Here is a 144,179-nt window from a genome sequence, read left to right as displayed (position 1 = left end):
AGATCCCTGAGATTCCTCAAGGGATGCACTTTCCTCCACAAAATTATTGGGAGCAACTAAACACCTCCCTAGGAGAATTGAGTTCCAACATGGGACAACTAAGGGTGGAGCATCAAGAACACTCCATTCTCCTCCATGAAATTAGAGAAGACCAAAGAATCATGAGGGAGGAGCAACAAAGACAAGGAAGAGACATTGAGGAGCTCAAGCACTCCATAGGATCTTCAAGAGCAAGAAAGAGCCGCCATCACTAAGGTGGACCCGTTCTTTGATTTCCTTGTTATTGTTCTTCTGTTTTTCGAAAATTAATGCTTATGTTTATCCATGTTTGTGTCTTATGATCATTAGTGTCTTAGTGTCTATGCCTTAAAGTTATGAATGTCCTATGAATCCATCACCTTTCTTTAATAAAAACGTGCCTAATTGATAAAAGAAAGAATTGCATGAATTTTGAATTTTATAATAGTTTAATTATTTTGATGTGGTGGCAATATTTTTGTTCTCTGAATGTATGCTTAAACAGTGCATATGTCTTTTGAATTTGTGGTTCATGAATGTTGGCTCTTGAAAGAATGATGAAAAAGGAGACATGTTACTGAGGATCTGAAAAATCAATAAAATGATTCTTGAAGCAAGAAAAAGCATTGCAAAAACGAAAAAAAAAAAACCGAAAAAAAAAACGAAAAAAAAAAGAAAGAGAAAAAGAAAGAAAAAGAAAGAATAAAGTTGTGATCCAAGGCAAATAAGAGTGTGCTTAAGAACCCTGGACACCTCTAATTGGGGACTTTAGCAAAGCTGAGTCACAATCTAAAAAAGGTTCACCCAATTATGTGTCTGTGGCATGTATGTATCCGGTGGTAATACTGGAAGACAGAGTGCTTTGGGCCACAGCCAAGACTCAATAAATAGCTATGTTCAAGAATCATCATACTTTACTAGGAGAATCATTAACACTATCTGGATTCTGAGTTCCTAAAGAAGCCAATCATTCTGAATTACAAGGGATAGAGTGAGATGCCAAAACTGTTCAGAGGCAAAAGTAAAAGCCCCGCTCATCTAATTAATACTGATCTTCACACATCCCGCTCATCTAATTAATACTGATCTTCACAGATTTTTTGGAATTCATTGCATATTCTCTTCTTTTTATCTTATTTGATTTTCAGTTGCTTGAGGACAAGCAACAATTTAAGTTTGGTGTTGTGATGAGCGGATAATTTGTATACTTTTTGGCATTGTTTTAGTATGTTTTTAGTATGATATAGTTAGTTTTTAGTATATTTTTATTAGTTTTTAGTTAAAATTCACTTTTCTGGACTTTACTATGAGTTTGTGTGTTTTTCTGTGATTTCAGGTATTTTCTGGCTGAAATTGAGGGACCTGAGCAAAAATCTGATTCTGAGACTCAAAGGACTGCAGATGCTGTTGGATTCTGACCTCCCTGCACTCGAAGTGGATTTTCTGGAGCTACAGAAGCCCAATTGGCGCGCTCTCAACGGCGTTGGAAAGTAGACATCCTGGGCTTTCCAGCAATATATAATAGTCCATACTTTGCCCAAGATTTGATGGCCCAAACCGGCGTTCAAAGTCACCTCAAGAAATCCCAGCGTTAAACGCTGGAACTGGCACCTAAATGGGAGTTAAACGCCCAAACTGGCACCAAAGCTGGCGTTTAACTCCAAGAAGAGTCTCTACACGAAATTGCTTCATTGCTCAGCCCAAGCACACACCAAGTGGGCCCGGAAGAGGATTTTTATGTCATTTACTCATTTCTGTACACCCTAGGCTACTAGTTTCTTATAAGTAGGACCTTTTACTATTGTATAGAAATCTTTTGATCATGTTTTGATGATTGAACCCTCTTGGGAGGCTGGCCATTCGGCCATGCCTAGACCTTATGCTTATGTATTTTCAACGGTGGAGTTTCTACACACCATAGATTAAGGTGTGGAGCTCTGCTGTACCTCGAGTATTAATGCAATTACTATTGTTCTTCCATTCAATTCCACTTGTTCTTTTACCAAGATATCACTTGTTCTTCAACATGATGAAGGTGATGATTGACGCCCATCACCATTCTCACCCATGAACAAGGTGACTGACAACCATTCTTGTTCTACAAGCATCTGAGGCTTAGTGAATATCTCTTGGATTCCTGATTGCACGATGCATGGTTGATTGCCTGACAACCGAGTGCTCGCCTGACAAACGAGCCAGCCATTCCGTGAGATCAGAGTCTTCGTGGTATAGGCAAGAACTGATGGCAGCATTCAAGAGAATCCGGAAGGTCTAACCTTGTCTGTGGTATTCTGAGTAGGATTCAATGACTGAATGACTGTGACGTGCTTCAAACCTGTAACCTACTGGGCGTTAGTGACAGACGCAAAAGAGTTATTCTATTCCGGTAGGGGAGGGAACCGAACCGGTGATTGGCCGTACTGTGACAGAGTATTGAGCATTAGCTTTCACTCCGAGGATGGGAGGTAGCTGCTGACAACAGTGAGACCCTATACAAGCTTGCCATGGAAAGGAGTAAGAAGGGTTGGATGAAGACAGTAGGAAAGCAGAGAGACGGAAGGGAAGGCATCTTCATGCGCTTATCTGAAGTTCCTACCAATGATTACATAAGTTCACTATCTTTATCTTTTATGTTTTTCGTTCATCACCATATATATCTGAGTTTGCCTGACTAAGATTTACAAGATGACCATAGCTTGCTTCAATACTAACAATCTCCGTGGGATCGACCCTTACTCACGTAAGGTTTATTACTTGGACACCCAGTGCACTTGCTGGTTAGTTGTGCGAAGTTGTGTAATGCCATGGTATTGAGCGCACCAAGTTTTGGAGCCATTACCAGGGATTATGAGAGTTGTGAAAAAGTATAGTTCACATTTCGCGCACCAAGTTTTGGCGCCGTTGCCGGGGATTGTTCTAGTTTTGAGCAAGCCTTGGTAACATCAGTGCCAAGATCCGGCAACAACATCAAATTTTTGGTGTTATTGCCCGGGATTGTTTAGGCTGGACAACTGACGGTTCATCTTGTTGCTTAGATTAGGTTTTTTTTTTCGAAATTCTTGAAGATGAATTCTAGAGTTTCATGATGATTTGTTGAAATCTGGCTGGCTGAGAAGCCATGTCTAATCTGATTGGACCGAGGTTTCAACTTATCACCACAAGAGCCTGTTGATTTCGTATCAATCTTGCTTTTGGAGCAGTGATTTGCTAAGGCTTGGCTGACCTTTGGTCATGTCTAGTGTTTTGGACCGAAGCTTTCCTTGAAAGCTTGGCTGGCTGTGAAGCCATGTCTAATTCCTGGACCGGAGTCTTAGACTAGCATTGCACTGATTCCTGGAATTCTCATTAAGAATTTTGATACCTTTTTCCACTTAATTTTCGAAAAACACAAAAAAATTTACAAAATCATAAAAAAACCAAAAAGAATTTTATGTTTCTTGCTTGAGTCTAGTGTCTCATCTTAAGTTTGGTGTCAATTACATGCATTCATTCATGTGTCTTAAGGATCTTCAAGTGATTCTTGATGATTTCTTGCTCTGATCTTTGAATTCTATTGACTTGAGTATTTTGTGTGTCTCATATGCATTTTCAGTTCATTAGTGTCAGTAGTATACAAACTGCTAAGTTTGGTGTCTTGCATGCATTGTTATTTGATTCTTGTTGCATTTTAATTATTAAAAATCCAAAAATATTTTTTAATTTGTGTCTTTTCAAGTCAATGATACAAGGGATTGAAGATTCAGAACACACTGCAGAGGAATTATACAGAAAAAGCTGAGCATTCAAAAATGCCCAGTGAAGAAGGCAGACTGGCGTTTAAACGCCAGCCAGGGTACCTGGTTGGGCGTTTAACGCCCAAAAAGGTAGCATTTTGGGCATTAAACGCCAGAATGTATACCATTCTGGGCGTTTAACGCCAGGATGGTACTAGGGGGAAGATTTTGTTTTCAAATCAATTTTTTTTCAAGTTTTCCAAAATCAAATCTTTTTCAAATCAAATCTTTTCAATCAAATGTTTTCAAAATTAATTTCTTTCCTTTCAAAGATACTTACTAACAATTAATGATTTGATTGAACATTTTTTGCCTTTTCTGTTGAGGAAGGTTTTATGTTTGAATCATATCTTTTCTTGTTAGGCAAGTCACTAATTTTCCAAATCAAATCTTTTAAAATAATTTTCAAAACATATCTTTTAAAATGGTTTTCAAATCATATCTTCTCAATCACATCTTTTTAAGACAATAACCTTTCAATCATATTTTTTTATCATATCTTTTTCAAAATAGTTTTCAATCAAATCTTTTTAATTTCTAATTTCAAAATCTTTTTCAAAAATCACTTGACTTCTCTTCCACTTTCAATTTTCGAAAATTATCAATCAAATTTCAAAATGTTTTCAAAATCTTTTAATTGAATTTTCGAAAATCCTCTTCCCTCCTTCTCACATCCTTCTATTTATGGAGTACCACTCCTTCTTAATGCACAATTCGAACCTTATCTAATTAAAGTTCGAATTCTTCTTCTCCTTCTTCTTTCTATTTCTCTTTTCCTCTGACACTTCAAGGAATCTCTATACTGTAACATAGAGGATTCCACATTTTCTTGTTCTCTTCTCTTTCATATGAGCAGGAGCAGAGACAAAGGCATTCTTGTTGAAGCTGATCCTGAACCCGAAAGGACCTTGAAGAGAAAGCTAAGAGAAGCCAAAGCACAACTCTCTTTAGAGGACTTGACCGAATTCTTCAAAGAAGAAGAACCCATGGCAGCCGAAAACAACAACAATGCCAACAATGCAAGGAAGGTGCTGGGTGACTTTACTGCACCTACTCCTGATTTCTATGGGAGAAGCATCTCTATCCCTGCCATTGGAGCAAACAACTTTGAGCTTAAGCCTCAATTAGTTTCTCTAATGCAACAGAATTGCAAGTTCCATGGACTTCCAATGGAAGATCCTCATCAGTTTTTAGCTGAATTCTTGCAAATCTGTGACACAGTCAAGACTAATGGGGTTAACCTGAGGTCTACAGACTGATGCTATTCCCTTTTGCTGTAAGAGACAGAGCTAGAATATGGTTGATTCTCAACCTAAAGAAAGCCTGGACTCTTGGGAAAAGCTAGTCAATGCCTTCTTGGCAAAGTTCTTTCCACCACAAAGATGGAGTAAGCTTAGAGTGGAAGTCCAAACCTTCAAACAGAAGGATGGAGAATCCCTCTATGAAGCTTGGGAAAGATACAAACAATTAATCAGAAGATGTCCTTCAGACATGCTTTCTGAATGGAGCATCATAGGAATTTTCTATGATGGTCTCTCTGAACTATCTAAGATGTCCTTGGATAGCTCTGCTGGAGGATCTCTTCATCTGAAAAAGACGCCTGCAGAAGCTCAAGAATTGATTGAAATGGTTGCAAATAACCAATTCATGTACACTTCTGAAAGGAATCCTGTGAACAATGGGACTAGTCAGAAGAAAGGAGTTTCTTGAGATTGACACTCTGAATGCCATACTGGCTCAGAACAAGATATTGACTCAACAAGTCAATTTGATTTCTCAAAGTCTGTCTGGAATGCAAAATGCACCTGGCAGTACTAAGGAAGCTTCATCTGAGGAAGAAGCTTATGATCCTGAGAACCCTTCCATGGAAGAGGTGAATTACCTAGGAGAACCCTATGGAAATACCTACAATTCTTCATGGAGAAATCACCCAAATCTCTCATGGAAGAATCAAGAGAGACCTCAACAAGGTTTCAATAACATAATGGTGGAAAGAAACAGGTTTAGCAATGGAAAGCCTTTTCCATCTTCTCAGCAACAGACAGAGAGTTCTAAGCAGAATACTTCTGACTTAGCAACAATGGTCTCTGATCTAATAAAGACCACTCAAAGTTTCATGAGTGAAACAAGGTCCTCCATCAGAAATTTGGAAGGACAAGTTGGTCAGCTGAGCAAGAAAATTACTGAACTCCCTCCTAGTACTCTCCCAAGTAATACAGAAGAAAATCCAAAAGGAGAGTGCAAGGCCATCAATATGGCCGAATATGGAGAGGAAAGAGAGGAAGAAGACGCCACTGAGAGAGACCCCAGTGGGCGTGCACCACTCTCCTCTGAGTTCCAATGGGAATCTGAGGCTCAAAATGAGACCATAGAGATTCCATTGGACTTACTTCTGCCATTCATGAGCTCTGATGAGTATTCTTCCTCTGAAGAGGATGAGTATGTCACTGAAGAGCAAGTTGCTAAATACCTTGGAGCAATCATGAAACTGAATGACAAGTTATTTGGAAATGAGACTTGGGAGGATGAACCACCCTTGCTCACCAAAGAACTGGATGACTTGTCTAGGCAGAAACTGCCTCAAAAGAGGCAGGATCCTGGGAAGTTTTCTATACCTTGTACCATAGGCACCATGACCTTCAAGAAGGCCTTGTGTGACTTAGGGTCAAGTGTGAACCTCATGCCCCTCTCTGTAATGGAGAAATTAGGGATCTTTGAGGTGCAGGCTGCAAGAATCTCATTAGAGATGGCAGACAACTCAAGAAAACAAGCTTATGGACTTGTAGAGAATGTTCTGGTAAAAGTTGAAGACCAGTACATTCCTACTGATTTCATAGTCCTAGAGACTGGGAAGTGCATGGATGAATCCATCATCCTTGGCAGACCCTTCCTAGCCACAGCAAAGGCTGTGATTGATGTTGACAGAGGAGAGTTAATCATTCAAGTGAATGAAAAATCCTTGGTGTTTAAGGCCCAAGGATATCCCTCTGTCATCATGGAGAGGAAGCATGAAGAGCTTCTCTCAAAACAGAGCCAAGCAGAGCCCCCACAGTCAAACTCTAAGTTTGGTGTTGGGAGGCCACAACCAAACTCTAAGTTTGGTGTTGAAACCCCACATTCAAACTCTAAGTTTGGTGTTGGGAGGGTTCAACACGGTTCTGAGCATTTCTGAGGCTCCATGAGAGTCCTCTGTCAAGCTAATGACATTAAAGAAGCGCTTGTTGGGAGGCAACCCAATGTTTTATAATTAATTATTTTCTTTTGTTATTTTATCTTTTTTGTAGGTTGATGATCATAAGAAGTCACAAAAACAATGAAAAAAGCAAAAACAGAATGAAAAACAGGAAGAAAAATAGCACACCCTGGAGGAGAAGAAGCTGGCGTTCAAACGCCAGTAATGCTAGCTGTTGGGCGTTTAACGCCCAGTCTGGCACCATTCTGGGCGTTTAACGCCAGAAAGGGGCACCAGACTGGCGTTAAACGCCAGTAAAGGGCAAGAACCTGGCGTTAAACGCCAGGAATGGGCACCAGCCCGGCGTTTAACGCCAGAAATGGCTCAAAACGTGATTTTGAGCAACATTTGGTGCAGGGATGACTTTTCCTTGACACTACAGGATCTGTGGACCCCACAGGATCCTACCATCACTCTCTCTCTTCTTCCCCCATTCACCAATCACCTCAACACCTCTTCCCCAAAAACCCTTCACCTATCAAATCCCATCTTTCTCTTCACCATTCACATCCATCCTTCATAAATCCCCACCAACCTCACCCTTCAAATTCAAACCACTTTCCCTCCCAAACCCACCCTCCATGGCCGAACCATTACCCCCCCTCTCTCCTATATATACCCTTCTTCAACCTTCCATTTTCATACAACCTAAACACCCTTTCTTCCCCCTCTTTGGCCGAATACACCACCATCTCCTTCTTCCTCATTTCTTCTTCTTCTACTCTCTTCTTTCTTCTTTTGCTCGAGGACGAGCAAACATTTTAAGTTTGGTGTGGTAAAAGCGTTGCTTTTTCGTTTTTCCATAACCATTTATGGCATCCAAGGCCGGAGAAACCTCTAGAAAGAGGAAAGGGAAGGCAAAAGCTTCCACCTCCGAGTCATGGGAGATGGATAGATTCCTCTCAAGGGTGCATCAAGACCACTTCTATGAAGTTGTGGCCTTGAAGAAGGTGATCCCCGAAGTCCCCTTTTCACTCAAAAAGGGTGAATATCCGGAGATCCGCCATGAGATCCGAAGAAGAGGTTGGGAAGTTCTTACCAACCCCATTCAACAAGTCGGAATCTTGATGGTTCAAGAGTTCTATGCCAATGCATGGATCACAAAGAACCATGACCAAAGTGTGAACCCGAATCCAAAGAATTATCTCACTATGGTTCGGGGGAAATACTTGGATTTTAGTCCGGAGAGTGTGAGGGTGGCGTTCAACTTGCCTATGATGCAAGGAGATGAGCATCCACACACTAGAAGGGTCAACTTTGATCAAAGGTTGGACCAAGTCCTCACAACCATATGTGAAGAGGGCGCACAATGGAGGCAAGATTCAAGAGGAAAGCCGGTTCAATTGAGAAGGCATGACCTCAAGCCCGTGGCTAGAGGATGGTTAGAGTTCATACAACGCTCAATCATTCCTACTAGCAACCGGTCCGAAGTTACCATAGACCGGGCCATCATGATTCATAGCATCATGATTGGAGAAGAAATAGAGGTTCATGAGGTTATAGCTCAAGAACTCTACAAGGTGGCGGACAAGACCTCCACTTTGGCAAGGTTAGCCTTTCCTCATCTCATTTGTCACCTCTGTTATTCAGTTGGAGTTGACATAGAGGGAGACATTCCCATTGATGAGGACAAGCCCATCACCAAGAAAAGGATGGAGTACACAAGAGACCCCTCTCATCATGAGATCCCTGAGATTCCTCAAGGGATGCACTTTCCTCCACAAAATTATTGGGAGCAACTAAACACCTCCCTAGGAGAATTGAGTTCCAACATGGGACAACTAAGGGTGGAGCATCAAGAACACTCCATTCTCCTCCATGAAATTAGAGAAGACCAAAGAATCATGAGGGAGGAGCAACAAAGACAAGGAAGAGACATTGAGGAGCTCAAGCACTCCATAGGATCTTCAAGAGCAAGAAAGAGCCGCCATCACTAAGGTGGACCCGTTCTTTGATTTCCTTGTTATTGTTCTTCTGTTTTTCGAAAATTAATGCTTATGTTTATCCATGTTTGTGTCTTATGATCATTAGTGTCTTAGTGTCTATGCCTTAAAGTTATGAATGTCCTATGAATCCATCACCTTTCTTTAATAAAAACGTGCCTAATTGATAAAAGAAAGAATTGCATGAATTTTGAATTTTATAATAGTTTAATTATTTTGATGTGGTGGCAATATTTTTGTTCTCTGAATGTATGCTTAAACAGTGCATATGTCTTTTGAATTTGTGGTTCATGAATGTTGGCTCTTGAAAGAATGATGAAAAAGGAGACATGTTACTGAGGATCTGAAAAATCAATAAAATGATTCTTGAAGCAAGAAAAAGCATTGCAAAAACGAAAAAAAAAAACCGAAAAAAAAAACGAAAAAAAAAGAAAGAGAAAAAGAAAGAAAAAGAAAGAATAAAGTTGTGATCCAAGGCAAATAAGAGTGTGCTTAAGAACCCTGGACACCTCTAATTGGGGACTTTAGCAAAGCTGAGTCACAATCTAAAAAAGGTTCACCCAATTATGTGTCTGTGGCATGTATGTATCCGGTGGTAATACTGGAAGACAGAGTGCTTTGGGCCACAGCCAAGACTCAATAAATAGCTATGTTCAAGAATCATCATACTTTACTAGGAGAATCATTAACACTATCTGGATTCTGAGTTCCTAAAGAAGCCAATCATTCTGAATTACAAGGGATAGAGTGAGATGCCAAAACTGTTCAGAGGCAAAAAGTAAAAGCCCCGCTCATCTAATTAATACTGATCTTCACAGATGTTTTTGGGAATTCATTGCATATTCTCTTCTTTTTATCTTATTTGATTTTCAGTTGCTTGAGGACAAGCAACAATTTAAGTTTGGTGTTGTGATGAGCGGATAATTTGTATACTTTTTGGCATTGTTTTTAGTATGTTTTTAGTATGATATAGTTAGTTTTTAGTATATTTTTATTAGTTTTTAGTTAAAATTCACTTTTCTGGACTTTACTATGAGTTTGTGTGTTTTTCTGTGATTTCAGGTATTTTCTGGCTGAAATTGAGGGACCTGAGCAAAAATCTGATTCTGAGACTCAAAAGGACTGCAGATGCTGTTGGATTCTGACCTCCCTGCACTCGAAGTGGATATTCTGGAGCTACAGAAGTTCAATTGGCGCGCTCTCAACGGCGTTGGAAAGTAGACATCCTGGGCTTTCCAGCAATATATAATAGTCCATACTTTGCCCAAGATTTGATGGCCCAAACCGGCGTTCAAAGTCACCTCAAGAAATCCCAGCGTTAAACGCTGGAACTGGCACCTAAATGGGAGTTAAACGCCCAAACTGGCACCAAAGCTGGCGTTTAACTCCAAGAAGAGTCTCTACACGAAATTGCTTCATTGCTCAGCCCAAGCACACACCAAGTGGGCCCGGAAGAGGATTTTTATGTCATTTACTCATTTCTGTACACCCTAGGCTACTAGTTTCTTATAAGTAGGACCTTTTACTATTGTATAGAAATCTTTTGATCATGTTTTGATGATTGAACCCTCTTGGGAGGCTGGCCATTCGGCCATGCCTAGACCTTATGCTTATGTATTTTCAACGGTGGAGTTTCTACACACCATAGATTAAGGTGTGGAGCTCTGCTGTACCTCGAGTATTAATGCAATTACTATTGTTCTTCCATTCAATTCCACTTGTTCTTTTACCAAGATATCACTTGTTCTTCAACATGATGAAGGTGATGATTGACGCCCATCACCATTCTCACCCATGAACAAGGTGACTGACAACCATTCTTGTTCTACAAGCATCTGAGGCTTAGTGAATATCTCTTGGATTCCTGATTGCACGATGCATGGTTGATCGCCTGACAACCGAGTGCTCGCCTGACAAACGAGCCAGCCATTCCGTGAGATCAGAGTCTTCGTGGTATAGGCAAGAACTGATGGCAGCATTCAAGAGAATCCGAAAGGTCTAACCTTGTCTGTGGTATTCTGAGTAGGATTCAATGACTGAATGACTGTGACGTGCTTCAAACCTGTAACCTACTGGGCGTTAGTGACAGACGCAAAAGAGTTATTCTATTCCGGTAGGGGAGGGAACCGAACCGGTGATTGGCCGTACTGTGACAGAGTATTGAGCATTAGCTTTCACTCCGAGGATGGGAGGTAGCTGCTGACAACAGTGAGACCCTATACGAGCTTGCCATGGAAAGGAGTAAGAAGGGTTGGATGAAGACAGTAGGAAAGCAGAGAGACGGAAGGGAAGGCATCTTCATGCGCTTATCTGAAGTTCCTACCAATGAGTTACATAAGTATCACTATCTTTATCTTTTATGTTATTTTCGTTCATCACCATATATATCTGAGTTTGCCTGACTAAGATTTACAAGATGACCATAGCTTGCTTCAATACTAACAATCTCCGTGGGATCGACCCTTACTCACGTAAGGTTTATTACTTGGACGACCCAGTGCACTTGCTGGTTAGTTGTGCGAAGTTGTGTAATGCCATGGTATTGAGCGCACCAAGTTTTTGGAGCCATTACCAGGGATTATGAGAGTTGTGAAAAAGTATAGTTCACAATTTCGCGCACCAGTGGTATAAGCTAGAATTGATGGCGGCATTCAAGAGAATCTAGAAGGTCTAAACCTTGTCTGTGGTATTCTGAGTAGGATTCAATGATTGAATGACTGTGACGAGCTTCAAACTCCTGAAGGCTGGGCGTTAGTGACAGACGCAAAAGAATCAATGGATTCTATTCCAACCTGATTGAGAACTGACAGATGATTAGCCGTGCTGTGATAGAGCGCGTTGAACATTTTCACTGAGAGGATGAGACTGTAGCCACTGACAACGGTGATGCCCAACATACAGCTTGCCATGGAAAGGAAGAAGAAGGATTGGACGAAGACAGTAGGAAAGCAGAGAGACGAAAGGGACAAAGCATCTCCATACGCTTATCTGAAATTCTCACCAATGAATTACATAAGTATCTCTATCTTTATTTTATGCTTTATTCATAAATCATTCATAACCATTTGAATCTGCCTGACTGAGATTTACAAGATGACCATAGCTTGCTTCATACCAACAATCTCCGTGGGATCGACCCTTACTCGCGTAAGGTTTATTACTTGGACGACCCAGTGCACTTGCTGGTTAGTTGTGCGAAGTTGTGATAAAGAGTTGAGATTGCAATTGAGCGTACCATGTTGATGGCGCCATTGATGATCACAATTTCGTGCACCAAGTTTTTGGCACCGTTGCCGGGGATTGTTTGAGTTTGGACAACTGACGGTTCATCTTGTTGCTTAGCTTAGGTATTTTTCTTCAGAGTTCTTAAGAATGAATTCTAGTGTTTCAAGGTGATGTTCTTATCATCACCAAAGCTGATTGATTCTCATCAATTTAGCTCTTGAATACAATGTCCTGCTGAAGCTTGGCTAGCCATGTCTAATTCCTTTAGACTAAAGCTTTAGACTAACACTGCATGATTCCTGGAATTCTCATTAAGAATTTTGATATCCTTGTTTTCTTTTTTGCTCAATTTTCGAAAAAGCACAAAAAAATTACAAAATCATAAAAACCAAAAATATTTTATGTTTCTTGTTTGAGTCTAGTGTCTCATTTTAAGTTTGGTGTCAATTGCATGTTTCTGTTCTTGCATTTTTCGAATTCATGCATGTGTCTTCATTAATCTTCAAGTTGTTCTTGATGATTCCCTTGTTCTGATCTTTAAATTCTCTTGTCTTGAGTGTTTTGTTATACATTCTCATTTTGTTAGTGTCAATAGTATACAAACTTTTAAGTTTGGTGTCTTGCATGCATTGTTTAGTTGATTTTAGTTGCATTTTGATTATTCCTCATCATTAAAAATCTAAAAAAAAATTTAATTTGTGTCTTTTCAAGTCAATAATACAGGGAATTGAAGATTCAGAACATACAGCAGAGGAATTACACAGAAAAAGCTGGGCGTTCAAAACGCCCAGTGAGGAAGGAAAACTAGCGTTTAAACGCCAGCCAGGGTGCCTGGCTGGGCGTTTAACGCCCAAAAGGGTAGTGTTTTGGGCGTTAAACGCCAGAATGGATACCATTTTGGGCGTTTAACGCCAGGATGGCACAAGAGGGAAGATTTTGTTTTTAATTCAAATTTTTTTTTCAAGTTTTCAAATTTTTTCAAAATCAAATCTTTTTCAAATCAAATCTTTTCAATCATATATTTTCAAAATCAATTTCTTTCCATTTTCAAAGATACTTGCTAACAATTAATGATTTGATTCAACATTTCAAGTATGTTGCCTTTTCTGTTGAGAAAGGTTTAATGTTTGAATTATATCTTTTCTTGTTAGCCAAGTCATTAATTTTTAAAATCAAATCTTTTTAAATTGTTTTTCAAATCATATCTTCTTAATCATATCTTTTCAAAACTATATCTTTTCAATTATATCTTTTTCTCACATCTTTTTCAAAATTAATTTTCAATCATATCTTTTTAATTTCTAATTTCAAAATTTTTTTCAAAAAATCACTTGATTTCTTTTCCACTCTTAGTTTTCGAAAATCAATTAGTATTTTTCAAAATGTTTTTAAAATCTTTTTAATTTATTTTCGAAAATTTCTTCCCCTCTTCTCACATCCTTTTGTTTATGGACTAACACTCTTCCTTAATGCACAATTCGAACTCCATCTTTCTTGATAAGTTCGAATTCTTCTACCTCTTCCTTCTATTTTTCTTTTCCTCTGACACCTCAAAGAATCTCTATACTGTGACATAGAGGATTCCATATTTTCTTGTTCTCTTCTCTTTCATATGAGCAGAAGCAAAGACAAAAGCATTCTTGTTGAGGCTGACCCTGAACCTGAAAGGACCTTGAAGCAAAAGCTAAGAGAAGCTAAGGCACAACTCTCTATAGAAGACCTAATAGAAATCTTCAAAGAAGAAGAACCCATGGCAGCTGAAAACAACAACAATGCCAACAATGCAAGGAAGGTGCTGGGTGACTTTACTGCACCTACTCCTGACTTCTATGGGAGAAGCATCTCTATCTCTGCCATTGGAGCAAACAACTTTGAGCTTAAGCCTCAATTAGTTTCTCTAATGCAACAGAATTGCAAGTTCCATGGACTTCCATTAGAAGATCCTCATCAGTTTTTAGCTGAATTCTTGCAAATCTGTGACACTGTCAAGACCAATGGGGTTGACCCTAAGGTCTACAGACTTATGCTATTCCCTTTTGCTGTAAGAGACAGAGCTAGGATATGGTTGGACTCACAACCTAAAGAAAGCCTGAACTCTTGGGAAAAGCTAGTCAATGCCTTCTTGGCAAAGTTCTTTCCACCTCAAAAATTGAGTAAGCTTAGAGTGGAAGTCCAAACCTTCAGACAGAAGGAAGGTGAATCCCTCTATGAAGCTTGGAAAAGATACAAACAATTGATTAGAAAGTGTCCCCTAGACATGCTTTCTGAATGAAGCATCATAGGTATCTTCTATGATGGTCTGTCTGAACTGTCCAAGATGTCATTGGACAGCTCTGCTGGAGGATCTCTTCATCTGAAGAAGACACATGCAGAAGCTCAAGAACTGATTGAAATGGTTGCAAATAACCAATTCATGTACACTTCTGAAAGGAATCATGTGAACAATGGGACGAATCAGAAGAAAGGAGTTCTTGAGATTGATACTCTGAATGCCATACTGGCTCAGAACAAAATATTGACTCAGCAAGTCAATATGATTTCTCAAAGTCTGTCTGGAATGCAAGCTGCACCAGGCAGTACTAAGGATGCTTCATCTGAAGAAGAAGCTTATGATCCTGAGAACCCTTCAATGGAAGAGGTGAATTACATGGGAGAATCCTATGGAAACATCTATAATCCTTCATGGAGAAATCATCCAAATCTCTCATGGAAGGATCAACAGAGACCTCAACAAGGATTCAACGACAATAATGGTGGAAGAAATAGGTTTAGCAATGGCAAGCCTTTTCCATCATCTTCTCAGCAACAGACAGAGAATTCTAAGCAGAGCCACTCTAACTTAGCAACCATGGTCTCTGATCTAATCAAAACCACTCAAAGTTTTATGACTGAAACAAGGTCCTCCATTAAGAATTTGGAGGCACAAGTGGGACAGCTGAGCAAGAAAATTATTGAACTCCCTCCTAGTACTCTTCCAAGCAATACAGAAGAGAATCCAAAAGGAGAATGCAAGGCCATTAACATGACCCACATGGCCGAACTTGGAGAGGAGAAAGAGGCAGTGATCGCCACTGAGGAAGACCTCAATGGACGTCCACTGGCCTTCAATGAGTTCTCTAATGAGGAACCATGGGAATCTGAGGCTCATAATGAGACCATATAGATTCTATTGGATTTACTTCTGCCATTCATGAGCTTTGATGAGTATTCTTCCTTTGAAGAGGATGAAGATGTCACTGAAGAGCAAGTTGCTAAATACCTTAGAGCAATCATGAAGCTAAATGACAAGTTATTTAGTAATGAGACTCGGGAGGATGAACCCCCTTTGCTCACCAAAGAACTGGATGACTTGACTAGGCAGAGATTACCTCAAAAGAGACAGGATCCTGGGAAGTTCTCAATACCTTGTACCATAGGCACCATGACCTTTAAGAAGGCTCTGTGTGACTTAGGGTCAAGTATAAACCTCATGCCTCTCCCTGTAATGGAGAAGCTAGGGATCTTTGAGGTACAAGCTGCAAGAATCTCACTAGAGATGGCAGACAATTCAAGAAAACAAGCTTATGGACTTGTAGAGGATGTTCTAGTAAAGGTTGAAGACCATTAAATCCCTGCTGATTTCAAAGTCCTAGATACTGGGAAGTGCATGGATGAATCTATCATCCTTGGCAGACCCTTCCTAGCCACATCAAAGGCTGTGATTGATGTTGACAGAGGAGAATTGATCATTCAAGTGAATGAAGAATCCCTTGTGTTTAAGGCTCAAGGATATCCCTCTATTACCATGGAGAGGAAACATGAAAAGCTTCTCTCAAAACAGAGCCAAACAGAGCCCCCACAGTCAAACTCTAAGTTTGGTGTTGGGAGGCCACAACCAACTTCTAAGTTTGGTGTAGAACCCCCACATTCAAACTCTAAGTTTAGTGTTGGGAGGTTCCAACATTGCTCTGAGTATCTGTGAGGTTCCATGAGAGCCCACTGTCAAGCTACTGACATTAAAGAAGCGCTTGTTGGGAGGCAACCCAATGTTATATTTATCTATTTTCCTTTGTTATTTTATGTTTTCTGTAGGTTGATGATCATGGAAAGTCACAAAATCAATTGAAAAAGCAAAAACAGAATGAAAAACAGAAAGAAAAATAGCACACCCTGGAGGAAAACCTTGCTGGCGTTTAAACGCCAGTAAGGGCAGCAAATGGGCGTTTAACGCCCAGTCTGGCACCATTATGGGCGTTTAACGCCAGAAAGGGGCATTAGACTGACGTTAAACGCCAGGAAAGCGAAAGAAGCTGGCATTAAACGCCAGAAATGGGCACCAGCCCGGCGTTTAACGCCAGAATTGGCATAAAGAGCATTTTTGCTCGCCACTTGGTGCAGGGATGAATTTTTCTTGACACCTCAGGATCTGTGGATCCCACAGGATCCCCACCTACCCCACCACTCTCTCTCTTCTTCTCCATTCACCAATCACCTCAACACCTCTTCCCCAAAAACCCCTCACCCATCAAATCCTACCATTCTCTTCACCACTCACATCCATCTTTCCTAAAACCCCACCTACCTCACCATTCAAATTCAAACCACTTTCCCTCCCAAACCCACCCTTACATGACCGAACCATAACCCTCTCTCCACTCCTATATAAACCTATCTTCAATCCTTCATTTTCACACAACCTAAACACTACTTCTCTCCCTTTGGCCAAACCACAAAGCCACCTCCATCTCCTCTATTTCTTCTTCTTCTACTCTCTTCTTTCTTTTTTTGCTCGAGGACGAGCAAACCTTCTAAGTTTGGTGTGGTAAAAGCATTGCTTTTTGTTTTTCTATAATCATTTATGGCACCTAAGGCCGGAGAAACCTCTAGAAAGAGAAAAGGGAAGGCAAAAGCTTCCACCTCCGAGTCATGGGAGATGGAGAGATTCATCTCAAGGGTGCATCAAGACCACTTCTATGAAGTTGTGGCCAAGAAGAAGGTGATCCCCGAGGTCCCTTTCAAACTAAAAAAGGGTCAACTTTGATCAAAGGTTGGACCAAGTCCTCATAGACATTTGTGAAGAGGGCACTCAATGGAAGAGAGATTCAAGAGGGAAGCCGGTTCAACTGAGAAGGCATGACCTCATGCCCGTGGCTATGGGATGGTTGGAGTTTATCCAACGCTCAATCATTCCCACTAGCAACCGGTCCGAAGTTACTATAGACCGGGCCATCATGATTCATAGCATCATGATTGGAGAGGAAGTAGAAGTTCACGAGGTTATAGCCCAAGAACTTTATAAGGTGGCGGACAAGTCCTCTACCTTAGCAAGGTTAGCCTTTCCTCATCTCATTTGTCACCTCTGTTATTCAGTTGGAATTGACATAAAGGGAGACATCCTCATTGATGAGGACAAGCCCATCACTAAGAAAAGGATGGAGCAAACAAGAGATCCCACTTATCATGAAATCCCTGAGACACCTCAAGGGATGCACTTTCCTCCACAAAACTATTGGGAGCAAATCAACACCTCCCTAGGAGAATTGATTTCCAACATGGGACAACTAAGGGTGGAGCACCAAGAACATTCCATCTTCCTCCATGAAATTAGAGAAGATCAAAGAATCATGAGAGAGGAGCAACAAAGGTAAGGAAGAGACATTGAGGAGGTCAAGCACTCCATAAGATCTTCAAGAGGAAGAACAAGCCGCCATCACTAAGGTGGACCCGTTCTTTAATTTTCTTGTTCTTTATTTTTTTGTTTTTCGAAATTTCATGCTTATGTTTATCCATGTTTGTGTCTTATTACATGATCATTAGTGTCTTAGTGTCTATGCCTTAAAGTTATGAATGTCCTATGAATCCATCACCTTTCTTAAATGAAAAATGTTCTTAATTGAAAAAGAGAAGAATTGCATGAATTTTGAATTTTATAACAGATTAATTATTTTTGATGTGGTGGCAATACTTTTGGTTTCTGAATGTATGCTTAAACAGTGCATATGTCTTTTGAATTTGTTGTTCATGAATGATTGGCTCTTGAAAGAATGATGAAAAAGGAGACATGTTACTTAGGATCTGAAAAATCATAAAAATGATTCTTGAAGCAAGAAAAAAACAGTGAAAAAAAAAACGAAAAAAAGGGGAAAAGAAAAAGAAAAAGAAAAAAAATAAAGTTGTGATCCAAGGAAAAAAGAGTGTACTTAAGAACCCTGGACACCTTTAATTGGGGACTCTAGCAAAGCTGAGTCACAATCTGAAAAGGTTCACCCAATTATGTGTATATGGCATGTATGTATCCGGTGGTAATACTGGAAGACAGAGTGCTTTGGGCCACGGCCAAGACTCATAAAGTAGCTGTGTTCAAGAATCATAATACTTAACTAGGAGAATCAATAACACTATCTGGATTTTGAGTTCCTATGGAAGCCAATCATTTTGAATTTCAAAGGATAGAGTGAGGTGCCAAAACTGTTCAGAGGCAAAAAGCTAAAAGCCCTGCTCATCTAATTAATACTGATCTTCATAGATGTTTTTGGAATTCATTGCATATTCTCTTATTTTTATCTTATTTGATTTTCAGTTTCTTGGGGACAAGCAACAATTTAAATTTGGTGTTGTGATGAGCGGATAATTTATACGCTTTTTGGCATTGTTTTTAGCATGTTTTAGTTAGTTTTTATTATATTTTTATTAGTTTTTAGTTAAAATTCACTTTTCTGGAATTTACTATGAGTTTGTGTGTTTTTCTGTGATTTCAAGTATTTTCTGGCTGAAATTGAGGGACCTGAGCAAAAATCTGATTCAGAGGCTGAAAAGGACTGCAGATGCTGTTGGATTCTGACCTCCCTGCACTCAAAGTGGATTTTCTGGAGCTACAGAAGCCCAATTGGAGCGCTCTCAACTTCGTTGGAAAGTAGACATTCTGGGCTTTCCAGAAATGTATAATAGTCTATACTTTGCCCGATATTTGATGGCCCAAACCGGCGTTTCAAATCAGCTCAAAACTGCCTGGCGTTAAACGCTGGAACTGGCACGAGAATGGGAGTTAAACGCCCAAACTGGCACAAAAGCTGGCGTTTAACTCCAAGAAAAGTCTTTACATGAAAATGCTTCAATGTTCAGCCCAAGCACACACCAAGTGGGCCCGAAAGTGGATTTTTATGTCATTTACTCATTTCTGTAAACCCTAGGCTACTAGTTCTCTACAAATAGGACCTTTTGCTATTGTATTTTCATCTTGGGATCATTTTTAGATCTTTTGATCATCTTTGGATCTTTGATCATCTTTAGATCTTTGAATCTTTTGATCACGTTTTGGGGGCTGGCCATTCGGCCATGCCTAGACCTTGTTCTTATGTATTTTCAACGGTGGAGTTTCTACACACCATAGATTAAGGTGTGGAGCTCTGCTGTACCTCGAGTATTAATGCAATTACTATTATTCTTCTATTCAATTCAGCTTATTCTTGTTCTAAGATATTCATTCGCACCCAAGAACATGATGAATGTGATGATTATGTGACGCTCATCATCATTCTCACTTATGAACGCGTGCCTGACAACCACTTCCGTTCTACAAGCAAACAAGGCTTGAATGTTTATCTCTTGGATTCCTTAATCAGAATCTTTGTGGTATAAGCTAGAATTGATGGCGGCATTCAAGAGAATCCGGAAGGTCTAAACCTTGTCTGTGATATTCTGAGTAGGATTCAATGATTGAATGACTGTGACGAGCTTCAAACTCCTGAAGTCTGGGCGTTAGTGACAGACGCAAAAGAATCAATGGATTCTATTCCAACCTAATTGAGAACCGATAGATGATTAGCCGTGCTGTGATAGAGCGCGTTGAATATTTTCACTGAGAGGACGGGACTGTAGCCACTGACAACGGTGATGCCCAACATACAGCTTGCCATGGAAAGGAAGAAGAAGGATTGGATGAAGACAATAGGAAAGCAGAGAGACGGAAGGGACAAAGCATCTCCATACGCTTATCTGAAATTCTCACCAATGAATTACATAAGTATCTCTATCTTTATTTTATGCTTTATTCATAAATCATACATAACCATTTGAATCTGCCTGACTGAGATTTACAAGATGACCATAGCTTGCTTCATACCAACAATCTCCGTGGGATCGACCCTTACTCGCGTAAGGTTTATTACTTGGACGACCCATTGCACTTGCTGGTTAGTTGTGTGAAGTTGTGATAAAGAGTTGAGATTGCAATTGAGCGTACCATGTTGATGGCGCCATTGATGATCACAATTTCGTGCACCACCTACCCAAATAGTTTCTGAAAATACCTCCACAAGCTGCGTTATTATTCTCACGAAAAAAAGATCCATCTACATTTAGCTTTGTACAATGTTCCGGCGGGAGTATCCAACGAATCAATTGATTATTGTCTTTTCTAGTCCTTTGCATAGAGGACCGAAACTTCATGGTGCCCAAGATTTCCTCACTTCGCGCTCTAATTGCTCTAGCCACGACCGTTGGCCTCACTCGATTCCCTTCAAAAATAAGGGAGTTACGATATAACCAAAGGGATGAAACAGTAACTCCAAATTTACAAGCCCAGTCACTTCTCGCTGATAGGTTCTGAGCCAACCAATCCTTAATACTCAGGTTAAAAAAGTCGGCCACAACCTCATGTGGGTTCAAGAGGCTCCACACGCACTTGGCATAGGAGCAATCTCTGAGGACGTGTAAGGTGCTTTCTTCCTGACGATTACACCTGGGGCAGTTAGCTTCCGTTGCTAGATGCCTTCTCCTTCTTTCCACATTTGTTAGAATTGCGTCATTAGCAACCAGCCACATGAAGGAACGAATTCTCTCCGGGCCACCCCACTTCCAGATTAATTTGAAGATTTTGTCCGGGTCATTGTGCTCATCATGGAGAGAGCTATAAGCCGATTTAAGGCTAAAAGTTCCATCTAAAGTTGGGGCCCAAGCAACAGAATCATGTCCTTTCCAAGGGAAAGGAGGAGACAAAGCTCGAATTTTTCCCACGATAGGGTCAGGGAGCCATTCCTTTAGTTTATCCTCGTCCCAATCACCTGAAACTGAAAGGAAATCAGTTAGAAACACACTTAAATCAGTTTTCGTTAATACCTTATCAGAATATTGGGTTAATATTCCAAGGTTTGGCACCCCATTATGCTGCCAGAACTTTATGCTAGAGCCATCTCCAATACGCCAAATATGGTTCTTTTCAATTCCTTTCCAAGCCAAGCATATCCCTTTTCAAAGATTCGAGGACTTGTTCTTCCTTTCGACCCTTGAGAGTAAGTCACTACCACAATTGTATTTGGCCCTGATCACCCTTGCCCAAAGCGCATCCTTCTTTTCCACAAGACCCCAGCCATTCTTCATCATAAAAGCTTGATTCACATCACGGGTATGACGAATACCCAGCCCTCCTGAGGCTTTTGGTTTGCTAAGATCCTTCCAATTGATGAGATGGATTTTTCTAGAGTGCTCTGTCTCTCCCCAAAGAAAATCCTTGCATTTACGATTAACCAGGTTACTAGTAGAAACTGGTATAAGAGTAGTTTGTATAGTATAACTAGGAAGGGAAGATAGAATAGATCTCACCAGGGTCGCTCTTCCTACTAGAGACAAGGATGAGGCTTTCCAACTATTTAATCTCAAGTTCATCTTGTTAATAATGTCACTATATGTAATTTTTGAAACTTTAGAGTGTTTGAGAGGAACACCAAGATACTTTCCCAAATCATCGGTTCTGGAAAACTGAAGGGTGCTGCTTATCTGACTCCTAACATGATTGCCCACATTCCTAGAGAAGAACACGCGTGTCTTATCATTGCTGACCTTTTGACCGGAGCTATTGCAAAAAGCTTCAAGAACTCTCTTAATAACATCTGCTTGATCCCATAGTTGCTTCCGCAAAGAGAATCAAATCATCAGTGAAGCAGAGATGAGAGAGATCAAGACTTTCTCTGTTCAGCTTGGTGGGCTTCCAAAAGCCATGTTCTACTGCAGCACTAATGAGTTGCAAGAGCCTTTCCATGCAAAGGACAAAGATGTACGGCGAGATGGGATCACCCTGCCGAATACCTCTTGAAGGAGAGAACTCGTCCAAGGCTTCCCCATTCCAGAGGACCCTCATCTTGGCAGAAGAAATACAACTGTAAACCATAGAAATGAACTGAGAAGGCAACCCAATATCACTAAAAGTATCTTCAATGAAATCCCATTTAAGTCTGTCATAATCCTTCTCCAAATCAATTTTAATCGCCATCCAACCTTTCCGACCTTTTTTATTCCTCATAGAATGGATAACTTCTTGGGTGATGATAATATTGTCAAAACTCTGCCTCCCCGGGACGAAACTGCATTGGGTAGGTCTCACTAATTTTTTCATAACCCTTTGAAGCCTTCGGGCCAGAATCTTGGTAATCACCTTGTACGAGACATTACATAAACTGATGGGTCGCATTTGCTTAAGATTGGTGACAGGCTCCACCTTAGGAATGAGAGTAATAAGGGTTTCATTCAGCTCTCCAATGTCCTAGGGGTGAGCAAAAACATTCTCAATCATCCTGCGTAAATTTGGTCCTACCAGATCCCATTTATTCTGATAAAAGCCTGCCTGAATACCATCTCTCCCAGGTGCTTTGAAACTACCCATGCTAAAAAGGGATTCTTTAATCTCCTTGTGGAAAACATTGCAGCCAATCATCATCCTATCTTCATTGCTAAGTACCGGAAAAGCACCATTTAGAACAAAGGGAATATTAGGGAGGTCATCACAATAAAGCTTGCTGTAGAAATCGGTAGCCATTGCTTTAAGATTAGGATTATCATGTATCTAATTACCCGCTTCATCTTGCAAGGCAACAATCTTGTTTCTCCTCCTTCTGGCCATAGTAGTGCCATGAAAGTATTTTTGTTTCTGTCGCCAAACTCAATCCATTTACATCTAGATTTTTGAAACCATAACATCTCTTCTTGAGAAAGGAGCTCTTCATACTCTTTCCAAAGAATACCCTGAAGATTTTCCAAATGAGGATTATGGCTCACACTCATAGTATTTATGATACCTTGTAATCTCCTTAGGATTCTATTTTTCCTTCTAAAAATGTTCCCAAAAACGGTAGAATTCCAAATTCGAAGGGAATCTTGAAAGTTACCAATTCCTTGGGACCAATTGCTATCTATTCTCCAATTATTTGTGACCATATTATTAAAATCATGATGAGATATCCATGAGGCTAAGAATCTGAATGGTCTTCGTCCTCTGTTGGGAGCAGGTTCAGTAGAGAGTTGCAGGTATAGCGGATCATGATCCGATTTTAACATTGGCAAGTGCTTCATCCTTGCATCAGGAAATCGAATTTGCCAATCCATGTTGCTTAGACCATGATCAAGTCTTTCAACCAAGCTTCCTCTCTTCCAGGTAAAGGGGTATCCTGAATAACCCAAGTCCAGGAGTCTGCAATCAGACACACATTCCTGAAAATCCACACACGCACCATTATAGTGAGTAGCTGATCCCCCTTGTCTTTCAAAATCATGCAGCAAAGCATTAAAATCTCCAGCCAAACACCAAGGGAGTTTGTTATGGTAGTTCAACTCCCTAAGGATCCTCCAAAGTTCTCTTCTATGAGCTCTTTGGGGACTCCCATAAATCATAGTAAAAACCCACGGCTGTAGGTCTTTCCCTAACAGTCTCATATGCACAAACTGCTGATGATTGCATAAAACAACCACTTTTTATTCATCAGAATTCCATAGGCACCAGATTTCTCCAGAGTGCCCTCAGGCTTCCTCAATAAAACAGCTGTCAAAAGGCAACTTATTTCTAATTTTAACTCCTCTATCCCCACTCACATGGGTTTCAAGAAGAACCAGAAAATTAACATGATACTAGTGTTTAATATCTCTAATTAAAGCAACAAAGGAACTACTACCAACACCACGACAATTCCAAATTAAAAAATTCATAATAACAAGAAGAAGGGAAAGATGTCACCAGAGACAGATGCGGGTCAAACAGAAATGTTTTTCCCTTTGTTCAGGCTCAATAGAAGCTCCTCCGAAATATTTTCATTGTTGCTTCCTGACAAACCTGAATCTTTAATTATTGGGTCCGGTGGTTTGTCCTGTAGGTTCTTCTCCTGGCTATGTGATATCCTCGTTGCCATATTAATGTCCATGCTCGGTTGATTCTGGACCGTAATGATAGAGGAGGGTGATGGCAAGTTTTTTATCATGCCACCTCTCATTCTCTTTTCCACTTCAAAAGTTTTCCATTGTTCTTTTTGCATGATGCGCATTTTATCAAGGATCTCACGCTCTATGGCTTCTTTCTCTAATTTCTTCGAGTTATCTTTCTCAATCATAGCTGGATCAAGTGTCGGATCAGAGGGCATAAGGATGTGGCTCTCAACAAGCTTGGCTTTAGCTTTGTCCTTGTTCATTCTTCCTGGCCCAATTAGCACACTTTTATTATTATTGGCCTTTTTATTTGATTGGAAATTTTTACCAGCCCCTGGTTTAAGCACTCTATGAAGGGATTGGGTTGGCCTTCCATGTTCTTTATGGGATTTTGGTGTTATTAACTTGCTAGGCCTATCTTGCCCATCACAACGGGTCCACTTTGCATAGATTCCTCCCCATAATACTCTTCATGAACATTCTCCTCATGACTAGGTTCCGTAGTACCCTCATCCAAGATATTAAATCTTGATCCATTGGAGGTTTTATCTTCCAAATTAGAAAGAGAATCTTTCTTATAATTAGCACCCCTTGATCCTATTGATTTTTTCCTCACTTGCCTTTTTACTAGCATCCATGGTCCAAATTCCGGGGAATCCTGATTCACTTGTCTTTTTTAAATTGATTCTTGGGCCCCTTGCCTGGTAATGTTGGCGTGATTAACGCCTTCCTCTCCAGCAAACCCTGTGCTACCCTCTTCGCCATCTATGGTTGTGTTCTCCGGTGCTACCTTGCCGTCATGCGTTTCACTACACTGATCTGGTCGATGACCATACTTCCCACAAGTGAAACAAATAAGATGCAGGCCCTCATATTCAACATTCAAAATTTGTCCGAGAATCGAAATTTTTGGAACAAGTTTTTTAGATAGGTCTAATTCAACACAAATTCTGGCAAAGCGTCCCCGGGAATGAACTGAAGTTGCACGATCAATCTTAAGCATGGTACCGAGGGTCGATCCTACTCTTGAGAGAAACCGGTGATTGTATAGTTCAATCGGAAGGTTTGGAATGCGGATCCAAGCTGCAATCTTCTTCACTATATTTTCCGATGCGAGAAAGAACGGTCTCCATCTCTGAACAATTAGGTAGTGACCCGTAATCATCCAAGGTCCTTCCATAAGAGCATGGTTATAGTCTTCTTCATCTGTAAAATGAACCAAAAAATAGTCACGATCCATATCAATAACGTTAATCTTACCTTTTTTTGCCCAATCTCTGTTCAGTCTCTGTTCCATGAATCCTAAATGCACTCTTTTGCCGAGAACTTTCATAATGAGAGCTGCATGCCATGGTGGTGCGCGAAATTGTGAACTATACTTTTTCACAACTCTCATAATCCCTGGTAATGGCTCCAAAAACTTGGTGCGCTCAATACCATGGCATTACACAACTTCGCACAACTAACCAGCAAGTGCACTGGGTCGTCCAAGTAATAAACCTTACGTGAGTAAGGGTCGATCCCACGGAGATTGTTAGTATTGAAGCAAGCTATGGTCATCTTGTAAATCTTAGTCAGGCAAACTCAGATATGTATGGTGATGAACGAAAATAACATAAAAGATAAAGATAGTGATACTTATGTAACTCATTGGTAGGAACTTCAGATAAGCGCATGAAGATGCCTTCCCTTCCGTCTCTCTGCTTTCCTACTGTCTTCATCCAACCCTTCTTACTCCTTTCCATGGCAAGCTCGTATAGGGTCTCACTGTTGTCAGCAGCTACCTCCCATCCTTGCAGTGAAAGCTAATGCTCAATACTCTGTCACAGTACGGCCAATCACCGGTTCGGTTCCCTCCCCTACCGGAATAGAATAACTATTTTGCGTCTGTCACTAACGCCCAGTAGGTTACAGGTTTGAAGCACGTCACAGTCATTCAGTCATTGAATCCTACTCAGAATACCACAGACAAGGTTAGACCTTCCGGATTCTCTTGAATGCTGCCATCAGTTCTTGCCTATACCACGAAGACTCTGATCTCACGGAATGGCTGGCTCGTTTGTCAGGCGAGCACTCGGTTGTCAGGCGATCAACCATGCATCGTGCAATCAGGAATCCAAGAGATATTCACTAAGCCTCAGATGCTTGTAGAACAAGAATGGTTGTCAGTCACCTTGTTCATGGGTGAGAATGGTGATGGGCGTCAATCATCACCTTCATCATGTTGAAGAACAAGTGATATCTTGGACAAAGAACAAGCGGAATTGAATGGAAGAACAATAGTAATTGCATTAATACTCGAGGTACAGCAGAGCTCCACACCTTAATCTATGGTGTGTAGAAACTCCACCGTTGAAAATACATAAGCATAAGGTCTAGGCATGGCCGAATGGCCAGCCTCCCAATGATCTAAGAACTACAATATCCAAAGATGATCTAGAGATCTAAAAGTGATCAAAAGATTTCTATACAATAGTAAAAGGTCCTACTTATAAGAAACTAGTAGCCTAGGGTGTACAGAAATGAGTAAATGACATAAAAATCCTCTTCCGGGCCCACTTGGTGTGTGTTTGGGCTGAGCAATGAAGCAATTTCGTGTAGAGACTTTTCTTGGAGTTAAACGCCAGCTTTGGTGCCAGTTTGGGCGTTTAACTCCCATTTAGGTGCCAGTTCCAGCGTTTAACGCTGGGATTTCTTGAGGTGACTTTGAACGCCGGTTTGGGCCATCAAATCTTGGGCAAAGTATGGACTATTATATATTGCTGGAAAGCCCAGGATGTCTACTTTCCAACGCCGTTGAGAGCGCGCCAATTGGGCTTCTGTAGCTCCAGAAAATCCACTTCGAGTGCAGGGAGGTCAGAATCCAACAGCATCTGCAGTCCTTTTGAGTCTCAGAATCAGATTTTTGCTCAGGTCCCTCAATTTCAGCCAGAAAATACCTGAAATCACAGAAAAACACACAAACTCATAGTAAAGTCCAGAAAAGTAAATTTTAACTAAAAACTAATAAAAATATACTAAAAACTAACTATATCATACTAAAAACATACTAAAAACAATGCCAAAAAGTATACAAATTATCCGCTCATCACAACACCAAACTTAAATTGTTGCTTGTCCTCAAGCAACTGAAAATCAAATAAGATAAAAAGAAGAGAATATGCAATGAATTCCAAAAACATCTGTGAAGATCAGTATTAATTAGATGAGCGGGGCTTTTACTTTTTGCCTCTGAACAGTTTTGCCATCTCACTCTATCCCTTGTAATTCAGAATGATTGGCTTTTTTAGGAACTCAGAATCCAGATAGTGTTAATGATTCTCCTAGTAAAGTATGATGATTCTTGAACATAGCTATTTATTGAGTCTTGGCTGTGGCCCAAAGCACTCTGTCTTCCAGTATTACCACCGGATACATACATGCCACAGACACATAATTGGGTGAACCTTTTTAGATTGTGACTCAGCTTTGCTAAAGTCCCCAATTAGAGGTGTCCAGGGTTCTTAAGCACACTCTTATTTGCCTTGGATCACAACTTTATTCTTTCTTTTTCTTTCTTTTTCTCTTTCTTTTTGTTTTCGTTTTTTTTTTTTGCAATGCTTTTTCTTGCTTCAAGAATCATTTTATTGATTTTTCAGATCCTCAGTAACATGTCTCCTTTTTCATCATTCTTTCAAGAGCCAACATTCATGAACCACAAATTCCAAAGACATATGCACTGTTTAAGCATACATTCAGAGAACAAAAATATTGCCACCACATCAAAATAATTAAACTATTATAAAATTCAAAATTCATGCAATTCTTTCTTTTATCAATTAGGCACGTTTTTATTGAAGAAAGGTGATGGATTCATAGGACATTCATAACTTTAAGGCATAGACACTAAGACACTAATGATCATAAGACACAAACATGGATAAACATAAGCATTAAAATTCGAAAAACAGAAGAATGATAACAAGGAAATCAAAGAACGGGTCCACCTTAGTGATGGCGGCTCTTTCTTGCTCTTGAAGATCCTATGGAGTGCTTGAGCTCCTCAATGTCTCTTCCTTGTCTTTGTTGCTCCTCCCTCATGATTCTTTGATCTTCTCTAATTTCATGAAGGATGATGGAGTGTTCTTGATGCTCCACCCTCAGTTGTCCCATGTTGGAACTTAGTTCTCCTAGGGAGGTGTTTAGTTGCTCCCAATAGTTTTGTGGAGGAAAATTCATCCCTTGAGGAATCTCAGGGATCTCATGATGAGTGAGATCTCTTGTGTACTCCATCCTTTTCTTGGTGATGGGCTTGTCCTCATCAATGGGAATGTCTCCCTCTATGTCAACTCCAACTGAATAACAGAGGTGACAAATGAGATGGGGAAAGGCTAACCTTGCCAAGGTGGAGGTCTTGTCCGCCACCTTATAGAGTTCTTGGGCTATAACCTCATGAACCTCTATTTCTTCTCCAATCATGATACTATGGATCATGATGGCCCGGTCTATGGTAACTTCGGACCGGTTGCTAGTGGGGATAATTGAGCGTTGTATGAACTCTAACCATCCTCTAGCCACGGGCTTGAGGTCATGCCTTCTCAATTGGACCGGCTTTCCTCTTGAATCTTGCTTCCATTGTGCGCCCTCTTCACATATGGTTGTGAGGACTTGGTCCAACCTTTGATCAAAGTTGACCCTTCTAGTGTAAGGATGCTCATCTCCTTGCATCATAGGCAAGTTGAACGCCACCCTCACACTCTCCGGACTAAAATCCAAGTATTTCCCCCGAACCATAGTGAGATAATTCTTTGGATTCGGGTTCACACTTTGGTCATGGTTCTTTGTGATCCATGCATTGGCATAGAACTCCTGAACCATCAAGATTCTGACTTGTTGAATGGGGTTGGTAAGAACTTCCCAACCTCTTCTTCGGATCTCATGGCGGATCTCCGGATATTCACCCTTTTTGAGTGAAAAGGGGACTTCGGGGATCACCTTCTTCAAGGCCACAACTTCATAGAAGTGGTCTTGATGCACCCTTGAGAGGAATCTATCCATCTCCCATGACTCGGAGGTGGAAGCTTTTGCCTTCCCTTTCCTCTTTTTAGAGGTTTCTCCGGCCTTGGATGCCATAAATGGTTATGGAAAAACGAAAAAGCAACGCTTTTACCACACCAAACTTAAAATGTTTGCTCGTCCTCGAGCAAAAGAAGAAAGAAGAGAGTAGAAGAAGAAGAAATGAGGAAGAAGGGAGATGGTAGTGTGTTCGGCCAAGAAGGGTAAGAAAAGGGGGTTTAGGTTGTGTGAAAATGAAGAGTTGAAGAAGGGTATTTATAGGAGAGAGGGGGGTAAAGGTTCGGCCATTATGGGTGGGTTTGGGAGGGAAAGTGGTTTGAATTTGAAGGGTGAGGTTGGTGGGGATTTATGAAGGATGGATGTGAATGGTGAAGAGAAAGATGGGATTTGATAGGTGAAGGGTTTTTGGGGAAGAGGTGTTGAGGTGATTGGTGAATGGGGGAAGAAGAGAGAGAGTGATGGTAGGGTCCTGTGGGGTCCACAGATCCTGTAGTGTCAAGGAAAAGTCATCCCTGCACCAAATGTGGCTCAAAATCACGTTTTGAACCATTTCTGGCGTTAAACGCCGGGCTGGTGCCCATTCCTGGCGTTTAACGCCAGGTTCTTGCCCTTTACTGGCGTTTAACGCCAGTCTGGTGCCCCTTTCTGGCGTTAAACGCCCAGAAGGGTGCCAGACTGGGCGTTAAACGCCCAGAAGGGTGCCAGACTGGGCGTTAAACGCCCAACAGCTAGCATTACTGGCGTTTGAACGCCAGCTTCTCCTCCTCCAGGGTGTGCTATTTTTCTTCCTGTTTTTCATTCTGTTTTTGCTTTTTTTCATTGTTTTTATGACTTCTTATGATCATCAACCTACAAAAAAGATAAAATAACAAAAGAAAATAATTAATTATAAAACATTGGGTTGCCTCCCAACAAGCGCTTCTTTAATGTCATTAGCTTGACAGAGGACTCTCATGGAGCCTCAGAAATACTCAGAACCGTGTTGGAACCTCCCAACACCAAACTTAGAGTTTGAATGTGGGGGTTCAACACCAAACTTAGAGTTTGGTTGTGGCCTCCCAACACCAAACTTAGAGTTTGACTGTGGGGGCTCTGCTTGGCTCTGTTTTGAGAGAAGCTCTTCATGCTTCCTCTCCATGATGACAGAGGGATATCCTTGGGCCTTAAACACCAAGGATTTTTCATTCACTTGAATGATCAACTCTCCTCTATCAACATCAATCACAGCCTTTGCTGTGGCTAGGAAGGGTCTGCCAAGGATGATGGATTCATCCATGCACTTCCCAGTCTCTAAGACTATGAAGTCAGTAGGAATGTACTGGTCTTCAACTTTTACCAGAACATTCTCTACAAGTCCATAAGCTTGTTTTCTTGAGTTGTCTGCCATCTCTAATGAGATTCTTGCAGCTTGCACCTCTAAGATCCCTAATTTCTCCATTACAGAGAGGGGCATGAGGTTCACACTTGACCCTAAGTCACACAAGGCCTTCTTGAAGGTCATGGTGCCTATGGTACAAGGTATAGAAAACTTCCCAGGATCCTGCCTCTTTTGAGGCAGTTTCTGCCTAGACAAGTCATCCAGTTCTTTGGTGAGCAAGGGAGGTTCATCCTCCCAAGTCTCATTTCCAAATAACTTGTCATTTAGTTTCATGATTGCTCCAAGGTATTTAGCAACTTGCTCTTTAGTAACATACTCATCCTCTTCAGAGGAAGAATACTCATCAGAGCTCATGAATGGCAGAAGTAAGTCCAATGGAATCTCTATGGTCTCATTTTGAGCCTCAGATTCCCAAGGTTCCTCATTGAGGAACTCAGAGGAGAGTGGTGCACGCCCACTGGGGTCTCTCTCAGTGGCGTCTTCTTCCTCTCTTTCCTCTCCATATTCGGCCATGTTGATGGCCTTGCACTCTCCTTTTAGATTTTCTTCTGTATTACTTGGGAGAGTACTAGGAGGGAGTTCAGTAACTTTCTTGCTCAGCTGACCCACTTGTCCTTCCAAATTTCTGATGGAGGACCTTGTTTCACTCATGAAACTTTGAGTGGTCTTTATTAGATCAGAGACCATTGTTGCTAAGTCAGAAGTATTCTGCTTAGAACTCTCTGTCTGTTGCTGAGAAGATGATGGAAAAGGCTTGCCATTGCTAAACCTGTTTCTTCCACCATTATTGTTATTGAAACCTTGTTGAGGTCTCTCTTGATTCTTCCATGAGAGATTTGGGTGATTTCTCCATGAAGAATTGTAGGTATTTCCATAGGGTTCTCCTAGGTAATTCACCTCTTCCATGGAAGGGTTCTCAGGATCATAAGCTTCTTCCTCAGATGAAGCTTCCTTAGTACTGCCAGGTGCATTTTGCATTCCAGACAGACTTTGAGAAATCAAATTGACTTGTTGAGTCAATATCTTGTTCTGAGCCAGTATGACATTCAGAGTGTCAATCTCAAGAACTCCTTTCTTCTGACTAGTCCCATTGTTCACAGGATTCCTTTCAGAAGTGTACATGAATTGGTTATTTGCAACCATTTCAATCAATTCTTGAGCTTCTGCAGGCGTCTTCTTCAGATGAAGAGATCCTCCAGCAGAGCTATCCAAGGACATCTTAGATAGTTCAGAGAGACCATCATAGAAAATTCCTATGATGCTCCATTCAGAAAGCATGTCTGAGGGACATCTTCTGATTAATTGTTTGTATCTTTCCCAAGCTTCATAGAGGGATTCTCCATCCTTCTGTCTGAAGGTTTGGACTTCCACTCTAAGCTTACTCCATCTTTGTGGTGGAAAGAACTTTGCCAAGAAGGCATTGACTAGCTTTTCCCAAGAGTCCAGGCTTTCTTTAGGTTGAGAATCCAACCATATTCTAGCTCTGTCTCTTACAGCAAAAGGGAATAGCATCAGTCTGTAGACCTCAGGGTTAACCCCATTAGTCTTGACTGTGTCACAGATTTGCAAGAATTCAGCTAAAAACTGATGAGGATCTTCCATTGGAAGTCCATGGAACTTACAATTCTGTTGCATTAGAGAAACTAATTGAGGCTTAAGCTCAAAGTTGTTTGCTCCAATGGCACGGATAGAGATGCTTCTCCCATAGAAATCAGGAGTAGGTGCAGTAAAGTCACCCAGCACCTTCCTTGCATTGTTGGCATTGTTGTTGTTTTCGGCTGCCATGGGTTCTTCTTCTTTGAAGAATTCGGTCAGGTCCTCTAAAGAGAGTTGTGCTTTGGCTTCTCTTAGCTTTCTCTTCAAGGTCCTTTCGGGTTCAGGATCAGCTTCAACAAGAATGCCTTTGTCTCTGCTCCTGCTCATATGAAAGAGAAGAGAAAAAGAAAATGTGGAATCCTCTATGTCACAGTATAGAGATTCCTTGAATTGTCAGAGGAAAAGAGAAATAGAAAGAAGAAGGAGAAGAAGAATTCGAACTTTAAGTAGATAAGGTTCGAATTGTGCATTTAGAAGGAGTGGTACTCCATAAATAGAAGGATGTGAGAAGGAGGGAAGAGGATTTTCGAAAATTCAATTAAAAGATTTTGAAAACATTTTGAAAATTTGATTGATAATTTTCGAAAATTGAAAGTGAAAAAGAAATCAAGTAATTTTTGAAAAAGATTTTGAAATTAGAAGTCAAAAAGATTTGATTGAAAACTATTTTGAAAAAGATGAGGTTAAAAAGATTTGATTGAAAAGTCATGGTTTTAAAAAGATGTGATTGAGAAGATATGATTTGAAAACAATTTTAAAAGATATGTTTTGAAAATTATTTTAAAAGATTTGATTTGGAAAATTAGTGACTTGCCTAACAAGAAAAGATATGATTCAAACATAAAACCTTCCTTAACAGAAAAGGCAAAAAATGTTCAATCAAATCATTAATTGTTAGTAAGTATCTTTGAAAGGAAAGAAATTAATTTTGAAAACATTTGATTGAAAAGATTTGATTTGAAAAAGATTTGATTTTGGAAAACTTGAAAAAAATTGATTTGAAAACAAAATCTTCCCCCTAGCACCATCCTGGCGTTAAACGCCCAACCAGGTGCCCTGGCTGGCGTTTAAACGCCAGTCTGCCTTCTTCACTGGGCATTTTTGAATGCTCAGCTTTTTCTGTATAATTCCTCTGCAGTGTGTTCTGAATCTTCAATCCCTTGTATCATTGACTTGAAAAGACATAAATTAAAAATATTTTTGGATTTTTTAATAATTAAAATGCAACAAGAATCAAATAACAATGCATGCAAGACACCAAACTTAGCAGTTTGTATACTACTGACACTAATGAACTGAAAATGCATATGAGACACACAAAATACTCAAGTCAATAGAATTCAAAGATCAGAGCAAGAAATCATCAAGAATTACTTGAAGATCCTTAAGACACATGAATGAATTCATGCAATTGACACCAAACTTAAGATGAGACACTAGACTCAAGCAAGAAACATAAAATCTTTTTGGTTTTTTTTTTTTATGATTTTGTAAATTTTTTTGTGTTTTTCGAAAATTAAGTGGAAAAAGGTATCAAAATTCTTAATGAGAATTCCAGGAATCAGTGCAATGTTAGTCTAAGACTCCGGTCCAGGAATTAGACATGGCTTCACAGCTAGCCAAGCTTCCAAAGAAAGCTTCGGTCCAAAACACTAGACATGACCAAAGGTCAGCCAATCCTTAGCAAATCACTGCTCCAAAAGCAAGATTGATACGAAATCAACAAGCTCTTGTGGTGATAAGTTGAAACCTCGGTCCAATCAGATTAGACATGGCTTCTCAGCCAGCCAGATTTCAACAAATCATCATGAAACTCTAGAATTCATCTTCAAGAATTTCGAAAAAAAATACCTAATCTAAGCAACAAGATGAACCGTCAGTTGTCCAGCCTGAACAATCCCGGGCAATAACACCAAAAATTTGATGTTGTTGCCGGATCTTGGCACTGATGTTACCAAAGGCTTGCTCAAAACTAGAACAATCCCCGGCAACGGCGCCAAAAACTTGGTGCGCGAAATTGTGAACTATACTTTTTCACAACTCTCATAATCCCTGGTAATGGCTCCAAAAACTTGGTGCGCTCAATACCATGACATTACACAACTTCGCACAACTAACCAGCAAGTGCACTGGGTCGTCCAAGTAATAAACCTTACGTGAGTAAGGGTCGATCCCACGGAGATTGTTAGTATTGAAGCAAGCTATGGTCATCTTGTAAATCTTAGTCAGGCAAACTCAGATATGTATGGTGATGAACGAAAATAACATAAAAGATAAAGATAGTGATACTTATGTAACTCATTGGTAGGAACTTCAGATAAGCGCATGAAGATGCCTTCCCTTCCGTCTCTCTGCTTTCCTACTGTCTTCATCCAACCCTTCTTACTCCTTTCCATGGCAAGCTCGTATAGGGTCTCACTGTTGTCAGCAGCTACCTCCCATCCTTGCAGTGAAAGCTAATGCTCAATACTCTGTCACAGTACGGCCAATCACCGGTTCGGTTCCCTCCCCTACCGGAATAGAATAACTCTTTTGCGTCTGTCACTAACGCCCAGTAGGTTACAGGTTTGAAGCACGTCACAGTCATTCAGTCATTGAATCCTACTCAGAATACCACAGACAAGGTTAGACCTTCCGGATTCTCTTGAATGCTGCCATCAGTTCTTGCCTATACCACGAAGACTCTGATCTCACGGAATGGCTGGCTCGTTTGTCAGGCGAGCACTCGGTTGTCAGGCGATCAACCATGCATCGTGCAATCAGGAATCCAAGAGATATTCACTAAGCCTCAGATGCTTGTAGAACAAGAATGGTTGTCAGTCACCTTGTTCATGGGTGAGAATGGTGATGGGCGTCAATCATCACCTTCATCATGTTGAAGAACAAGTGATATCTTGGACAAAGAACAAGCGGAATTGAATGGAAGAACAATAGTAATTGCATTAATACTCGAGGTACAGCAGAGCTCCACACCTTAATCTATGGTGTGTAGAAACTCCACCGTTGAAAATACATAAGCATAAGGTCTAGGCATGGCCGAATGGCCAGCCTCCCAATGATCTAAGAACTACAATGTCCAAAGATGATCTAGAGATCTAAAAGTGATCAAAAGATTTCTATACAATAGTAAAAGGTCCTACTTATAAGAAACTAGTAGCCTAGGGTGTACAGAAATGAGTAAATGACATAAAAATCCTCTTCCGGGCCCACTTGGTGTGTGTTTGGGCTGAGCAATGAAGCAATTTCGTGTAGAGACTCTTCTTGGAGTTAAACGCCAGCTTTGGTGCCAGTTTGGGCGTTTAACTCCCATTTAGGTGCCAGTTCCAGCGTTTAACGCTGGGATTTCTTGAGGTGACTTTGAACGCCGGTTTGGGCCATCAAATCTTGGGAAAAGTATGGACTATTATATATTGCTGGAAAGCCCAGGATGTCTACTTTCCAACGCCGTTGAGAGCGCGCCAATTGGGCTTCTGTAGCTCCAGAAAATCCACTTCGAGTGCAGGGAGGTCAGAATCCAACAGCATCTGCAGTCCTTTTGAGTCTCAAAATCAGATTTTTGCTCAGGTCCCTCAATTTCAGCCAGAAAATACCTGAAATCACAGAAAAACACACAAACTCATAGTAAAGTCCAGAAAAGTGAATTTTAACTAAAAACTAATAAAAATATACTAAAAACTAACTATATCATACTAAAAACATACTAAAAACAATGCCAAAAAGTATACAAATTATCCGCTCATCACATGGCTTGCACCATTCTTCGAATTCATCTTTACTAATTAGAATGGTTGGGCAAGCATCAAAGGGTTTGTCCTCCTTGCATTCCACTTCTTTATACCAACGATCCTCCGGGTCTGACGCATCTTCGTCTATGGGCTCAAGCACCTCTTCATTAGGATCTACCGACGAGCCGGGGATCGAGAGAAGAGAGTCTTTATAGGAGACTTTTGAATTGTTTGCCGGAACCTCAAAATTCTCAGTAGTCCCTTCCATAGAGTCGCCAGGCTGATTGAGATCCACTCCTTCACGATCTTTCACCTTTTTTTTGCTTCGTTGAATCAAGTCAAATTCTTGCGTGGAAACGCTAGCAGAGCGTTCTTTTGCCATTAAAGAAATGAGCGTTCTTTCAAGCTAAGAGAGAACATGTAAATGAGCGTTCTTTTGCCATTATTTACTGTTTATTGTATTTTTTTCATATGATATATGTTGTTGATTTTATGAAATTTTTATTATTTCTTATCTGTATGATTTTTTTTATTTCTTTGATGTACTCTATAAAAAAGACAAAATAAATAAAATATTAATTATAAGTAATAATATAGCCATAAAATAATGAAAATTTATAATTTAAAATAATATTAAATTAAAAAGTACTGACAGTGTTAGAAAAATTATAAAATATTTTCTTTTTATTTGAAATTATAAAATTTATACTATTCTCTTTCGTATTTTTATTTTTTATTGTATTTATTTTATTTATATGATAAATATTTTTTATATTATTTTTGTTAATGTTCTGATTTTGCATGCATACACAAAAATTATTTAAATCGATGTCTCCAGCAGTTTATGTACGCCATCAACATAAAACCACTAAAAAATGGTATTTGTATCTTCGTATTTCAAAGTTGTATTTACGTAAAATTAGAATTTAAACATTTTATTTACATAAATTATTCTAAAAATTAAATAATACTATTCATTTAATAATTTTTGTTAATTAAATTTAATTAAATTAGTCTAATATCAACAAAAATTAATTATAAATAATATTATTCTAAATCTTATTATTTTTGGTTGAATTTAGTTTAAAAAAATATAAATATACAACTTTACTTATAAAAATTTAAGGAGTAAAAAAATTGGTGCATAAACCCAATATGAGATTTTTTTAGAATTTAGTCCTTGCTATAAGTTTAGGACCATTTTAATCGTTCAAATTTCAAGGTAACTTGGTGGTGTTCAACTTTTGGACTCCCCTTTACAGAGAGTGAGTGAGAGAGAAATTCCAAGTAAAGCGCGCGATTACTTTGAACTTTGAAGTAGCTGCTCCTTTCGGAAACCATGATGGAGTCAGGGAAAGACAATGTCACCAAACTCACCGGTCAACGGCGCGTGGGTCTTCTCTACGACGAGAGGATGTGCAAGCACGAGAACCTTCACGACGGTTACCATCCCGAAACCCCCAACCGTATTAGGTCCATTTGGAACAAGCTTCAATCCACGGGCATTACCCAACGGTACTAACTACTTTACTCCCCTTTAGGGTTTTAAATTTCACCATTTTTTTCTTATTATTATTGTTGTGGGTTACGTGAGCTAGAGATGTTGTTATTTTGATTGTTCTAGTGTTCGCTGAGCTGTGGTTCCTTCTGTAACACTTTCAGACTCATTTTATTGATGAAATTTAGGTTGCCTTTGTTTCTGACAATATAACAAGACAAAATACTCAACAAGATATAGAAAATAGATATACAAAATTTTGTGTTCTTGAATAAAATTCAATTTATTCTATTTTTTTATTTAAAAAATTTAAAATGAAAAATATAATAATGAAAAATTAACAAAAATAATAAAAGAAAAAATAAAAAATAAGTTGCGTCCTTGTTAATGTCTTTAGTCAAACACGATCTTGTGTCTCTGTGTTCTATAAACAAACTCAACCTTAACTAGGTTTTGTGATGAGTAAATGGACTAAAGTACACGTGAAAGGGTTTTGGGTAGATAAAAGTACACCAAAGATTAGTAAATATCAAAATACACATCAAGATTGTTTATGATGGACAATAGTGTCGTGCTGTTAGTAAGGGTTTGATATTTATAAATCTTTTGTGAGTATTTTTGTCCATCGAAAATAATCTCTAGGGTGTACTTTGTTATTTACGAATATTTGGTGTACATTTTTGTCTCTGCCAAACTCTTACACGTGTACTTTTCTTCATTTACTCGTTTTGTGACTGATATTTAAATTTGTCTTGAAATCTACATTTTGTTTTTTGAATTTTGTTGATGAAATTAACTATGTGACATGAAATGTAATATAGGCAGTGGTGTTAAGGATGATTGATGACCACAAGTAACAGAAAAATGGAGTTTTTAATAATTGTTTCTACATATTAATGCTACTACAAAACTATAATTATGGTTTGGAGAAGCTTTAGGTGGTATATTTAGTATTTACACTGCAGATGTTCTGGAGCTTGGAAAAATAATGCGAGATATGTTTTAATTTCTTTTGACATCTATTCAATGGTTCATTAAATTGTGGTAAGGTTAAAAAGATATGAAGGTTTAAAGAATGGTGAAGGCCTAATACGAGTAAGAAACTTTCCAATGCTGAGATGGGGGCATGTGTCCCTGTAGTCTTTGAAGTAGCATAATAATAGAAAAAAGGTGCTTACATTGAGAGACTGATGGTGACATTTGGAGAACAACATCAGCAGACTGAGCTTGCAGCCTTACAACAGAGCCATGTTGAAACTGCTAGTCAAGTTTCAACCACCAACGAGCAAATAGATGATTGGAGAGCTATCAGTCTCTTTATGTTTACTTGAGGTTTTTGCTATAATTAGACTCCATTGTGATGGTTTAGAGTAAATCGTTCTCTCTTCTGTCAAAGTTGTGCTGTTCAACTTTTAGTTCTGAATTTCTAATACTAGGATGACTTTGAATAAAGTGACAAAATCTTACTTCTCTGTTTTGTGTTTTTAATAAATGTGGTGTAACATCATTCCAGCTGTGTGATTTTGGATGCTAAAGAAGCTGAAGACAAAAATATCCTGTCAGTACATTCCAAAAAACATGTGAATTTTATCAAGAAAATAAGCTCAGAATCAGATTCACGGAGGCTTAAGACTGCGTCAAAATTTGATTCGATATACTTCAATGAAGGTTCATCAGAAGCTGCTTATCTTGCTGCTGGCTCTGCTATAGAGGTGATATTTACATGGATTATTCACATAGTATAAATATCTGTGATTTTTTATGTGTATCGATGAGATAACTGTGGATCTATTATTACAGCCTTTTTGAAGTCTAGATTTGTTCTGTGCCTGCCACTAAAGCAGAGTTCGCCTTCTGATCTAAAAAATATACTTTCCTGTTTCTAGTATTCCACTTAATTTTAAGTTACTGACTTTGCTCATATTGGTAGTATTGATTGCATTCAATATCTTAGACAACTTTTTTTTCCTACTAAAAGAAACTGGTACAAAATTTGGGCCATCATGAAGTTTTCCTCTGGAAATTCTTCAACTTCATGCATTGGATCCTTGAAGTTGTTTGGGAGCAGCAATGTTTTACAAACATTTTAGCTTTTCAATTTGTATTTCAATTTGGAGGTTCTTTCCATATAATATTTCTCATTTTAATTATCAATTTTTGTAAATATCAAAAAAAAAAAAAATCATTTTTTGTACTTACAAATAATAAAAAAAAGGGGAAGTTAAGGCTTAAATGTAAGGTTGTTGACTTGTAACTTGGAGGTCATATGTTTCTGCATATTGCCACAAATGTTTGGCCACTACTCTCAAAAAATGAGCAAACCTAGTCAAGAGAAACTGATGAGGTTGCAGGGCACACCCAACAGTCACCAAAGATACAAAAAGGTATTCCATGAAAAAACAGCAAGACAACAATGTAAAAATAGGTGCGACAGTAAGTTTGAATCTGTGCCACCCCACACTCACCTGACACACATTGTGAGAAATATCCATATGTGGCCTTCAAATAAGTATATCAAGGTAGAAAGAGATTGTATTTGAGGAAGGAGTTAAGAAATAAGAACTAGAAATAAGATTTACATCTAAACATACCAAATGAATCAAGAGACTGTAATCGTTATCTGGGTTAAAAGACAATGGAGCAATATCAAGGACTGTTTATAAAATCAAACATAAAAATAATTAAAACTTTCTTTTTGTATCATGTACTTTTATCATAATGCTATAGGTTTGGTTGGCTATATTGATACATCATTTTATCATCAAAAGAATTATCATTTAAATTAAAGAACTTTATCAGGTATCCATCTGAATTTTTCCAATCTATCAGTGAACACATACATTTACTTTGATTGAAGTAAGGTTTTATGTTAATACTATTCTTTTTAACATAACTGAAGATCCTATGATTAATAGGTTGTTGAAAGAGTGGCAAGCAGGGAATTCAATTCTGCTTTTGCAATTGTTAGGCCTCCAGGTCATCATGCAGAACGTGATGAACCCATGGGATTTTGTCTATTCAACAATGTGGCAATTGCGGCAACGTATGTCTTAGAGGAACGTGTGGGTAACATGATTTCTACTTTCAATTCTGTATTTACCAAGAGTTTTTGGCAGTTAATCTGTCAGTTGCTTTATATCCACAGGCCACCTCACTGTTGTGTTGCCCTGTTTGACAGCCAGAATTAGGTATTAAAAAAATTTTAATTGTTGATTGGGACATCCATCATGGAAATGGTACACAAAAAATGTTCTTGAATGACTCTCGAGTTTTATTCTTCTCTGTTCACAGGTATTATTATTATTTTCATGTATTTTCTGTCCACTTGAACTGATTTGTCCCCTTGTAATTGTTTCTCTTTACTTCAAAATATGTAAAATTTTGTTTCTATTGGTTTTGAGGCCCTAGACCTGACTGCTAGATTGTTTCCCTTTATACACTGGTGATTTAGGAAAATATATGTTGGTATATATGGGATAGGACATTGCATGAATTTGCGAAGCATGCTAAATTTTAAAATTGTAGAACATGGCTTATATATAATTGTACATATATATTTTAAAGGAAAAAAATTCATTTTAATTTTAATGATTTAATTTATTTTTATTTAATAATATATATAAGCTTCATTATTTGCCTTTTTTTATTGTTATAAATTGATTACAGATTTGAAAAGAATTCACACCATGTGTCTTGTCTTGTTAGAGTAAAAGTGGGGAGGGGAAAAAAAAATCACATGCATACGTGTGTCCTTTCTGCGTGGTGTAACATTTGACTCGAACATGTGGACATGACACCCAAATAGTGTGTCCATATTTAATAGTTTAGCATTGGGTCTTAGAGGTGGTTTTCAATTAAGGATTTAAAATGAATGTGAATCTCAATAGGTGGTTTTATCACTTTCATTGTTGATCTCAGATCATCTCATGCAGGCATGAAAATGGGGGCTTTTATCCTGCAAGTGATGATGGCTTTTATACGATGGTTGGAGAAGGAGCAGGTGCTGGATATAATATAAATGTACCATGGGAGAATGGAAGATGTGGTGATGCAGATTACTTTGCAGTGTGGGACCACATTTTGCTACCTGTTGCCAAAGAGTTTAATCCAGACATGATTATTGTTTCTGCTGGCTTTGATGCAGGTCTATTGTAGCATAATTTAAATTTGATGTTTTATAGGGGCGGGTTACTGGTTGTTTATACTCTTTCTCAGGATTTGTAGCCAGTGTTGTTGGTTTAATTATTATTTTACTTCTTTGTATCTGGAAGGAGTATCACCATTACTTCAGATTTTACTAAATTACTAATCAGTTGATCATTAATTATTATTACTGAAACGTAATAACTTTGATAATTTTTAATGTAACAGCCATTGGTGATCCTCTGGGGGGCTGTCGTGTTTCACCATTTGGTTATTCTGTCCTGTTGAAAAAGGTTAATTTTAAACATTACTTTTCATGATTGCATCTTGCATTTGTTTCTTGTAATGCTAATTTCCTGATAAAACTGCTCAATTAACTGTGAAATTTTACTGTGTCTGTTGCACTTTAGTATCTCTATTTTCATGTTGCTTAAAGATGGGCAGTTATCTTTCTTAAACATATAGTGCTACTGCTTGCTTGAGTATCAAGTTTATATGATCTAACTTTAGCATTATTTTCTGGAATAAAATCTGATATAAGTTTTATATGTGAAGATTTTAACTTGGGTGATCAATATATGAATGGCTGTTACATATTGTTTTCCCTTCTATACATTTCAGTTGATGAATTTCGCAGAAGGTAGGATTGCATTAATTTTAGAAGGAGGATATAACCTTGACTCCATTGCAAAGTCTGCGCATGCTTGCGTGGAGGTTTTGCTTGAAGACGAGCCTATTGTTGGTTCATCTGAGGCCTATCCATTTGAGTCTACCTGGCGTGTGATTCAAGCGGTAATAACTCATGACCCTACTATATGCTGTTTTGATCCTTCAAGGGGCAAAAGGGTTTTGTGATTTCATTTCTTACTATTTTTGGTTAGGGGTGAGCAGTGGGAAATGGAAAATGTCTTCTTTTCTTTCCTAAAAGCATCATATGGGCTTTTGTTACCCAAAGGTATTTGACATCTATTTAGTGCTAAATCTTTTGTGTTTGCCTTGCAGGTTCGCCAGGAATTAAGTTGCTTTTGGCCTACACTTGCTAATGAATTGCCACAAAAATTAATTTCTCAGATTGCTCCTCCCCCAGTAATTTTCTTTCGATTACTATTGTTCCTTTTTTACAGTTAATTTTGGTAATTCGCTATCATATAATTTCTTTTTCATTATTTGTTCTATGTCACTTGATAGTTGTGTGCAAGAATATATATTCTTGCATAATACAAATCAAAAAAATATTTTCAAATAGTGGTATGGTCTCCCTTGTTTTTTTAATCTTTTTTAAATAATCTGTAATTTAACGAGACAATAACTATAACTTAAAATTCTGGTTGATTACCTTATATTCACAATGCAAAGGCGTAGATTCCATATTTTATTGGTAACTTAATGGATTAAGTTTATGTGCAAGAAGCAACTCGTGTTTTAAGGGACATTAATTTTTCTTTAGATGATTTACTGCTCATATTTTATCCTATATGGATTCCAAATACATGCAATTTCGGTAATTTGGGCTATGAAAAGTTTCGAATAGATTATTTTACGATAATATTCTCATTGGAATTCTTTCTGCAACACTGTATTTGCAGCATACTCTTATCTCAAGCTCTGACTCCGAGACAGAGGATGACAAGGGTCGGCAAAATTCAGACCTTGCAGAGCTTCTACAGGATGTCATAAAACCACTTTCTGAGCTGAAGGTTGATGCAGGTAACTATCGCTTTTTTACACCAAAGACTGATATAAAATTTGAGAAACATCCGGAAGTTTTTATATCATTCATGGCAAAATTTAAACCAAATAAATATTTTACTTAGAAGAATTGATCATTGATGTCTGTAACTGTGTATACCTTTTGAGAATCACGTCCGTAATTAGAAAGTTCAGATGGCAACTTTTGAGCAGTATGTGGATAAGAAAATCAGCTGCGTTTGTTTTTGAGAACAGGATAAGATAAGACATTGATAACAAAACATAAAGAACAAAGACATATAAATTTAATGTTCTTGTATTCTGTTTGGTAATAAAATATAATAAATATGAAAATTTAATTTATTCTCATTTTTTTCATTCAAAAATTGAGAAGAAAAATATAATAATAAAATGTATAATTATAAAAAATTAACAAGAATAATGAAAGAAAAAATAAAAATAAGTTGTGTCTTTTGTTAGTGTCTCTGTATCCTTCCTGTCAGGATGACACAAAATACACTAATTCAGTGTCTTTGGACACAATATCTCTGTCTATGTCTCATTTGTCAAATACGATTTTGTCTCTGTGTCCCTGTCTTAGTATTCCGTCCCTGTAAACAAACGCAGCTTTAGTAATGATGTTTAGTGGGTTTGGTGAGACTAGCTGTTCGGTAGCTCGGGTGTTTGGTGGATCGGTAAGGAGGATGAGGGGATCTGGACCAGGGCGTGAGTTGTTGGAGCGGTGTGTTCGACCTATGCGTTGTCGTGTTGGCGGGTGGGACCACTTGCATAGACACCCCGATGCTAAAGTCAGAGTCCGTACGAAGAGGCGGCTAATTAGGGTTAAAAAGGTGACGTACCTCTGGAGAAAGGTAGGTCCTTCCTCATTTATACTCTGTATCCGGGTGGGCCCTTTGTGATCAAGCTCACCTTCCTGTAAGTTTCTACTAGATGTCCAGGTTCCTTGTGGAAGGGGAGGTGATGCGCGGGTCACCTTCTGACTTGGACTGTTGAACTCGTCGGGTTGGTGATTTGTGACCGGACCCGAATTATTATTGGGATGGGCCGAAACAATGCCCCCAACGTGCAAACCGTGAGGATATGAGCTCGTGGTTGGCGCATTCGATTCACTTGCCTGGCTCGATCGAGTTCTCCTGGGCTCGGGAGTCTGTCGATAGACCCCGTGCCCCCAACGCGCAAGCATTTAATGCTCATTATGGCTGATTTGAAAGCCAAAGGAAAAGTCCATTTTACTCTTGACTTTTCGCGCTTCCCTTCGACGGTTACTATTTTGTATCCCTTTTCATCTTGCAAACCTTTCATTCCTTATTCTCTCACATCTTCTCCACTTTACTCGCTTCTTTCTTGATTCCATCATTCATCCACTGGGAATCTTACTGTGTTTGTTCGGGATCCATCCTTCTTCCTTCTTCAATTTACTGGTGAGTCTCAATTGCTTTCATCTCTTTATTGTAGATGGTTGTTGTTATGTCTCTATTTTTAATGCCATTACCACGTATGCCATCTGTTATTTTTGGCTGTTCTTGCTTGGGTTGGGCACGTCATTGTTATGTAGCTTATTGGGGGTTACCATTAGGTGTCTGAATCTTGATTTTACGTCTCTAATTGACCCTGGATTAAAATAGAAAAAGGACATAGCAAAACGTATCCTTAGTTTTAGTTTTCTTTGATTTTTTGACAACTCAAGTTTAATTTAAGTGGTGCTCCCACTGTAGGTATGTGGCAACGTCTTGTTGCGAAGGATCCTGTAGACCGTTACATATGGGTTACATCTGACGTAAAGGATACGGCCTCCAAGATAACCATGGAGGAGCTTCAAGAGTTTCGTAACTCCAAGTTACTGTGTGGAGGTGGCCCCGAGGAGGCCAATTATGACGTGTTTGTTCCCGGAGATAGGGAACGTATTTACCATGAAAACATATCTACTCCTCGAATTGCCGATTGGTTGTGGGTGTACAAGCACATGTTTACCAACTTGGGAGTTCGGATCCCTTTTGCTCCCTTCGTCATCTCCTTTCTGAATCGGTGCGACGTAACACCCTCACAATTACATCCGAATAGCTGGGCCTTTATCCGTTGCTTCAAGATGGTGTGCGACTATTTGGAGCTCACAACCTCCGTTGAAGTCTTTCTCTTCCTATTTTTTTTTTGACTAACCCTTCGAAAGAGGGGAAACATAAGAAAGGGTATCTCTCATTCCGAGCCATCTAGGGTCGACGGATTTTCGGCTGTTGGAGGATTCGTTTCACGGCTTTAAAGAGAAGTTTTTCAAAGTGTGGCCCGTCGAAGGTTGACATCCCTTCTGGCTTACCTTAGAAGGGGAGCGTCGTATACCAACCTATTGGAGCTTCGGCGCCAGGACCAATTATTTAATTAAAAGCACTTACAAGGGTTTGGGCCAGAGAAATCGGCAAATTGCTGACATACTGCTGGCCATTTTCGGTGCGAATAACCTCAATTCTCACCTCTTGATGGGTGATCGTGAGACCAGTAAGAGCCATGTGGGTAAGTCTGATTGGGTTACTCTGTTTTTTGACATGTGTACTTTGTGTAGTGCTTTTGCTTTTCTGTTTCAGTGTCCATGGCAGCCAGGCAGACTGGCCTTCCTGATTATATGGCCCAATTCCTCCATTGGAACAAGGACAGCTTTGAGACCCCTTCTGCAAACGCACCTTCTTCTCCAGCTATCGAGGTCCAGTCCCAACTCGCTGTCGATGTGAATCCCATGACTACTGTGGTTGGTGGGGTTGGACCAGTAGAGGAGGTATTTGTGGAAGACACTGGTCCTAAGGTGGCCATCGTCAAGAACCCCTTGAAGAGGAAAGCCACGTCCAGCCTTGAAGGGATGTTTACTGTTCCGTGGGTTATCTGAAACTGGAGGTCGATCTCGGACGAGATCTTCTGTACTGGCCGGAACTGCTGTGTCCGAATTGTTGGACTGGGTGGTGGTGCTGATCCTTCATCACCGGAGGGTGGTGGTACCTGCAAGGGACTCTGATGCTTAAGTTAACAAGGGTATTAAGCAGGTTTTTAAGAGGTTTATTGCTCTTTTGATGACTTTGTTTGAAGAGGGTTGCTTTCTTTGTTGAAAGATGATGTGAGACTTCACTCTATTACTGCCTCCAAAGGATACCTCTGGACCTTGGGTTGTGTCTTGAGTTTTCCTTTTTATTGTTGAGTCTTCTATTTGCTGTTTATTTTGCTGTCTGAGTTGTTTGTCTGATTTTTCGAGTAGTTTTGGTAGTGATCCTGTTTTCTCTTTTTCTTGCTGTAGGACTAGTTGACCTCATGTCTTCTCGCAAAAATATTGTCGAGAGGTCCTCCCAGGTCTCTGATGGCATGGCCGATTGGGTGGATTCTATGGTTCTCATGTGTGTCTCGCTGGCTGACTCCGAGTTTTGTGAACATATTAGGAAGTTTCATAGGGTTTGTAGCAATGATAGTGATGAAAAGAATTACGAGCTTGTGTCCCCTAATTCAAAAGAGAGAGTTTGTTTTTCAACTCGGGTTGTTGGAGATCGTCTTTTTTTCTATGCGTATGATTTCTTTTTTGGCTAAATGAATATCACCTTTCTTTTCACTCCTTTTGAAACCAATCTGTTGTGGTTTTGTAATGTAGCTCCGTCCCAACTTCACCCCAATTCCTGGGGCTTTATAAAGATCTTCCAACTACTGTGTTGTGAACTTGGCGTCCCTGCCTCGCAATCCCTTTTCTTTTATTTGTTTGTCTTGACAAAGCCTGGGATGGTTAAGAAAAAGGCTGCCTGGATTTCTTTTCGATCTTCGCAAGTGAAGAAAGATTTTTCTATGTATGACGAATCGTTCTGTGATTTTAAGAACTATTTCTTTAAAATCCGAGCTGTTGAAAGAGCACGACCATTTTTTCTGGATGAGAATGATGAACCCACTTTTTCTCCAGAGTGGCAAAAGAATGTTGTGTCAAGGTATTCATGGGAAATATTGGATGATGTCAATCTCTTCTAAGTTATTCCTAGTAATCATCTTTCTTGGACTTTTATCAGGTCTCTTTCAGGGATTATTTTTATAACTTGTTCGTGGGAGGCTGACTTCATCATGTCGGTCTTTTCTAAGTTATTTCTAGTAATCCTCTTTTTTAGGGATGGCCAGGCCTCTTTCCAGTGATTGACTTTTTATAACTTTGGTTAGTGTGGTCGACTGGTCCGACTTCTTTACGTTGGCCTATCCTTTAAGTTATTTTTAGCAACTCATTTTGTTAAGACATCGTCAGGTCCTTTTTATGGATCACTTTCGATAACTTCTTACATTATTCTGTTTTGTCACTTTTTCATCTTTACCGATTTTGTCGAAGTTAGGTTTGATCATGGTTTGGTCGACCTTTTGATGAATTTTGGTTTTTACCTCCTTTGGTCTTTTATCGTCGTCGGACAGTGAATTTAATCTTCACTTTTTGCTGATCTCGTAGTTTTGTAAACGGGCGATGAATTTTTAGCGTTTTAGACTAATGCGTCTTGGGAGTTTGTAGAAAATCTAAAAAACTTTATTAAAAAAAATGCAGATATATACATGTAGGAGTTTTTATCTCTGAGTCGAGTGATTTATGGATCGTGGCTTGGTGCCTCGTTAAAAAATCTTTTAAGGAAAAAGAGTGCACCTTATCCTAAGATCTCAATTACCTTTTAACTATAGTATCTCCTTAGGTTGCAGGCGTGCCAAGATATTGGCAGTTCTCGTCCGTCGAGTTCGGATACTTTATAGTAGCCTTTTACCAGTACTTCTATGACTAGGTAGTGTCCCTTCCAGTTAGCTGCTAGCTTTCTCTCTCCCGGTCGACTTGTTCCAATATCATTTCGGATTAGGATAAGATTATTGTTGGTGAAGCTTATTCGCACTACCCTTCGATTGTACCTTAAGGCCATGCGACGTTTTAGCGCTTCTTCCTTGATCCGAGCTCTTTCTCAGATTTCTGGAAGCAAGTCGAGTTCTTCCCTTTGAAGGTGGGAGTTGACTTTGTCACTGTAGAGAATTGCTCTGGGAGATCTTTCTTCGACCTCTACTGGTATCATTGCCTCTATTCCATAAGCTAGTCGGAAGGGTGATTCCTTTGTGGTGGAATGTGGAGTTGCCCTATATGTCCATAGGACTTGTGAAAGCTCTTCAGCCCAGGCTCCTTTTGCGTCCTGTAGCCTTCGTTTTAACCCATCTAGTATGATTTTATTGGCAGCTTCTGCTTGTTCATTAGCTTGCGGGTATTCTACGGAGGTGAATTGATGTTTTATTCTTAAGTCGGCCACTAATTTCCTAAAGCCTGCGTCGGTGAATTGGGTGCCATTGTCTGTGGTTATGGAGTGGGGGACTCCAAACCTTGTGACGATGTTTCTATATAGGAATTTTTGACTTCTTTGAGCTGTGGCATTGGTCAGAGGTTCTGCCTCGATCCACTTTGTGAAATAATCCACCCCTACAATGAAAAATTTTACCTGTCCCGTTCCTTGGGGGAAAGGGCCGAGGAGGTCCAGTCCCCACTTTGCAAATGGCCAAGGTGAGGTTACGCTAATGAGTTCTTCTGGTGGGACGTTGTGAAAGTTAGCATGTTTTTGACACTGGGTATGTTTTCACGAATTCGGTCGCTTCTTTCTGCAAGGTCGGCCAAAAGAATCCAGCTCGGAGTACCTTTTTGAAGAGGGCTTGTGCTCCGAGATGATTATCGCACTCGGCGCTGTGTATTTCTTCTAAGACCTCTTTTTTGTTAGGGGTTGGTATGCATTTTAGCAGAGGTGTCGAGATTCCTCTTTTGTACAGGATGTCATTTATGATGGTGTAATACTGTGCCTCCCGCTTCAACCTTTTTACTTCCTTTTCACCTGTAGGGAGTGTTTCTGATCTAAGGTAGCGGATTATGGGAGTCATCCATCCTTGGTCCTGATCTGTTATAGCTAAGATTTTTTCTTCTTCCGTGATTGACGGGTTCTGGAGCGTTTCTTGGATGAGGGTTTTATTATTACCCCCTGGTTTGGTACTGGCTAGTTTTGAGAGTGCATCAGCTCGGACGTTTTGTTCTCGAGGTATGTGGCGGGCCTCATATTCTCTGAGTTGTCCAAGCTGTTTCCTGGTTTTATTCATGTACTTTTTCATTGTGGGATCTTTGGCTTGGTAGCTTTCTGCTATTTGTGAAGTAACTACCTGTGAGTCACTGAAGATGATAAGCTTTTGAGCTCCGACCTCCTTAGCTAGCTTCAAACCGGCCAGTAGTGCCTTATATTCGGCTTGGTTGTTTGAGGCAGGAAACTCGAATTTGAGAGAGTTCGATTTGGGTTTCCTGGTTGCTTTCTATGATGATGCATGCGCCGCTTCCAATTTTGTTTGAGGAACCGTCCACACGAAGATTCCATTACGTAGGAATTTCTAGAATATCTGTAAATTCTGCAATGAAGTCGGCTAGATATTGTGATTTGATGGCTATCCGAGCTTCATATTGAAGGTCGAATTCGGATAACTCGGTTGTCCATTACAAAATTCTGCCTGCTAGGTCCGTTTTCTGCAAAATCACTTTTATGGGTTGGTTGGTCCGAATCTTAATGATGTGAGCTTGGAAATATGGACGGAGCCGTCGAGAGGTTAGTATGAGAGCATAGGCGAATTTTTCTGTTTTTTGGTAGTTCAGCTCGGATCCTTGCAACGCTTTGCTGATGAAGTATACATGTTCCTGCCCACTGTCGTCTTCTCGGACTAATGCTGAGGCTACTGTCCAACTTCCTACAGCGAGATATAATATAAGTGGTTCTCCTTCTTGATGCCGAGTTAGGATAGGGGGCTGTCCCAGGAATCTTTTGAAATCCTAGAAGACCTGCTCGCACTCCGTTGTCTATTTAAACGTCTTTCCCTTCCTTAGAGTGGCATAGAAGGGGAGAGATCTTATTGTTAATCCATCCAGAAATCTGGACAAGGCTGCCAACCTTCTGTTGAGTTGTACTTCCTTGACACAAGTCGGACTTTTCATGTCGAGTATGGCCTGACATTTATCCGGATTTGCCTCGATTCTTCTTTGTGTGAGCATGAAACCCAAGAACTTGCCAGCTTCTACTGCGAATGTGCATTTTGCAGGATTAAGTCGCATGCCATGCCCTCTTATAGTGTCGAATACTTGGGTGAGGTCGGACAGCAGCGTCTTTTCACTTTGTGTTTTTATTAACATGTCGTCCACATATACTTTTATGATTTTTTCGATGTGATCTGTGAAGATTTTATTCATTAATCTCTGATAGGTAGCTCCTGCGTTTTTTAGCCCAAAAGGCATGGCAATGTAGCAGTAGTTTACTTTTGGGGTTAAGAACACTATTTTTCTTGGTCAGGTGGATACATCAGGATTTAATTGTATCCCGAGTATGCATCCATAAACGAGAGGTATTTATACCCGGAGGAGGCATCTACCAGAGTGTCGATACTTGGGAGTGGATAAGGATCTTTTGGGCAGGCTTTGTTGAGATCAGTGTAGTCGGTGCACATCCGCCACTTCCCATTTGATTTTTTCACCAAGACAACATTAGCTAGCCATAGTGGGTACGTGACTTTTCTTATGAATCCTGCCTCTAGTAGAGCTTGTACCTATTCTTCCACAACTTGGGATCGTTTTGATTCGAGTTTTCTATGCCTCTGTTGTACTGGCCGAGATCCTGGGTAGAATGCTAGCTTGTGGCACATTAACTTGGGGTCTATGCCTGGCATGTCTGCGGCCTTCCATGCAAAGAGGTCGATGTTATCTCGCAAGAACTGTATGGGTGATTCTTTTATGTCTCTTTTTAGGATTGTACCGATATTGGTTGTTTGGTCCGGGATATCTCCGATCTGGACTTTCTCCACTTCACTTTCGAATTGTGGGAGGAGTTCTTCCCGCCTCTGAGCTCCGCCGAGTTCGATTGTGTGGAATTTGTCTCTTCTGCCTTTATGGTTTAAGCTCTCGTTGTAGCAGCGATTTGCCGTCTTCTGGTCAGCTTTTTTATTGTAGCTATTCCTTCTGTAGTTGGAAACTTCATGCATAGATGTGGAGTCGAGACTGCTGCGCCGAGTTGATTCAATGTTGTCCGACCTATAATGGCATTGTAGGCTGAGCTTACGTTAACCATAATGTAGTCTATTTTGAGTGTTCTTGACTGGTTTCCTTTTCCAAATGTCGTGTGTAGTGAGACGTATCTAAGTGGTTGAACTGGGGTGTCTCTTAGTCCGAATAGGCTGTTCAGATATGCTTTGAGTTCTTTTTCTTCTAGGTCGAGTTTGTCGAAGGCGGTTTTGAATAATATGTCGGCGGAGCTGCCTTGGTCTATCAGCGTGCGGTGGAGATTAGCGTTTGTCAGTACGATAGTGATGACCATAGGATCGTCGTGTCTTGGGATGATGCCAAATGTGTCCTCTTTGGTAAAGATAATTGTGGGGATGTCGTGTGTTTCCTCTTTTCTCTCAACATGATATACTTCATTAAGATACCTCTTGCGAGATGATTTGGAGATCCCGCTTCCCGCAAATCCTCCATGGATCATGTGGATGTGTCTCTCAGGGGTACGAGGTGGTCGTTCTGTCTGTTCGATATCTTTGTCCTTTTTTCTTTTTCTGGCATCGTCTGCTCAGTTCGCCAAATATCGATCTAATTTTCCTTCTCTTACTAGTTTTTCTATGATATTTTTTAAGTCGAAACATTCATTGGTGGAATGTCCATAGACTCGGTGATATTCACAATACTCTGTTCGGTTTTCTCCTCTTTTTTTGCTTTTGAGTGGTCGAGTTGGGGGTATCTTTTCAGTATGTCATACTTCTCTGTAGACATCCACAAGGGATACCCGGAGAGGGGTATAATTGTGGTATTTTTTTTATCTTTTTCCCCTGTTAATATCCTTTTTTCTTGGATTCTTTGTCCTTATCTTGGGAGGAGTAGGAGAATCCGGATTTTGAGGTATCTCCTAGTCGAGCGTTTTCCTCTATGTTGATATACTTCTCGGCTTGTTCTTGTATCTCATTTAGAGAGGTGGGATGCTTCTTTGATATGGATTGGCTAAAAGGCCCATCTCGTAGGCCATTGATGAGGCCCATGATGGCTGCTTCTGTGGGCAGACTTTGTATGTCTAGACATGCTTTGTTAAATCTTTTCATGTAGCTGCGGAGATTTTCCCGATTTCCTTGTTTGATTCTTAATAGACTTGGGACGTGCTTGGCTTTGTCTTTTTGGATGGAGAATCTGGCTAGAAAATTTTTGGCTAGGTCGTTGAAGCTTGAGATGGACCTGGGCGGTAGATTGTCGAACCACTTAATCATCGTTTTTGTTAAGGTAGTCGGGAAGGCTTTGCAGCGAACTGCGTCTGAGGCGTTAGTGAGGTACATTCGACTCCTGAAATTACTGAGGTGATGGCTTGGATCCGCCGTGCCATCGTATAAAGCCATATCCAGGAGCTTAAAGTCCCTCAGGATTTTGGTCTTCATGATCTCCTTGGTAAATGGATCTTGGTCCTTGCGGGAGCTGTCCTCGTGAGTGGATCGAGTCGCTTTGGCTTTGAGATCGGCTTCGAGTTTTAAGAGTTTGTCCTCCAATTCCCGGCGTCGCCTTATCTCCTTTTGTAGGTCCTTTTCAGCTTTCGCTGATGTTGGACTTCTTCCTCAAGTTGTTTAAAACGATCTTGAAGCGTCTCAAGGGCTCCCGAACTTGGTGAATTCCTGTCTCCGTTAGGTTGCGGGATATCTTTTGGTGTAGTGTCTACGTTTTTGTGTGGCGTTCTATCTTCTAGACCTGAATCATGGTTGTTGTCATGGTCGTCTGCTATGATGATGGGATGACTTCTAGATTCCCCGGCAACGACGCCAATGTTCTGTGGGTTACCTGAAACTGAAGGTCGATCTCAGACGAGATCTTCTGTACTGGCCGGAGTTGTTGTGTCCGAATTGTTGGACTGGGTGGTGGTGTTGATCCTTCGTCACCGGAGGGTGGTGGTACCTACAAGGGACTCCGATGCTTAAATTAGCAAGGGTATTAAACATGTTTTTAGTAGAATCAAAATATGAGTTATACCTGGGTGCTCCAGCGTATTTATAATGGTGTGGAGTGACCTTTTTAGATAAGATTATTTTATCTTATCTTATCTTTGACTGGGGTCCTCGTATTTTCAAGGAAACCGCCCTTATCTCTATAGGCTTGGGCTGCCTTTGGATTTGGGTCGTGTTCCTCTATTTGGGCCCTTTACAGGGCTTCCTTGGCAATTTTGACCGAGCTCTTTGAGAAGATGTCGGATAATCGGACCTGAAGAGGTCGGTTGCTCTGTCGCTAAACATCCCAGGTCGAGTGGCTCGATCCTAGATATGAACACTTACTGTTATGCAGAGGAACTTTGACGCCGGAGGCTTTATCGATTCTCATCTCGTCGGGCACGGAGAAGTTCTTCAAAGATGGGGACTTGGCTTCTCAGGCCAAGTGGACATATCGCTCTATGCTTTGTGTTGCCACCATTGTGAGGAAGGTAGAATCCGTGCTTGCCCATTGTCATATTTTGGATGGCAAGTACCGGGCGGCCTTGCAGGACATCGGTGGGCTAAAAGCTAAGGTGGAGGCCACAAAGACTAGCCTGGTGGAGTCCGAGAAAAAATTGAAGGTTGTCGACGAGGCGGTTGCTCGCCTTTCCGACCGGGAGCTTATCTTGGAGAGCCAGCATAGCGCTGCTCCAAGTCGAGCAAATGTAGCAGAGGCCAAGGTTGACCACCTGGAGAAGGAATTGGCTACTACCGTTACGTCGGCCGATGCTTCCAAGGTTGAGGTCACCAATCTTAAGAAGAAGAATAAAGAAATCATCAAGAATGTTCGTGAGGTCATTGGGGATACTGAGGAGGTGATCAAGGCCTAGATCAAATTGCTGTCCCTTGATTTCGGTACCTCGGCGATTGCAGCCTTCAAGACCATCAAAGATGGCAAGATAGTTGATATCCCAAGGAAATAACTTGTAATTTTGTTTGTTATTAATCTTGTATATTTGCTTTTTCTGGGCCGGTGTGGCACCTTATTTTGTAAACATATTTTCCTTAATCGTTTGGTCGATGTGATGCCTGTTGTATAAATGATTGTGCGGTGCCTTTTCTTTTTAAACCGTTCTCATTCATGGAATGTTTTGGTTATTTTATTTGTCGTTTTCTTGTTTGGCTATTAAATCATGAGTCGCTCTGCGTTGGATACTTGTCGGTTGCAATCGCTTTGGCTTTCGGGGTGATCAGTTTCGGGTTGCCGTTATAGCGGTGACAATTTCGAGCCAGCGATGGGTTAGCCCAGCTAGAACCCCTTACCGTAGCCTTGTGTAGAGGGTAGGGGGAACAACATTTTTTGCGTTGAACCTCGAAAGATTTTTAATGGATAAGCAAAAGTATACACATGTTTAAATCACGAGTGTATTTATCCACAGGAAAGGTAAATTGAAGAGAAAATGATAATTAAGCAAATGATAATTGAAATGAAAATGTAAAGGAAATAACGTATTCAGGATAGAAACTTATGAGATGAAGGACGACAAGGTATAGAAAGAAAAAACCGCTAAGTCGGAAAGTCGCCTCTCAAGAGTAGAACCTCTTTGGATTCGCTACGTTCCACGTCCTCGGGATATCGTTTCCATCCAACCGTTTTAACTTGTACGCGCTTTTTCCGAGAATTTATCTTATTATGTACGGATCTTCCTAATTAGCTGCCAGCTTACCTTCTTCCGAGGTCGGTAGGCCAATGTTGTTGCGTCGCAACACCAGATTGCCTTCTTTGAAGTTTTTGCTTAGCACCTTTCCATTGTGTCGCAAAGCTATCCTCTGTTTTAGTGCGATTTTCGACATGTAGGCTATCTCTCGCATCTCATTGATCAAGTCCTTGTCAACTGCTTCTGCACCACCGCCGAGAAGAAGCCTCGGGCTTGGTTCCTTGATTTCCACAGGAATGACTGCGTCTACTCCATAGATAAGCCGGAAAGGTGTTTTCCCGGTGGAGGACTGCGGTGTTGTCCTATAAGACCACAAGACTGACGCTAACTCGTATACCTAGGAGCCCTTTCTCTGGTCAAGCTGCGTTTTTAATCCTTTGAGGATGGCTTTGTTCACTGCTTCCACCTGACCGTTACTCTGTTGGTGCTCAACCGATGAGAACTTTTGCTTGATCCCTAGTTAGAAAGGGACAGGTGACGTACCTCTGGAGAGGGATAGGTCTTTTCTCATTTATACTCTGTACCCGGGTGGGCTCCTTGTGATCAGGCCCACCTTCCTGAAAGCTTCTGTTAGCTGTCCAGGTTCCTTGTGGAAGGGGAGGTGATGCGCAAGTCGCCTCCTGGCTCGGATCATCGGACCCGTTGGGTCAAAGACTTGTGACCAGAACCAGATTGTTAGTGGGCTGGGCCGGAACACTAGCTAATCCACATAATTTGCCATAGTCAAATTCACAAATGTGGGTGTGTTTTGGTTTGCATGTTGATTTGGATCCAAAATCACTCAAGTAGAATCTTTGGCACATGATTATAACTCTTAGGATGGCAGAACTTTTTTGGATCAAAACATGTCTTTTACCTTATGCGGGGCCCTTTAAGATGGCTGACCAACTTCCAATCCAACTGAATGTTGGAAGCATTTTTGGAGTATGTTTGATATGTCCACACATGAATAGCAAGATGCAAAATGTTAATGTTATCCACCATACAGTAAATCGATGTTCTCTCTGATAAAAAAAAAATGTTGCATCTTTGTCAACAAATGTTTTGCATTACCTTCAGTGACTAAGTCAACTATGCATGGTCCTCAATGGACCATTAAAAGAAAGACTTCTAAGGAAAATGGGCCAAATGTTGTTGAACCTTGTAAAATGAAAAGAAAAACTACCACAACTCTTGGATGGAAAAAGGCATGTTATCATCAATGGTCAGAAAATTAATCATATATACTTTTTTCAGTTATTTATTCTTGATCATTTGACGTCGTCTATAATTAATGCAGATCATAAGATCGGTGATATGAATTATTGGCGAACAGAATTATCAGATATTTACATATGGTATGCCTCATACGGATCAAATATGTGGAATTCAAGATTTTTGTGCTATATAGCAGGTGGACAGGTAATGCTATTGCAATGTCTCAGTAAGTTTATATATGTTAGCACTGCTATAAGCTGTCAAATTGCTGTTAAGTGAATGATATGCCAGACCTGAAATTTCTTGTTTCTTCAATTGTCATCCATGATTATTTGCTTGCTTAAACAAGACTTTGCAACCTCAGTTTCATTCATTGTTTATGGTGTGGGTTTTGGTTGGGTGGCAGGAGGGGGGTTATTTTCTTTCCTTTTTATGTAGTTTTTGTGCGGTTTATGTTCAGGTGGAAGGCATGAAAAAACCCTGTTCTGGTTCACTGGATAAAGCTTTGCCAAAGGCAATAGTATGGAAGACTTTTCCTTGCCATACATTTTTTGGCCGTGAAGCTTCACATACGTGGGGTCCTGGAGGGGTTGCATTTCTTAATCCAGTAGAAACATCTCAGTACAAGACACACATGTGTCTGTACAAAATTTCGTAAGCAAATCCTTGAATTTGTGAAATTATACTTCTGTTTACATAGGATCCTTTCTTCATTTCAGTGATATGCAGTTATAGCACAAGTGTGGAGTTGTCGTCTGTTTTATTTTTAAATTGCTTACATACTCTACGGAAGTTCTGTAGTTAACTTCTTGTCCCCGTTTGTTACAGGATGGAGCAATTCAATGATATTTTATTTCAGGAAAATGGATTAAGCATTGATACTGGCTCTCCTTTACTTGATATAGCAACCCTGAATGCTATCTCTGAGAAGGAATTCAATTCTCAGGAGGTTAAGGTATTACCCGATCCCCTCATTTTTCTGAATTTAGTTCGTTCTTTTTTTTTCCTAACAATCTCCTCATTTAGTTTGTTCTCCTCTCTCTAATAATGTTGCAGGATGGTTGGTATGGTAATGTTGTTTACTTGGGGAAGGAGCAAGACATTCCCATAGTTACCATGACGTGAGTGACATATTGCCCTTTCTATGAGGAACATGTTCTTAGAGCACATTTAGTGCGTGCTTTAGAAACATGTACAACCATTAACATGTTCGAATGTTATGTGTCCGAAGACACAAGTATTTCTCCTCTTTAGTTGGCATGTCAATTTATTTCCTAGTTATAATATAATCATGTTGTGTTACCTTGATCAAACCAGGTGTTCGCTTGCTGATATTGAAGGCTTCAAATCTGGGAAGCTACCATTACGAGCCCCTAATGAGGCATATACCAAAACCTTAATTAAAGGATTGGTAGAGGGCAAACAACTTTCTGAGTGGGAAGCCATTGCTTACATTGAAGCTGCTTCTAAATCCTTAATTTCCAGATAGACATGTGCCTTTTGAAATGAGGTGTAAATCTTATTTAACAGTTTACATATATTTCTATCCCCAGCTTCGCATACACCTCGCTTGTGGGCTGACCATTTATTATTGCTAGGGCATTCGTCATGTGATTTCCTGTATAGTATTTGAAGTTCCTTAAATGTTGTTGACAGGAACTTACTCCAGATTGAATTGCTAATATATAGTTGGACAGAACCTTCTTTCTCCCTTTTACAGCTGAATACGTAGTAGTTATCCCGTTCTGAATCATTTGCTTTTTTTATACAATGTTATTAGAACCAAATAACTATATAATTAGAATTAGACTAAACTACCAAAAGTACCTATGAAAGATGTAGTCGTTGACAAGAGTACTCAGGAATTTAGAAAACAACCCAAATATCCACAATTATATAGTTCAGTTTGTCAAATGTGACCAAAAACGTTAGAAGGCTTTGTTTACATGTCCTACTTGTCTATTTCCTTTCTAACGAGGCGAGAGTTGTTTTAGGTGAATCATGTTTTTTTTTTTTTTTGGATGTGTATTGTATTTACTTAAATAATAAAAAATTACTAACTCCTTCAAATTCCATTTAAACACAGAATAGAGTATAAAACTCAACTATGCCCTAATAGAGCAGTTTTTGATCTTTTTCTTTAGCCAAATACAATCTTCTTTGAACCCATTCCTGTGAATCCATTCCCGTGATGGCATTCATCTCCAAGTTCGCCTTCAAAGTTTAAGAGGGAGAGGTTGTAGTTGCTTCAAGGAACTTTGTACAGGAGTGGTCTCATAGTCTAAGTCATTGAAGAGGTAATCCTTTCACAACCAAAATTGGTGAATCCTTGTAACCTCCAATTTGTTAGAGTTCTTCGTCGCATGTCAAAGATTGAATCATTACTGTTAATGAATTTTTGGTAGGTTAGTTTTTTAGTAACTGAATCTTATTTTGGTCCTTTTATTTAAGCTGAATATTGTTTTGTGGTTGGAATACTGTTGTGTTTATTGTGTCTGAAACCATAAACATGGTGAATTTAGAGAGATAGTGAGTTAGGGTTTCACTAGTTCGTAGTTTGTGAGATGGCCACTAATGGTAGATTTTTTTTTTTTTTATGTTACAGAGATGGCTACAATGCATATTACTTTAGACATATATCATGGAGGAAAATTTGAGAGAACAAAGGATGGAAAAATCGTGTATGAAGGTGGGGAGAAATCTGAAATTCCAAAGGTTAACACTTTGAATGGATTTTTTATTAATGGTCTCCTTAGAGATATTGGATACACTTTGGTCGGTAAACGCTACTGGTGGTCTCAAGCTATTGAAAACTGATAAGGACATAATAGAGTTGTATGAAGTTGCATTGAGCAATGGAAATAGGGTATGTGTCTACACTGAGCACCCAATCAACTTACCAAAAGTTGTTGAAGAGGATGATCAAGTTTCAAAAGAGGCACCTATAAGTAGGGATGGCAATACCACCCGAACCCGCGGGTACTTATCCGCCTCTACCCGCCCGAAGCAAGTTCTTAGGAGGGGCGGGGCGGGGTCGGGTTTAGGTAATACCCGCCCCAACCTGTCCCGCTATATATATAATTTTAATATATAATATGTATAATATATGTAAAATAATAAGTAAATGATTAATAATATTGTATTATATTTAAATTTTTACTTTAATTTATGATATGTATGTGATTATAGTTATATAAATTTTGAAATTTTATTTTATTTATTGGATTTTAATAATTATAGGGGCGGGACGGGTACCCACAGGAGCGGGTTAGGGTTCAACAATTTACTACTCACGGATAGAAACAAGACGGGTACTATGCGAATTGTTGTACGACGGGACGGAGTCGGATAGAGCAAAAACCCGCCTCTACCCACTCCGTTGCCACCTCTACCTATAAGTAAAGAAGGTGGTGATATTGTGATTCCCTCAAAGGTGAGGCTAAAGAGCTATGCAATGTGGACTCCAACTCCTAAAAAAAAAGAAGGTTGTGAAACAAGCCAGCACATCTGATCAGCCCAATATCCAACCCATTATACACCTTAGTAGCAGGTCCAATAAGCAGTCCATGAACTAGTCCAATACACAACCAAAAAGATCATTACCACAGTACACAAATTTTCTTAGCCAACCCCATCATGAGCCCAAGAATCCTAGAAAGCAATATACCCAGAAGAAGCAACATTCACAGCCAAATACAACCAAAAAAAGTAGCAAACTCCAATTATCCTTGTCCAAACTCAGCAGACACACTAAGCCACAAATAGTTCAAATTCGAAACACAATTCCAATTTTGAGCCTTTTCATGTTGTAACAGCCATTACACCAGAAATTTTAACACAATATATACCTCTGTCTTATAATGAATCCCAAAGTGATCCCAACCATGTAGAAGAGTTTGAGTCTCTCACTCAGCCCCAACCACCATCAACAAGTCAAAATATAGAACAAGAGCAGGATCCATCCGAGTAGGGAATAAGACAAGTGCCTAAAAAATAAAATAGGAAGAGCACAACCAGACCTGAATCTACTGGACAATCCATTTAGAACTCAGATCCTAACAAGGCTTCAAGAATTTTTGTGCCAATAGATGATGTTGAAGACTATTCAGGTGAGGATCCCGGGTTACATTGTCATGAGTTTGAGGAGCTTCACAACTCTGCAGATTCTGATGAAGAGCAACCAGATGTGTTTCCACAAGATAATGTTGATGCACCAGTTTCACAAGTTAGGCTTGAAATGGGAATGGAGTTTGAAACTTAAGAAAATTTAAAAAGGCTGTGAGGAAGCTCAACATTAACTTAGGCAGGAGTATATTTTTTTTCCTAGAGTTGATAGTACAGGGGTGAAGGTGCTTTGTTGAGATGAGAATTGTCCGTGGTAGATATATTATGCTAAGAGGAGTTACCCCATGAACTATCAAGTGAAAACATTTATGAATGAGCACACATGTTGTAGAGTTGTGCTTAACAGGTCTTCTGATGGTAAGTGAGTAGTTGATGAGTTGGAACAGCAAATTAGGGTGCAGCCAGCAATGACTATAAAGGAAGCTGAAGATTATTTTAAGAGTGTGATGTACTGCTGAATATGGCATAAAAATCTTGAAAATTAATCCGGGATCTATAGTAGATAAATGCACTAGACAAATGCTAGACTCGACTTTGTTGTTCAGAAGAATTTATATTTTTCTAGATGTTTGTAAGAAGGGATTCTTAGTTGGATGCAGACCATTTATTAACTTAGATGAGACCTTTTTGAGAGACTACTATGGTGGACAATTCTTCACTGCTATAAGTCAAGATAGCTCTTGACATTCATGCTCATTGAGTTGTCTAATTAAAGCTCTTGCCAAACCTTGTCATCCATCTTCAATTTTATCAACCCATACAAAGTAATTACAGTCTTCATTCTATAGAAAAAAAAGAATTAGAGTTAGAGAAGAACCCTAAACCCTAACTATGAAACTCGTAACTCAAGGATCATACATTTTAAAACGGGCAACGAATGAACCATCTTCCTGAATTCGCAACCGTTGAAGATTCCAACAGCACAGCATTCCCACCACAGTAACATTTTCCATCCAAAATTTTTGCATTTTTTCTCATTTTTTTTTTATAAATTCAAAATTCTCAATATTTTTTAATGCATTAATTTCAATTCTATTTTTTTACATGTTAATCAAATAAAAGTGTTTTTATAAAATATTTTTTCTCTTCCGAATACCCTAACTGCCGACTTGGAGTTGACGTGAAGTCGTGAAGGCATTTCAAGCACCTTCACTACTATCTCCGACCTCTTTCAGTGCTTTTATAAAATATTTTTTCTCTTACGAATACCCTAACCACTGTTTTGGAGTTGACGTGAAAGCATTTCAAGCTTCTCTCATTACCATCTTCGACCTCTTTCGTCTAGACTATAGTGGTCAAAGATGGTAGTGAAGGTGCTTGAAGTGCCTTCAATATAACTCATTTACACATAATGAAAACGTGTATTTCATAATATCAAAAAAATGTTTATTTTAATTATTAATTCTTGTTAAAAGATACATATTTTTTTATGAAAAAAATGTGTCTAATCAATCATATAATTATTTTTTATAATAACATACTTATATATTACAAAATTTATTAATGTTAAATTATTAAAAAAATATATATAATTAAAACTAAAATTTTAAATTTCTTTATGAAAGCACTTGTATTTAAACGATATATGAAAAAATAGAAATGAAATTAGTGCATCCATGATATTGAAAATTTTAAATTAAAAAAAATGAGAAAAAACTGGTGAAAGGACTAGTTTGGTACACGATATTCAATTTCAGGGACTAAAATGAGTCACTTAATGTAAAGTGAGGGACTAATTTGGTGCATATATAATGATGACTTAATGGACGACACGTGGACGAATATTGTTGCGACACGTGGCACAAACGGACACGTGGTCAAATAACATTGTGACACGTGGCACAACCGTCCACATCAGCATGCTACGTGTTACTTGTCACCACATCATCGTATCATTACACATGGCCAAATTATAGAGTGACACATGTCACTTACAGTCTATATCATCAAGTCTTGTCATCGTGTCATTAATGGAAAATAAGTTAAGGACTAATATAGTGCACTTTTGTTAATCTCAGAAACATAATTAGTGCAATTAGAGTCTCAGAAACGATTTTAGTGCACAACGCCAATCACATGATCATTTTAGGGTTTAACTCATTTTACTTTCCAAACGTTAGGGTCCAACGAAGAATAAAGTAGGGTTCATAGTTTTGCCAATTCAAGCTCAATACACGTCAAATCGACATGATAATGTGAAAGAAAAATGTCCACATAGGACACTCGGTTAAAGTTGAATCACATTTGGTTAGTTTTGTATACGGGATTGATTTTCTGTGGGTATTTAGGTTGTTTTCTAAGTTCATGAGTATCTCTTGTCAACAAATACATCTTTCATAGGCACTTTTGGAGTTTTGGTAGTTTAGTCTTAGAATTTTTACTTGTGCCCAACAAATAAAGATGCATAATTAGTATTTATAAAAAAAAATGATTATGTTAATGATAAAATAAAATTGATATTCTTTTTATAACGACAGGTTTTAGTTACGATTATAAATTATAATGTGAAAAATAAATGTTCTAGTAACTGATTATTGAAAAAACTTTAAATTTACATACACACACAAATACCGAATACGTAACTTAATGTAATCATTAATTTTGCGGGAGATGATAACATTATTTATTTGCCGTAGAAAACTAAACAAATAATGGTACTCCTTCAAAAAAATATTTATTTGCGGTAGATAATAACATTATTAATATGTTGTAGACTCCCAATTTTCATTACTATAATCAGCCGATAATAACTCATCTATATTTTCTGTTAGATGATAATAAGTTTACAATGTAATCACTAGTTTTCCTTTTTAACAAGGATGGCAAAATGGTGAACTATGGCAAAATTACAGAATGCCTTCAGTTCTGCCGAAGGCTTAATTCAAGTTATCAGAAATATAAGAATTAAAGAATGGACCACCAATAACTGATGCTAAATAGCTGGAATCCTGGAGCCCTAACAACACTACTCGAGGGAAGGCTTGAATTCAATAATTTCCTACTCCCTATCTACCTTTTATTTTTGCATGCCCAGAATCGCCAAGATGTTTATGTAATTTATTCCTGAGAAAAAGAAAATACAGAAAGTTACATGGCTGTCCCTCTTTTTGACAAGAAAATTTTCGCCTGATAATATATACAACGGTAATAACAGCAAAGCTTATCCAACTAGATAACAAATAAATGATAAATATGAGACATAAATTACCTTGACTCAAACTCCTCTCCACAGGTCTCGCAAGTATTGCCATGATTCTTTGACGCACCCTTACAGAAGAAACACAATCAGAAATCAGAACATGGCCTCATGGAGTACAAAATAATCTAAATTGTAACTTGTATAGCTGTATAATATCATGGACTCAAATATGAAACTTTGACAGAACCACACAAATGGAAATCAAACAAGTTATGACTGCTACCCCTTTTCTTATATCATCCTAGCTACTACATTTAGGAAAAGCAAAAATTATCCACGGCGAATTGCGGGTCTCAAGTTAGCAAGCTACTTAAGCAAAAGACAGCATATAAACATCTCGCTAGTCGCCACAAATGATCAGATAATGGAAACAAGCTTAGTCACAAGTTCTTACCTTGGCTTTTCTTCCTTTTGATGAAGTTTTAGCTTTGGATTTTGTGTCCTTTGCATCTCCTCTCTTATCAGAGGGTTTATTTGAAGTCTTATCTCTACCATCATGCTCGTCCTCTTTACCATTAATCACATTCTCCACGTTAAATTGGAAAGAAGACTCCTCTGCATGAGAATTGCCATTCCCATCATCGTTGTTGTTATTATGCTCTTCATCGCCATTGACGCCTGCTGTGCGGGATTCTTCTGGATTTTTCCTACCCTTTTCTTTCTTGGATCCGCGTTTCTTTCTTGCGCCCTTCCGGTTTTCGTATTCCATAGGGCCAACCCCATCATCCTCATTCTCAATTTGAGTTGGAGGCACTGGGGCATTGGGCTTGCGCGTTGAAGCATGTGGCTTTCTGCTCTTGTGACCTGCAATCATTGCTTCGAGAGCACCAATTTCATCATCATCATCACCACCATCTACAGACACACTAACCACATTGCCTTCCTTTTCATGTGAAGCATCATAAAATTCTTCCTCATCATCATCATCAGGCTCGACTCCATTTCTGGTGCTCTCCTCTGCAACATTAAGACTATCTCTAATCCTCTCCTCCAAATCCTCAACCACGTGATCAGCATCCTCCTCACTCTCCAACCCTTCCTTCCCTTCTCTTTCTTCCACCTCAATCTCACTCTCCAAATCCTCCATAGCAACCTCCTCATCCTCATCCTCAATCGAATCCCTAAACTCAGCAACCTTCTCCTTATGCTTCTTGGACTGCTCATGGTTCTTCCACTGCTTCTCACTCTTGAACTTCTTCCCACACAACACACAATAAAATTCCTTCTCACCACCCTTCTTCCCCTCCTCCTCTGCCTCCTCAAACCACAAATCATCCTCCCCGTCCTCGCCCTCATCCACCTTCGCCCACTCCGGCTCCTCGTATGCCATTGCCCTCTCCCTCCTCTCCTTTTCCAACCTTTTCTTCTTCTCCTTCTGCTCCTCCTTCCTCTTCAACTCCTCCTTCTCCTTCTTCATCTTCATATCAATCACCCTCTTATCCCTCTTCTTCACAAACTCAGCCAATCTCCTCACAGTATCATTGTACTCCCTCCTCGCCTTCTTCCTTACCTTGTTATTTTCCTCCTCCATAAGCCGCCGCGACCGCCGGTTCGGACCGGCCGAAACATCATACTCATCAACCCAGCAAAAATCCATAACAGTCGAAAACCCTAACCAATAACCATAAAACGCAGTAACTTGCTCGTAAGGGCTATCTAAATTACCCATAACAGGAGCTTGCCTAATGGAATCAACACCTAACCCTAACTTCTTCACGAAATTGATCTCATTAGCGTGAATCTTATCGAAAACATCAGAATACACCTTGTAGAAGCCTCTACCGGAATCGGAGTAGCCGGAGAAGACGGTATTGGAGAAAAACGAGAAGAGGTCGGGGACAGAGGAGTTCCGGAGGGTGTCGGGATCGGAGAAGAGGATCTGAGAGCGATGAGAGTCGTACCAGGAGCGTTCTTTGGGATCAGAGAGGACCTCGTAGGCGTGCTGAAGCTCCTGAAACTGCGCAGTGGCTTCCGATTGGGAGATACCTGATTGGACCAGCTTGTCGGGGTGGCGCTGCAGGGCTAGGCGGCGGTAGGCGGAGCGGATCTCCTCCGGAGTGGAGTCACGGGGAAGGCCGAGAACCTCATAGTGGCACCGCTTCGCTGACGTCGATGACGACGCCATTGACGGTGGCGGCTATGGCTTCGAATTAGGGTTTTTTTTTTTTTTTTTTCAGTGTAGTTGTTACCCTCTAAAGTTATGAAACAGAGCAAGAAGACGAAGGCAATTCAAACTTCACCTTTTTATATAAATAATTAAAAAAAAAAAAAGTAAAACACCCAATAGTCAATACTCAATACATACTAATTAAATTATTATTTTTTATTTTAAAAATATGATTTTTGTTATTTTTTAATATTTTTAAAAGTAAATAATTTATTTAAATTTTCATTTATTACTCAACTTATTAACTTCTGTAGTTGTGCTTTGTCTAAAATCTTAAGAATTTATTTGGTGAATTTCTGAAAAAATAATTTTTTTGAATTATTTTTTTTAAATTTTATAAAAAAATAAAAATAATTTTATATTTAAATATCTCATATAAAAAATATTTTTATTTATTAATTATATTTAAATATAAAAATATAAAAATATTTATTTATTTATTTATTAAATAAAAATATTTTTTTATAAAAAAATCTTTTAAAAAATATAAATCTTAATCTTTTAAAAATGATATTTTTTTAATATTTTTATTTTTATTATTAAAAATTTACTAAATATACTAAAAAATAAAAAGAAAATTTTTTTTTTTGAAAAAATCTAAGGACAGCCAAATAAACACTTACACCTTTTTTATCCTTGCTAGATAAAAATCATTATTATATAAAGAAATAGTTATACGTTGATGTTTCACGTAGTATACTTATAATGTTTATTATTTGGTAATTTAGTTATTTTAGTTACCTCTGAAATTTTCAATTGACGCTAGGCAAAAAGTATGATAACAATTACAAAAACGATTTAAATTGGCCAAAAATCGTGTATGAATTATAATTATTGGGTGACATAAAAAATTTATAAAGAAGAGATATTAGACTAATATTGTAAAAAAGTTTAATTCTTTTGAAAAATACTTAAAAAACCTAAAACGCTCTTAACTACTTAACTACTTAATATGATAGGGTAAAAATTAGAAATTTTAAGTAATTTTTCTAAACTCAAACATTTATAATTTATTTTTTTAAATTTTTATTAATATAATTTCTCTATTTTTACGTGTTCTTTTCTTTTATGTTTATCTTTTCTTCTTCATCATTTTTTTAATTTTTTATTTATTTTAATTTCTGTAATTTACTTTGTTTTCGGTACCTCACATTTTTTTATTTATTTGCTAATTTCATTCTTTTTAATTTCTATTAACATTACAATTGTGACACGTAACATACCTATCCATATCAGCATGTCACGTACCCATTCATATGTTTCACTGATCGATACGTTATCATACTGTTACACGTGGCCAAACTATGAGGTGACACGTATCACCAAAGGTCCACATCATTACGTCATTAACAAAAGATAAGTCAGAAATTAATATGATGTAATTTTTCTAATTTTAAGAACATAATTATTGCAATTAAAATCTCAAAAACGATTTTAATGTACGATGCCAATTTCAAAGTCTACTTTAAAAATTTACTCTATAAAAATGCGTTAGTAAAGTGCAGAAAATAACAAGTGGTCACATAGAGGTGACAACTTCTAAACAATTATAGAAAAATTTTGCTCTCTTGAGAAAAAACTTTTACAAGTTCTCCAGATTTTTAATTATGATTAATTAATTTTGTTAATAAAATAGGTCTTTTTGTTTTCGTCCTAGATTTGGTGGGTTTCTCTGTATTTTCATTATTTTGGGCTAAAAGCTATTATTTGTTTGAATATCCAATATTTACTATGTCAAACATTAGGTCCACTTGACCAAAAGCAAAAACATTAGGTCCAAGAAAAATATTTTATTTTTAAACGATTCAATAGTATTATATTTTTAAAAAAATTAAATAATTGGTTAAATGAGAAACAAGTTGAATTTGAAATTTTCTTTTTGAATTATAGTGGTAAATTAAATCTTTATATGATTATATAAAAAAAGCTATGCCATATTAATCATTAATTTGAGGTATTTAATGTATAATTTGTTTTTTTTAATTCTATTATATGTAATTATAAAAAATATTACTTGTAACATATGAATTTAAAACTTTAGTTTAATATAATATACTTATTATTTTGGTTGTAAATTTATTATTATTACATATATTTAATTTATAAAATAATAGATAAATAAGAACAAAACTAATATTAATACTGGAGTAATCAAAGACATAAATATTCTAATAAGTATTTGAGATATTAGGTTTTGCTTTTTTAATTTTCCGAACCTGAAATCTAAATTCATTTAAATTGGCTCAAGAGGCGTAATTTTATTTAGTTCAATAAGCATGGTTGTTTTATATGATTATTAAAAAACAAACGATGCAACAAATACACGAAAAGATAAAACTAAAAGAATTCAGACTAAAACTAACAATAGCTATTTTGGTTGATAAAACTTAAAAAATAAAGCTACACCCAAATAAATAATACTTTTCGGTCAAAAATACAGAAAAATTCACAAAATGCAAGCTGAAAAACAAAAAGACTCACTTTACTAACAAATTTAATTATAATTAAGCAACCGAAGAACTTGTAAAAGTTGTCTCTCTCTTGAAACAAGTGTTTTTTATACTCCTGCAAAAGTTATAGAAGTTGTCACTTTTACGAGTTAAATCCCAAAATAGTTTTTGAGATTGGTGTCGTGTACTAAAATTGCTTTTAAGATTTCAATTGCACTAATTATATCTCTGAGATTGAAAAAAGTGGACTATATTAGTCCCCTGATCCATTTTCCCTTAACGACATGATGACATGGCTGAATGACGTGGATGATAAGTGACACATGTCACTCTATGATTTGGCCACGTATAATGATATGATAATGATATGGTGACCAGTGACACGTGGCATGCTGCCGTGGATAGTTGTGCCATGTGTCACAATATTATTTGGCTACGTGTCCGTTTGTACCATGTGTCGCAACAGTATTCGTCCACGTGTCATCCATAATGTCATCGTTGTAGATGCAACAAATTAGTCCCTCACTTTACGTTAAGTGACTCATTTTAGTCCCTGAAATTGAATGTCGTGCACAAAACTAGTCCATTCACCAATTTTTTCTCATTTTTTTAAATTTAAAATTTTCAATATCTTAGATGCACTAATTTCAATTCTATTTTTTCATATATCGTTTAAATACAAATGCTTTTATAAAAATTTTTAATATTTTAGTTTTAATTATATAATTTTTTTAATAATTTAACATTAGTAAATTTTGTAATATATAAGTATGTTATTATAAAAAAATAATTATATGATTGATTGGACACTTTTTCTTCATAAAAAAATGTGCTTTTAACAAAAAATCAATAATTAAAAAATATATTTTTTATTCTTATGAAATATACGTTTTCATTATGTGTAAATGAGCTAGATTGAAGGTACTTCAAGCACTCTCGCTATCATCTCCGATCTCCGACCTCCGCAGTCTAAACGAAAGAGGTCGGAGATGGTAACGAGGAAAGCTTGAAATGCCTTCACGTCAACTCCAAGACGTCAGTTAGGAGTATCCGCAAGAGAAAAAAATATTTTATAAAAGCACTGAAAGAAGTCGGAGATAGTAGTGAATGTGTTTGAAATGCCTTCACGTCAACTCCAAGTCGGCAATTAGGGTATTCGCAAGAGAAATTTTTTTTATAAAAGCACTTTTATTTGAATAACATGTGAAAAAATAGAATTGAAATTAATGCATTAAAAAATATTGAGAATTTTGAATTTATAAAAAAAAAAAGAAAAAATTGGTGAAGGGACTAGTTTGGTGCACGACATTCAATTTCAAGGACTAAAATGAGTCATTTAATGCAAAGTGATGGACTAATTTGGTGCATATACAATGATGACATAATGGATGACATGTGGACGAATACTGTTGTGACATGTGGCACAAACGGCATGTGGCCAAATAACATTGTGACACGTGGCACAACTATCCACGTCAGTATGCCATGTGTCACTGGTCACCACATCATCATATCATTACACGTGGCCAAATAATGGAGTGACACGTGTCACTTACCGTCCATGTCATCCAGGTATGTCATCACGTCTTTAAGGAAAAATGGGTCATGGACTAATATGGTGCACTTTTCTCAATCTCAAGGATGTAATTGGTGCAATTGGGATCTCAGAGACAATTTTAATGCACGACATCAATCTTATGGACCATTTTGGGGTTTAACTCCACTTCTATCGACTATTTATCACATCTACACTTTACTAATACATTTTTACATGTGAAAATATTTTTATATTCAATCTACACTATAGTCTACGAATAAAGTTTAAAGTAGGTTGCTTATGTTAGTTTATTGTTATGGCTTGTGATATGGCCGCTATAACTCGTCCTTAATACTATAATTCGGCAATATATGTTATATGGCCATTATAACTCGTCCTTAATGCTATAACTTGGTAGATTGTTATAACTCGTCCTTAATACTATAACTCGGTTTATAGATTAGTTATCAATAACGGGTACAAAAAGAAATATTGTAACGCCCTAAATTATTGAGAGTATAACTGCCAAAGCTTCATCCCAAAATATAAAAAGGAGGTAAAACATTTATTTGATTAATTGCATTTTCTACAAAACTTATTACTCACTTATTGACTTGAGCGTTAGAGTGCCTTTTGCAAGTACCCACCCTTTGTTCCCTCCTTGCTGACTTATAACTCATCCCGACAGAAAGCTTGCAAATACTCATCGGCGGATGAGCTATACATCGACCAACCTCTACAAGAACAATTGATGCCCACCGTGGAACCTTGAAATAAGAACCCTTCTTTCTATAGGCCCCATTTCCAACCCTTCCAGTGGCTTCAATCTTAACTGCACCTTTGTAAAACAAAGGTCGTATAATAAATCATTATGGCCGGAAAAAAGCCGATCTATATCTATTAGCTTTGTTTTTCGAACTATATCTATTATCTCTGTTTTCTTATCTATATTCGTTATCTCTGTTTTCTGATCTATATCTATTATCTCTATTTTCTTATCTATATCTATTATTTCTGTTTTTCAATCTATATCTATTATCTCTTTCTCCGATCTATATCTATTATCTTTGTTTTTTTATCTATATCTATTGTCTCCGTTTTTCGATCTATATCTATTATCCCTATTTTTCGATCTATATCTGTTATCTCTATTTTCTTATCAATATCTGTTAACTCTATTTTTCGATATATATCTGTTATCTTTTATTTTTCGATGTATAACTATTATCTTTGTTTTCCGATCCATACCTATTATCTCTGTTTTTTTATCTATATCTATTATCTTTATTTTCCGATCTATATTTGTTATCACTGTTTTTTCGATCTATATCTATTATCTTTATTTTCTGATCTATATCTGTTGTCTCTATTTTTCGATCTATATCTGTTATTTCTATTTTCTAATCTATATCTATTATCTCTATTTTCTGATCTATATCTGTTATCCCTATTTTTCGATCTATATCTGTTATCTCTATTTTTCGATCTATATCTATTATCTCTCTTTTTTTATCTATATTTGTTATATCTATTTTCTGATCTATATCTATTATCTCTGTTTTTTTATCTATATCTATTATCTCTATTTTTCGATCTATGTTTATTATTTCTGTTTTCTTATATATATCTGTTATCTCTATTTTTCGATATATATCTATTATCTCTATTTTTCAATCTATATCTATTATCTCTGTTTTTCGATCTATATCTATTATCTCTATTTTTTATCTATATCTATTATCTCTATTTTCTGACCTATATCTGTTATCTCTATTTTCTGATCTATATCTGTTATCTCTATTTTCCGATCAATATCTATTATCTATATTTTTTGATCTATATCTATTATCTCTATTTTCTTATCTATATCTATTATCTTTGTTTTTCAATCTGTATCTGTTATCTTTATTTTTTATCTATATCTGTTATCTCTGTTTTTCGATATATATCTATTATCTCTATTTTTTGATTTATATATGTTATCTCTATTTTTCGATCTATATCTGTTATCTCTCTTTTTTTATCTATATATGTTATATCTATTTTCTGATCTATATCTGTTATCTCTGTTTTCTGATCTATATGTATTATCTTCGTTTTTCGATCTATATCTATTATCTCTGTTTTCTGATATATATCTGTTATCTCTATTTTATGATCTATATCGGGTATCTTTGATTTCTGATCTATATCTGTTATCTCTATTTTTCGATCTATATCTATTATCTTTGTTTCTGATTTATATCTATTATCTCTATTTTCTTATTTATATATGTTATCTCTGTTTTTCGATCTATATCTGTTATCTTTATTTTTCAATATATATCTATTATCTCTATTTTTCAATCTATATCTATTATATCTGTTTTTCTGATCTATATCTATTATCTCTATTTTCTGATCTATATTTGTTATCTCTATTTTTCGATCTATATGTGTTATGTCTATTTTCTGATCTATATCTATTATCTCTATTTTTTGATCTATATCTATCATCTCTATTTTTCGATCTATATCTATTTTCTCTATTTTCTGATCTATATCTATTATCTCTGTTTTCTTATCTGTATCTATTATCTCTGTTTTCGATCTATATCTGCTATCTCTATTTTTTTATTTATATCTATTATCTCTATTTTCAATCTATATCTTTTATCTCTACTTTTAGATCTATATCTGTTATCTCTATTTTCTGATCTACATCTGTTATCTCTATTTTTTGATCTATATCTGTTATCTCTATTTTCTGATCTATATCTGTTATCTCTATTTTTTTATCTATATCTGTTATCTCTATTTTTTTATCTATATCTATTATCTCTGTTTTCTGATCTATATCTGTTATCTCTATTTTCTTATCTATATATGTTATCTCTATTTTATGATCTATATCGATTATCTCTATTTTTTATCTATATCTGTTATCTCTATTTTCCAATCTATACTCGTTATCTTTATTTTCTGGTCTATATCTGTTATCTCTATTTTTTGATCTATATCTATTATCTATGTTTTTTTATCTATATCTATCATCTCTATTTTTTATTTATATCTATTATCTCTATGTTTCTATCTATATTTATTATCTCTAGTTTCAGATATATATCAATCATTATCAGATCTATTCAGATCTATATCAGTCATTATCAGATTTATATCAATCATTGTCAAATCTGTATTAACTATCATCAGATCTATTTCAACTATCTTTCGACTATGACTATCAATAGTCAACAAATTCGATCAAATATCAAACAAGCACAAACACTTATCTATTCTCGATAACAGTTCAATTCAAAGTCGCATCGTTTACACATGCACAATCAAACTTAATCATCAATCAAATCACCAAATAAAGGTGAACCAATGCTATATTCTTGCCCAACCAATTCACTGCTATCAAACCCATCTCAGCAACGGGGACCCATACATCAATGGCAATCTAAAACAAGCCATTGTCTAACTCATTTATCAAATAAAGACGAGATATTCTCGCCCTACTATCACATCCCTAACAAACATAAGGGACCAACATACCAACGACAACTATTGCCTAAATCAAATATCAATCTATCAGTTACTCAGATATTTATCAAGTCAAATTCAAACAGTCCAAACCAAATCAATCTTACCAACACTACCCTCATCAACAAACAGTGAACTTCGAATCCTCACATCCTCACTTACCCGGTTATAAGAGCCGTGATCCTCAGCTTTATATTTTTCCTTACCTACAATTCTTTCAGAAAAGCGAAAAGAAGAAGAAACAGTGGCAGTAACACAAACTAACCTCTTTTACTCATGCCTTTAAGACTCCAAAATGCTTCAATAGGAAAGCAATGCCACATTTAATGAAACTATTCAGTTCCATGAAAAACCCTAATCGTTGCATCTATTAAATCAACGGTTCAAAATTACATTGGAAAAACCAAAGGCTCAATCAATGACAAGACTACTACACTTTCCAATACACATTAACTTCAAATCACGTCTGAAATTCAAATTATTTTATTCCTTATTTTAATAAAGTAAGCTTATCTGGGGCCTCCTAATGAGTCCATATTTAATGATAAATTTTGGCTTAAATTGGATGGATTTCATCATATAAACTCACACTTAATCACCAAAATAGCACACTTTTGTGTTTTATCCCTAAAAAACCTAAATGTGAAAACATGCATTTTTGTGCTTGAATTGAGCAATTTAATCCTACTTTTATTTCATTCGATGTCGTGATATATTTTGTGAGTGATTTCAGGTCAAAGAGGCATGAATGGCTTGGTAAAAGTGGAAGAAAGCATGTACTAAGGGAAAACACATGAAGAGAACAAGGAGGAAGCACACACTGAAGTGTGCGTGCGCACAATCCTACGTGCATATGCACAAGAAGGAATTCAGCATGTGTGCGTACGCACAAGTGAACATTCAGCGAAGTGTGCGTACGCACAGGTCCCTGCACGTGGATTCATTAATGAAACATGTGATCTGCGATTTTGGGGGACTTTGGCCCAGTTTTGGAAGGCTTGATGCTGAATGGGAGTGCTATATCAAGGGGAATTGAAGCCATATGTAGGCATTAGGACTTAGAACATTAATTTTACAATTTTCCATAGTTTTAAGAGTAGGAGTAGTGTATGGTAGTTTTCTTCATTTCTCCCCTAGGGTTTCATTTCCATTTTCATTGTAGCATTTTATAGTTTCAAGTTTTTATCTTGGGTTGATCAACTCTTTTGTAAGTACTCTTTAATGTCTTTTTAATTACATCATATTTACTCTTATTTTCCTTTGGTTCAAGTACTTTGTTAATATTTGCAATTTTAAGTTCTTGAAGTTTTGATTGATGAATTTAGTGGTTTATGGTTTATATTTACTTGATTGCATATTTATTGTTGGTATTGTAAATAGTTTGGTTATTGTTTTCCTTTTTCCTTTGCAATTTTATATAGTTTGCTTTTATGTCCACAAGGTGTTTGTGAAAATACCAATTATGAGTTTTGAGTAGATTTTCACACCTTGCCTTGGGAATTGAGTTCCTAGGATACTAGAGTCATAATGTCCAACATTTAGTGGCAATTCTTTGGTAGTTAGTTGACTCTTGTTTCCATCGACGCTAGCTTTTTACCAATTAATTTGGTAAGTTAGCTAGGACTAATGGATTAAAGTCAATTATGCTTGCTCGACTTACTCCTCGATATTAGGTGTAGACGAAGTGAGATTGACTCATCATAGTTGCCATAGTTGAGGTTATGACGATGATAGGATTCTTTGGATCCTCATCCCCAAGTCAAGGCTCTTTATGCATTTATAGATTTTCACTAGTTTTGATTGTGTTCCCTTTTTACTTGCACAAATTCCCTTTTTGATCATTTCTTAGTTCTTTCATTTCTTAGTTCTTTTAATCTTCAGTTCTTTGATTTCAAAATCCATTTTTCCCTACAACTGAAAGTGTGACACCCTCAATTGCATTCCTAGGGAGAACGACCTGAGGTTGAATTACTCTCGGTTATATTTGTATTTGAAAATCAAACTTTGATTTGAGAGGATAGATTGTCGGTTTGGACTATGCTACCGACGAAGTGATTCTTGTTTTTGAGAAATTCTGAATCGACATAATCCTCTCTATCAACTCCATACCTATAACTCACACCGCCGAGTTATAACTAAAAAAGCTCAACCTGCTTTATCAAAATATAGCCAGGCTAAGCTTGGGGACTGTGATATGGCCACTATAACCCGTCCTTAATACTATAACTCGGCATTATACGTTATATAGTCATTATAACTCGTCCTTAATGCTATAAGTCAGCAGGCCGTTATAATTCGTCCTTAATATTATAACTCGGCAGCATACGTTATAGATCAGTTATCAATAACAGGCACCAAAAGAAATATTGTAATGCCCTGATATACTATTACTCTCCATTAATGCGAATGATTGAAAGTATAATTGTCGATGCTTCATCCCAAAATATAAAAGGAAGGTAAAACGTTTATTTGATTCATTACATTTTCTACAAAGCTTATTGCTCACTTACTGACTTGAGCATCGGAGTGCCTTTTGCAGGTACCCACTCCCTTGTTCTCTCCTTACCGACGTATAACTCATCCCGACAAAAAGCTTACAGATACTCATCAGCGAACGAGTTATATACTGGCCAACCTCTACAAGAACAACTTGTTATATATTTGGGTGAATGTTCTCTACTTTTTCTAATGTTATAATAGTTTAATTATTTTGTTCTACTCTATTATTTTGTTAAAATTTTAATAGTTGTTATCTTTTAGAATAAATACAATAATTCTAAAATATTTGCTTCTAAAATATTTTATTATTTATTTTATATCAAATGCTAAAATAAATATTGTAAGAATAATTAATTTATTTTTACAATAAAAATTTAAGAAAAATTATTGAAATAATTTATCTAATATAATATTTTAATTATAAATTTTTAAACTTAATAAATATAATTAAAAATTTAATAAAATTATCAGGATTAATAAAATAATTGAGCCTATTTTATTTACAATATAATGTAAGATGTTTTTTCTAAAAATAAGTCTAAGTATTATATTATCAAAAGATTTATTTATTTATTTATTTATTTATTTATTTATTTGTGCATTAATGACAATAAAATTTAAACAAATATGTTATACATATATTATTTATTTTTTTGTTGTCCATGGTATCCCCCAATTCGACAGGTTAAAGATTAATTCGTCGTGAATTTGAACTCTATTTAAGGGTCTGTCGCTGACCAATGGGTTGGTGCATGCAAAAGGCTGCATTTGAACCCCTGACACTTGCATAAGCGGACGAGTGAGCTGGCCACTCCAACCTAAGTTGGTTCATATTATTCATTCTTTAACCATATATGAGTGATGCTACATATACAAGTCTTTTTGTAACCAAGTCCAACTAAGTTAGTACAAACCTGGTGAAAAAAAATGTGAGCATACGTCAGACATATGTATCATTTCTTCTTTTCTGCTCCTTTTGCAGCACACAAATTATTTTTGGACAGCACGAAAACTTATTGATATAGCACACAAAATTTTAAAGTATAGCACATATCACACAAAGTTTTGTTGCGAATGTATTTTGTTAGTTCGGTGAGTCACTTCTAGGTATATAGTCCTCCAAAAATTTATGTGTTACGTACCAAGAATTGTGTTGTATACCAAAATTTATGTGTTGTGCGTATTTCATTGGTATAGTATACAAATTTTTGCATATAACATATAAATATTTGCATATAGTATACAAATTTTTGCACATAATATAGAAAGTTTTACACATAGCACACAATTTGCTGAAAATGTATTTTGTTTGTTGGGTGAGTCAATATTCTGAATATATAGTTTGCCAAAAATTTGTATGCTGCACATCAAAATTTATGTACTTTGTATCAAGATTTTTGTATTGTACACCAAAATTTATGTGTTGTGCATATTTCATTGGTTGGTTATCAATATTTTAGACATGTAGTCGTAAAAAATTTTAGTGTTGTACACTAAAATTTGTGTGCAATGCACCAAAACTTATGTGTTATGCATCAAATTTATGTGCTATGATTTTCTTAACATTTATAGGAGAAGAAGAAGATGAAGACGACAAGGACGATGATAATGGATGATGAGAAAAATAAAGAAGAAGAAATTAAACAACAACAACATCAACAACAATATCAAGAAGAAGAAGAAAAAGAAGAAGAAGAAGAGTGGTGGCAGCAGCGACGACGACAACGACGTCGAAGAAAGAAGTGCACAAAAGAAGAAGAAGATGATGACGACGATAATTACGAAAGAGGTGAAAGAAGAGAAAGAAGTGCTCATGTATAAAGAGAAGAAGCACGCGGATTTGGTTAAAAATTTGGTTCAAAAATACTTTTTTTCCCCAAAGATAAAGGTATTTATTTATTGAATGAAAAAAATACAATGTGGTCTATTTTTGGGACATAGACAAAAGCAAGAGAGTTTTTCAAATGTTCACTAAACATGAAGAAAGAGAATAAAACTTGAAGAAGAGAGAATAAATCTAAGAAGGGAAAGTAAGTATAGATCTAGACATATAGTTATTGGGGTTCATTTCATTCATAGGCTTGAGGCAAAACTCTAACGTCGATTTTGTGGTCACCAACTCTCGTTCAAAGATGAAGTTATTTCTTGCCCTCCAAATCTCCCAACACAGGGTCACTACCAACGCAAGCTACAACAACCCATCCTGACGATTCTTGAAGAACTCCATTCTCTCTTTGACTGGGAAGACCAGAAGAAAGGTGAGCTGTTATCATTAAAAGTCATTGAAATGGGACTTTTATTCCATACATCTTTAACCTTTTCACACATGAATAAGTAGTGACTGAGTGATTCTGTTCCTTGTTGACAACGGCGACAAATTGGGGATACAAATGGGAGATGCTAGTGTAACAAATTAAGTACTGTGAGTTTTTCGTGCATGCATCTCCAGAGAAAAATCTTCAGTTTTGATAAGAGGGAAAGCTTCCATATTTGACATGAAATCTCTTTACATTGCATATTCACTAGGCAAAATTCTATTGAGGGGTGCTTGAAATGATATGCTACTTGATAACTAGAGTTAACTTCATATTTTTTACTTCTGGTTGCATTCCACTGGAGTTTATCTTCTTCCTATGATATTTTGACAGCAAGGATTTTCTAACTAATTTCAGGTGAGAATAGTTGAATGATTAGATGCTGATTCCACCTTCCCTTGGATAACATTAAGTCTTTAACCTAAACAATGTTGTGTCTCTAAAGTTCTATGGCCGTAGATGGAGGAATAAAAACTAGGTGATTGGGAGGGAGTCAAGGATCAAAGAGGATTTGGATGTAATTGCCATTGCCTACTTGCCATAAGTTGCTTTTCTAGCACAGAACGACCTCCCAAAATATTTTACCATCCCCAAGAAGGTAAGGTTCTTATCTCTGCTGTCATAATAGTATTATACTTGAAGTATTTTTCTTTGAAAATTTTGGTTATAAGAGAGTCTGGTTGAGTAGCTACTTTCTAACATTATTTAGCAAGTAATGTCAGATGTTGAGCCTGTAAATCTTTGAACCCCAACCCTTCTTCTTTCTGGTCTAGTCATTATGTCCTAGCTCACCCAGGCCATTTTTCTCTTTATGCTTTTCTGACCCCACCAAAATTGAGAGAGTATTCCATGAATCTCTCTGATAAGGGAATCTGGGAACCTAAAGCAAGACAGGAAATATATGGGGATCGCTTTTTCAACTGCTTTTAGTAGAACATATCTCCCTACTGATAAAAAGAGTCTTCTCTTCCAACCTTGTACGTTCTTTCTTACCTTCTCTTTAATAGCACTATATATTTATCTTGGGCCCCTATATCATGAATATTCAGTCTTTCGGCCATGGACAACCAAGTCTCCATAGGTATATTATTGCTGAAAAACAAAGATGATTTGTCCAAGTTTGCTCGTTGCCCACTCACATTCTCGTAATTAAGCAATAGCTCCAAGATCTTGTCACAACTCTCCTCATTAGTCTTACGAAAGAGAATTGAGTCATCTGTAAAGAGAAAATGGTTTACTGCTGGACACCTACGATTAATTTGAATACCTGAGATAATACTGTTTTGTTTTGCATTGTTTAGTAGAAAGAAAAATTCCTTTTGCACAAAATAGAAAAAGGTAGGGGGATAAAAGATCACCTTGATGAATAACTCTAATTGGCTTGAAAAAGCCATATGGTTGTCCTTCAACAATGGCAACCTAAGAAACAGATGTCACCACCTCTTATATCCAGCCAATCCATCTGGAAGCAAAACCAAACTTCTCTAGTAAAAACCATAGGAATTTTCACTCAAATCATAGGCTTTGCTCATATCAAGCTTCAAAGCCATCTCATGTACCAAACCTGTCTTCTTTGTCTTCAAATAGTGCATGCATTCATAGGTTATAAGAATGTTGTCTGAAATTAGTCAGCCTTTTACAAAAGCACTATGAGTTTGACTATTCAAAGAATTCATGATATTCTGGTGGAGTCGACCAACCAATACTTTAGAAATGAATTTATAGACTACAGAAGATAGGCTAATAGGTCTAACGTGAGATATAACTTTTGCATTCGGAATCTTTGGGATTAGGCAAATATGAGTATGATTTAAACCTTTTAGCATTTCACCACTAACAAAGAAAACTCCGAATCATCTTAAAAACATCTATCACCACAATGTCCAAATAGAATTGAAAGAATTTAGAAGTGAAACCATCATCACCTAGGACATTCTAAGGGTGGACACTAAAAATCACCCATTTAATCTCCTCCATGGAAATAGGACGCAATACTTTACAGTTCATGACAGGAGTAACTTTAGCACCAAAATCAGCGAATAGAAATGTTGGATCAGCATTATTACTTGAAGTCAATATCTCCTGAAAATATTCCTCAACAACCGTAACAATTTCTCTGTGAGTGGTGGCATATCCTCTATCATTCTTTTCCAATTTTCATGTTTTATTTTTGCGAATTCGGGATTGGCAAGATTGATGGAAGAATTTTACGTTTTTGTCACTCTCTTTCATCCATTTGACCATTGATTTACCTTTGCAATAGCTTTCTTCCTTGGAGTAGGCTTCTTCAAGTTCCCTTTCCAAATTATTCAATTGTTTTCCGCCATTAACACTTACCTCTCTGATAGCCTCAATGCTATTAAGAAGATCATCAATATCCTTTTTAGAGTTGAACTTGGATGATTGTTGTCATTGTACTAATTTATGTCGACACATTTTTATTTTCTGTACAAGAACAAACATCACCCGAGCCTTCATATTTAGATTCCCAAGCATCTATAATAATATTCCGAATTTTCTCCATTCCACACTAACGCTCTTGAAACTTAAATCTTCTCTTGGATTTCTTCATATGCGGATTTGTATCCAAGAGGAGAGACACATGTTTAGATTCATTTTCTGACAATCTAATCATTGAAGCAGTAGGATAATTATTCAACCAGCCCTCTGATACAAGCATTTTGTCTAGCCTCCTAGCAATATGATCCTAACCACTTCTTTTGTTCGACCATGTGAATGGCCTTCCCACTATGTCTAAATTCATCAAAGCATTTTCATATATGAAGTTGGTAAATTCAGAAATAACAGTCCAGGAAGCTCCCCTCCCATCTTCTTTTCTTGGTTAACAATGGCATTAAAATCACAAAATTATTTTTTTGGGTAGTTGTTGCATGATTACTATTAACTCTTTGAACTAGTTATGCCTCTCGTTATTCGAGCAGCTTAAATGAACCTCCCCCCCCCCCCACCAACCCCCAACTAGTATTAATAGAAGCATCAGTTATCTTTGCAGCCATAAAATAATTTCCAGTAGCAACTACTTCAACGCCTACATCTTTTCCAAGTGAGTGTCATTCCTCCCACCATTTTAATTAGATCAATGATCTTCTAATCCATAAATTTGTAACTTCTCAACTTCTTTTCCACTACATGAGATTGATTTTTAGTTTCACAAATAAACACAATCTCGAGAGAGTGGAATTGACAATTTTTTTTAAGATTCTGGACTATCAAGGGTCTCTCAAAACCCTGATAGTTCTAGCTCAACAGTTTCATGGGGCTTTGGCTGCCACTTGTCAGCTGACACGCTCCACCCTATTCTCAGTTGATAGCTCTTCATATAGACACACCTTCTTTAAGCTTTTCTCATTTTCCTTTCCACTATTGCTTCTTTTCATACCAACATAAGTCTTCTTATAATGGTCACTTTGTCTTGCTAGGTGCTTTAGTTTTACATTCTTTGTTTTGCTTGCTAATATGTTTTCTAACGTAGCCACAAATTCTTCAGTGTTTATTGGAATATGTATTTCCTGCAATATTTTTGACAATTCCTCTCCCAAATTATTATTATCAATATCCACTAATCTGCCTTTATTCTTCTTAAAATTAGTGCTATTTTCCATTAATTATTTAGGGACTAGTTGTTAGTTCCTATAATCAACACTCAAGCTCGAAAAGCTCTCTAGAAGCCACATAGGCACTGGTTTCTTCCTTGGTTGGGCTGAGGAATAGCTATTAGCTAGCAGGTCTTGGTGTCTTTGAATTAGCGTCTTCCTGCCTCACAACTCACTTTTCGACCTGATCTGCCTTGACCTAATCCCTTATGCTCTCCTGTTTGATTTGCTCTTTATATGTATCCTCCAAGAATAATTGACAATTTCTTGTCTCATGCCCAAGAAATGCATAATAATTGCACAAAATACCAATATGTTCATACTCAATCTTATCTCCAATGACTATTGACTCGGTCCTACCAATTTCATGCTATCTCTCACCTTTTTCTCCGCATCTAGATCCACCCTAACCTTGATAATCCAGATTCTTTACCTTTGACCACAAAAAAATCAATGTCACTTATGAATCCTAGTTTATTTCCTAATTTGTGACTAACTTCAGGGTTTGAATTGTTCAGGTAAACCCAAAGAGTTTGACCCAAACATGAATTGTGGAGATCCTTCCCTCCCTTGAATTCTCAACCTTCCCCTATTGTTTAACATGTAGGATGTAATTCTTGAAGATTTAAGGGGAGAATCTTTCAAATCTTAGCATATCCATTTTTTCTCAAATAAAAATTGAAATTAATTGTTACCTTTATTCACTACTCTGAATCCTTCAAGTTTGCCTCAAATAGCATACATTGCTCTTTCCATTGTGCTAATTGAGAAGGACCTATCCACAAAAATTAGCACTAATAAGCTCTTCGTACATGCTTGGACTCTTTCTGAGATGTCTTCTTTTGCAAGATAAATGATCTCTTCCTCCTCACTCTCCCGCTCATGATTAGAACGCTCATGATCAAATTTGAAATCATCCATATTTGTATGTTGATATGAATTCTGAGTGTAGAAATTGTGTTTGATTTATTTGTGTGGTGTGGGAATCCTAATGGACACTAAACCAAAATCCTAGCAGAACATTAGAAACCCTAATGGGAACTATGTATAGTGCTTAGTTATGGTTCAAAAATTACTTGGACATCTAGTATCTATATTTGTTATATAAAAACTGATACCAATTTTTTTTTCATTGAGTTTAAATTATGTTTATTTTCCCTAGTGATGTCACGTCATTAATTTTGATTACCTGACAAAACTTAGAAATTAACCACTTAACTTTTAGAAAAATATTTAAAAAAATAAAAACTAAAACAATAACTCCCATAATTAATTAAGTTATTACATATTATTTTTCAATAGAAATATAAAGTATTAATTAAATGTAATAAACATATACATTAAAAGTGTCATAATAATAATATCAATTAATCTTCACATACAAGCCTTTTCACTATACAAGTCTTACAACTCCTCAATATCCCTTATCCCTAAAACGCGCCTCTTATGACACGTATATTTCACGTGCCTCTTTAACAGATTTTTTAATCAATCAATGTGCGAATATATAACTTCCTTCTTCGAAAGGACTTCGTTTCCTTTTTCGAATTTCTTCTGTATTTTCTTGCCTTCTCTCTTCGATTTTTTTCGTGCATTTCTCTTTGCCTTCTCCTTCGTCGTTTACGTAAGTTTTCTCTCTCTGTTCTCTTTCTTTATTTTTCTCGCTTTCCATTGTTTCTGAAATCAAGCTATTGAAATTGTTTTGAAGATAATAGATGATTCAACTTCAGATTATCAGCTGAACCAGAGCGAAGTGGATTTTGAATTTGAATCCAATGAAATTCTTGAGGTGTGGTTTAATTCTAGTTAATAATTGAATCTGAATTTGAATCCAGTTAGTAGTTTATGATTGTGTAGCTGAATAATGTGTGAACCTTGCTTGTGAAATTTGTTGTTCATTGTTCCTTGATTGAATTGAATCTAATGTACTAGTTCTAATGAATTTTCTACATTTTATATCAGATGTTTGGGTGTAAATCAGGAATATTTGGATGTATTTTAGGAAAGTTTTGGTGTATTTATAGTTTATGACTTTTCATCTCATTGAGGGTGAATTGTCTTATTCTTTTAGTTGAATTGTTTTAGTTTTTGTTTAATGATGATTCATGAATCTAATTTTTGTTATTTTTTATGATGGTTTTATAGTATGGTGTATTTTGCAGCCCCTCTGTGGTGTTTATAAGCATTTTGTTCTCCACATACAAGTGTTTTTCTCATACAAGTCTTCTCCTCCTTTTATTGTTTTGAATCCAATCAAGTGGATGAGGTGTGGTTTAATTTAGAAGAAAAAAATGTAGCATTAGAGGAAATATTTTTCTATATTTGCAATAAATTTGGATGTAACACGAAGAATATTTGGGTGTATTTTTATTCTGATAAGTTCTGCATAATTCAAAATTATTCCTCTTCCTCCTCCTCATCTTCTGTTGCTTCTTTTTTTCATCATCATCACCATCTTCTTCTTCTTTTTTCTTTTATTCATCTTTTCTTTTTTATTTTACATTCTCAAGTTTCTTCTTATTTTACTCTCTTAACAAGAATAAAAACAAAAAAATCAAACAAAGAAGAAGAAGAAACACATAATGCTGCAAAATTACTTGGAAGATGATGAACTTACATTCATTTCATTAAAAGAAAAAAAGAAGAAAAAAATGCAGTATTAGAGGAAATATTTTTTTGTATTTGCATCAAATTGGGGTGTAACACGAAGATATTTGAGTGTATCACGAAGATATTTGGGTTATTTTTAAGAATTTCGGGTATATTTTTATTCTAATAAGTTCTGCATAATTCAAAACTCTTCCTCTTCTTCCTCTTCATCTTCTGCTGCTTCTTTTTTTTATCATCATCATCATCTTCTTTTTCTTTTTACTTTTATTCATCTTTTCTTTTTTGTTTTACCTTCTCAAATTTCTTCTTGTTTTACTCTCTTAATAAGAATAAAAATAAAAAAATCAAACAAAGAAAAAGAAGAAATACATAATGTTGTAAAATTACTTGGAAGATGATGAACTTACATTCATTTAACTAAAATATTTTTCTTTTATTCATCTTTTTTTTTTGTTTTACCTTCTCAAGTTTTTTCTTGTTTTACTCTCTTAACAAGAATAAAATTAAAAAAAATCAAACAAAGAAGAAGAAGAAATACATGATGCTGTAAAATTACTTAGAAGATGATGAATTTACATTCATTTAACTAAAAGAAATAAAGAAATAAGGAAAAAAAGAAGAAAAAAATGCAGCATTAGAGAAAATATTTTTCTGTATTTGTAACAAATTTGGGTGTAACACGAAGATATTTGGGTGTAACACAAAGATATTTGGGTGTATTTTTAATTATTTTTTGTGTGTTTTTATTCTGAGAAGTTCTGCATAATTCAAAACTCTTCCTCTTCCTCCTCCTCATCTTCTACTGCTTCTTCTTCTTCATCTTCTTATTTCGTTTTCTTATAATTCTTCTTGGGAGAAAAAATTAAATAAAAAAGAACAAAAATATATAATGTTGCAAAATCAATAAAAAAAAGAGGAGAGAAATAAAAGGCAGCAACAACAACAGTAAAAGAAAAACGGCGATGAAGATGAAACACGTGAAGAAAAAGGAGGAGAAACGCAAAGAAGAAGGAGAAGAAGAAGGAAGAGGAGGAGGAAGAAGAGAAACGCGAAACGCACTATGAAAACTGTTGAGTAGCGCGCGTGTTAACACGCTCTTATAGATGAGCGTGCTTTTTGTTGGGCTTTACCCAACTTGTATCACTTGTAAGCCAAAAAGGTTTGTATGTGTAGATTGTAACAAATTTTAAACTACAAAATATTCAAATTTCATAATATTTGACCTATTTATATATCATACATAAGACTCTTATTACTATTTCTTCATTTCACTAATTCGCAGTTCGTCTATGAAAAATATTTACACTAATAAATGAAGAGGAGCCTATCTACTTAGAATAATTATATTACATGATTAGGTACAAAATAAAAATATTTATTACATTTTAAAAACAAATTTATGAAAAAACATTATTATTATTTTTAATATTTATACTTTTTTTATTATTTTGTAATACTTTACATATAATTATATTTTAAGATTCTTATAATTATATTTATTTCAATATGCTATTGGTTATTATTTTTGTAATAACTAAATAAATTAGATAATAATTTTATTTACTAATTTTTAACTATGCTTTACTAACACCACAAGAAATAGCTCTTTATATAATTGTAAGAAAAAATATGATGAATTTTTTTTAATAATTTTATTTATTAATTTTTAACTATGATTTACTAATACTGTAAGGAACACTTTTTCATATAATTGTAAAAAAAGAATACGATGAATAAATTCAAACATTTGTTACAAAAAGAAAAAGTCTATACTAAAATTTTGAAAATAGAAAATGCAAATAATTTATATAGACCAATTTTTTTGTTGCCTATGATATCTTCTAACCCGATGAATTTCTGCATGCACAAAGTGAGATTCGAAGTTCTGACATTTGTTTAAGCGGATGAGAGAGTTGAACAATCGACTAACCTAAGTTAGTTTATGGTACAATAAAAGTATAATTTTTTACTCACAGTAGTTGGGAATAAAATCAAAGAATCAATTTTGATTATTTTCCAATACTATTTTGAATTTGTATCACTTGAGATATTGTCTGATATAGGTTAGAAAAAGATTAACAGGTATTTTTACTTTATGCTATTTGAATTTTATATATATATTTACCCGTAATAACATTACGGGAATATACATTTTTTAAAATTACAATCCACTTTATTCTGATAGTATAGATTATGTACGGTACGAAAGATTTATAAAATCAAATTACTTTAAAAAAAAAGTCATAGGTTGACAAAAGTCTCTGACTAAGAAGACCAAGGTATCTATAGATAAAAAATCAAATAATAAGATTTTTAGTTATTATTTTATATGAAAATGTCTAATTTTTTATTAACAATTAATTTTAATATTCGTTATCTAAAATTTGAAACAATTTAACGTGTATACTTTTATATTTAATTAGGTGTTAAGTCTATTGCACAAATAGAAATAATTAATTTTTATACCTGTTATTTAAAAATAATATTTTTTCTCTCTTTGTATATAAAAATATAATTAGATATTAGCACAAAAAATTATATTGATAGTTATAAAATTAATTCAAAACTATTTTTTTTAAAACAATTGAATTTTGATTCTAACTTTTAATTATAACATTAGTATTCTCTCCAAATTATATGTAATAAATATTTGAAAGAAGAGAAATAAAAATATAGATTAGAAAGATAAGTGGTAAATATTTAAAACTAAAAAAATATGTATATAATAATAATAATAATTTTTATTTGAATTATATTATTTTGTTAATTTTGTTTTCTATAAAACAGAAAGGTAGAAAAAATAGAGAATGAAAGAAAAGAGAGAGAAAGATAAAGATGAAGAATGAGAGTGAGAGTGAGAGTTTGTTAATTTTGGAAGAAAATTTTTTTTAATTGTAATAGAAAAATATCGGATTACATATTTTGATTTGTCAAAATTACTAATATAAAATATAAATTATATATAGAGTAAAAATGGTAGAGGGAAATAGAAAAATAGGGAGAGGTAGATGAGATAATTTAGGAAGGGAGTTTATTGATTTTGGAAAAAATATTTTCGCTCAATTTTAATAAGAGAGTGTCGTGTGACACATTTGATTATTAAATTAGATAGTAATATATGATACATAATATAGGTATATTTCAATTTCAATTTTAATATTTGAATTTTAATTTTAATGCAATTAAAGAATGTCATATTGCACATTTTAATTGTTAAATTAGTAATTAGTCATTGATATTAAATATTAATAATAATATATAAAATAGATAGAGTGGTTGAAGGAATAAGAGGGATACAGAAAGAAAGAGGGAGAAGGGGAGAACTTTTTAATTTTGGAGGGAAAGATTTGATTTCAATTGCAATGAGAGAGTGACATATGGCACATTTTGGTTGTAAAATTGGTATGGAGGAAGGGAGAACTCTTTAATTTTGGAGGGAAAGATTTAATTTCAATTGTAATGAGGGAGTCATATGTGGTACATTTTGGTTGGAAAATTAGTATAGAGAAGGGAAGAATTCCTTAATTTTGGAGAGAAAGATTTAATTCCAATTACAATGAGTGTGTGGCATGTGGCACATTTTTGTTGTAAAATTAAAATATATATATATATATATATATATATATATATATATATATATATATTCTAAAAATTTTTATTCTTACTATTATAGATGTTATTGAAAAACTGTATATACCAGAAGAAGAATAAATAGATGTAAAAAAAAAACCTACAAAAAATACTAAAAATAAATTTTTTGTAGTACAACATAAACAATTATTACAGCTTTAAATTATAAAAATTTTTATCAAATTTTATCCAATTATACTTATCATACAAAATTTTACCAAATTATAAATTACTAACTCATGCTATTTTATAGAAAAGTAAGAAAATTGTTGAGCACAACTGCCTTAGATCTGATGACACTCCATGACAGCAATGACGCTAAAGTATCATTCCAATTAAAAAATTTATACAACCTCACACTTATATTTGAAGTCAAAATAAACGATTTTAATTTTAAAGAAAGCACTCAACAATACAATATTAATAAGACATTACTCATATTACAACAAATAAAACATGTAATACTACAAAAATTTTAATTATTCAAAATCGTATTTATATTGCTCATTTATATTCTTAATTAATTATAAGAACCAACTTCACTAACATTAATATAATCAGACCTAGATGATATATAAAGATAAAAAAAATAATAAAAAATGCATATAAGTCATGAATTTAAAAAAAATCGCGTCTTCACAATGATAGAAAAAAAAAAGAAACAACTCATACAATAGCCGGAAAAAAAAAAAAAGACAAACACCACATAAAAAGATTAAATTTATCAATTAAAATAAATGTGAAAATAAAAACAACAAATGAAGATGTAGTTTTATACAACTTCAATATAAAAAACTTTTATATTAAAAATATTTTAAATAAAAAACACATCAAATTTAATATTAGTTTGTATATATTTTAATTAATTTTTAAACAATATAATACTTATTAAAATATATTATATACTATCACTAATTTACCATTTTACGTATCGCACGGGTCTCAGTCTAATTTCTCTTAAAATTTAGACCACTCTTGGTATTTTTCTTACTATTGTTTTAAATAATAAAAGTTATATATACATTATCATTTTTGAAGAAAAAAAAAGTTACATATATAACATGTTTTATTAGTAGAGGATAATCTTCTATGACTCTCCTTGCATTTCTGTGTTAAGCGTTGTGGAAGACGAGAAATTTGGAAGTCTTCAAGGTTAAAAACTGGCAGCAACAATAATCGTGAAAATAACAAAGAAACTCAAACAAAAAACATCTTCTATTTGTTCTCTTTTTACTAGTATTTAGTATTTACCAAAACGAAAAATCTTCTTTTTCTTTTGCTTTTATTTCTATAATAGACAATATATTTTTTTTTTACAAAACAATATAATTACATATCTTTAGAGGAAAAAAATATATGCAACATGCCTTATATAAGTAAAAAATATTCTCTTCCTATTTACTTCTATATCTGGTAAAACAATATTCCCTTACTATAAATATATAACTCTTCAATTTGTTTTTCCCTTCCTTTTGATAACTATACTTTCTTTTTTTTTTCTTGGTATATAACTAATACTTTCTTAATTCCTACCAAAATAGCACCAAACACACTCTCTAGACTATAGACTAAATAGTTGATGATTTGCTTTGTACCTGACTTAATTTGCATTCTTCACTATGAATTTGACACAACACCAATCATTCAAGGTTTAATAATTTTCCTTGTGGAAAACAAATCTTGTTGTGGTTTTGGTGGAAAATTTGGTGCACAACTTCTTCAACTCCCTTGCCAAATTAGATGAGCCACAATAGAAAACCCCTGTAACAGAAAATCTCACATTAGTAACAGCATTAGTTGGGGCAAAATATATAATATATGGATTTCAATTATTAAACCTTCCTTAATTTTATCTACATATATGACAATAATCAATGTGATGAATGGTATTATAAGTAGAATTTAACTAACTTGTGCCCCGGTATATTTTAAAAATCTATTATATATTTTATTATATATTTCTAATTTTACAACTAAAATATGTCACATATCACTCTTTCATTACAATTAGAATCAAATCTTTTCTTCTAAAATTAAAGAATTCTCCCTTCTTTTTTACCAATTTTACAACTAAAATGCGTCACATGTCATTCCCTCATTGTAATTGAAATTAAATCTTTCCCTAAAAAACTAAAGATTTCTTTCTTCATCCCTACTAATTTTACAACCAAAATGTGTCACATGTCACTCCCTCGTTACAATTGAAATAAAATCTTTCCCTCCAAAATTAAAGAGTTCTCTCATCCTCCCTCTTCGTTTCTCTATCTCTTTCGTTCCTTCAACCACTTTATCTCTTTTATATATCATTATCAATATCAATGACTGATTACTAATTTGACAATCAAAATGTGCAACATGACATTCTTTAATTGTATTAAAATAAAATTGAAATATACTTATGTTATGTATCATATATTACTATCTAATTCAATAACCAAATGTATCACATGACACTCTCTTATTAAAACCGAGAAAAATATTTTTCTCCAAAATTAATAAATTTCCTTCATAAATTATCTCATCTACCTTTCTCCATTTTTCTATTTCTCTCTACTATTTTCACTCTATATATATTTTATATTTTATATTAGTAATTTAACAAATCAAAATATGTCATCCGATATTTTTTATTACAATTAAAATAAATTTTTTCTTCTAAAATTAACAAATTCTCACTCTCATTTTCATTCTTCATCTTTATCTTTCTCTCTCTTTTCTCTCATTTTCTATTTTTTCTACCTTTCCACAAAAAACAAAATTAACAAAATAATATAATTCAAATAAAAAATATTATTATTATATACTTATTTTTTTAATTTTTTATTTAGTTTTAAATTTTTACCGCTTATCTTTCTAATTTATATTTTCATTTCTCTTCTTTCAAATATTTATTATATATAATTTGGAGAGAATACTAATGTTATAATTAAAAGTTAGAATCAATATTTAATTATTTAAAAAAAATTGATTTTGAGTTAATTTTATAACTAGCAATATAATTTTTTACGCTAATATCTAATTATATTTTTATATACATAGAGAGAAAAAATATTATTTTTAAATAATAAGTATAAAAATTAATTATTTTTATTTATGCAACATACTTAACAACTAATTAAATGTAAAATTATACACGTTAAATTATTTCAAAGTTTAGATAACAAAATATTAAAATCAATTACTAATCAAAATTAGACTTTTTTATATAAAAATAATAACTAAAAATCTTATTATTTGATTTTTTTATTTACATAGACATTGGTCTTCTTAGCTAGAGACTTTTGTCAATCTACGACTTTTTTTTTTTGTAAAAGTAGTTTGATTTTATAAATCTTTTATATCATGCATAATTTATACTTTTAGAATGAAGTAGAGCATAATTTAAAAAAAATTATATTCTCGTAATATTATTACGGGTAAAAATATTAGTATAATAATAAATTTTTTAATGTTTTTAATGTATTCAATGCATTGAGCTAATAAGTAAAGAATTTGACTATTTGAGATAGCAAAACCCTAATAAATAGAGAATGAGACAGAGATTCTCACCAATCTTAGCTCCCCTGTGCCTTTGAGCTAATCTAGCAAATATGTTGAACCAATTCGGACGAGCAAAATGAGTGTATATCTGATAAATAATTCAGTGACAAAATTATTCTATAATTCATGTAACAAGATACTAATTTACTCAATACTCAGATATATCTGAGATTTCACTCTTCCTACATTGTTGTTGCTGACATAAATTGCCTATATAACTAAGAAGAAGATGAACTTACTGGGCTCCTGGAAACTAAGTCAGTGCCATTCTTGGCGTGATGCAACTCCTGAATGACACTTAGCAGCGCCGCACGGATATCTCCGGCAGGATATACGGTACTAGTAAGAAAATTGTGCATTTCCACCACCGACTAAAACACAGATTACCAAAAAAATACAAGGATCAGAAAAAGAGTAATGATAGATATATTCATTTTGTATTGTATATGATATTGACTCACACCCTTAAGTGAGAATGTGAGTCATTCCAATTATATGCGAACCCAGTTAGTCAAACATTTTTCAGGAGAATATGGTTTTGTGATATTTTTAAATGGGGTTGTGGTTAGACTTAGACATACCTGATTTCTGTTTGAAGTTGCAATTTGATTCATAACATCTCTAAACCAATCAAGGGAATTTTGCTCTCTTGTGACCCAATAGAGATATGCCTTTTGCGGACACTTTGTTAAGTTGCCGTATTCTCTCACACCACTCTATTTCAAATGCCAAAGTTTTGGTGTTTGTTTAATGGAATAGCTACAGATGTGTAGTAATAAGAAAATAGACAGTAGAATTTATATATATTTTTTTGAAAAAAAAAAAACAAAGCCTACATGAACATGATCATTGTGTGTTGTAGCTGCTACATCTTTGAGGATGCTAATGAAAGGTGTGGCTCCAATACCAAGGCCAATCAGCACCACAATGTCATACTTAACATGATCTTGAGAAGCAGAACCATATGGCCCATCTATGTACACTTTTGGACACACTTCCGATCTTGTTAACACTGCCTGCATTCATATCCCACAACCTTGTTTTTTAGAAATTCAATGCTGTAATTATTTATGAAAATAAATCTTTTTAATTTTTCTCTTAAGTAATGTTGTTAAGTGTGATCTTTTATTATACAATGTCTTTTTTGACACCGACACGTTTTCTCCTGGTCTTTCCTGAAGAGTGTATAGTAAAAAAATCACATTTGACAATATATATACGTGTGCAAAATTTTCAAGTACAGCGGTGTTTTAGTAATTTTTAACCGTTGATCTTAATTATAAAAAATATATATAATTAAGATCAATGTACCGGTATACTTGAAAACTTTCTTATACGTGTACCTCTTGGAATAGGTCGTATATTTGGTAGCTCCAATCTCCAAGAGTTCTAATATGCACACTAAGGTAATCATCTTGTGGTCCTGAAGTTAAGGAAAATGGATGCCTGCAAGTATTGCAAGATTGGAATGGATTAATACTGAATTAAAAATGTAGCAGTGTTTAATGTTGTAGAAATTGAAGTACCATTCAAGGGATGAAATTTGTGGGCACTGAAGGAATATATACATGCCACTTTGGTACTTGAAGCCTTCAGGTTTTTGCATTTTCAGGTACAAAACTTTTCCGGGACACAGACTTACCTGCATGCAAATTATCATAGCTAAATGACATTATAATCCCTTGAAGATTAACTTCATCTGACAAGTTATTTGTACATGAAAAAACCGTTAAAATATTCACTTGACATAAAATAACAAAATTTGAAAGGATAAAAATATCACATTCTATGGTAGCTAATCATGAGATATCTAGTTAAGATGTTAGTCTTGTATTAAACCGTTTAGTGAAATATGGCAATTTATCCAACGATTATCGACTATTAACATAAAAACATCTTTATATGAGTATTCCCCTTTTACTAAACATGCTTCTAAAAAATCAAGACACTTTAGAACTGAATTAATCTTTGAAAGGCATAATGTCATTTTATTTTCATGGGTCGCCTTATCTAAATTGAATATTTTTGGACAAAAATGATGGTTTGCTCAATTTTCAATTATACTTGCAAGAACAAAAATGAAATTGGAAATTTCCAAATTTTGGACGGTTACATAAGAATGATAAAGTTAACAGAGAATTAGTTCAATGTTTCTACTATTGCTAAAAAAGTTGATCAAATACTACCTTGAAGATATCAACTTCATAAGATCCTGACCTTACAGCTCTAAAGATCCTCTCTCCAGTGTATAACAAAACTGGAAAAGCAATGTACATCCAAGTCTGCACGTATAAAAGAAATTATCAGTGAGAAAAAAAAAATAATTTTGTATCAAAATTTGTTGAAAGACAGAAAAGACTAACCGTTTTCTCGGTCCATTTGTTAGTTAGGAACAAGAACATGGAGTGGACAATGAGCAATGCATAGACAATAACAAACAAATGGTGTGAGTACCAAAATGTGTTGTAGCCGGTGACCCTTCTTAGGGACACCGGCAGCGCCGGCGAGCGACGTCTCGGCCACTTTGTTGCAAGTGTGAATGCAATGGCCATTAGAAACACCATGGCTATCCCACTTGCCACCTCTGTTGTGGCCAAAATTTGCAAGTACGTTGGCTGCCGGAACCCGAATCTCGCCGCTATAGTCTGCTGGAAAACCGCCGTGCTCGAGCCGCTGATTCTTGGGAAATCACAGGCAAGGTGTGTACCGCCATGCAAGATCACACCCACCACTATTCCTGCTGCAATAAGCTGCATATAATTTCCAACAACATCATATGTTTAACAAACACAATAAGACTCTGGTTGCTGTTTATATCTATCCGAGATATGAATTACAGTGATACATATTCACTGTTTATTTAGTAAAATAAGAACATATTGACTACAACAACACACAAAATACATGTATTTAGTATTTTGTCAAAAGATTAAGATGCAGATATTACACATAACACGCATATTTTACTAACAATTTTTTCCTTATTAGTAGTAAATTTGTTTTTTATGACAAATTTATTTATGTCTCTTTATTAGTATCTTAATAACAAACAAAATGCATATATTTATGTGTATATATGTGAATTTTGGGATAGTAAACAAACAAACTAGCCTAATATTTGCAATAAGTTTTAAAAATAGTCCTAATGTATAGAGCCTAGACACAAAATGTACCATGTTGTTCAGAGTGGACAATTAATTAACCGAAATGAGGGTGTACCTTGTGGAAGTTAATGTTGTCATTAAAAGGAATGAGATAGTTGATCCTAGGATCCTTGCGGAGCCAAGTGATTGTGTTTCTACAAACAGGGAGGAGAATGAGAGCCATGTTGAGTTTCAACGTTTCAGCTGCACCTTTTGCAGTTGGAAGGCAATAACCCATCACTTGAAATCCTGATCTACGACTGTACTGATAGAATTTCCACCCAAACAGCACAATGCAAGCCATTACCCAAACCAGAACCATCCAAGCGCGCCGCCAGTTCGTTCGGAACAACACTTCCGCCCTTGACATTGTTTCTTGCTCCTCAAGGAACCCATTCTTGTTGCTCTCCACATTATTTTGCTTCTCTGTATCTCCTGCTGCTAATGATTTCTTTGATGGACTTTGGATTAACTTCAACAGACACTCCATTTCAGATATCTAGAAAACAAAAAACAATGCCTAATGAATAATGTGTCTCTTGAATTATCAATATTTAAATCTTGAGTTTAGCTAATACTTGTTCTTAGACACATGTTAATGTTACCAATTAAAAATTTGTATTAAGAAAAATACAAAATTTAGCTCTAAAGTAATCCCGACATTGATTATGTGCATTTAAATAGTTTCCGAGATTCTAATTACATCAATTATGTTTTTGAAATTGTCAAAAGTGCACCACGTTAATCTTTAACCACGTGATGAATCACTTGATTAAAAAGGGGTTCAGAGACTTATATAGTATATTTTTGTCAATCTTAAATATGTAATTAATGTAATTGAAATCTCAGAAACTATTTTTATACATACAATCAATTGGAAAAGTATGAGTAACCAATAACATTTTTGAATAATATATGAACAATGTGAATTAATAAAGTTAAAAGAATAAATTAATTTTAAATTTAATTAGTAGCATTAAATTAGAATGTACTGTATTTTTATTTAATTGGTGATTGTTTATGTTGTTCAATATGGTCATTGTTTACCTAACACTCCCCCAATTAATTTCAAAAACTACTTTGGAGCTTAACTCGCATTTATTATTTAATTTATTTATTTTGTAAAAACTTAAAATCTTCTACTAAATGTACTTTGAAAATACATGTTAACTAAACTCTTAAAAAGACACAAAGCTAGCTAAACCTTTAAAATTTTAAGAGTTAAACATGTGATTTTTATTTGATTAAAATTAGTACCTGAATGTAGCCTTTGTTTTGGAGGTCAAGTGATTCCATAATTAAAGCTGCAGAGTTCTCGGCTTCTTCTTGTGTCACGGATAACTTATTTATAGATGCAGCCAATACAATTGTCTACACAAGCGCCAAAATTATTAGTCAAAAATACAAAGAACATGCCCATGCTTACCAAAACCAATTAACTGTTTTTTACACACCTACTATATTTAACTAATCATACACTTGTCCCGGTAGGACTAGGTGCCATAAATCTAACATCAACATTCAGAACATGACAAATAATAACATGATTTTTTTTCAATCATCTTAAGATTAATTATTAATTAACCTGTTTTACATCTGTCTTGGTAATTCTTCCATCATTGTTTCTGTTACACCTATAGTAAAAGAAAAAATTACAGTCAACAGTAAAATAAACTTGTTAAGGTGCGGCAAAAATGCTATGTGTATACTAAATTCAGTTACTAAAATCAGTCATTATATATTTGTGTATAAATACATATATTATTTAACTTATTTTCAATATATATTTTGTATTTTAACATATATTTTATATTGACGACTGATTTTAATAGCTAGTTTTTAGTATAGTTGAAGATACGAATATGATAATTTAGTGTAAATTTTTTACATGTAAAAAAAAAATCGCATTCTTGAATCAAAAGAATCATCTTTAATCCGAAGCCAGAAACGGTACAAATCAGTTTTAGTGATGTTGAATTTCCAATCCTTTCCTCCTCTTAATGCTCTTAGCAATTCATTGGCAAATTCTGGTGAAGACTGCATCCCTATTGAAAAATGAACAATAACAATAATGATTGGCAAAAGAATCAATGAGACAAACAACTTTCAAAATCAGATTAAGTTGGTTTAAATAAAAGCATTACCTTTAAATTAAAACAAACCCAAGTGGAGGATTCAAAATAAAATAAATGTTAAACATTGATAACTGAATCGAATTAATGAACAAGTAATTGATTATACAAACTGTGTTGTAATGTAAGACATTGTAGCATATGCGAAGAACGTGGCTAAGGTGGCTAACTACTATGCTTTGCTTACCCTATGATTCTTGTGTGTTAGTTGATTGGTACTATAAGGCAAACAAAAGCAGCCACCGAAATTTAAGGCACACAAAACGGTGTCGTTTCGTAAGAATCATGCATCCCATAATAATTTTTATGATTAAAGATAATGAAAACAACTCAATAAAGTGGTTAATGAAATATTATAAATTACACATAATAATAAAAAGAAATGTTTGACTTTCTGTTTCTTATAAAAAAAATATCTATGCGAATATTTTTTTTTATATTAAGTGTCTTGTTCTCATATTTATCTTATGATAGTAAAGTAACAAGTAGATTAAAAATTTATTTGTTTAAAACACTAAATAACTTTTTTGTTCATATTAAAAAAATTAGTTTCATCTGTTAACATTTAAAAATGATTTATTTTTGTCTCTGATATTATTTATTTTATTAAATACTAATGTAGCAAAATGTAAAATATTAATATTTGATAGAATTGTACATTTGTACTACATGCTTATAATCATTTATTATTTTTGACCAATTAATTTGTAATATTTAAAAATATTAATTAAAAATATAATACTATAAACTAAAAATATTGAATCTGCTAGCTATAAATATTAATCAATATAAATTAAAATTATTATTTTTTAATTTTTTCATTTAATATATTATATTAGCATATAATAGAATAAATTAACTATAAAAACTAAAATAAAAGCACTTAAATTTTACCGACAAAATTTATAAATATTTAAAAATAAAAAAAATAGTTAAACCAAAACAATTTTTCTCACCAATGCAGAAGGCAAAGTTGGACCATTCTACAACCGGTTCAGGGCTGGTTCTGGTCGAGGAAACTTGGTCGAACCGGCTGTTCACATGGTTCCATTGCATCCCACTGTGACCGACAATGCCATCGATGAACACTCTTTTCTGAAGTTCTTGGATTTCTGCCACGTGTGGTGGTCGTAGTTGGTGTTCTTGATGATCTTCATCATCATGAGGAGGAACATTATTGGACCCGGTCGGACCCGGGTGGTCGTAGAGGAGGTATTTCTTAAGGGTCCAAGAAGAAGAAGAAGAAGATGATGATGATGAGGTGGAAGAGGAGGGAGTCAATGAAGAAGATGGTGATGCTCTCATGAGAGCAATGAGAGAAGAACGATGATGACTATCATGATTATGATGATGATGAGGAGGAGCTTTTGATTCTACTTGAACATGATGAACATCATCCATTGTTGTTGGGTCTTTTTGAGAAACTCTTTGATGATGTTGTGTCTTAATTAGCTTATTATTTTCATTCGCATTTCCCTAATAATAATAATAATAAGCATTGAGAAAATAATGTATTTTTGTTTCAGAGAAAGAAGGTGAATGATTTCTTTTTTTTTTTTCTTTTATAAGGATCATTACAAAGTCTTCACTTGAATAATAATAATAATAATAATTGCACTCAAAAATTGACCCATGAAAGGGGATAAAGAAAACTATAGCTAGCTAGCTAAATTATGTTGCTACAAATAATGCACGAGCAAATTGGCAATAATTGTATATATTTTTTGTTATTTTATTTATAATTTTTTTTTCCATGTAGGAGTAGTAGTGTAGAATTTTCTTTATTGGAATTGAGTGGTTGAGTAAGGGAAAAGAGAAAGGACAGTAATGGTTTCCAATTTGTCCCAGTGTAAAAGAAAGGATAATAATATTAAATTAATATAATACATTGTATATATATGTGTATGTGTGTTTGGTTTGGTATGGTTGTGTGGACTAATGTATATGATTATATAGAAATAATTGATGAAGATGATTAATGTAGGTTTTGTTGGATCATCTATCTGATTATACGAGAGAATGAAGGTAGATTAAGTAAGGGCAGGTATTAGAGGTTGCATAACAAATCCATGGTGATGGATTATTAGATTGGAAATATAAAGATTGTGTGACGTATAAATATAAATAATATCTATATATTTGTGTGTTGGTGTGTTGGTTGAAATGTGGGGGAGAAGAGAGAAGAACAACGCTGTCATTTCATTTTCTTATCTTTGCTAAATCAATGACACCTCATACTTTTCACTGAGCAAGCAAACAGAATAATATGTGTGTGGTATGGATCATAAATATTATTAATTATCATATGCTATAGTAATTATATATGGAAATGAAAAACATTTTAAAGCTAAGTGGTTCTATTGGAACTTGGAAGGATCAATTGAAAAAATGTTAGCCACTTTTGGGTAGCAAAGTAAGTTATTTTAACGTGTTATTGTATCACCAAGCCTAGCTAAGGGTTTGCCAATTGGGTCCAAGGGTACTTGTTTGTAGTTTATAAATTTTAAAAGTCTTTTGATATTTTTTATATTAAGTATCTTTGTATTAAATGAAATTTGCCTTTTATATCAGATTAATTTATTATATTCATATATTGTAATTTGATTAATGTTCAAGCTATATATTTTGCTATTTTTCTTAATAGGTGTTTTTTTTGTCATAATTATTTTAGGACAGCAATATTTTATAAATATTCGCTAAAATTAACGGGAGCTAATATGCATTTTTGGAATTATTTAGTATTCGAAATTTGAATGATGGTCGTATTTAATTGGATTTTATTAAAGGATGCCGGTTGATAGTAAAAGAAAATAGTAAAAATTTAATAAATAAATGTCTTTAGAATACTTTAATTTTAAACTAAATGTTAACTTTAATTTTAAGTATGCTCCATTTTAAGTCAAAACGAGCCATGTGACTCAACCATCAAAACAACTTCTCCAAAAGAAAACAGACAATATTCATTGCGGTGGGCGTCGAAACTGATTTTGTTTCGTTTTGTGTGGAATGTTGCCTAAATAAAAATAAACGAAATTTGTAGTAGAAGTGTGTACGCGCGATTTCAATATAGATATTCTTTTGATCAAATGGTAATTTATTAGATGTATAACCAATTGAAAAGAGTATAGGTCTTTAAATTTTTTTTAGTTAATTTTAATTATTTTTTATTTTATTTTTACTTACACTTAGTTTGAATATTTTATTTTATAGTCTCCAAGGACTCCACCGATCCTTTTAGGATCCTTTCTTTCTCTTACCTGAAGAGTATTCATTGGGCTATGATGCATATGGAGCACATCTAGACAAGGCCCAAAGCCTGGTGGAAAGGGGACATGAAGTGTTAGAGGATCTATCCTTATGCAGCCGAGGCTTGGAGCTAGTGGCAGAATTGGCTACCTCACAAGAAGTGACACTCGGGTTTAAGTCCTATGAGAAAAAATATAAATTTTTAAATGAATTCATGTAGTGTGTATAAGTGTGTTGTGTAGATGTGTAATACATAAGTAATGTCTAGGATTAAAGGTTGTCTAATCTATCTGGCAAAAAAATAAAAAGGATCTATCCTTATTAAATTTAATTTCAAATTTTTCTAAATTCGGATACAATTATTCTTCACATACAAGTTATTTTATCACACAAGCTATTTTGCAATACAAATCTATACAAGTCTTTTTTCTCTAAACCACCGTCACGTGCCTGTCTACACACGTTCATTCCATGCGCCTCTTAATTTATCAGATTTCCATCAACGCGCAAATATATAACTTCCTCTTTCAAAAGGATTTCGTTTTTTTTTTTCGAATTTGTCTGCATTTTTTCTTCCTTCGTTTTTGTGCATTCTCTTTCATCATTTTCGTGCGTTTCTCTCTGTGTTCTCTTTCTTCGTTTTTTTCGATTTCCTTTGTTCTCTACGTTCGTTTTTTAAATCAAGCTCTGAAATCGCTTTGAAGATGATGAATGATTCAAGTTCAAATTGTCAGCTGGACCAGAGCGAAGTGAATTATTATTTTGAATCGAATGAAGTGCCTGAGGTGTGGTTGAATTCTAATTAATGTTTTCGTTAATAGTTTATGATTATCTAGGTGAATAATATTGTGAACCTTGCTTGTGAAAATTGTTGTTCATTATTGATTGTTTGAATTGAATGTAATGTAGTTGTTCTAATAAAAATTACTGTCCATTGCTTATCGTATTTTAAGGGGTAAATCAGACATATTTGGGTGTAATAAAGGAGATTTTGGGTGTATTTACATGTTTTGACTTGTTAATTGAAGGATGGTGAATTGTATTATTGTTTTTACTCGAATCAAGTAATAAGGTATAGTTTGAATCTAGACTATGTAGTTTGTTCATAGTTTAAGATTTTATAGTTGAATCATTTCTATTTGATGCTTATTGAATAGTTGTTATTGCATTCTATAGTTTATCCTAGATTTTAATATGGTGTATTGTGGACTTTTTTGGGTGTATTTTGCAGTTTCTGTGCGATATTGATAAGGAGTTTGTTCCAAAGGTTTGGATGACTTTTAAGACGCTTGAAAATGCTGCAAAATTTTACAAAGATTATTCAAAAGTTGCAGGTTTTTCTATAAGAGTTCGGAGCCCAAATAAGAAGGGTAATGAAATTAAGAACCAATTGATTGCATGTAGCAAAGAGAAAAATAGAAATCGAAAATATCTCCAACCGAAAAGCTAAATTCCTCAGCTGGTTTAAATTGTCCTACAAAAATTTATATACACATATTGAATGACATTTGTGTTTAGATCATTTCGAAGGTCATACCACAGAAAAAAAAAAAGAATACATAGAAATTTCATGATAATGTATACATGGGATGTCGTCACCATTTGATACACTTTTGATACATTTTCCTTTTTTTTAAAATGCTATTCGACATGTTTCTCTATTTAGATACATGATTATTTTTGTAAAGATCTAAGTGAATGTTACTTCTGTTAAGCATTAGGATGTTCTTTTTGCATACTAAATGGATGTTACTTTATACATTTTTCGAATTTTTTTGTGTTGCAGTTGTGATGTCTGTATTTTTTTTTTTAAATTGCATGGCCTTTTTTTTTTAAATCCTACTCGGCATGTTTCTCCGTGTAGGTACTTAGTTGTTTTTGCATAGATCTAAGTGGATGTTATTTCTATTAAACATCAAAATGTTCCTTTTTCATACTAAATGGACGTTACTTTATATATTTTTCGAGTTTTCTTGTGTTGCAGTTGTGGATGACTGTATTTCTTTAAGAATTGCATGACCTTTTTTTTTTAAATCCTATTCGTCATGTTTCTCTATGTAGGTACCTGATTAATTTAAAAAAAAATCTAAGTGGATGTTATTTCTGTCAAGTACTAGGATGTTCCTTTTTCATACTAAATGAATGTTACTGTATATATTTTCTGAGTTTGCTTATGTTACATTTGTGAATGCCTCTAAATTCCTTCACCATCTTCCCAAGCAACATGCCATGTTGGTTTCACTTTTGAAGCTATTACACTAACAGTGAGTATAATCAATCTTATTTTTTACCATGAAATTCTTTTTTATCAATGTTGTATCTTAAGTTCTCATGTACAAATGTCTAATAGTTTAAGATACACCATTCAAAATTGCTTCTATAATCTATTTGTATTTGCTTTTTAAATGTCCAATAATTTTAAAGAAAAAAAACTTATGTTTATGTACTTGTGTTCATATAAGTAATAGCCATCATTATTTGCATAATAGCTTGGTAATTTTCAAAGACGGTGAAAAAATAAAAGCTCTCTAAAATATAAGAAAAAAAATTTGACATAAGTAGCAACATGAAAAGATTAATTCCATACAAGGTTACAAGCTTCATTCGTTTTGCTTCGAAAGTCTGAAATACCAACTTCCGAATATAATATAACAAACACAATGAAAGTGTCAAAAGAATTGGCATTGAGGCTAAGACAAATTTTATGGGATCAAGACCATTATTTAGTTAAAAATTCATGCTCACTGATAATGCGTGTAGCAAGATTTTCATTTTTCACACTCTCTAATGCACTAAACATTTTTATGCTTATGGATCTATCTAGCTCTTCACTAGCTTGATAATCATTTGAAATTTTTTCATTGTACATCCTCCTTCTCTTTTCAAAATCTTCACTGCAACATCTCTCCCATCTTATAGACCTCATTTGTAAACAAGTCCAAAGCCACCTTCTCCTAATAACAATTGTTCTTTTATCATTCCTCTCTTTTGTTTTTTTCTTCTTATTAAAGACATCAACTCCTAGAAACTTCAATAAACTCTCATCATTACCAACTACATTTGGTTCAACTATATAAAAAACATCAAAATGACTTGAAAGTGGAGAAGGTAGAAGATTTGCATCATCATGTATTATCCAAAAGTAGGAAAGAAACTAAATATACAATATAGAGTACTTCATAGGCACCAAAAAGAAATTACTAATTATCTCAAAAAAAAATATCTAACACCATAAGAGTTTAATTCTCAGAATAATATCGATTAAAAACATCCAAAAGAAACATTCATAATAAAAAACACAAGTAAAACCAAAACTCTAAGATGGAAAGGAAAAAAACCCAAATCACTAGAGAGGAGACGCGGTTGATCAGCCGGGGTATACGTCTAGGCGGAGGTTGCTGTATCGTCGGTGGTTGCTGCGACGGTAGAGGAAGTCGTGATGGCAGTGGTGTATGGAGGTGGCTGTGGCGCGAGAGGACAATGCCCGCGTTGTTGGACGGTGGTTGTCGGTGGCGTTGCTTCCGGAGCTATTTCTGATTTCTTTCGTGGCGAAGGAGAGGCAGCTGTAGGGTGTCGCCTAACAACGTAGTTCTGGGTATCGCAATAGCTACACCAATTGGAGAGGAGTGTGGACGACACAGTTATAGGAGTGGGAGAGAGAGAAGGGGAAGAATTTCTGCGCGCAGCTATTAGAGTGAGAAAGAAAAAAAAGAGTTCTACAATTTTTAATTAGAATTTACTTAATCAACTCTTAATTATTCAAATTTTAAATTTAAAAAATTTAAATTAATTATTAAATAGAATTGTTTAAAAATTTAATTAATTTATATTGTCTTTTTATATTTTATATTTTTATTTTTTACTTTTGTCATATACAATACAACATGTCCACTCAATTACTCAAATACATTACACTATAATCTCATACACAATACATATACATCCAGTGACATACATTACACTAGAAGTTTTTCTCTAACCACTAAGGATCAAGCTTAGCGTGGTTCTCGCCTTTCTAGACTAATGGGCTGGCTTCTTTCCTTTTATGTGTGCTGACTGCTGAATCATTTTTTTTTTTTTTTTTTTTACGTTCGATAATTGATAAGCATGCTGGTCACTCATGTCTTAAAAAAAACATTGTTGGTCATTCTCTTTATGCAAGTTAACAAATCACATCCTCCAAACCGGGAAAAAATCGTTCTCCTCCTTTAAAAGATATTAAAATAATAGTTTATTTCTTTTTATTTATAAAAAATACGCTCTCTTTTTTTATAATTTTTAAAAAATTTTTTCTTTAATTTATTTTAAATTTTTTGTGTTAATTAACGTTAATTTTATCCATTTTAAAAAAAATAAATTATTCTTTTACAAAAATATTTTTTAACAAAAAATTTATTTTTTTAATTAAATTTTGTTTGCCAAAATACTTTTTAACAAAATATTTTTCTAATGATTAAATTGTATTTTTACCAAAATATTCTTTTAAAATTTTTTAATGATTAAATTATTCTTTTTCTAAAATATTCTTCAATAATTTTTTAATTATTAAATTGTGATTTTACTAAATTTTTCATTAACAATTATTTGTGTACTTTATTATTAATTTTTTCGATATCAATATATATTATTTTAACATTATATTAAAAAAATCTTACCACTACTAGTATGTATAATAATTCATATTAATAAATAATTTGTTTCATAGAACTATTGAAAATTATTAATAATTTTATTAAAATTTAAAAATAAGTTGAGATGGATAAATCCCAAATTTAAAAAATTAATATATCATTCTTTTACATCTTTACAAAATAAGTTCCTTAATAATTAAAAAATTATTGAAAGATATCTTAGAAAAAAAATTTAATTATTAAAAAAAATTTAAAAAATATTTTGGAAATAATACAATTTAATCAATAAAAAAATAATTTGTTAAAGAATATTTTGGTAAACAAAATTTAATCACAAAAAAATAAAATTTTTGCTAAAGAGTATTTTTGTAAAAAATCATTTATTTTTCTTGAAAAATTGGTAAAGTTAATGTTAGTTAACATAAAAAATTTTAAATGGATTAAAAAAAGAGATTTTTTAAAAGTTATAAAAGAAGAGAATGTACATTTTATAAATAGAGAGAAGAGAAATATTATTTTAACATCTTTCACAAAAAAAAAGTAAAATTAAAAAAAAAAAACAAATCACATCCTTTTTTTTTTTTTTTTCTAACTACTCTAAAACACACTTCTTTTAAAGGTGGTGGCATCAAGCAACGTTTTGATAATTGCATTACACTAAAGCAAACTGATTTCTAGGCTTATCAATACAAAACAATGAAACATTGTGCATCGAAGGGGATGGATGGTGAACTCATCATGAGATAAGTCAATTCTGCAAATTATAAGAAACTAGTAGTAAGATATTTTTATATTATAAAAGTTTTATTACAAATTCTTAAACTAGACACTTTACTGAAAATTGAAAGACAATGTTGAGAAATACACCTACATGAGACAATAGCTTTGCATTAAATCATTAATGTAATAATGGTGTTATATGAATAAAATTATAAGTAATTCACATTAATAAACTAATATTCATCCAATTTTACGCGAATCACCCAAAATAAAAAATATAACGTAAATCACCCTGATCATATCTTTATCCAAATCAAATAAATCATACTAAATTTAGTTTTTTATATAAATCGAAACAATCTGATTCGATTTATATATATTTTCATGTTGTCCTAATAAATCTAATCAGACTATTTCGTTTTATGTATGCATGTATGTTATTCTAATAAATCTAAACAAAATGATTAGATTTACTAGAACAATATGCATACATACATAAATAGAAATAGGGTGATTAGATTTACTAGGACAGCATGCATATATATATAAATTAAATCTGTGTGTTTCAATTTATAATATGTAATTTGAGAAAAATAATTAAAATACTATATCAACAAAATTATCATTTAATTTATAAAATTAAATTTAAAAATTATTTTTTTAAAATATTGATACACTATGCATAAACATACATTATGATTTTTTAAATAAATCTTTTATTTATGGATATAGGTAATTTATAACATATTTACTAATTTTATAAAAAGTGTATGTTATATTTCTTTAATATTATTTTTAATTCAAATTTTTAAAATTAAATAAAAGATATCAATCATTAAAATAATTATATCATTATTATTTATAATTAAATAAACTATTTAAATAATTTTCATATTAATTTAAATATTTTCAAATTAATATTTTTATTCAACATGTTTAAGAACAAAAAATATGAGATTAATTAAATCGATAAATATTTATTTTTTTAACTAATGATACCAGATTTGAGTCTTAATTTTTTAGAAATAAAAAAATATTTTGTGATATTTTTTAATAATGTCTTACATTGTGTAAATCAATTATTTTTCAGAGTTAAAACAAAAGAAAAAATTCCACCATTGGGAACCAATACGTCGTTGATTCAGCATTTGATAAGGTCAAACAGCCATTTGGGCAAGGAAATGTATCTTTGAGATATCATGTATTCCAAACTTAAATTTCTATTATCAATTTTGAGAACCAAGTTTTCCATGATTAAATTAAGATAACTAATATAAAATTTTAAAATTCTTTCATATCTTGATGAAACGACAAAATATTAATCAATAAAATTAGATGTCTAAAGATTTTTTTAAATTAAATCTCCAATTAAATCGTTGCGTGGTTTTTCTTTTTTAGGAATGTGTAATTGTTGCTTCTTCTTTTTTCTTAATTATCTTTTTTTTTTTACATGCTTCTTTTTTTAACTTTGTCATTATTGTTGCTACCATCAATCCCGTTATTATCATTATTGTCGTCACTGTCACTTTCTTTGTCTACTACTATTTTTTCTTTTTTCTTCTTATTCTCCTTCATTAATCATTATCATCATCATTATTATTATTATTGTCATCTTTTTTTTTTCTATAAATATTTAACAAAAATATTAAATATAGAAATTTTAGTGTACAATATAAAAAAATTAGTATACAACTATATCAAATAAATTTTTATATTATATACAAAAATTTCTATGCTATATTTATAAGTTTGTGTGTCATGTACAAAACTTTATGTATTGTAATTAAAAATTTATATGCTTTGTAACAAAATTTGTGTGCTTTTTAGTAAAATTTCTGTCTTTTGTAATAATTTTTTTGTGCTGAAAAAATGCAAAAATAAAGAACTACATGATAGACGTGTATATTTTTTGTTAGATTTGTATCAATTTAATTGGATATGATTATCAAAAATATTGATATATATAGCATAACTAAATATTAATATTTGCCATCGTTACTCCTTTGCGTCGAAGACTATTCTTCATTGTTTAAGAAATTATCCCAAAAACAGAATTGTTTGGGATCGATACAGAAATAATTTCCAACTTGATCTTATGCAATGGATTTATAGAAATAAGCGGAATAATGTCTTTCTCTTTTTTGTTGTTATTTGGTAGATTTGACGATATCATAATAATGATATATTCAATAATAATGACTTATTGACTACTAATAAAGTGATTAATTTTATTCAAAGTACATCTAGAGAGTTTTACTCTATTCTTTTTCATAAAAAATCTTTAACATCTTCTATATTAGTTTTTCTTTATTCCCTTTTTTTCTTAATTCGGTCAAATTAAATTCAGATAGATACTAGTCTTTTGAAATAGTAAATTTTAGTTGTATTTTGGATCATTCAATTAGTGGTTGAATTAAACGGTGCATAAGATCTCTTCCGCTAATGAGGGTTTTTAGATATGAAGTTCATGTAATTTAAAAAAAGTATTGTTTTGGCTATAGAATGTGATTTCAAATAAGTTATTGCTTAAAGGCTTTTTAATCTAATTCAAATAAGAGAGAGTGACCATCTTAGGAATGAACATGATTTGATTATAAAAAAAATCAGGACTTCTTGTATGTTGATTGGAATATATATAGAGATCAATGTCATTCAAAGAACAACAAACAATGCTGCTGATCTCATGTTTTGCAGCAATTGATGATAGAGAGTATGTGGAACGGTTTTTTCTATGGCATGAACATCACGAGCTTCAACATGTTATTGAGAATAATTTGTTTGTAGCCTTTTAGGCTTTGTTATTTATCTCTAGACCAAAAAAAAGCGACAATATATCTATCTAAATGTCTCGTAAATAAAAAAATGCATCTTCTCAGTTTTTTTAATAATTGAAAGAGTAAAATGTAATTTGTTATCATTAGTTTTATAAGTGGAGTCAAAAATAAATATGAAAAAGAATAATAAAAAGTTAAAAATCACATTTTACACTCAATTTTTTTTTTAACAATGGAAAGAATCTATTTCCTATAAACATTCATAATTAATTCATAAGGATATCCAATTTTTAAAACCTCTAAAGTCAGAACCACACAAACGGCTAATAAATTGTGATAATTTTTTTCTATAGGTTAATAAACTGTATTAATAATTAGTTTATATGTTTGATTTTGTTATCGTTTGGATATGCTATTATTTTCATAATTAGGTAGCTAATATTATTTAATTTTTTTAATTTTAAATTTTAAATTCTAAATCATATTCTTAATTCTAAATTCCATTAAACTCTCAATAACATAATTTTATAATAAAAAATGAACTAATATTAACTAATTCAAAATTGATTTTTTAATACTAACTTAATCCTTTTTGTATGTATTTTGTTAATATATATTTTAAGAATACATTTTGAAAATTAAAAAAAAGAATGTATTTTATTAAAAATTATGAAAATATTTTTATTTTTTTAACACATTAAATGCATAAAACCTTAAAAAATATTATTATTATTATTATTATATTCTTGAAATGTACTTTTGACACAAATTAATCTTTTTGTTTTTATGATTAGAAAAAAAAAACCCAAAAAGGAAGAACAAAAAATGATTTCCTTTTTAGTCCATTGATTTTTTTCCCTTTGTCGGAAATCTATAATTATTAATTTATATATTAGTACTAATTAAATGCTAATTGAATTACCTAATTGTCCATATCACGTTGTTGGTTGAAGAAAATAAATAAAACAAACGGCGTTGAAAGTTGTAAGGTACAGAGGGTTCTCTAAAGTGATCGGTTTCTTTTCTTTCTACGAATCCAACCACTTAGAATCCGCAAAAATCGTGCGGGTTTTTTTCATTTCATAGATTTGCTTTCAATCTTCACTGTCTCCACTAAGCGCTTTCCATAAATTAAATATCAACACCCAAAAAAAACGTTTTCTTTTTTCTTTTTCTTGTTTCGTTTTTCTCATTTGTTTTCTCCGCTTCCAAAATTTGGCACCAACCCACCAACGACTCTCTGTAGCTTTTTAGTTTCTACATCTCATCCTGAATTCTTGATCCATTTCTTGGTTTAACTGCTCTAAAGTTGCTATCTTTTCTTTGTTTTTATTTGATTCTTCAGAAATTTGTTCAGTCACATTGGTTAGTATCTCAGGGACTTGGAGCATTGCTTAATTTTTTCCCTTTTTTTAATTATTAATTAGTTCTGTTCATTCTTTAAGCTGGATTTTCCATCTATCTACTTGTGCAGTAGTTTCTTTGTGCTAGATTACTGAAAGGTAGGGTTTTTCCGTTGAATCAGAAATTTTGGTTTTGATTGTTATTTTTCGTGGAAGTTGAACATTACATTATTTAAGCTTATTCTTGTGGCAATACATTGATGGAAGGTTTTTCACTTTTCTGTTTAATGCTGATGATAGAAAGGAAAAGGATAAAAAAGTTGTTTGTGGAGTTTAGGTATTGATTTTTGGTATGTATGTGTGGAAGGGAGAGGGAAAATGGATTTTTGGGTGGTTGTAGCTGGTGCTGGAGCTGGGTACTTAGCTAAATATTGGAAAAGGGTTGCAAAGAGTAGTGATAGGTCACCTCATTTATCTTCAGAGGATCCCAATTTGGAGAACTGTGAGTCCCCGAGAAGCTCCTTTCGCGGGCGAGCACTGAGAGATAGATTGGGGAAGAATGTTCCTTTGGATAGAAGGATTTCAGATGCGAACTCAACGGATGGTCTTTCGACTCTAGATCTGGCTTCTAACATAGGGCTTGATGGTGAAGAAGTTAGACACTTGAGGACTTTGAATGATGGCGATGTTCCTTTTGGATCGAATTTAACAGGTACATTCACAGCAAATGGGAACTATCATGATATTGAAGATGGAAATGAGCAAAGCTCCAACGTTAGTAGCCATTGTGGTTTCCTGCATCCAAGTTTGCCTAGAAGAGAAGTGAGTTCTATACTTAATGTAGCCGGAAATAAAACATCTCTTAGAACTAAGCGTAGGCGTGTTCATACTAGTAGACCAATAAGTTCACTAGAAAGTTGCTTAGTGGCTCAGCTATACAAAGAACATGCTGATATTGAAGAACGCTTTGTTACTTCTGTTTCGTCGCCATCTAGGGCCACAGGGCCGTTTCATGTATGTGATAGAAGCCAAAAAATTAGCAGCGCAGACGATGATGATTCTAGCTTTGTGTTTATTGGAAGTGAAGAAAACAAGTTGCTCAGGGAAGCCAGTCAAGTGAAAGATGAAAATATATTATTTGGGGTCCCGCCATTGCCAAAATTTAGATCATCCAGTGGTTTCAGGAAGATGAGATTTAATGCAAAAAATAAGCAAAGTAGGAGAATTTGCTCTTTTAATGGTGTGCTAAATGGAAAAGACGTCTATACTCAACATGGTATTGTTTCTTGATACAAAACTACTCTTTTAGATTTCCTGCATCTTAAGTATGTGATTTATCAGTAGTCCACCCATTCTGATATCAAATTGTTGAGCTTCATCTGCATTGTTTGGTTGATTACAAAGAAAACAATAGTAAATTGTTCTATTTTTTTCATGCAATCCCTGCAGAACATGATTTATATATTAGCAGCTATCTGAAAATCAAATAAATTTTTAACTGTTCAAAAATGTTATAAAGTCTCAGGGATTGTTGATTTTTTTTCCCTGTTTTAATGATTGTGTGAAGGAAATTATGAAACAAGAAATTTTTCTTCCTGTTTTTTACTTCCAGTCTTCACCATTTCTCTTCTTAAAATCTTGAGAAAAGAAAAATATGAAATGAAATATAGAAACCAAATAGGCGCTTAATTTCTCTATGCACAAATCTAGTTATCATGAGAATTTGGGCAGTCTCATTATTCCTTTATAAATGGATGTTGCTTTGGGCCAAAGCTAGGAAGAAATTGCTTCAGGTCCATATGTTCATTATCTGCAATAATTAGAAAAGTACTTGACCTTTGTAGTAAGATCAAATACAGTATTGAGAACTTGACTTTTTAAAAAATTAGGTTGCTTAACTTCCTGAGTTTATATCACGTATCTGATACTCAATTTGTAATGTTGTGTGTTTTGCTTTGATAACTACTATTATTGACACATGTGTCATTGTCAGATGCAACATTTCTCTTCAGTCTTGGGATTTCTTTTGGTATATTATCTACCACCTTGGCAAATAAAAGAGAAATGGACAAGTTGAGAGAATTGCTGAAGAAGAATGAGAATTTGGTTCAAGATCTACAGGAAGAACTTGACATGAAGGATTCAATGACAGTGAAGGAGTTACATAGTGAAAACTATGGTTCACAGGATACATGTGATCATTCCTTCTGCGATAAGGAGCTAAATGGATTTTCCCCTGAAAAGCACACGGATAACTCTCCAATAACTAACCTTAAAAAAATATATGATGAGAAGGAAGATGAAAATTCAGAATGTATGAGCAAAATTGAAGCGGAGCTTGAAGCCGAACTTGAGAGGTTGGGGTTAAACATGAACGAATCTAGCCTAGATAGAAGACTGTCTGAGCTTGTCGAGGTAAGCATTAATTTTGTTTCAGTTTGTAGTAACAACATAATTGTATAGGGACATAACATTGTCCTTTCCCCCTTATATTTTACATGCTTTTTTGTACTTGAGAGTATCAGCGCAACAAATGCGTCGGTGGTGTGTTAATGTTGCCAAAATTAATGCAGGTTGATGCTGACTTCGTAGCAGATTTTGCTCAAGGTGAGTTGCGAGCTGACATGGTCGACGGGGAAGATTTTGATCTCCCAAAATCAAATGAGGACGCCAGCGACCCTATCATTGTCCCTGCAAACTATGCAGTTTCACCTCATGAACTTAGTTTGCGCTTGCATGAAGTCATCCAATCAAGACTCGAGGATCGTGTGCAGGAGCTTGAGCTTGCCTTACAAAATAGCCAGAGGAAATTACGTGTTATGGAATCGAAGCATGCAGGTAGTTCTCAAGAGTATTTCCCAAGTTGTAAACAAGCATCCTCCTTTGCTAAAGGGAATATTTTGACCTACGATGACTGCGACCCTATAGCCGAACCCAGAGCCGCAAATTTATCCAGTGAAGCTCTAGGTGAATACAATGAGGCGTTTGAAGATTCAATCAAGATAGATGAGTCTGAAGAACATTCACTACCAAGCAACTATGACAGTGCCAACAAAGGACGCTCGCATATACATGATTGGGACGTGTTTGGGGAGGATCAACATGGTGGAGGAAATGGTTCCATGACTCAGTCCCCTGTCAACGGAGAGAGACTTTCGATGGAACTTTCTTCAAGTGACGTGTTGATCTTGGCAAGGCAAAGCTCTAGTGTTCAGGGATTGGATGATGTAAGCGGAGATGAAGATTGTGATTGTGACTCCGAAATGGAAAGGCAATTGATAAGGCAAATTGTTGAGAGGACCAAAAAGGGTTCTCCTGCTCTTCAAAATGCACGAAGGATATTGTATTCTATGGATGATGACTATGATGAACACTGATATCAGATGCTTTTAGGTATGTAGGAGTAGAAAGAGGGTATTGACTTTCCATTGGGGGTTATAAATGTTCTAAGGATCAGTATAGACTATAGAGTTAGTTAACTGCATGTTCCGGGCTACACTTCCTCAGGGCACGGCAAATTTTCCATTTTTTTTTTGGAAATACACTGGCATTACATAAAAAATGTGAAAGAATTATTCAGCTTTTTATAGTATTTTTTTCTCGTTGGTGGATTTAGTTGAGTCAATCTCAACAATTCGCAATTTTTAATATCGTTCGAATCACAATTAGCAAATAGCAGACACAAAATAAAGCAGAAAGTACAAAACGTTACTTGATTCACAAAATCTAAAAAGAAAATGAGAGAAATGATTCGAGTAACACAGCATAAACAAAATCTCCTAAATCGATAAATAACTATTTCTCCCAACAGTCTTGGATTATTGATGTAACAATTCACTGATTTACATGCTGTAAAAAAAATCTCAATTTGGTCAAATACCAAATCATCTCAAAATGAGCAACAAAAATATGCACCATTCTTAACGAGAGAAGGAAAGGATGATGCATAAGATCGGTACATAAACTATCTTCTCTATGCATTGCTGATTGAGATAACATGTTTGGATTGCACATCAGATTTTCAAGTCCTTGGAGATTATATAAAGGTGTAGGCCCTAAAGCACTAGAGCATAGTAGAAACCCCAGGAATACAAGTCTCCCATCAGGCCCTTTTGGCAAAGTCATCGGTATCATCATTGTCATCTTTGTAATTTCCTTCGACTAAGTCCATATCGTCGCCTTCAATGCTGGTTTCTTTGTTATCCAGTTGGCCACTACTGCCATACCCGGATCCCTCACTTCCATCAAATCCACCAGCACTGGCATAATTATCACTGCCACCAAAACCAGCAGATGTTTCATGACTACCTACACCAGCAGCAGCATCAAAACCAGGAGCACTGCCATAGCTATCACTTCCTCCACCACCAGCAGCAACACCAAAATTCCCACTGTTACCACCATAATCTCCACTGCCACCAGCACTGCTACTTCCAAAACTGTCAGGAGTGGAATAGTTATTGTCATAGCCACTGCGACCATAATTGCCACCAGATCCATAGCCGCCTCCACCGTAACCTCCAGCAGCATTGCCACCATAACCGCCACCGCCACCACCACCACCTGGAGCACCATCATAAGGAGAGTTACCGTAAGCACTTCCATAGCCAGCACCAGCACCATATGGTGCATTGCCATAAGAACCACCAAAACCACCACCTCCACCGCCAAATCCACGGGGCCTTTCATTAGCATAATTTACCCTAATCCGGCGACCATGAAGATCCTGAAACATTACAGATAGATAACAATGTTATCATATTTCTAGCAATCTAAATTTCAAAATTAAATAAGAAAAGGTTAGTGGAGAATTTAAAATGTCAAAAGATATCAGATGGAAAGCATAACCAGGAAAGGTGTACACATGCATTGTCACAAATAAGTACACAATTTACCTGAAAACATACACAGACTATATATATGCATTAAAAGTACACAACACTAAACAAGTTATGGTGTTCTTGCTGAGGACCGTGTCAGCCCACATCAAGCTACACCAGTGACCACAATCTAAAGGGAAAACAAGAAAAGACTAAAGAGAAACATTGTTTCAAACTCTAGACAATCTAGAATACAACACTGTTATTAAATAACCAAAATATACTCTGCAAATTCCCACAAACTGAATGGCATGTATACATAAATACAGAAAGTATACATGAACAATTTGCAGAATCTGCTGTAACCAATGACATTCACGAGATAATAATACAATGAACATTGAACAACTAATATGAATTACCTGTCCATCCAAGGCTTGAATAGCACTTGATGCCTCCTCAGCTGAACTGAAAGTAACAAAACCAAATCCCCTGGATCTACCACTATCACGATCCACAATTATCCTTGCTACAAGTACAAAGAGCACAGCAGTTAAGAACCAATGTTGAAGAGTAAATTAATATAGACAATTTTAAAGAACCAAAAATCATAAAAGCAAACAACATTAAGATAACAAAAGAAGCAAGTGGAGGAAAAAGAATCTTATGTACCATCAACAACTTCTCCATATCTTGAAAATGCCTCCCTCAAACCTTGCTCATCAGTAGAATATGAAACACCTGCAACAGAGGAAATGTTAATATGTATCTATCCATATATCAATATCTATTATATTATTAGTATCAGCTACATTACACCAAACATAAAACATGATGGATGCAACTTATAAGGTATTTCAAACTTGAATGCACCTCCAATGAACAGTTTTGAGCTTGGAGCAGATGACATGCACCGTATTGCCTGGAAAATAGATGGGGATGAGAGCAATTCTGAACTGATCTGCTTGTTTGCAGCATTTCTGAGTAAATTCCCAATTCGACCAAAGAAAGCCATCGTTGGAACCTGAAGTAAACCGTAAACCTTGATTATTATTATGTTCTATATATGGTATTTCAACATCAAAAAACCAGATTGCCGACACATATGAGACGAAAACAAAGAAGTGCAGAAAGAAAAATTAGCCAAATTATTTACTTCAGCTTGTTACACTCAAACTATATAAAATCATTTCATTGTTCTTGTCCTAATCAATAACATAAATTCAAAAGCCAGTCATCTTTAACGCTTTCATTACCTAACTATTAGTTTCAGAGAGCTGTCTATCAATCAAATTTCAAGCTCCTTGATCAAACCCTTGCAATAACCAATGAAATAAAACCAGCGGATTGAAAACCAAAACGAAAAGAGATATATCAATATCATAGGTAGCATAGCAAGATCAATATTCTCAACTTGTCAAGTGCTGGGGAAGTAATACAAATAAACAACAATAAATTGAATCGGAAGATGAAGAAAGAACAAGGCGGAGATTTAAAAAAATATAAACGAGAGCAGCACAGTGAAGAAGAAAAAGAAGAGAATTGGAGCCTGGGACAGTACCTTTGTAAAGTGCTAAAACCCTAAGCAGAGATATTTTTAACCTTTGCTGGAAACTGAAATTGAATTGAATGGGTTTATGTAAATGAAATTCAGAACTAAAAATCCTACGTGGAGACCTGGGGAAAAGAACCGATATCAACCCTTGATTTCGGTTCGAGAATCTGCAGCCGTCGATGCTAGTAATTTGCATGTTTTATTTGGGCCTCCGTAAGAGATGGAGAAAGCAGGGAGAAAGGAATTTGTTCAAGCTTTGATAAATGAGAAATGTTAGGTAATTGAAATTTATTGTTTTTTTTTTTTTCGTGTGAATAAATTTATTGTTTTTTTTCATCAATGAACTATTTTTTTTTTATATGATGCAGGATCTAAGGCCCAAGACAAACAAACAAAAACTAGCCTACAGAGATTCTTAAGAATCTAATTCCTTATGAAAGAAAAGGTGGGGCCTCACCAGCAACAATTCTTTGCCAGTGTATGTATGGGCAGCAAAATTGGGTTCCCAAAAATATGGCAGACACGAAGCAGGCCTGGCTTCATGAGAAGGTTTTTAATTGCACGAATTAGAGAGGTGCAAGCATGGAGTTAATTCGTCTGATTATGGATAAGATGGAGGGAGCAGGCTGAATCAATTTCCACCACATATATCTCCCATAACTCGGCTGTAGTTATAGTCATTTTTCCAATATTAAGCATAAAGTCCACAACGAACCGGCCATGGGAGTCTCTCAAAAGATCCTCGCAAGCTCCGTTCTTTGAGGTGGTGAAAAAAAATCCATCAGAGTTCAACTTAACCCAGCCTTTTTCAGAGGATTCCCAGCCCATTTCCTTAGGTAGCGTTTGGTGGAGAGACAGAGACAGAAAGACTGAGACTGAGAGATAGAGACTAAGAGACAGGGATTGAAATAAATCTTAGTATTCTGTTTGGTGCAAAATGGGAGACAGAAATTGAAACAAGAATGAAACTCTAATTTAATTTGCACAAAGGGTAAAATTGGAATTAATTAATTGAAATGAAAGTATTTTATGTATAAAATGTTATTAAAATTTCAGTCTCCATATCTAAAAATTTTAGTCCCCTGTGTCCCTATTTTTTGGAGGTACTGAAATACTGAAATTTTAGAGACAGAGACAGAAATTTTAGTACCAGTCTCTGAACTAACAAACACGATACTGAGTCTCAGTCTTTCGGTCTCTGTCTCAGTACCTCAAAACAAACACTACCTTAATAATCGAAGAGGCGAGAATTCTTCTGTTGTGCTTTCTTAAATTTAGAAAACTTTCGTAATTTTTTGCAAATTTTTGCTAATTTGCGGTATCTCTGAGCTTTGAACTTCTCCTTGACTGAAAATTAATTCCTTTCTGTTCCTCCAAGCAATGTTGCAAGTGATGATGATCATGATAGGTCAAAAGGTCCCATCTCTACTCTGAGTAGTTATACAAAGAATATTTTCCAACCAGCTATGGAGATTCTGGTTGAAGAATCACCCTGCATGCTACTGTTGATGCTGCTAATCCATGCTCCGCGAATGTAGTGACAGTCTCGCAGAATATGGAGCAGCATTTTCTCCTGTCCTAGACATTTAGGACAGCTTGCATTACTAGTAAAACCTCGTTTGCCTCTTAGGATTCGTCAATAATGTATTGTGCATAATAAACCAAGTAAACGCCTTTAATCTTTGAGAAAATTTAACTGTCAAATTTTCTTAAAACAAGAGTTTGGAGGGTCCTCATTATCATAAAACGCTTTATAGGCAGATTTAACAGTAAATACTCCTGTAGCATTTGGCACCCAAGCTAGAGAATCATCTTCTAATTCTGGCTAAGGTGCTTTTATTATATTCATCAACTCAAGAATTTTTTCAGGGAGAACCTACTGTAACAAGTCCCAGTTCAAATTACCATCTTCCTTGGCATAAATTGCTGTTTCTCCTTCGCTTTCTCATCATCTATTTAAACAATCACAAACTGTTTTAAGGAAGCTATACCCGGGATCTAATGATCTTTCTAGAAAGAAATATTGCTGCCATTGCCAATTCTCTAGATAATTTGAGTTTTAAACTGCTCCCATATCTTAGCAATGTCTTTTCAGGCATTCGAACAATTCAATTTCTGGTGCACCTTGGGGATAAAACTATCACCACGTCTATACTTAGATCTCGTGATTTTGACTCCCAGAGAATCTCTATTAGCAATGAGTTCCCAAGCCAGCTACATAAGAAATAGGTAGTTAAAGTCTTGTGCCTTCCATATCCCTATTCCACCGTTGCTTTTGGGCTTGCAAACATCATCCCAACTGATAAGGTGGATCTTTCTTTTTTTGACTCGTAAGAAGAGATGTTTCTCTCTAGGAAGCTAGAGCTGTGACCTTAAGAAGAATACGGTGCTTCTCCGATTCGCAGAGCTTCATTCGATCTTTTCATTCCATTTCAAACACGTTACAAACATCTTTAGAGTTTACAATCTTTCTTTTCTGTCTGGAACCAAGACGAGTGTGTTGACGAAGCCAATGTCTAATCCCACAAGAGAGGGTTGTGGAGGATATGTTTTGGAACTACAAGACAATGCAGAGGCTAGGAAAGCACCAATAAATAAAAAACTGGTAGGGAAGGTGTTAACAAGCAGAAATCTAAATTCAACAACAGTAAAAATGTCCATAGACAAAATGTGGGGTAACCTTCAAGGTTTGGTCATCTCCAACACAAGAACAAAATTTTATATTTTTAATTTCAGCAATCAAGAGGATGCCAATAGAATTTACAATGACGGTCCATGGCGGGTGTTGGGACATATGTTGCGCTTGCAATGGTACAGACCCGAGGTGTTTGAATATGAGGTAAATTATAATCTTCTTCCTATTTGGATTCAAATACATAGTTTACCTCTAGATAAGATAAATAGAGAGAATGCTGTAAAGATAGGAGCTGCTGTGGAAAGAGTGATTGAAGTGGAGGATCCATTTGTGAAAGGAAATCTACTTAGGACCTTCTTAAGAATAAGGGTAGAGTTGAATACCCTTGTTTCTCTAAAAACTGGATTTTTTTTAAAGGAGAGAAGGAAATTATTCGTAGGCTACGATAAAGTATGAAAATTACTACTATAACGGTGAAAGGACTGGGCATGATATGAGGGTATGCAAAATAGAAATGGCTATATTAGTTGAAAATCCAGAACTACCAAGATATGGTCAAGTCTCTCAGTTGCAGGATTAAGATTGATTGCTACTTTAACTGCAAGGTTCGGCATTCAATTACAGAAGCAAAAAAATAGTGATTGAGAGAACCAGATTTGGGAGGCACGTGAAGAAAGCCTTCAGAATGGAGACTCCAAGCAAAAGAAACCAAGAGATGAGATAGGGTCAAATCAACAGCAGGGTATGCTTGCAAAAGCTAGTATGATGAGTGACAACCAAGTGAGCCTGGAGGATATAGCTTAAAGACAAAGATCGAGACACGTGGAGGAAGAAATTGCAGTTGGAGAAAATAGAGAGTTAGATGAAGAGAATGCGACTGGAGAGGGAGATATGATTTATTGGAAAAGCAAGAACGGGTAGAGTACGGACAAAGAAATGGAAGTAGAAGGAGGATATGAAGTAGAAGAGGCTGATGTCATGATTTGTCAGAATTCTTTTCAAGAAAGATCTAGAAAGGATGAAAGAGAAAAAAGAGTTAATGAATACATTGGCCTAACCAATTGGGCCTAAGTGGGAAACACAAGTCTCAAATGAAGCATATTGAGCTAAACATGAAAATATTAAAAGGGAAGAAGGCCTTGGAGATGGAGGTTATGGAAGTGGGATGGGCAAATGATAATAAAAATTCCAATATAATAGGTCAAAACCTTTCACTAAACACATTAGTAGAGGAGAATACTAGTCCTAAAAACATAAGGAAAAAAAAAAAGAAGACACAAGTCCATGGAACTGAAATACGGGAGTGTTATTTTCTGGAACTTTTCGAGTGATGATGATAATGATTATAAGATAGAAACCGACAAGGAGGAGAAGTTACCAGAGGCATTGGAGATAGAACTGGTGCACGGCAGTAACCAAAAGCTAAAAATCAAGAGAAAATGAGAAGAGATTAGCCAGCAAGACATAATAGAAGCAAAGGCAAGTATTGATGAGCAAGGAAATGAAGAAGAGATAAGAGAATCATAAGGGAACAAGTCAATGAAGGTGAAAATTATGGCAGAATGGGTTTATACAAAGATGTTGTTGGGAAATATGGACACAAGGCTGAGGAGACGGGCCTAAATATGCCCCACCCTCAGCCATGAGTATCATTAGTTGGAACTGTCGTGGGATGGCGGCTCCTACAACAGTATCCGAATTGTGTAATCTGTGTAGATAGATAAAGTCTGCTATGATTTTTTTATGGAAACTAGAGCTAAACAAGAATTTATCAATAGAGTTAAGAAAAAGTTACATTTTGTTAAATGATAAATCGTTTTGTGTAGAACCCTGGAAAATGTGCGGCGGTCTCTGTCATTTCTGAAATAATAAAGTTAATGTTGAAATTTACTCTTGGACCAATAATTTTATTAACGCAAAAGGGAATAAATGGATCAACCACTTTGTTTATGAAAATCTAATTTATTCACAAAGGAAGAAGCTGTGGAGAGAATTGGTATCTAATAAGGAGGATCTGTTGACTCCAGAAATGTTCATAGGAGATTTTAATGATAATAAAGCCAAGAAGAGAAGATTGGGATGCATCCAAAACTAGTTAGTCAAATGATGGAGTTTAGAAATTTTGTGAATTATAATGGCTTAATGGACTTGGAGTTGCAAGGGGAAAAGTTTACATAGTTCAGTAATCTAAGAAGTGGGTTCATCACAAGGGAGAGGATTGATAAAGCTCTAACAAATTGAGAATGGCAAAAATTGTTCCAACATGCCAAATTGGAGTTCTTGCCTGCAGTGAACTCGGACCATTGTCCTATTGTCTTAACACCGAAACCGAAGAAAAAATGTAAAAAAGTTTTCAAATTTAAAGCTTTTTAGGAGAATCACAAAGAATGCGAGGAGATCGTTAGAAAAGGGTGGAATAGGAGAACAAAGAGGGACGTCAGATGGGATAGCTAAATTGAGAAGATGAATAACTGCAAAAAATAATTACAGAGTTGGAGTAAAAAAATATTTACTAGAGCGGATAAAGAGATAGCTAGGCTACACAACAAACTTCAGCATCTTCCAACAGCAAATTTTTCAGTAAATCAACAAGAAAGGATAGTGCAAATTAAAGAAAGAATTAAATAGTTATGGAAACAAGAGGAGATGTATTGGAGGCAAAAGTCAAGATTAAAATGGATACGATTTTGGGACAAAAACATAACGTTTAGCATGGGGCGTTTAAAGGCACCAGGTTCGGGCGGACTCAACGGTTTGTTTTATCAGAGGCATTGGAACGACATAAAAAATGAGGTATGTGATGTGATTAGAGAGTTCTTTACAAAGCAATCATTACTTGATGAAATTAGTGAAACAACGGTAGTCCTTGTTCCCAGGATTAAACAACCAGAAATCCTGAACTACTTTAGACCTATTAGTTATTGTAACTTCTACTATAAGATTATTTTAAAGATTCTAATAATGAGGCTGAGAAAGATACTAGACAAAGTGGTGTCCTCGACTCAAAGTGCCTTTGTAGGAAGGAGGTTAATTCAAGATAATATAGTGATAGTTCAAAAAGCACTACATAATCTTAAAAGGAAAGAAATGAGGAGATCAGAAAACCTAGCTATCGAGTTGGACATGAATAAAACGTATAATAGAGTGGAATATAATTTCTTGAAAAAAATGTTAATGGCTTCGGATTCACTAGGGATTGGATGCAGCTAGTCATGAAGTGCGTCAGGAGTGTGAGCTATAAGTTCAAGGTGAATGGAGAGTTGTCACAGAAGGTGATACCCCAAAGAGATGTTCACTATTCTTATAAACGAGGCTCACACAAATGGGGTTATATATGGTTTCAAAATCACACCTAATACCCCTACCATCACTCACCTTCTATTCGCAGATGATTGTATTATTTTAGTTGAGGCAAAAGAAGAAGAGATATACTAGATCATTTTGATCCTGAATAAATACACTAAAGTATCAGGTCAACGCATTAATCTAGAGAAATCAAATATAATTTTTAGAAAGCAGGTATCGATACAAGTAAGAGTGAATATTGAAGGAATACTTGATATAGCTATATGGGATAATCTGGAGAAGTATCTTGGCTTACCAGCTCAATGGGGGAGATCCAAAAATAGAACATTGGTATGGATAACAGAACGGGTAATGAGTAAGTTGGAAGGATGGAAAGAAAAGTTATTAAACCAAGCAAGGAAGGAGGTATTGATTAAAGCAGTAGTTCAAGCAATTCCAACATATGCGATGAATGTGGTTAAATTTTTTAAGAACTTTTGCCAGAGATTAAGTGCCAAAGTGGCAAAGTTTTGGTGTGGGCAAAGAATGCGTGATACATTGGAAAAGTTGGGATAAGTTAACTATGAGTTAAAAAGATGGAGGTTTGGATTTCAAAGATTTCCATGCTCAGAATTTAGCTCACTTGACCCAGCAAACTTGGAGGATTGTAGAGAATTCGGAGTCTCTGTGGATAAATTTTTTTAAAGCAATATACTTTTCAGATTGTTCTTTTTAGGAGGCTCGAAGGAACACAAAAGCATCCTGGATGTGGAGCAATATTCTAGAGGGGAGGGATTTTTTTGGGTGAAATGGTAGATGGAATATTGGAAATGGGAGAAAAGTGAAGGTGTGGGAAGATAACTGGATTATAGGTTCCAAGAAAATTTAGAATGAACAACATAGAGAGGTGCAATTTATTAGTGAACTGATTAATCCAGGGGAGGGGTGAAATTCTAAGAAGATCAATTCTATCTTCACTTTAAAGTTAAAAGATAAGATTATCAAAACTCCTATTAACTTATTAGAGATGAAGGATTGATTGGTGTGGTCATATACTTTGGATGGATCCTACTCTATTAAGTCGGGCTATTATGTGGCAAAGAAGCAACAAATAGAATTAAAGGGGGGAGAAACGTCCACAAGTAGTGATCCAAAGGAGTTGTGGGCAGAAATTTAGAAGATTAAAGCTCCTCAAAAAATAAAGATATTTGTGTAGAAAGCTGCACATAATATTATTTCAGTGAATGAGAACCTGTTTAAAAGGAGAATTGCTAAAAGTCTTATGTGTCAAATTTGTAACTTAAAAATTAAAATCATAGAACATGTTATTCTTTTGTATTTCTAGACAAGAGTTGCCTGGTTCGGTGCCCAGTGTTAGAATACCCAACTACAAACACAATTTCATCATATGAAAAGTAGGTTCTAGAATGTATTAAGGAAATCAGACGAAACATAAAAATAGCGCAAGATGTTTTAATCAGCAGGATAGCCTACCTTAGTTGAAAAATATGAAAGAGCATAAACCAAACAGTATTTCAGAAAATAGAGATCAATCCATCCAACACAATTCACAGAGCAAAAATGACAGAGATACAATTCGTAGAAGCAACACAGGATAGGTATATAGAGAATCAACAACTAGTACAAAGAAGAAGTAGAACCATTACCTTGAGACCCCCCTCCCAGAGCCTTGGGTAAAGGCTAAAGTTAATGCATCCTTTAGAGCAACAATAGGGATAGGAGTCACTGCAGTGACAATCGAAAATAGTGCAGAAAATCTTGTAATGGGGGCAACAACAAAAATTACGGCGTGTTCTAATCTAGTAGCAGAAACTTTAGCAATCAGACATGCCATTATTCTAGCAAAAAAATGGAGATGAAGAAGGTGTTAATAGAATCAGATAATGTAATTCTAGTGCAGACGTTGAAATAAAAAAGTAAAATAGGTGAAATTGATCTTATTACATTGGATATTTTTGAACTCACAAAAGGAAAAATCAAATTTGGCTTCACATGGATCCCAAAAGAAGAAAATTGTCTTGCTCACATGGTTGCAGCATTGGAGGCAATGGGAGTGCTGGAGAGATCATGGATAATCAGACCGCTTTTAGAGATAATTGTACAAATTTGTAAAGATGCACCCAGCAAGTTAGAACAGCAGAATTGTAATGGAGGAGTAGTGTTAGCGACGGCGGCATATTTGCAGTAGATGAAGGTCTGCCTGGGGGTTACAAAGACACATATACGCAGACTAAAGACGGAAGATGAAGTTTGAGAGCAAAATTGAAGGCTCACTAGCGTTATACCGTTCTTCGACTCCCAATAACGGCATCGTCTTGGAAGAGGAGAGCCACTCTCAGTGCAAAGCAGTCTCAGCCTCATCCAAGCAAAACCAGCGTGATTGGACCCATCTCCTTGCAGCAAGCAGTGTCAAATTTGCATCCCTTATAACTTGTAATTTGATAAGAGTATTAGATAGGTAGTTGTGCCTGTGAGTTCACATGAAAGAGAATTAGTTTGAATGTGATTAGTTGAAGAGTTGGAGCGCTGAGCGTGAGTGGAAAAGAGAAGAGGATTAGTTGTTCTTGTGGTTGGGTCAGGCTTGTCCGACACTAACCCAATCCAAAAAAAATTATCAATACTATTACAAACCTCTTTGGGGATCTTCATGGTTTGTATAACATAGCTAGGGATGACCGTCTAAACAAATTATACTAACATCGTAACGTGCATCTTCCTGCTAAGGAGAGAGTTTCTATGTTCTAACTTGAGAGTTTCTTCTGCATTTTCTAAAAAAATGGACTCCAAGTAGGGATGGCAGCAGAACCCGTACCTGCGGGTACCCGCCCCGCCCCTACCTGGCCGGGGCAGGTTTGAACCTGACCCGGAGCGAGGCGGGTCTGAATCGTGGCGGGTTTGATGAGCGGGTCGAGGCGGGGTCGGGTTCAGGCTAAACCTGCCCCTACCCACCCCGGAGTGCATATATATATATATATATATATATATATATATAGAACTTTTTAGTGATTAGGGTTAGTTCTCATAACCTCAGTGGCTCAGTTCTCACCGTCACTCAGTCACTCACTCGATTAGGGTTAGCAATCCCTTTCTCAGTTCTCACTTCCTCTGTTCCTCAGCTCTTCTACCCTCCAAGACCATAGCCTCGTCGCCTCGTTTCAGTTCAACCCAATGCCTGCTGTCAAATCTGCTCCAGTTCCGTGTCTCCTTCAAGCCGCCTGTGCCTGTCGCTCCTCCTCCGCGCAACTCGTCTGATTCGTCTCATTGCCACTCCTCCGCAGCGCGTCTCTTCCACGTGACCGCGTCTCCTTCAAGCCGCCTGTGCCGGTCACTCCTCCTCCGCGCCGCCTCTCAGTCCGAAATCATCTGCGCTCCTTCCGGCCTCCAAGTCGCGCACTAGACGAGCCACCCCCGTGCCTCCTCTGCATCGGATCGGTATAGTTCTCCTCTGCATCACTAGACGAGCCACCCACCTCCACCAGATTCTCCCCACATAGCATCGGTACAGTTCTTGCCCCTATCCCAGCCTTTCTTTTCTTTTTGAATGATTTGATATGTCTAATCTCTGGCTAATTTTGGATGTATCATGCGAATAGACAAAGAAGAAGTTCTTTTGATGGTACTGCAAATTGTCTTCTGTTGAATTTGGCTGTAAGGATTCTCTGAAAGTTTGGAAACTCAGTTCTATAAACTATCGGGTTGGTGTGTGTAATCTACTAATCTTATTGTGCATATTCCAAATTGTGTGTCTCTTGATTTATCCTAAGGGATCCCCCCAAAATTTGAAAGTTACCTCAGTAATTATCTGGATGATATTTATGGTCATAATTACAGTGAGAAATGAGAAATTGGTATACTAAAACTCTATATGTTGATTTATCCCTACGTCAAAAATTTTAGTTCAAAAACTATCTTGTAATATCTGTTTGAAGAAATTATGAGAGATCTTATGTGAAAGAGAATGTTTTGATGCAGTTTTCATCTGAGATATTATTAGTTGAGACAGATGTCGTGTTATAGGAAAAACTAAATTCCTAACTTCGGCACAATGCAACGCACACTATCTTTCTTATTGTCTTTTGATTATGATTTTCATCAATGTCTTCCTAAACGGGTGATCGGTTTGTTTGTTATTTTTTGGATAAAATCATCTGTGCATAGATACTTGTTTCCCTTTTTTTCCATGATATATATATATGTATGTGGATACTTTATTGTGCACTTTTGTGCCTTGATTTTCTCATGACATGAAATTACATTTCAATCGGCACTTTGTTTGATAAGTATGCTTCATCTACATGCTGAATCATGAGCAACTGTTACTTAGTTTTGAAAAATTGTGCATTCTGATTTTGAGGTTTTTCTTGTTTTCGGTATGTAAATTAAAAATTCCAATTATTGTACACTTAAAGTCGGTTTTATTGCCTTTTCACTAATTTGCTTCTTTTTTTTCTTTTTAAATTTGTAGGAAAAGTACTTTTATTTTTCTCATGGAAATAATATCCAACAAACTAGTAAAATAACGAACTTTAATTTACAAGAGGAGCAAATACTCTAACTTAAAATTTTAGAATTTGTAATGTTGATAAGTTTTCTACAACCTATTATAGGATTTTAAAGGAAGTGAATGCATACATTTGGCTCGACTATTTTAATTGTGCATTCTGATTTGGTTTATTCTAATTTTGTAATTATGCATTTATGATATAATTTATGTTAATTTTATACCCTCATGTATTTTAATTTTATTGATATAGGTGTTTTCAAATTACTTCATGGCTAGTAATGCTAGAGAAGACACACAAAGCAACAGTGTTGCTCCAAATGATAATGAAATTGAAGTGCAAAGTAATGCTAATCCAACTTTAGAAACTTCACAAGCAACGGATAATGTCTCAACTCCAAAAGGATCAACTCCTAATGAAGGTGACAATAAGACTCATGTTAAGAGTGCTTATTGGGAGTATTTTGATCGTTTGAAAGTTGAAGGTGAATGGAAGGCGAAATGCAAGTTTTGCAAGATTGTGTTTAGTGCAAATCCGAAGAATGGTACCAAGTCATTGAGGAACCATGTGGATCGATATTGTAAGAGAATAAAGGTGGCAAATTCTAGGTAATCATCAATTGTTGAATCATTGTCAAAACAATCACAAAAGCAAAAAATGAATGAAGATGGTTTTGTCTTTGATCCTTCATTTACAAGAAAATGTGTCACTGAAATGATTATTTTGCATGAGTATCCTATGAGTTGTGTGGACCACCATGGATTGAGGCGAGCTTTTGCTTCAATGCAACCAACTTTTAAAATGCCTAGTCGAAACACTATCAGAAAAGACATCTTAAAGATGTATGGGAACGAGAAGCGGAAGTTAACCCTTCAACTAGATGAAAATGATAGTAGAGTTGCAATAACTAGTGATATGTGGACTTCCAACCAAGAAAAAGGATACATGGTTGTCACAGCTCACTATATTGATAGTTCGTGGAAGTTGCATATGCGCCTATTGAGGTACTTTAAACATTTTATAAACTTTTATACATTGTGTTGTTTTCATATGTTGAGCTTGGTTAATCTAAAAATGCATGCATGTTTGTTAATCTTTTCACCTTTTGTTATGTTTCTTGTCCCCATACAAGTAAAGTTCTCACTGAAACGTTGATGAAAATATTGTTAGAATGAAACATTGATAGAAAATTGTCCACTGTTACATTGGATAACTGTTCTACTAATGATGCTATGATAGATGGACTGTTGGGGCATTTAGATTTTTCATTCTTGATGTTGGGGGTAAATTGTTACATATGCGTTGCTGTGCTCATATATTGAATTTGATTGTGAAGGATGGCTTAAGTATTGTTAAGGAAAGTATAGAAAATATTTGTAGCAGTGTATTGTATTAGACTGCAACACAGAAAAGGACCGAAACTTTTGTGAGTTGGTGTGCTAAAACAGCGATCTCAGTTACTAGGAAATTAGTTCTTGATTGCCCAACTAGATGGAACTCAACTTATTTGATGTTATAAACTGCTTTGTCATATAAAGCTGTCTTTCCTAGATTAAAGCAGAAGGAACCCCAATATAAAACTGTGACAAGTAATGAGGAGTGGAAACTTGCGAAGGAAATATGTGACAGATTGAAATTGTTTTATGATGTTACTCAACTATTTTCTGGGTCTAAATTTCCAACTGCTAATCTTTATTTTTCTTTGGTTTGTAAAATAAAAGTGTCATTGGATGAATGGAAAATTTTTACTAATCCGTTAATTGCTAATATGACATCTAACATGAAGAAGAAATTTGAAAAATATTGGGATGAAATTCATGACATTATGGGTGTTGCTGCTATTTTAGACCCTAGGTACAAGATGGTTGGGGTTGAGTTTCAATTTGAAAAAATGTATCCAGATCCAACAGAATGCTCCAAGCAAGTTGATAGAATTCATCAGTTGTGTAATGAGTTGGTTAATGAATACACTCAAAAAATGAGTTCTGATGTGTCACATGTCGGTGTTGGTGTTGGTGTTGGTACAAAAGAACTTAATGAAAGTGGAAATGCAAGTTTATTTGGGGGTGATGATTACATGGTGTATCTTAAAAGAAGAAAAATGACAAGAAGTTCATATGTGAATGTTGAGTTTAATCATTACCTTGAGGAGGAAATTCATCCTCCAAATGATCCTAACTTTAATATTTTGAAATGGTGGAAGAACAATCAGATGAAGTTTAAAGTTCTTGCAAAAATAGCTAAGGATATATATGCTATTCCGGTGTCCACTGTTGCCTCTGAATCTGCTTTTAGTACAAGTGGTCGTCTGATTTCTCCTCATCGTGCAAAGCTCAAACAAGACATAATTGAAGCTTTGATGCGTGGCTAAAGTTGGTTGTGGGCACCTTTGGGAAGTAAAGGTGATATATTGATTAATCTTCATTTATGTTAATTTTTTTCATAGTACCAATTAATTTGTTAATTGTTATCTCTTTTAATTTTCAGGTTTAAATCTTGATTTGCAAAATTTTAATGATGATGAAGATGTTGAAAGTGATCAAGAATAAGGGTTGAAGATCATTTTATATCTAATATTGTAATTTCTTTATTATGGTGTTAAATTTGTAATGATCTAACAATATTTTTTTAATTTCAAGTTATTTTAGCTAATGACATTATATGAATTTTATGTTTGTATTTTAATTTATTTATGAATTTTAAATTTTTGTCTTAATTTATATATGAATAGGTAAAAAATAAAATATTTAATTTTTACAGGGGCGAGTCGGGGTGGGGCGGGTACCCGCAGGGGCGGGTTCGGGTTCTGTTAATTACTACCCGCGGGTAGTGATGGGGTGGGTAATATATGCAATACAGGACGGCGGGGCGGGGTCAGGTAAGGCAAAAACCCGCCCCTACCCGCCCACTGTCACCCCTAACTGCAAGTGATGCTTGTTGCACTTCTCACGAATAATGAGACATCTCAAGTATTTTTCCAAATTTTCAGTAGGTTATACCTAATTGGTTATTGAGCTCTTGCTTAATAGAGTGATGCACATTTTGGAGAAAAAGATGCACGATTTCTAAAAGTTCACTTTTTGGCCTAAATTCCCACAAAACATCTTTAGCGTTTCTTTAGTGACTCGAATTCAATCCTTATTCGCTTATACAAAAAGCATCAAATCATCTGCAAAATAAAGATGAGATATTTTAAGCCTATTTCTAGATAAATTGATAGACTTCTATTTTTTTTTCATTGACCAAAAAAATTAAGATTTGGGAGTTCTTAATTTTCATGTGAATAAATTAGCTATGAATAATAGCAAGTTCAATGTCCCAAAATATTTTATTCTAGAGAGCTTAGATGCTTTCGGCGAAGCTCTCGACTTTGTTGTTACAACAAGAGTCAAAATCAAGCTTTTTAATTATGTTCATCACTTTATTCTCTGAAATATGAATTTCTATAACAACACAAATATTATAATTATATCTATGAGTCATATCTTTAATCGTAATAAGGAACTTCTTAGCAGATGTCCCTTTACAGTTTGAAACTAAAATATTCATATTAAATAATTAAAAAGAACAAAGAGAAACTTCTTGATATGGACAAATTCAAGCCCCAATAGATTTATATTTTGAAAGAATATCCTCCATATTTAAAATTTGGTCTAAGAGCTACATTTCCTTATTTTGGTAGGGATTTATATCTTTTAAATTAAGCTATTTGAAATTTCTATCCTAACTGTCATGACTAATACCTCCCCTTTCCATAATGCTTGCAATAAGAGAGTTAGTGATATTGTCACTATTGTCTATGGTAGAAATGAAATTTCCATTTTGATGCCTATTAACAATTTTTTTTTGTAATATACTAAAACTCCTTCAATAATTTTTGTATTTATGTTCTATTTTTTTTACTAATAGATTGAGTATTATCTAGAGCTTGGGGCTGGTGTTTATTATCTTCGATGATCAATCTTTTCTGGTTCTTTTCTTAGTTCAGGTGTGTAGTCTTCTTCTTATTAATTTTTGTATTTTTTTTTATTGTGGATAAGACTTTTCTATTTTTATAAATTTTTTTGGCGTTAGACTGGCTTCCAGATTTTTAGTAATGTAGGACATTTTTTACTCTTTCTCTCAGCATTAATTTTGGTATTAGTAGGCTGATATCTTTCTTTTTCGGTGATATGTTGCTGATTTTCTTCGTTATTACTTTTCTGATCCTTCTTTAATAGGACCTAAAATCTAGATGTCTAAAAAGTTTTCTTTTCTTCTTTTAGTATATATTTTATCCTTGATTTGCTCCTTGTTTGATTCCCTTTGACTAACATCTAAGTATGATGGATAAAGTATATTGTTGGATTATTAGATTAAAAAGATAAAAATATGTTGTTAAATTATTAAACTAAAGAAATTGAGTTGATAACTAACTGATAGCCAAAAATATTAACTTCTATTGACTCTCTAAGATTCATCTCGACAAAATCTTCTTGCACTACAAAAAAGGCGCTAATTTGTGGAGTTTTTTTTGGATTTTGCGGGAGTTTTTAACTCCCGCAAGTTGTGTAACGGCGATTTTAAGAACTGACAGAGTTAGGTGTCCTGCAGTTTAGTTACGGGAGTTTTTAAAAAACCGACGCTATGTCAAATTCGAATTGCGGGAGTTTTTCGTCCTCCGCAAATTGTGGTGGTTTTCAGTATATTGCGTTGGTTTTCGAAGGCATCCAGTTAGCTTATTCTGCGGCGGTCTTGATTGACATTGTGGGGGTTCTTAACCCCTACAAAATTAAAAGACTAAAAATTGTTTTTCATATCTGTGAGAATTATAAACAGCCTCAATTTTAAAATTATTACACAAATAATACTACCATAGTATTTTTATTATGCACATATATAGTTTTTTATTTTATAAGATATTAATAAATATGAAAAATTTTAATACTAATAAATTCATATAAAATATAAATGTAATTCATAACTCATTGTAATGAATAATAACATTTTTATACTATAATAAAATGCATAATATCTTAATTAACATTGTCTTCATATATCAATTCCTAAAAATTAAAAATGTTAAAATTCAATAAATTCACAACTACCACTAATAAGTTCACTATTTGAATAAGTTTGTTTAGTAAATAAAATCTAACATAATATCCTAAAAAAAAGAAAAAGAATTCACAACTAATCAATCTTTGAAATAACACTAAACAATGTCATCATGATTTTTATTGCTTCCACCTGATGATGATGTTCTTTTTGTTGTTGGTGTAATAATTTCATTCTCAACATCATTAGCCTAAAATAAATTAGAACAAAAATGTCAACCTAAAAATTACCAACATTTATAGAACTAAAACAATTCAAAAGAAAAAAAAATTAAAGTGTAAGAAAACCATTAACCTTTTCAAATGTCAAAAATTTGAACAACAAATTGAAAAGAGTAGAGGTGTGAAGTTAGAATATACGAGACTAACAATGTTAGAACATTAGATTAATGTAACAATTATGATTCATCATAATTTTTAACATGATTAGTGCAACATAAATGCCACAAGAGAAGGCAATTTACCTGAGTTCTGTGGTCAAATATACTAGTAAGTTCAGCAGGAATTCTTCCTTCTTTAGAAAGGAAATAAGCCTTTAGTGCAGTTAATGTCCCATCAAATTTAGACTCTAAACGTTTAAAATCAGCTTGGGAGGAATTGGTAGAAGACATTGAATATTACAAATTTTTATAGTACTCCTAAGTCATTAGAATATTACAAATTTTTATAGTACTCCTAACATGTTTAAGCCATTTTTTTAAATTGTTTTGCATAGAATAAAATATTTTTTGTAGTATAATTTAAATAAATTTATTAAAAAAATTATTAAAAAATATTCATGAGCTATTAAAAATGGACAAAAGAGTATTGTATGAAATTCGAATTGATAGCTCATTAATATTTTAAAGAAGTCTCGTAATTAAATATTTTGTTAGCTTTTTTTTAATGCATGAAATAATTTTTTTTATTTTTAAATTATTATTTTTTTAATAAATTTACTAATAAATTATTAATTTTTTAAATAAATCAGGGTGTAATTCAAATCAATATGATTCGAACTCCTTAGTGTCACGTTTTCCTACTAATTTGAATCGACACAATTCGAATTATTCTATTGTAATTCGATCCAACTTAATTCGAATTACATGCAAATTTCAATGTTCCTAGTTCGAATAATGTTATTTCGAATTAGGTGCAAATGAAGTTCGAACAATGTTGATTCGAATTACATTTAAATGATCATTGGTTGAATGCTAAAAAATTTTTTATTTTGGCTGATTTGCGTAAAATATTTCTCAGCTCGGCTTAAATGTGTTTTTTACCCATAATTTTTTTTATGTTTTTTTATCAATGACTAAAAATATTTTTAAAATCTAAAAATTTTTTCTAAAAATCAAATTTTTTATATATACTCTCTAAATAGATTTTCAAATATTTTTATAAAATTTTAGATCAAATATATAAGTATTTATTAAATATAAAAAATATTTTATCACTTATAAAAATATTATTAATTATTTTTGTAATATTTTATAATATTTTAAGAGATAAAATATACTCTTTGTTTCTGAAGTTTGACAAGAATTTTAAAAATATCTCTAAGTTTTATTTTGTTTTAATTTTGTCCCAAAAGTTTTCGATTTACGTCAAATATACTACTGATCGCTAATTTTTCAAAAAATTTAAGACTAATTTAATAATAATTTCGTAAGAGCAATACTCAACACAAACAAATTAAGCATAATTTTCCTATATTATTATTAGATTGGTCTTAAACTTTTTAAAAATTTAGCTGTATATTTGATCCAAATCAAAAACTTTTAAAAATTTAGGAATATTTTTAAAACTTTTGGCAAAGTTAGGTAAAAATATATTTTACCCTATTCTAAAAGTATTTTTATTGTTATCAAAAGTGAAGGTTAGCCTCTGTGAGGTTTTGGTAATTCACCCTAATTATTATAAATTATTTTCTCTGATATACAAATTTTTTTTCTTTCAAAGAAGCTGCATCCTCTGAAATTTTCGATCCATGATCCGCGCACACAGTCGCTGACTTGAACGAACTAAGAACAAAAGTGGAAACCTGGAAAAACAAGGGATTGGATCTCCAATGGATTCGAACGCCATGGCACAACTCCAAAGACCTTCAACCGAAACCCCAACCCTGCTCGATTCTCTGGGCGAAGAAATCATCAGAATTGTAGCCCCAGTCTCAATCTGCATGTTCCTCGTTGTAATCCTCGTCTCCATTCTCAACACGGGTGACTCTTCCTTCTCCGTTTCCAGCATCGCCACCATTGCGTACACCGAGACAACCTCCGATTCCTCCTGGGACAAGTTCCTAGGTGCCCTGCTCAACTCCCTCGCCTTCGTCGTCGTCGTCACCGTGGCCACCTTCGTCCTCGTCCTCCTCTTCTATTTCAGGTGCACTGGCTTCCTCAAAATCTACATGGGTTTCTCCGCTTTCGTCGTTCTAGGGTTCCTCGGCGGTGAAGTTTTCATCTTTTTGATTCAGCATTTTAGTACCCCAATTGATTGCTTCACTTTCTTGTTGCTTCTGTGTAATTTTGCTGTTGTTGGTGTTATGGCTGTCTTTATGTCGAAAATGGCTATTATTGTTACTCAGAGTTACTTGGTTGTTATTGGGATTCTTGTTGCTTATTGGTTCACTATGTTGCCTGAATGGACCACTTGGGCCATGCTTGTTGCCATGGCATTGTATGATCTTGCTGCCGTTTTGTTGCCTATTGGTCCCTTGAGGCTTCTCGTTGAACTCGCCATATCGCGGGACGAGGAGATTCCGGCTTTGGTTTATGAAGCTAGGCCTGTGAATGTTGAGAATTTGGATCCTAGGGTTGCTGTTGCTCAGAGGAGGCTGTGGAGAGAGAGGAGGGTTACCGAGAATTCAAATCTCCGGGGTGATGCTAATGTGAATGTTAGTAATAATAATGCCTTAGGTCTTGGTGCCAATGCTGAGTTGAACCCTGGTTCGGATTCAAACAGTAATAATCCCAGTTCGGCTGGGGAAGATGCTATTTTGGATTCGAATTTGGGTTCTAGTACTTCTTATGGGATCTATAGTGACAGGAATTTGGTTAGAGCTGAAGAGGGGCGAGTTCAGGAGACCAATTCAGAGATTACTACCCCATTGATTGGTCACGGAGTGAATGTTCGGATACATAGCAGAGCAGAAAATGTGGATGCATCAGATGAGAATTTGATGTTGGAGGGAATCGGATTGGGTTCATCCGGCGCAATCAAGTTAGGGCTGGGCGATTTCATCTTCTATAGTGTTTTGGTTGGCAGGGCTGCAATGTATGATTTTATGACTGTGTATGCGTGTTATCTCGCTATCATTGCTGGTCTGGGGATAACACTGATGCTTTTGGCTTTTTATCAGAAGGCTTTGCCTGCTCTTCCCGTGTCGGTCGCACTGGGGGTGCTGTTTTATTTCTTGACCAGGCTCTTACTTGAAGTGTTTGTAGTACAATGTTCCATGAATCTTCTGATGTTTTAAAGTCAGATGTTATTTCTTGAGTCTAGTGCGTGGCTAAAATGAAAAAATATATATTCTATGCTTATATATATAGTTATACACACTAGGGAAAGTTCTGGGCTCCTGTGTTTACTAGTAAGGCTTTTCAGAACTGTATCTGTTCTTTCTATTCTATAGCACATAACTTTTGATGTCCCTCTTGGATCTAAGAAGGCCCTCTTTGGAGACCATTGGGAGAAGGGAAATGGAGATGTGGCAGATTGAATTTGAATCCCCCACATAATATTACCATAGCCACCCTGGTAAAAGTTGAGCATTGCTCAGCAGCTTTGAAGCCTTTGACTGAAATACTATGCGCTGCAGGTTGAGGATCTGTGACCAAATTCACTCAATGCATGTTCTTTAAAGTAGAATGGGTCAGGTGAAAAAAATAACGAAAATGAAATTAGTTCAGCATGAAACATCATAATCATTAGTTGTTAGTCAAACCTTTACATCATTACTTTGTTGGTTGAAATAACTTTAGTATGAACATAATTCATTTTCTTGACAAAATCAGATGAAAGTTAATAGTTATATATGGATATCATTGGCAGCTAGTCTGAGCAAAGATCGAATATTATGAATGAATAGCATGGATGCAAATTCCCTTCAAGGCAAGAATGTTTCTGTTTATCTTGTATGTTGTAAGACATTGGTAGTTGGTACTGCATTTTATCTACTTAGTGAAAGTAGGGACGCCAACACAACCCTACCCGGTGCGGGCCGGGTGTCTAACCAGAGTGGGATGGGTTGTATTCGGGGTGTACCTGTCTTTATCCGTTCTGGTATATATATAACTTGTGCCTTAATTTAATTTATGTTTGGATGGTGTTTATGGTTTTATAAATTTTGAAATTTAATTTAAATGCCGGATTCTAAAAGTTATAAGGCGGGACCTCATGGATATGGTTAGGATACAAAATTTTACTACCCACGGTAGTAGTAGAATAGGTTCTATATGGAATAGGTTAGGGTGATGCAAGATTGGGTAGTGCGATACCGTCTCTAATAAGTGAAAGGTGCAGAACTACTACCCACTGATTCATTGCCAAATTCAACTGGAATGCTCTATTCTAACAAATTGCTTAATATATCAACCTAAGACATTTTTTCATTCAACTTATTGGTCCATAATCCATTTTGCTGAAATGAATTTGCCTCTTGCATTTGCACATGTTTTCATATTAGGTACACAATTCTGCACTATTGAAATGTGGTTGCAAACCTACACAAGTTATATAAGAAGCTGCATAAGAGTATGTGTCTCTGATTTTTTTTTTTCCTTTTTGGAGCCAAAACATAATTATATTGATTAGAAATGCGGACCATCCGGATAAAGTAAAGGTAAGGGAAGTTATATTTATTTATTAATAAGATCTACCCATTGAAAATTCTAATTGACATTTTCAATCGTATATTGTTTGCCATTGCTTGAAATCAAAACCCCACTGGTAAGCAGAAAATCCTTGTTTGCATTTATTTGACTCTCAACTTCTTCAGTTGCCGGCATACAAATAAAAAAATAAAGAAAAAGTCTCTTGTACCTAAAATCAATCGACAAAAGTAACTTAGGATTAACAGTAATATTGACTATTACTATAAATAATAGCTAACTCCCCTCATTTTCAGCAACTCCGTTGTAGTCTAGTTGGTTAGGATACTCGGCTCTCACCCGAGAGACCCGGGTTCAAGTCCCGGCAATGGAAATTTTGTTTCCTTTTACTCTTTTACTCTCTCTCTTTTACTGCTTCTTCATGAACTTTATCCAGTTCTATGTATGTATACCTCACTCAGCAAAAGCAGGAACATGAACATGTTAAGCTTTCCCGTCTTCACATGATAAATAATAGAAATTATTAAGAAATATTATTTTAAATATGTAATCATTAATACAAATAAAAGATTTTCTTTTTTCAAAAGGTATCTATTCTATTATATAAAAATCGAATATCTGCACTTAATGATGGAGCTGATGTGGCATGTTCCGGAGAGTGTTTCATGATTTAATTATTTTAACTCATTCAATACAATTTATTACCATGACTTAATTATATCAGCTAATTGATTTGATTAGATAATTAATATAATTCATTATAATTAATATAATTCATATTATTTATTATAATTTATATTGCTTAATTAATTATACTATATTAATTATAATTCGTTATATTAGTAATTAAATTAGTCTTTTTATTTATAAAATTTAAAATAAAATAATACATTAATTTATAATACGTTAATTTGTTATTTATTCTAAATAATTTTGCTTATATACTACATATGAATTAATATTAATTTATAATAATACATTAATTTATAATCCAACTAATTCTACTGTTTTGACTTAAAAACAAAAATAAAAGCCCAACGGCTTAACATTAATTTATAATCCAACAAATTGTGCTGTTTTGACTTTTAATAAAAAAATAAAAGCCCAACGGCTTAAGCCCATAACCCGTAACCCATTTCCCCTCCCACACTTGACACTCCTTGCTTCTCCTTTTTGGAACTAACTTGAAATTCTGATATTGTTTATATACTACATATGAATTAACTTATAATCCAACTAATTGGATCGGACCGGTATCCATCCGGTTTGCCTAATGCGACGTCGTTTCGAGGGGTGAAAGGAATAACGCGTTACTGCTTCTTGGTCTCCTCTTCTCTTTTGCGACTTTCATTCTTTCCTTCATTCAAAGAAAAACAAAAAGAAAAAACCCTAGCTAGCCTCCATCGCCGCCGAACGGAGTGACGGTTGCCGCCGTCTGTGGCTGTCCGATAAGTCTCTTTGTACTCTCGGTATTTTTCAAGTCAAATCCCCTGTTCGATGTTTTCTTCCTCACTCGGTGCCCATTCTCCGTCGGATTCTTTCTACTCGCGGTCGTCTTGTCGCCGTCGTCTCGGCGTCATTGTCTCGAAGGTCAGTGGCTTTGGTGTGCACCTGTTCTTTGATTTTTATTTTATTCTCTGAATCTCTGTTCTGAAATCAACAAATTATTGAATGATTATAGGATTTTGTGTTTTGTTGAAATCGTTGAACGATTATTTGATTTTTGGGTTCTGACTGCTTTGTGTTTTTGTTAAATTTGTATATGATTATTTGATTATTCAGGGTTGTGTGTTTTGTGTTTTAGATTACACATAAAAAAAACCAATTACTTGGAACACTTGCACACAAACATGTCCAGTCCTAGCAGCAGCTTCCCAATGGATCCTTCGTTGGGTCCTTTCCCTGTTCTCAGAACCTTAGTTGTAATCATGGTAAGTCTCTAAACTAATTCATTAATATATGTAATTTAAAACCCTAATCCCAAATTGCATGCGACCCATATATAATTAATTTTATCATACAATTTATCCTATTTTTAATACCTCTTTTCACGTAATTTTTTGTATTTTGTCTAAATCTTATATATATATATATATATATATATATATATATATATATATATATATATATTTTAATTTGTCTTATGTTGCAATATTTTTTTTTTGGAGTCAATAAAAATCAATGCCTCAAATTTTAATTTATGAAAAATATGATACTATGCTCTCAACACAATCTTTGGTCATATTGAAGGTACTGTTAACAAACTTTTTGGAAATTATATCAGATTAGGAAACAAAAAATTAGTGCTATATATCAAATTTAATTCTCATACCTCCTTTATTCTGTACCTCTTGAAATGTCAATACTTATGATATAGAATAATTTGACAACATACAAAAATAAAACAATTTCATACCTTTTCGAAACTTATTCTGATTTACAGTACCTAATTAGTTTATGTAAATATGGTGATTTTTTCTTCAGCATATATTGCTTCTTATTTTGATTTTTCAAAATTAAACTCAATGGAACACAATAAATGTTGGCCGTTAATTTTTATCCTAATTTTCATAATTATTTTATTGATATTATTCAGATTCTTTAATTCTGAATAGTCCAAAAACTTTCCCTTTTTTTAGTTGGATTTTTTATCCTAATTTTCATAATTATTTTATTGATATTATTCAGATTCTTTAATTCTGAATATTCCAAAATTCTGAATATTCCAAAAACTTTTTCTTTTTTAGTTGGATTTTAATAGAAACGTAAAGATTCTTGCAATCCTTGTCAATACTGGGACTGAACAGTGCTGTGACTCTCTATAAGTATAGCATAGGTGATCACCACACTTACTCTTACTCTATACAGAAATTCATAATATTTGAGTAATTTTGTGGTGACAGGTAGCAATGGCAGCTAGGTGAGTTCATGTTCCATGTGGATTGTTTCACAATAAATTTTTTTAATCTTTCACTAAATATGAGGTCCTTGATTTTTAGGTATGATCTCATCAAGTGTATCAATGCTAGTCCAGTGCATAAGGTGTGGAAGCTCAAAGTACGTGTCATTAGACTTTGGATCGTTTCTCAATTTGCAAAATCTGGAATGAAGGCACCTATTGAGATGGTTGTCCTTGATGAAGAGGTAAAATTTTCTCTTTGCATTTCAGATTTATTTTGGTAATGTTTGAGCAATAAACCTCATTTATCTACGACTCTATAAAATTAATACATTTAGGGGGATACAATTCAATGCACTGTAAAAGACATATTTGTTCCTATGTTCGAGGGCTTACTCGCTAAGGACAATGTGTATGTGGTCACTAATTTTGGAGTTGCTTTGAATACCATCAAGTTCAAGCCTACTCGACACGAATTTAGAATCCACTTCAAGAGGAATACGATTGTGTGTCCGGTACAAGATTCTTCATTTCCATTGAACGGATTCAATTTTATTCCATTCAAAACAATTCAATCAGAGTCTAAAAAAGATGGTTATTTAGTTGATAAGTACTTTGTTAGATTAATCTATAATGTATGTGTTGTTTAATTTTTTTAGGTCTAATTTTTTAATCCTATATTGTTTTGCACTATTTGCTGTCTTTTTTATTATGAGCATATAATGGATAGATATGGATTCAATTGATGGTTGTTGCTATTCCTCTCAAGTCTCAAGTATTATAGATTTATAATTTTCGTGAAATTTATTTAAGTAAAATTTGCTTCTCTTTTTATCTTTTAACCAAATATACACCCCAAGAGCTTATAGAGTCTAACCCATAAGAAATTAGTTATTACCCATGGAAAAGAGTTAGGCTTTATTTTGGGCTTTTGCCGTAAATTTTAGCTTTGTATCCTTTGAATTAATTGAAAATTTTTACATAATATAATATAATATATTATGATGGAGCATGTCTTATTTTTTAAATTTGATGCATTAATAAATTATATTAAGGAAGAATTTTTTTATTATTTCCTACCTGTAACAATTATTCCCTTAATATAATTTTATATTAAGAAATAATATAATTTTCTAACTCAGTTAAATATTGTTTCATTTAAATTTTGTTTAATAAAAAAATTATATAATTTTCTGTATTATCCTTATAATGTCCTATAAGGATTAAATAATACTTTAAAAATTAATGTGTCTTATTTTTATTTATATTTTGTATTAAAAAATTTCATTAAGGTAATATAACTTTTTTAGGCAAAATAATTTATCAATCTGATTTTATTACATAATGTCTATATTTAATGTATGTCATTTGAATTGGCTGATGCGTCATTTTTTGTTATAGGTATAGGACTAAAAAAATGTATTATTTAGTTAATTTTTTCTTCAATTTGTTATTGGCTTTGTTTTCTATTAGTATGCGTTTTATTTTAACACATCTAAATACAGATTTTATATATATATATATAGCAACTAAAGAATTAGTACCCTTAAAGGTATCGTTGGTAAGGAGTACTAATCTATTTATTTTTTATTTTTTCACGAACTTTGATTTCTAGGCCCTAACTATTTATTAACAGTCTTTTATATTTTTATTTTTAAGAAAATTAAAAAAATCTGATTTCAACATGGATGAAACTTTGGAAAAAAATGTGTCATTTTTTGAGTTATATCTGAGCAGATAGAGTTTTGTTAATGGAAAGATTGGTGCCTTTATTTTGTAGATGTGATAGGTCAGCTTGTCTCTAAGGGTAATTTGGTCGAATTCACCTGGGACGGGAAGCCGTCAAGTTATATCACCATAGAACTTGATGATCTTGAGTAATGCTTAATATCTTTTTTGATAGTGGCTTTTGTTTTAAAATCTTATTTTGAAATTTTGTGCCTCTCTTTACTCTACAAGAATTGCTATTTCTTATAGGGGTGGACAGAAATTAAGGGTAACGTTTTGGCAGTCTTTTGCTTCTGATTTGCTCAAATATCTAGAGGAACACCCGTGTCTTACCTATGTGGTTATTCTCCAAATGGACAAGATAAAATTTTATAGTGGTTTGTTTATTTTACTGCTATTTAAATGCATGTTTTGTGTCATCGTATGCTTCTGGTATTTTCTTTAATTTGTTATGTCTTTTTGTAGGGGTCATGGGTGTTTCCAACACAAACTACAATTCGAAACTGTTTATTAATGTTGAGTTTCCAGCTGCCAGGGATTTCTTTGCGAGGTACAGTATATAGATCAGTAGTGTGGCCAGCAAAATATTTATACAAGGCTTTTGATTATTTAACTATTAGCAAATTTCATAAATTCTGATTTAAAAATGCAAGGGTGAAAAAATTGGATCCTGTTGACGGACAAGGCATAATGCCGCTGGTCTGTGATCAACCTGTTTCAGTTGAGAAAGATTTTTTGCGTCTGTCAGTCTACAAAACAATTGCCGAGATAAAGGAGCATAATCAGGTAAAATCCTTTCTTTATTACTCTTCCTTTTTTTTCATTATATTAGTTCTAATGTTTGTTGGATCATAATCTCAATTGTTGTGTTGTACCCTTGCATCCATCGATTTTAGGATGCTGTATTTGTTACAGCCGGGACGATTAAAGAAGTTGAGACCGAGTTTGGTTGGTGGTACAAAGGATATAAGAAGTGTCGTCGTAGCTTAAGGGAACTTGAGAAAAGATATTTCTGTCCCAATTGCATTAGAGACTACGGGTTCTATGAGCCAAGGTATGACTCACGATACTTCTTTAACATAAGGATTATTTTAAACTATTCAACCGTGTGGGATGGAGACTCTTGGATAAGCCATTAAAAAACTATTTGCGTCCAATTCAATAATAACATAGTATAGACACTCTGACTATTGGTATAATTTATGTAGTGTGTTGTTCTTGGATTGTATATTTTCTGGTGAATAATAGGTACAGCATCCACATAAGGGTGATAGACCACACTGATGCTGCCTCTTTTGTTTTGTTCGATGGAAAAGCTATAAAGTTTCTTGGAGTTTCTGCTAATGACCTTAGGCAGTCTTGTGTGACTAAGGTTTGATGTCATATTCATTTTTTTGTGTTAATTTTTTTGGACTATACCTTAATTTTTATTATTTATGAGAGCATGAATGAACTTTTTTCAGTTAAATTTGAAGGGTGTTGAGAAAAATTCCTGTCCTGAAGAGATTAATAAGCTTAGGAATATTAAGTTCATCTTCAAAGTGCAACTCAAGATGAGGAATCTGAACTCTTATGAACCATATGTGATGGTCTAATAGGTGACAATATAAATGGTGAATCTGCCAGAAGATATTGTTATTCCTTCTTCGGACCAGGCATTTGATGAGTTGGTTCATTTTTCTTATCCAAATATTTTGGAAAACATGTCCTCAAAGGATTTTTTTAAAGCAAGAACTATACTGGCTCCCACACTAGACATTGTTGAAGAGGTCAACAACCATCTGATGGCTATCATTCCTGGAGGGAAAAAATTATATCTTAGTTCGGATTCTATTTGTATGGATAAAGGAAATATGGAGAGTCAACTAGATCTCTATGGTCCTGAATTACTGAATAGCATAAATTGTTCTGGTTTGCCTCTACATAAATTAATACTCAAGGTTGGTGTTCCGGTGATGTTACTAAGGAATATTGACCAATCCAGTGGTCTTTGTAATGGTACAAGACTACAAGTTAGGAAGCTTGGAAATCATGTCATAGAATGTGAAGTCTTAACGGATAACAATGTTGGTCATATTGCTTTGATTCCAAGAATGAATATGGTACCAACAAATGAAACCATCCCAGTTAGATTCCAACGAAGACAGTTTCCCATAATAGTATCGTTTGCCATGAAAATTAATAAGTCTCAGGGACAAACTTTATCTCACGTTGGATTGTACTTGCCCAGACCAGTTTTTACACATGGCCAACTATATGTGGCACTTTCAAGAGTTAAGAATAAGAGAGGTTTAAAAGTTTTACTTATGAATCACGTAGGAATGTCTGCAAATTCAACCATCAATGTTGTTTATAGAGAAGTCTTTGAAAAAATAGTATTCTAATGTAAATATGCTAATTTTATTTTAAATTCTGTATTAGTGTATAATTATTTTATTTTAAAAGATATAAAATAATTATTACTCCCTTTTTTAAGTTAAAGTTTGATTTTGATAATAATTTTATATATTTTTTAAAATAATAATTATTTTGTATTTTTGTTTTAAATATCGAAACATATAATTTTTTTTTACTTTTATAAATTTTTCCGTGCTGAGCACGGGTTTATACACTAGTATTTTTTAAAATCATGAAAGTGGAACATGAACATGTTAAGCTTTCCCGTCTTCACATGATAAATAATAGAAATTATTAAGAAATATTATTTTAAATATGTAATCATTAATACAAATAAAAGATTTTTTTTTCAAAAGGTATATTTTTTAAAATCATGAAAGTTTAATTACATAAAAGTATATATTGTAAACACTACAAGAAAAACACTAAGTACGGTCAGATTTATCGTCGGAAACAATCAAACGGTATAACTTCCCTAGTAAATATTTATGGTCGGATATTTTACGTCCGACGGTAATTACTGTCAAATTTTGTGACGGATAACCAGCTCGAAAAATCAATTAGTTATCGGCGAATTTTTTCGACGGTAATGTTGGTGACAAAAAATGGTGTTCTGCACCATATTACCATAGGGTGATTTCGACAGTAATTCCGACGGTGATGTCTTTTTGTTTAAAATTTGAAATTAATAGTCAATTTTAATTTTAAATTTATATTTTTTTCACATAATTAGTGGTCAATTCATAAAGAATGAAGAATTTTTATTTAAAATAAATAATACAATGATCAAATAAGTTAAAGTCAAGTACATCAAATAAATACAATGAAACAATAAATAAAAAAACTAATATCTACTGGTCCAGATAGTCGTCGTCGTCGTCAGTCCTA

At 35.0% G+C, this 144,179-nt stretch overlaps 10 protein-coding genes and 3 non-coding genes across 15 annotated transcripts; 8 read left to right on the top strand and 5 right to left on the bottom strand.

Annotated features, from left to right (window-relative positions):
• Positions 1-5,180: 5,180 nt before the first annotated feature.
• LOC130949320 (small nucleolar RNA R71) lies at positions 5,181-5,288 on the bottom strand. Its single transcript, XR_009073366.1, has one exon. It is a non-coding gene; the product is annotated as a small nucleolar RNA R71 (small nucleolar RNA).
• A 19,744-nt stretch (positions 5,289-25,032) lies between these two features.
• LOC130935215 (uncharacterized) lies at positions 25,033-25,689 on the bottom strand. Its single transcript, XM_057864840.1, has 2 exons — positions 25,617-25,689; positions 25,033-25,562 (listed from the first exon to the last, which is right to left on the bottom strand). Exons 1-2 carry the CDS (start codon positions 25,687-25,689, stop codon positions 25,033-25,035), a joined length of 603 nt encoding a protein of 200 aa, XP_057720823.1.
• Positions 25,690-32,061: 6,372 nt separating this feature from the next.
• LOC130952532 (small nucleolar RNA R71) lies at positions 32,062-32,169 on the top strand. Its single transcript, XR_009074716.1, has one exon. It is a non-coding gene; the product is annotated as a small nucleolar RNA R71 (small nucleolar RNA).
• A 5,168-nt stretch (positions 32,170-37,337) lies between these two features.
• LOC130936551 (histone deacetylase 5) lies at positions 37,338-58,053 on the top strand. Its single transcript, XM_057866643.1, has 14 exons — positions 37,338-37,625; positions 39,122-39,320; positions 40,524-40,670; positions 40,787-40,899; positions 41,541-41,752; positions 41,980-42,044; positions 42,373-42,543; positions 42,754-42,837; positions 43,338-43,458; positions 56,425-56,546; positions 56,803-56,996; positions 57,171-57,297; positions 57,399-57,463; positions 57,660-58,053. Exons 1-14 carry the CDS (start codon positions 37,450-37,452, stop codon positions 57,829-57,831), a joined length of 1,968 nt encoding a protein of 655 aa, XP_057722626.1. The 5' UTR covers positions 37,338-37,449; the 3' UTR covers positions 57,832-58,053.
• LOC130936562 (uncharacterized) lies at positions 45,133-46,726 on the top strand. Its single transcript, XM_057866653.1, has 2 exons — positions 45,133-45,966; positions 46,038-46,726. The coding sequence occupies exons 1-2, from the start codon at positions 45,933-45,935 to the stop codon at positions 46,331-46,333; spliced, it is 330 nt and encodes a 109-aa protein (XP_057722636.1). The 5' UTR covers positions 45,133-45,932; the 3' UTR covers positions 46,334-46,726.
• Positions 58,054-63,159: 5,106 nt separating the features above from the next.
• On the bottom strand, positions 63,160-65,858 carry LOC130941336 (DNAJ protein JJJ1 homolog). Its single transcript, XM_057869810.1, has 3 exons — positions 64,061-65,858; positions 63,676-63,734; positions 63,160-63,530 (listed from the first exon to the last, which is right to left on the bottom strand). The coding sequence occupies exons 1-3, from the start codon at positions 65,789-65,791 to the stop codon at positions 63,473-63,475; spliced, it is 1,848 nt and encodes a 615-aa protein (XP_057725793.1). The 5' UTR covers positions 65,792-65,858; the 3' UTR covers positions 63,160-63,472.
• A 23,551-nt stretch (positions 65,859-89,409) lies between these two features.
• Positions 89,410-98,284, bottom strand: LOC130941082 (respiratory burst oxidase homolog protein A-like). Of its 2 annotated transcripts, XM_057869472.1 has the most exons (14): positions 97,785-98,284; positions 96,585-96,741; positions 96,282-96,330; positions 95,954-96,067; positions 94,773-95,195; positions 93,917-94,303; positions 93,740-93,835; positions 93,080-93,195; positions 92,897-92,999; positions 92,390-92,569; positions 92,135-92,269; positions 91,793-91,924; positions 91,563-91,641; positions 89,410-89,774 (listed from the first exon to the last, which is right to left on the bottom strand). In XM_057869472.1, exons 1-14 carry the CDS (start codon positions 98,227-98,229, stop codon positions 89,665-89,667), a joined length of 2,526 nt encoding a protein of 841 aa, XP_057725455.1. In that variant the 5' UTR covers positions 98,230-98,284; the 3' UTR covers positions 89,410-89,664. The 2 variants fall into 2 exon arrangements, 1 of the variants encoding a protein (XP_057725455.1); XR_009070547.1 differs by lacking the exon at positions 89,410-89,774 and having other exon boundaries at positions 91,620-91,641; positions 92,135-92,267.
• Positions 98,285-109,194: 10,910 nt separating this feature from the next.
• Positions 109,195-113,129, top strand: LOC130936524 (uncharacterized). Its single transcript, XM_057866613.1, has 3 exons — positions 109,195-110,818; positions 111,536-111,957; positions 112,116-113,129. The coding sequence occupies exons 1-3, from the start codon at positions 109,921-109,923 to the stop codon at positions 112,917-112,919; spliced, it is 2,124 nt and encodes a 707-aa protein (XP_057722596.1). The 5' UTR covers positions 109,195-109,920; the 3' UTR covers positions 112,920-113,129.
• A 193-nt stretch (positions 113,130-113,322) lies between these two features.
• Positions 113,323-115,995, bottom strand: LOC130936511 (glycine-rich RNA-binding protein 3, mitochondrial-like). Of its 2 annotated transcripts, XM_057866603.1 has the most exons (6): positions 115,924-115,972; positions 115,619-115,677; positions 115,236-115,386; positions 115,035-115,103; positions 114,785-114,891; positions 113,323-114,268 (listed from the first exon to the last, which is right to left on the bottom strand). In XM_057866603.1, exons 3-6 carry the CDS (start codon positions 115,375-115,377, stop codon positions 113,645-113,647), a joined length of 942 nt encoding a protein of 313 aa, XP_057722586.1. In that variant the 5' UTR covers positions 115,378-115,386; positions 115,619-115,677; positions 115,924-115,972; the 3' UTR covers positions 113,323-113,644. The 2 variants fall into 2 exon arrangements, with proteins under 2 accessions (XP_057722586.1, XP_057722576.1); XM_057866593.1 differs by lacking the exon at positions 115,619-115,677 and having other exon boundaries at positions 115,924-115,995.
• An 8,656-nt stretch (positions 115,996-124,651) lies between these two features.
• Positions 124,652-126,972, top strand: LOC130935209 (uncharacterized). The gene is made up of 3 exons (XM_057864827.1): positions 124,652-124,708; positions 125,052-125,243; positions 126,613-126,972. Exons 1-3 carry the CDS (start codon positions 124,652-124,654, stop codon positions 126,970-126,972), a joined length of 609 nt encoding a protein of 202 aa, XP_057720810.1.
• A 6,432-nt stretch (positions 126,973-133,404) lies between these two features.
• Positions 133,405-135,800, top strand: LOC130946852 (presenilin-like protein At2g29900). Its single transcript, XM_057875736.1, has one exon. The coding sequence runs from the start codon at positions 133,507-133,509 to the stop codon at positions 134,911-134,913; it is 1,407 nt and encodes a 468-aa protein (XP_057731719.1). The 5' UTR covers positions 133,405-133,506; the 3' UTR covers positions 134,914-135,800.
• A 767-nt stretch (positions 135,801-136,567) lies between these two features.
• TRNAE-CUC (transfer RNA glutamic acid (anticodon CUC)) lies at positions 136,568-136,640 on the top strand. Its single transcript has one exon. It is a non-coding gene; the product is annotated as a tRNA-Glu (tRNA).
• A 5,864-nt stretch (positions 136,641-142,504) lies between these two features.
• On the top strand, positions 142,505-143,278 carry LOC130935195 (uncharacterized). The gene has a single exon (XM_057864804.1). It carries the CDS (start codon positions 142,505-142,507, stop codon positions 143,276-143,278), a length of 774 nt encoding a protein of 257 aa, XP_057720787.1.
• Positions 143,279-144,179: the final 901 nt, after the last annotated feature.

The sequence above is a fragment of the Arachis stenosperma genome, chromosome 1 (genome assembly GCF_014773155.1).
Source record: "Arachis stenosperma cultivar V10309 chromosome 1, arast.V10309.gnm1.PFL2, whole genome shotgun sequence".
Taxonomy (NCBI): domain Eukaryota; kingdom Viridiplantae; phylum Streptophyta; class Magnoliopsida; order Fabales; family Fabaceae; genus Arachis; species Arachis stenosperma.
Note: the sequence above shows the minus strand (reverse complement) of the source record. Positions and strands in the feature narration are given on the sequence as shown.

Excerpts from the sequence above, each read along its gene's own strand:
- LOC130936551 (XM_057866643.1), top strand. The coding sequence starts at position 37,450 with ATGATGGAGTCAGGGAAAGACAATGTCACCAAACTCACCGGTCAACGG. Across the intron at positions 37,626-39,121 it reads TCCACGGGCATTACCCAACG|CTGTGTGATTTTGGATGCTA; the intron begins GTACTAACTACT and ends ACATCATTCCAG. Across the intron at positions 42,045-42,372 it reads ATTCTGTCCTGTTGAAAAAG|TTGATGAATTTCGCAGAAGG; the intron begins GTTAATTTTAAA and ends TATACATTTCAG.
- LOC130935209 (XM_057864827.1), top strand. The coding sequence starts at position 124,652 with ATGGCAGCAGAACCCGTACCTGCGGGTACCCGCCCCGCCCCTACCTGG. Across the intron at positions 124,709-125,051 it reads CCCCTACCTGGCCGGGGCAG|TTCCGTGTCTCCTTCAAGCC; the intron begins GTTTGAACCTGA and ends AATCTGCTCCAG. Across the intron at positions 125,244-126,612 it reads GCGCTCCTTCCGGCCTCCAA|GTGTTTTCAAATTACTTCAT; the intron begins GTCGCGCACTAG and ends TTATTGATATAG.
- LOC130936511 (XM_057866593.1), bottom strand. The coding sequence starts at position 115,377 with ATGGCTTTCTTTGGTCGAATTGGGAATTTACTCAGAAATGCTGCAAAC. Across the intron at positions 114,892-115,034 it reads ATATGGAGAAGTTGTTGATG|CAAGGATAATTGTGGATCGT; the intron begins GTACATAAGATT and ends TTGTACTTGTAG. Across the intron at positions 114,269-114,784 it reads TTCAAGCCTTGGATGGACAG|GATCTTCATGGTCGCCGGAT; the intron begins GTAATTCATATT and ends GTAATGTTTCAG.
- LOC130946852 (XM_057875736.1), top strand. The coding sequence starts at position 133,507 with ATGGATTCGAACGCCATGGCACAACTCCAAAGACCTTCAACCGAAACC.
- LOC130941336 (XM_057869810.1), bottom strand. The coding sequence starts at position 65,791 with ATGGCGTCGTCATCGACGTCAGCGAAGCGGTGCCACTATGAGGTTCTC. Across the intron at positions 63,735-64,060 it reads CAAAAGGAAGAAAAGCCAAG|GGTGCGTCAAAGAATCATGG; the intron begins GTAAGAACTTGT and ends TTCTTCTGTAAG. Across the intron at positions 63,531-63,675 it reads GGAGAGGAGTTTGAGTCAAG|GAATAAATTACATAAACATC; the intron begins GTAATTTATGTC and ends TCTTTTTCTCAG.
- LOC130935215 (XM_057864840.1), bottom strand. The coding sequence starts at position 25,689 with ATGAAAGTTCTCGGCAAAAGAGTGCATTTAGGATTCATGGAACAGAGA. Across the intron at positions 25,563-25,616 it reads CAGAGATTGGGCAAAAAAAG|ATGAAGAAGACTATAACCAT; the intron begins GTAAGATTAACG and ends TTCATTTTACAG.
- LOC130941082 (XM_057869472.1), bottom strand. The coding sequence starts at position 98,229 with ATGGATGATGTTCATCATGTTCAAGTAGAATCAAAAGCTCCTCCTCAT. Across the intron at positions 96,068-96,281 it reads CCAAGACAGATGTAAAACAG|ACAATTGTATTGGCTGCATC; the intron begins GTTAATTAATAA and ends GCGCTTGTGTAG. Across the intron at positions 92,570-92,896 it reads TATACGACCTATTCCAAGAG|GCAGTGTTAACAAGATCGGA; the intron begins GTACACGTATAA and ends ATATGAATGCAG.
- LOC130936524 (XM_057866613.1), top strand. The coding sequence starts at position 109,921 with ATGGATTTTTGGGTGGTTGTAGCTGGTGCTGGAGCTGGGTACTTAGCT. Across the intron at positions 110,819-111,535 it reads AGACGTCTATACTCAACATG|ATGCAACATTTCTCTTCAGT; the intron begins GTATTGTTTCTT and ends TGTCATTGTCAG. Across the intron at positions 111,958-112,115 it reads GACTGTCTGAGCTTGTCGAG|GTTGATGCTGACTTCGTAGC; the intron begins GTAAGCATTAAT and ends AAATTAATGCAG.
- LOC130936562 (XM_057866653.1), top strand. The coding sequence starts at position 45,933 with ATGGGTGATCGTGAGACCAGTAAGAGCCATGTGG. Across the intron at positions 45,967-46,037 it reads GACCAGTAAGAGCCATGTGG|TGTCCATGGCAGCCAGGCAG; the intron begins GTAAGTCTGATT and ends TTTCTGTTTCAG.
- LOC130935195 (XM_057864804.1), top strand. The coding sequence starts at position 142,505 with ATGGTGAATCTGCCAGAAGATATTGTTATTCCTTCTTCGGACCAGGCA.